The following is a 142985-nucleotide window of genomic DNA, read 5'->3' as shown; positions in this document are numbered from 1 at the left end:
TCCTTCTACACTCCTGATAAAACCCTCAAACAGTAAATTTTCACAGGTAGTACAAGGGAAAGAAGGTATTTATTGAGTATGTGCTCAATAAAATTCAAGATACTGTATCTAATTGCTTTTCATTATTTTAGAATCTAATCCTCAACAGAACTATAAGGTGAGCATTACTTCTCATTTCCCAAATAAGGGAACTGAGCCTCACAGAGGATATGATGAAAAGGTTGTGGAAAGAAAGTTAGTTTTTATATACAAACTTGGTTCTTGTCTAGTTTAAGTCATGTGGTATAAGAGATGGAATTTCTCTAAACTACTTGCCTTCACATTTCCCGTCTGGAACCAATCCTAATTTCTATCCTCCTGTGTTCTACCCAAGCACATAAATAGTTCTGTTTCAGTTCAAACTTGAATTTCTTCTCTTCAGTCCAAATTTACTCATGTTGGATTTCTTTCTCTAAGGTATTTCATCCTTTTGACAAGAACAGAATGGAATATCCTGATAACCTTCTCCCTGGGTCTACCCTTGAGGTTCAGTTGTTACCAATACTGCATAGATCCGTGTAATGTCAGAGGGACTTTTGGAGACCCAATACTCAATCTAAAAGAACAACAATGAAAGTGCAAACTTCTTGATCATGATAAACTAGGCTATATTGAGATTTGAGGGAGGAGTAAAGTTAAGAACATAAGATTTTCAGCGTCTTTAAGACATCTCACATCCAAAGACATTTCTATTCTCTCATGTTGGGCTCCTAGATAAGAGTGCTGTCTTCTCCAAAATGTTTTCATATACTTCGTCTCATCCAAAGCCCACAAGGTAAAGAAGGATAGCTGTTCTCAACTCTACTTTACTGTTGATGAGGCCAAGTCTTCCATGGACCTGGCCATTTCATCTCCTGACTTCAGGAATAATCCCCTTTGCTATTTTTCTTATTAAAACCAGCAGGTGTTCCTGTGTTAGAAAATGGAATTAATTGAGTATTTAAAAATTGTGTTATTTTTGCTGAACACTGGGGAGTAGAATAAGAACAGGGTACTTCTGGGAGCTTGAAGGCAGAGATGAGGATGGAGTGAATGTTATCCTGGGGCATCTGGATGTAGTGGAGGAGGCAGCAGAGAGCAAAGGGGACAATTAGAAGGCAGGGGACCTTGAGTGGGACGTTGTAAAAGGAGTAGTCACGGTAGAGTAATGATAAAATTTCAAAAATCTGTGTGTGTAACGAAAATAAAAACCACAGCTCTCTCAAAAATACTGGATAATAGATAATCCAGAGGTGTTACTTTATTTTGTCCCTCAGTCTCCTATCAGGGAAAACCTGCCTTTTTAAATTTAGACCCAGCATCTTGGCACAGCAATGGCAATTTCCCAGCACCCTCCTCAATTTCTGCTGAGCCCTGACTGTTGGGATGCTTTTAATGAGATCAATTATCATTTTGGACACTCAACAAGACTTCCACGAGATAAGCAGAGAGCATGGTTGGAGACAAACGCATCCCTGAACTATTTTCTATTACTCACACAGGCTGTATGGATTCTTTGGTAGAAAACTAGACTAGAATAAAAGTTAATTGCTGTATCAACAGAGTTCGATGAGAGGTGTAGCTTTGGTGCCTGGAAGCTAATAAGCTACCTTTCTGGGTAGCATGTTCTCGGGGGAACCCCTTGGGTCTCTCCTTAAAGTGAAAGATACACAAAGAGAAATGGAGTTGGGGAGAGAGTGTGAAAGGAGAAGTCTCTTGTGTGCCCCAAGCGCTTGTTTATGTTCATATCCCCATGGCCAGGGTACTGCCCTGCGCTCTGTGTCCACTTTGACTGCATGTCTATCCCTTCGTAATCACACTTCTATTTGTGTGATTGTGACTGATGTCTGTCTTCTCTCCACGGAGACGAGCACCAGGCATGCTTCCCTATCCATTTCCATCCTCCATGCCTTGCTATGGCCCCTCACTAGATAACCACTAACCACTTATTGAATAAATATAGATCTTCTGCCTGCGTTTCACATGTGAAGTTCACCCCCTTTCATTTCAAAATGAAGTTTACCCAATACTAATCATGTGGTAAGCAAGGAAAAGGCTGGGTCAAATCCTTTGGCCATTTCAGGTAGTCTTAAACTATGGTCTTGTTTTAAATTTTTTTTTTCTCCAAATACCTTTCTTCAATATTTACTTAGTGGAAGTAAGGGGGGGGGAGTGGTTTTTATTAAAAAAAAAAACACAAACTATGTAGAGACATATTTACTTATAAGCTCACATGTACTGACGAAAGTGGATCAATGCTTTAAAACTTGTCAAAATGTTTCCCTCTCGCTCTATATTACAGAGACTCTGAGTTGTCTCTTAAATACATTTTCTCTTCTGTTGTAGTATTTGAAGCTTTAGCTGAGTAGCAATAGATCTTTAAAGAATATATTCTGCAGGGTGGCTCAGTGGGTTAAAGCCTCTGCCTTCAGCTCAGGTCATGATCTCAGGGTCCTAGGATCGAGCTCCGTATCAGGCTCTCTGCTCAGCAGGGAGCCTGCTTCCTCCCTCTCTCTCTGCCTGCCTCTCTGCCTACCTGTGATCTCTGTCTGTCAAATAATAAATAAAATCTTTAAAAAAAAAAGTATCTGCCCTGAGCTCAGGTCATGATCCCAGGGTTCTGGGATCGAGTCCTGCATCAGGCTCCCTGCTCAGCAGGGAGTCTGCTACTCCCCCTGCTTGTGCACTTGCTCTCTTTCTCTCTCTATGTCAAGTAAATAAATAAATCTTTTTTTTTTTTTTTTTTAAAGGGATACATTCCCCTGCTTTCTTTTCCACTAAGGAACCATGTGACAATACTCTGGAGAGTAGGATGTGAGCAGAGAGGCTGATAAAGGAAGTTTTCAACTTTTAATGTCTGTGGGCCCCGCTCCTAGGCTCCCTGGGAAGTTCTACTTTTATCAAGGTGAGAGTGACCTACTGAACTTCAAAGCAGGGACTCCATTCCTGCCCTCACGTAGCACACATTGTATATCTGCTTCGTTAGCAAATAAACTAAAAGAAATATTTCAAACTAAAGATCCAAGTCTCCCTAAGTTTTGTTCTCATAGCCTGTGACCTGGTACATACCAAAAGCACAAGATAAAATGTCCTTAGTAGTGGTGATTCTAACTCTTCATATAGCAAAAAGCCTGTACAACCCTGTATTGAACATTCCTTCTCTGGAGCTCTGGGATGCTCTCTGTGAAGATTGTATGTCCTTGGCAGTTGTCCTTGCCTGGGCTCCTGGGCTCTTCCCTTTTTTTTTTTTTTTAAGAAATTCTAAAAGGTTTATTTTGTAACCACAGTTCTGTAGAGCTTCTTGGTCGTGCCTTTAGAAGGAAAGGAGGCTGAGCGCTGTTTTCGTTCTCCTCCTGGGAGCTGGAATGTGGGGATGGGGGGTGCCTCATGTTTGTCTTGAGAAGAAGGGTCTCTTCTAGGGATGGAAGAAGAGCTTTGGGGAAGAGCCTGTCATAGATACCAGCAAGTCTTTGTACCAACCAGGAAAGCCAAACAAAACCCACATGGAAAGAAAGAAACTCTGGGCATAACATCTTCACTTACTCAGATTTAACAATCTGGATCAATTTGTTGCCCAATGAGACCGCTCCTGTTTGGTCCAGACAGCTCCAAAGAGTTAAGTCTGTTCTGGGAGGAATGTTTTCAAAATTCTCCTCAAGTGTGCTGTCTACTTTTGTAGGGTTGATGTAAGGAAGGAGATGTGGCAACATGAGTTAATTTATCTTAGTGATGACAAAGCAGACCTTATAGATGGACCTCCCCGTAAACTGACTCTGGACAAGAGGTTTTTATTTTTAAGAAGAGATTTGATATAAAATGACAGATTATTGTCAAGTAAAAAATTAGTTTTATTTATTTATTTATTTATTTATTTATTTTTTACTCTGCAATGGATAATATCAGATGTCATCATTATGGGGGACAGGAAATTTAAATGGAAGTGCACTCACCATGAATGACCCTCAAAAAATGCCCAGTAAGGGATGTTGTAGCCTACAGACCTGTGAGCCAAACTTAGTTATCAGAGTGTTTTGTGCTTTCTTTTTTTTTTTCTTTCTTTCTTTTTTTTTTTTTTAAAGATTTTACTTATTTATTTGTCAGAGAGAGAGAGTGAGCACAAGCATGGGGAGTGGCAGGCAGAGGGAGAAGCAGGCTTCCCACTGAGCAAGGAGCCCGACGTGGGACTCGATCCCAAAACCCCGGGGTCAAGACCTGAGACGAAGGCAGACAGACGCTTGCTTATCGGACTGAGCCACCCAGGCATCACCCCTCTCTGACCTGTGGAGGCAGTTCAGTTTATGACTTGTTGCTTAGCAGAGGGGTCAAAATGCATAAAATTCCTCAAAACCCAACTGCAAAGTGTTAAGAGCTATTTTTTTTAAATGCAAATAAATTTCCAGGAGAGAACTGTAGGGCAGAGATCATTTTTGGCTGGTGGCAAGTCATTAGGTTAGAAAGAATAGTTTATGGAGCTTTTTATTGAAGAGCAAGAATTGGAGCTGAGCCTCCCAGCATGGGTAAAAGTTTGTTATATAGTAAAAAAGTCTTATTCGAACAAGTGGACTGGAGGCTCTCAGGAACAGGTGAGACAGAAGCATGCCCTGAGTGGTAGGACAAGGTCATATCAAGCAACACAGGAAGATGAACTTATAACTGATCTATTTATTTTCATGCTGTCTTTTTTTCCCTCTTCTGTGAGAATTAAGTAAGTTCTTTAGGGGAAGAGAGATTCTCTATGAAATTGTAGGAATAAAAGACAAAACTAGTTAAACTTTATCTGTTTTTTTTTTTTTTTTGCATCTATCAGTTATGTTACAGTGTAATTTACATAGATTGACATTTTTATATGTTCTCTCCCTTGGGAGTGTCCGCTTGCCTGTGTCTCTTAAAAACATGTCCCCTTTAACTCTCCTACACTGTTGGTGGGAATGCAAGCTGGTGCAACCACTCTGGAAAACGGCATGGATTTTCCTCAAAAACTTGAAAATAAAGCTACCTTACAACCCAGCAATTGCACGACTGGTTATTTACCCTAAAGATACAGAAGTAGTGATCCGAAGGGGCACGTGCACTGAATGTTTATAGCAGCAATGTCCACAATAGCCAAACTATGGAAAGAGCCTAGATGTCCACCAACAGATGAATGGATAAAGAAGATGTGGTACATATGCAATGGAATACTATGCAGCCATCAAAAGAAATGAAATTTTACCATTTGTGATGATGTGGATGGAACTAGAGGGTATTATGCTTAGCGAAATAAGTCAATCAGAGAAAGACAACTATTCCTCCCTGATATGAGGAAGTAGAGATGCAACATGGGGGGTTTTGGGTGTAGGAAAAGAATAAATGAAACAAGATGGGATGGGGAGGGAGACAAATCATAAGAGACTCTTAATGTCACAAAGCAAACAGGGTGGCTGGGGGCAGGAGAGGAGAGGGCGGTGGGGTTATGGACATTGGAGAGTGTATGTGCTATAATGAGTGCTGTAAGGTGTGTAAACCTGGTGATTCACAGACATGTACCCCTGGTGCTAATAATACATTGTATGTTTATTAAAAAAAATGTCCCCTTTGTCCCTGGAATGGGGTTATATTCTCCGAAGCCAACCAGCTGGTGATCTTGGGACTTAGATATTGCTTCCATGTGTACTGTGGCTGACATTTTAATATTTCAAGAACTCTTACAGAATATTCCTAGGATTAATCCTTTGACCAAAAGGTTTTCCTTCATTGTGCATAGAAGAAACATTCAATCTTTTGTAGGGTTCACAATTGTAGGATTAAAAAGAAAAACACAACCCATTTCCTGCTCCATGCTGGGACAAGGTATGGGGGTAGATTGGTCAGCTATTGTCACAAAGCTGTTTTGTAACAAATCATCCCATAGATCAGTGTTTTAAAACAACAGGATTTGCTTGCACAGATCTGCGGATTGGCTTGGGGTAGCTGAATTTGGCAGGGAGTGACTAGACTTGGCAGGGCGTTCTGCCATTCTTGGCTACATTCACTCCTGTGCCTGCAACTTGCTGGGTTCAGCTGATCCCAGCGGGGTGGATTTGTTTTGTAGGTTTCTCCTCCTCCCCCTGGGCTGGTGGTGGTAAAAGAGGCCAAGCCCAATCAAGCAAATGATTTCAAGTAAACACTTTCCACCTCTTGCTTTATTCCATCTATTAATATCCCATTGGCCAACGCAAGTTACGTGGTTGGGACTAGATTTGAGATGGAGCCTTATTCTGCCTGCAGTGAGAGGGTCTTAGAAGCTTACACGGCAAAGAGCGTGTATGCAGAAAGTAGTGACAAATTGGAGATCTTAATGCAATCTATCTCTAGAAGGTTGATCATACTCTCATTCAGGATGCGCGCTACAAAAATCAATGGTATTTGAAATTTAAACAGACTTGGATTTACATCCTGGCTGTGCTCTTTATTTTCTCAGTTTTGTCAACTCTAAAATGGGGATAGTGGGGCTGCCTGGTGGCTTAGTCAGTTAAGCCTCTGCCTTCAGCTCAGGTCATGTTCTCTGGTTCTGCGATGGAGCCACACATGGGGATGCCTGCTCAGCCGGGAATCAGCTTCTCCCACTGCCTCTGCCCGTCTCCCTACTCCTTCTCTCTCTTTCTCTTTCTCTCAAATGAATAAATAAAATCTTTTAAAAAAATAAAAATAAAATAGGGACAGTCACAATACCTATTTCCTGTGTCACAGAAAGTACTTGGAACCTGGTGGGCACTTAATGAATGTTAGTCCTTTTCTCTTCAAACATGCTTTCTTTCCAGTATCTTTTCATTTGGCTTTATGTGGCTGTGGTTTATTTATCAGAAGCATTTTGGAATCTCTATCTTTAAAGGAGCCCTCACTTGATATTGTTTGGTGGCATAAATCAAATACCTCGAAGAGCTCTTTTAATTCCGCATGAGGGAGACCCATGAACACATCCCACCATCATCAAACCTCCCCAGGAAGAGCTCCTTCAATTATTTTTCAAAGCCTCCTCATTGAAACTCTCCTGGCATGAACATTTTTGTCAGAACAAGAGTCTAAGCTGGGTTAAGATAGATTTGTGATTTCTAATGAAAGTCGCATAACTCTAAAAATAAACATGAATTACAGACACACCAGGGCGAGCTCTGAGCCTGCAGCAGACTGAAGTCTAAAATAACAGGGAGATGCTGCCCGCTGAGGGTACATGAGGTGAGGTGTTTGAAACCAAATTGACATCACAGAACTGGATGGAAACAAATTTGTTGTCAGGGCAGAATTGTCAAAGCTGCATCAGATTCCCCTCAAACAAACAAACAAACAAACAAACACCATTTTCTAGAGGGGATAGTCTTGGTGCTAAGGAATATAGGCTTTGGCTAGGAAAGGATGCCAGTTTGTGTTGGTGATGCAGAATGGAAGGATAAGCCCCAATGGACGTTCTATTCAAACTGAAAAAAATAACTCTGGGAATATATCTCCTCTCTGCCAGGGTCATTAAGCCCGTTTATCACATTTTCCTTTCTTAAGGCACTGAAATTTTTATTTCCTCCTAACTGAGTAGAAGTGATATAATCACTTTTATTATATTAGAGAGGAAAATTATCCGTCTGTTTGTTTAATCTCATCAGCCATTGGAGTATATTTATGAGCGTGGGATGGAGGTCACCTGACTTTGAGCAGAGTATAGCCATTATCTGGTTAAAGTCAGAATGAGATCTGAGCGGCTTTTTTTTTTTTTTTTTTTTTTGGTAAAATCAAAGTTATGCACAAAGATGAGAGTAGAATTTCAGCAACATCTAATAAGAGGGATTAGTATTAATTAGTGTACATATACAATATTATATAAAATTGAAAACTGAGGAATACGAAGAGTGCATTTGCATCCACAGGTCTGACTTAGTCTTAACTCTATAAATTAATAACTGTTTGGAGAAGTTACTAATGGGAATATCTGTCCTATCACTCCTATGGAGTTGTTTTGAGTATCAAAGGAAACAATACATGAGAAAGTCCTTTTAAAATGTTCAAGTGCTGTACCTATGCCTTTTAGCTGCCTTCAAAATCCTCATTCTGGTGTGCTTTTACATTTTTAGGACCTTTGGGTCTTTGGTGTTCCTTGTTTATTTCTTTCAAGTCAACTGACTTTAAAAAGTTACCAAGATTAGGCACTGTATACTGAAGGCTTTAGCATTATTCATCCTTATATGACCTAGTCCAGATTTCATAAATAAGAAATTTATTTATGAATAAAATTATCATCACAGTGATACTTATAAAATAAAAATATTTTTAAATATTTTATCTTAAAGCCCCCAATTTTGGGGGGCAAATGGGAGGCTCAGCTGGTTAAGCATCCAACTCTTTTGACTCATTTTGACTCAGGTCATGACCTTGGAGTGGTGAGATCAAGACCCACTTCGGACTCCTGGCTCAGCAGGGAATCTGCTAGAGATTCTCTCCAGCTTCCTCTGCTCCTTCCCATGCTCAACTCTCTCTCTCTCACTCTCAAATAAATAAATAAAATCTTCTAAAAAAACCTTTTCAATAAGGAGATAATTGAATAAATTATGGCTTCATCACAACATAGACATTATAATTATTTAAAAAATTAATGACACGGCAATAACTGTAAATAACTGGTATAGCACTAGTGCTAATATGTACAATTGGGTGCACTAAGCTAGCATAGAGTTTCTGGAAGCCTCTGGCAGTGTCACCCATATTCCTTGAGTTTCAGAATATGAGGGTGTCTAAGGGTCCTAGGGGTGGAAGCCAAGGCAAACTCAGGATAGGTATATGGAAAGCTTGGGACAGCAACCATTTCTAGCCACTATGGAAATGTTTCAGTGTTTTAGTAACTGAAGTGGTTGAACTGTGCATTCCAACTTAATATCAGCTTATATGTGAAGTCAAAAGGATAGAATGAAAAAGTGCATGCATAGTATTATAGTATTATAAAAAAACACTGAGGATGATGTAATTATAGTTTATTCTTTAGTTTGTCATATTATCCAAATTTTCTACAATAAATTTTTTTTTTTACACTCTGGCTATTTCCATTTTTTTGCTATGATAACCTAGAAATAACGTGAACTTTTCCCATGATCTCATGCAAAATGTGCAAGAATCTGTATTGGTTATACTCTTAGAAGTAGACTTGCTAGATAGTAGAGTATCTGGCTGCTCAACTATACAATATAATTCCAAAGTATTTCCTCAAATGTCTTAATTACACCCCAGCAGATGCATATAAATGATCCCATTGATAAGTGTTCCCTACAGTCGGTATTGTCAGATTTAATTTTTTCTAACAATATGAGGTATGTTTGTTTTTTATTGTGCTCTTGATTTTCATTTTCTCATACATTTATGAATGTCCCTTTTTATAACCTGATACAGGCAGCTGTGGAAAGGGGGGAGGCCACACTTATAACTTATAGCTGAGGGTTCCTATGAAAATCCCCAGAGATCTCTACTCATCTGTGACACTAGTTCATGATTAGAGATTTATTTCTCTGGGATGGGAAGGCTTTTCTGGCCCCAACAACCTTTTGTAAAATAACAACAGCTACCTCCAAGGGACACTTATCTAGGAAGCAGCACCCGAGAAGTTTTCCAAACACAGTGACTTGTATTATGTTCACCCCTCACACCTTCACAAGGTAGGCATGGCTGTTTCCATTTCACAGTGAAGAGGAGTGAGACCCACAACAGGTACATGACCAGAACACAAGGCCATCTGACTCCAAAACAATGCTCCCAATCATGATCCAAGGCAGCCTCCCTATGAAGGACAGGGTCTATACCTTCATCTCCTAATCTGGTGGACCTCAACCCTGACTGCCTGTTAGAACCCCTTATGCAAAGGGAGTTACATCCCATCTTCAGCATGGGCATGGTACCTTGAAGGCAACGTGCTTGAGGCTGTTGGGCATTCCAGGACCCCAGTCTCTCATCTACCCGAGACCATGTAGCCACCTACGAGATTTCAAAGAGTCCTCTTACACAACATCTGGTCCAGCCCCATGATTCCGACACTGTGGCCCTGTCCAAAAGGAAATGTTGGTTGGGTGGGGGGGTAAGTGACAGTTAAATCTTGATCCCCACCACCCCTATTCTAGTAAGATACCCCTTCTTGCCTCTTTCCTTCTTCCCTCCCCTTTCTCCTCCTCCTTCTCTTCTCTTCCTTTGCTTTCTCCTTTCATGTTGTCCAACCTTATTACATTTAAACGTTCCTTTCTATCTTGCATAAAATATCTAAAAATGTTGTCTCCTTGAAACTTCAAGGGAAAATAAAAGATCTGGCGTTCTTTAATTTCCTTTTGGTGTTTATTTTTTTTAATGAAATTTTCAAATATACACAAAGAAGAGAATATGTAATAAGAAACACACACATATCCTTGTGAGTCTATCAACCAGCTTCATTTCTCATGTTGTCATTGTTGTTGTTTAAGTAATCTCTACAACCAACATGGGCTCAAACCTGGCAACCCTGAGATCAAGAGTCATACGCTCTACCTACTGAGCCAGCCATGCCTGCAGCTTTGGTTCTTACCAACATCCTGGCATTCTAATTTTATCTAGCCTTCTCCATGCATAACACTTGATTTTCCTTTTTTCTTTGAATATTTAAAGAAAATCAATGGTATCATATTATTTCAGTTGTAAGTATTTTAGTTTGTATCTGAAATCTTTTCAGTTTTCAAGGGTTATTCCTTAGGGTAATTGTTCTAGTGGTTGGAATGTGAGACAACAGAAGCAAGAATTCAGTGGTTTAGGAGAGCTTTAACACCCTGGCAAGGACCCCAGGGAATGGGGTAATGAGAAATTAGTAGCCCACACTGAATGAAACTGAAATGCTTGAGTTGCTGAGGCAGTTTCTAGAGAAAGCAAAAAGACTGAGGAAAGTAAGCATCTCAGAATAGATATATTATGTGAGGTCAGCAGCCCCCTGGAAAATTGTATTATGTGGGACACTCCATTCATTAAGGCCACCAATTATGGCCAAGAAGGGCACCACTGAGAATGTTGTTTACAGCCACCATCAGAAGAGGGCAAGAGTACAGGAGCAAGAGGGGACAGTGGCCCAATAAAATGTCATTATGATCCCTTGCTCAGCCAATTTTCAGATCTGGAATTCAATGAGTCACAGGATGGCCAGGTCAAAAGGAAGGAGCTTGCAATGCCACAGCAAATTTATCCTGTGAAAAATACCTCCAGTCCTTCCCTAGTGAGACTGAGAGCCATTCACCCGGGTTACTGTACACTGGGGAAATAAGGATGTCAAAATATTTTGAGGATTATAGGACACAAGGTCTGAGTTGACATAGAGCTTCATTGGAGCCCCTCTGTGAGAGTGGAGACACATAGGAGCTAGGTAATAATTGAGTCCTGGCCCAAGCCTACCCTACAATGGGCCTTTTCCTTGTCACGGAGTATATTATTGGAATTGACACCCTTGGCAGCTGGAGTAATCCTCACATTGAGTTTTTAGCCTGTGGGTTAAGAGCTACAATGGTGGGGAAGGACAAATGTTAGACTCTGAAGCCATGTTAAGCTGCAGATGAAATATTAAATATAAGACAATCCTGGGGAATGGGGTATAAATATTTGTGTCAAATTTAAAGATCTAAATATCCACGGGGAGGGGTGCTTGGGTGGCTTAGTCCATTAAGTGTTTGCCTTCAATTCAGATCATGATTTCAGGTCCTGGGACTGAGTCTCAAATCAGGCTCCCTGCTCAGCAGGGAGTCTGCTTCTCCCTCTGCCTCTCCCCCCATTCATTCTCTCTCCCAAATAAATAAATAAAATCTTTAAATACATAAATAAATATCCACAGGTAGTGGTTCCTCTCATATCCCTCTAATTAGACAGCCTGACCTTTGTAGAAACCTGATGGATGCTAGTGAATGTGGACTTGCTCACTCTCATCCAGGGAGCAGTCCCAGTTGTAACTGCCAGCCAGATGTGGTATCTTTGGGAGGGCAGAGTAATAATGTCTCAGGTATATACTATGTGGCCTTTTATTTTGCAAATGTGTTCTCTTCCATTTTCAATAAGATAGAAATAATTTGCATCCACGTGGACAACAATTCATTCCAAGTTTTGCCCCAAGGCCATGTTAACTCTCCTGCCTCCTATCATCACCTAGTTCAGAGATCTTGAGCTCCTGGACCATGTTGCGCAGGATGAGCAAGAGATAACTACCACGTGAGAGACTCAGGTTCTCCAGCAGGTGAGAGAGAAACACATGTTTGCAGAGATCTGACAGCTCAGAGAAGTTCGTAGAGGATGTAGTCAGGGATATGTCAGAATATCCCCAAGTCCAAGAGAGATTGCTGCCCAAGGCCAATGGCCCTCCTCAGCGTTGGGAAGCAGTGTATTTGATACCTTGCATTTGTGCTTCAGCCCTCATACACTAACACGGAAAGCTGTCAACTCTTGATCCTTGGCCATATAATCCAGTCAACACCATGTCATTGAAATATGTGTCTGAGGTGAAAAAAAAATTCATCATGGAGTTTGCAAGCCTCACTGGAAGAATTAGAACAGGTGCCTTTGGTATGGTGGAGCAAGACCGAGCCATGTATGGTGAAGAATTATACATGTTTTTGAGAAAAAAGCTCCTGGAGAGTGCCTGAGTCCTGGTGGAAGAATTGAGCATGGGGACAAAGTGACTGTGCACCCCTCATTTCCTATGATGACCTGGGTTCTGTGAGACCTGCTACATTGAAAGTCGGAGGGGACAGAATGCCGTCCAGCATTGAGACAGTAGAGCTTGAAGTGAACCCTCCAAGACTGATTAAGTGGGGCTGCTTTTATATACCCTAGGGGCAGGAGAAATACATGGAGGGTGCCAGGGATCCAACTGGGTCTGGTTTTTACTCCCTTACCTGATTACAGCTGTGAGTGAACAAATGCAGCAACATTGTCAGTAAGTCCTTAGAGTATAATGTAAATTAATACATTTACCTGTGGAGGAAGGTCTGATTACCAGGGTCTCAGGCCTCTCAGGAATGGGTCCTATTAGAAGGTAAAAACTAAAACCTGCAGATGAACTACTGGGTATTTACCCCAAAGAAACAGATGGAGTGAAAAGAAGGGCCATCTATACCCCAATGTTTATAGCAGCAATGGCCAGGGTCACCAAACTGTGGAAAGAACCAAGATGCCCTTCAACGGACGAATGGATAAGGAAGATGTGGTCCATGTACACTATGGAGTATTATGCCTCCATCAGAAAGGATGAATACCCAACTTTTGTAGCAACATGGAAAGGACTGGAAGAGATTATGCTGAGTGAAATAAGTCAAGCAGAGTCAATTATCATATGGTTTCACTTATTTGTGGAGCATAACAAATAGCATGGAGGACAAGGGGAGATGGAGAGGAGAAGGGAGTTGAGGAAAATTGGAAGGAGAGGTGAACCATGAGAGACTCTGAATAACAATTTGAGGGTTTTGAAGGGGCGGGGGATGGGAGGTTGGGGGAACCAAGTGGTGGGTATTAGAGAGGGCAAGGATTGCATGGAGCACTGGGTGTGGTGCAAAAAACAATGAATACTGTTACACTGAAAAGAAATAAAAAAAAAAAAAATAAAACCTGCAGATGATTGCTGATGGGGAGGGGAATTGAAAATGGATGGTGAGGGGAGCCTTGGGCTCCATTAAGCCTCTGACTCTTGATCTCAGCTCAGGTGTTGATCTTGGGGTTGTGAGTTCAAGCCCCACTTTTGGCTCCATGCTGGTGTGGAGTTTACTCAGGGCGAAAAAAATGGATGGTGAAGGAGGAACGCAACGAGCACAAGATGTGGCCTCCGATTAATGTTAAGAACAGAGGCTGCCTGGTCCTCCTCCGAGTTAACCTCAGGAATGAAGGCACGCAGGAGCTGCTCTTTGAACGTGTGAGATGTATATCGAGGCGGGATGAATGGCGAACTGTGGTATCTCACAGGTATATTGTTCAGATCTTTCTTTAAGAGAGAAGCTGCTGCAAGTATCGTCATTAGCAGACAACCTCTACCCCTTTGGGATGGGTCACCGCACTTAGCCTAAGGTCATTCTTTGGCTGGTCCGCTCCCAGGCATGGATAAGTGAGGCAGGGGTACCAGAGCTGAGCCTCTTCTGTCCACGGTGTGACTCGGGAACTGGGCAGAGGGTTCTGGGCCCCATCTCAGCCCGGCTGAGACCTTCTCGGGAGGTCTTCACAGGTGTCAGATCCATAGTGTGAGCAGATTCCCTCCGCATTCTCCTTTCCTCTCCCCTTTTATTTTTGCCATGGAGTCTTGCGTACCTCTCATTCTTCTTGGTGCCTGCTTTCTGGGAGGCCCAAACTGACACAATATAGTTGTTTTTTATTCAATGAAATTCTTGATAGGCTTTTAAATTTATCTTGTGATTAACCTTTTGTTGTCCTTGTCTTTTTTTCTTGATTCATTTTTGCCCCTTTTGATTGTCTCTACATTATATTTTTAATCATTGCACCTCCATTGCCTTGTTAGTATATGCTTTTTTTTTTTTTTACTATTAATTAGTATAGATTTAGAGGTTATAATCTGTATCCTGAAATCACTTAATATAAAAATTAATACCTTTACCACTCTCTGGACCTTAGGACTTTTTTTTTTTTTTTTAAATTTGAGAGAGAGAGCAGGCATGAAAGAGGCGAGGGGCAAAGGGAGAAGCCGGTTCCCTGATGAGCAGAGAGCCTGATGTGGGACTTGATCCTGGGACTCCAGGATCATGACCTGAGCCGAAGGCTGTTGCTTAACCAATTGAGCCACTCAGGTTCTCAGGGCCTTAGGACATTTTAACCTCACTGATCCTTTTCTCAAAGTATGTAATGGTATTTTCATATGTTTTCTCTTCATTATTCTTCATATTTTTTTTTAATCCTCATGCACATGATTATGTAGTCCATATTCATTTACCCACATATTAGCCTTGTCACCTCAATCATGTTCTTTCTAGCTAAAGAAAACATTTGTTATTTCTTTCAAGGCACATCTGCTAATGCTCAATTCTTGGAAAATATTTTTATATCACCTTCATTTTCAGAAGATATTTTTGCTGTAGAATTCTAGATTAGCAGGTGTTCTCTTCCTGTCCTTTACGACTCTAAATATTACATCATTGGCTTCCCTTATTTCTGTTTAGGAGTCAGCTTGAAGGTTAATTGATGCTCCTGAAGGATTTTTTTTTCTTCTTAACAGCATTCAAGACTTTTTTTCTGTTTTTTGCTTTTCAGCCTCTTGACCATGATGGATCTCCATGTGGTATAATTCAGATTATTCTTAGGGTGTAGCTCTTAAAAGCTCAACCGAAAGCTTGGGATATTTATCAGAGTCTCTATTTTCCTATGGTCTCGGAACTCAACTTGTGCAAACTTCCCTGTTATAAGGTTTTACTCAGCTTCTCAACCTGTCTGCTGCCATTTTCTGAGCTGGCAAATACCTTACAAAGAGGCAATCACTTCTCCGGCCTCTGTCCTCTGCCTGGGTCTGGATATGAGAGATCCTTGTTCTCTTTCGGAGCTCCCTGATGCTTTTCTACAAATTCTGTGAACAAATCATCCAGATGTCCTAGCTGTTCTCAGTTGGAAGTTTCGTTTGAGAAAAACTGCATCACCATTGCCAGAAACAGACCTCCCACATGAGACCCTCAGAGCTGTGTTCAGAGCTGTGGAAATAGCAATCTTAAAAGTTTCTAGGTGTGGGCTTGTTTGGATTTGTTCTATCGTGGGATCACAGGTCTGCTTTCTGATAATTCCCGTCTTCCTTTAATTCGGGGAAATCATTAGCCATGTTCTCTATTCTTTGATTTTAGAACAATTATTAGGCACATGTCAGAGCTTCTTATCTGTTAATATTGTGTCAGGAGCTATTCTCTGTATACGATATATTTAAAGTTTTTATTTTTTGTTATGCTCCACATTTTGTTCTAGGTAAATTCTTAACTCCTGTCCTCCGATTTGCCAATTCTCTCATCAGTTTGATACTTATTCTGTTTTTTCTTATTTGTGATTGTATTTTTCATTTTTGTAGCCCTATTTACTGTGATTCACATCTTCCTGTTTTTGCTACCTAATTATTTATTATTTATTGATTTTGCCTTATAGATATGAGAGCAAGCCTCAGGGGAGAAAGTAGGAGTTCACAGAAGAATGTTCAGCATTTGGTATCATCTTTTTTTTTCTTTTTCCCCTCTTGAGGTATTTGAGGATTCTGAAGTCAAGAGGTTGAGAAGTTAAGCAGACCTTTTATTGGGTTAATGGGGGGTCAGGTAAAAATGGCAATTTCCCCCTTTATTTTTCTCATTGATTTGCTGTAGTGAAGTCCACTTTAGAATAGTGACAGAAGTGCTCAGTATTTCTGAGCAGCTATTATTTTGTTGTTGATATTGTTACTAATATTACTATCCTCCTGCTTCTTCTCCTCTTCCTTCTCCTCCTCATCTCTATGGAGATTTTTTTTTTAATTTTTTCTATGGAGATTTTAAAGTCCTTAGAATGTTTTAATATTTGATATTATTTTGGATAATATCAAAGTAATGCCTCCTGTTTTGTGAGCTTTATGATATTTATTTTTCTTATGTATGCTTTTTATTTAATTTAATTTTTTTTTAAACCAAGGATGTATTTACATTGATGTTTAATCACCCAAATCTACCCAGTTTACCTTAGAGTCACCTTAGTGTTGCATATTCTATGGGTTTGGACAAATGTGTGATAGCATGGGCCTATCATTATAATACCATACAGAGTATTTTTACTTCTCTAAAAATGTGCTCTGCCTGTTCATCTACCTTCCCACTCCCCTGATCCCAGTAGCCACTGATCCTTCCACTGTGTCTATAGTTTTGTCCTTTCCAGAATGTCATGTTGTTGGAAAATATACAGTGTGGAGCCTTTTCAGATTGGCTTCTTTCACTGTTTCCACTTCTTTTATTTGTCAATTTGCCTACTGAAGGACATCTTGATTGCTTCCAGGTTTTGGCAGTTATGCATAAAGCTGCTATAAACACCTGTGTGCAGAATTTTGCATGGACATAAATTTTTAACTCCTTTGAGATTGCTGGATTGTGTATAGGAAGCATATGTTTAGCTTTGTAATAAACTGCCAAACCATCTTCCCAAGTGGCTGTGCCAATTTGTATTCCCACCAGCAATGAATGAGAGTTCCTCTTGCTCTATATCCTTGCCAGCATTTGGTGTCATCAGTGTTCTGGATTTGGGCCATTCTAATAGGTATGTAGTGCTATCTTGTTTTAATTTGCATTTCCTTGATGATACATTATGTGGAGCATCTTTTCATATGCTTACTTGCCATCTGTATATCTTTTTTTTTTTTTTACTAGTTTTTCCAGATTTTTATTTAAATTCATGTTACTTAACATATAGCATACTATCATTTTCAGGAGCAGAATTTAGTGGTTCCTGACTTACACACAACACCCAGTGCTCATCACAAGTACCCTCCTTAATGCCCATCAACCATTTGGCTCATCCCCCCCCTCGCCTCCAACAACCCTCAGTTCATTCTCTCTAGTTAAGAGTCTCTTATCATTTGCCTCCCTCTCTGTTTTTAATCTTATTTTTCTTTCCCTTTCCCTATGTTCATCTGTTTTGTTTCTTAAATTCCACATGAGTGAAATCATATGGTATTTGTTTTTCTCTGACTTGTTTCACTTAGCATAATATCCTCTAGTTCCATCCATGTCATCTTAAATGACAGGATATCATTCTTTTTGATGGTTAATTAATATTCCATTATACACACACACACACACACACCACACCACACCACACATACACACACACCCCTTCTTTATTCATTCATCAGTTGGTGCACATTTGGGCTCTTTCCAAAATTTGACTATTGTTGATAATGCTGTTGTAAACATTGGGGTGCATATCCCCCTTTGAATCAGCATTTTTGTATCCTTTGGATACATCCTTAGTAGTGCAATTGCTGGGTCATGAGGAAGTTCTATTTTTAATGTTTTGAGGACCCTCCATACTGTTTTCCAGAGTGGTTGCACCAGTTTGCATTCCCAATCAACAGTATAAGATGGTTCCCCTTGCTTCACATCCTCTCATGTGTTTTGGAATTTTTATTTGTAAGTTTCTCTTGTGTAGGATTTATGTGTATGAGTACATATATTTGTCTGTGTTTTCTTTCTCTTTTGCTATGCACATGTCTCTTTCTTAGTATTTCACACTTGCCTTTACCCGTATGCTGGAATCCTCATTGTGGAACCAGACCTTATTTTGATAACATGGATCTATTATGCTGGGAGAATAGCAAAGATTTATTTTCTAAGCCAGCAGGTTAGCTTGACCCAAGTTTGGAATCTCAAATGTAGTTGCTCTCTCTATATAGGGTGAGCTTTTTTAAAAAAAGACTTTGCTCATGGCAAGACTTCTTTGCTCATCTCTGTATTCATTTAGACTCTAGTTGTCTAAAATGTATGTGGTATTATAGTTTCTAATCAGCCATCTAGAAATTGATCTAGATATTTGTTCTGGTTCTATCCTGAAGTTCAGTAGGTGTTCAGGCCTAATCCAGACTTAATTCTTTTTCTGGTTCATGAATATCTGGTTAAGATCATTTTAAGCACAAATACAACTTTAAAAATATATGCAAAAATTTGTTTATCACTGTTATGCATTTATAATGAAGTTTTTATTTAATGGGTAATCTTATAATACTACCTTGATTAGAAGAAGTGTAATTATTATCAATGGTAACAATGGTAACTGCAGAAATGGAGTAATGATTACAGTGTTGGCTCACATTAAGATTGCCATCACCTAAAAGCCTCAGATTTTTTCCTATGAACTGTTGCAAAGTCAACAATTGATATTCTACATGCACAACAATATTTTTGATGTCCATTTTTTTGTCAGCAGGTGGAAAGAAACAGTCATCTTCACATAGTCTCATTAAAGTGTTGTTTATAACAGGGGTGCCTGGGTGGCTCAGTGGGTTAAGCCACTGCCTTCGGCTCAGGTCATGATCTCAGAGTCCTGGGATCGAGCCCCGAATTGGGCTCAGCGGGGAGCCTGCTTCCTCCCCTCTCTCTGCCTGCCTCTCTGCCTGCCTCTCTGCCCGCTTGTAATCTCTTGTCTGTCAACTAAATAAATAAAATTAAAAAAAAGTGTTGTTTATAACAAAATACGGGAAGAAATAGATTAACCAAATTGTCTACCTTTATGAAGAAGTGGGGAAGTAAATAAATAAAGTTACAACAGATACTTTGAGAGTCAAAAGTAAATAAATAAATGAAATGTTACAAAAATCGTAGATACAAAAATGATAGTAAGATATCTGAGATGTTAACTTGATATGACTGTCCTATGGGTCATATGTTTTCAAGATATTTCATTCTTATTTAACTCTTTTGTTTTGTGGGTTACACAATGGATGGATCTTTATCCTTTCATTAAATACATTTTCAAAAATTAAGCATATAAAATACTATCAGGGAATTTGTCAAAAGTTCACTATACTGATATCCTGCCAAGTTTGGTTCTATATTAATGCATTTATAAATTACAAAACTGCCAAGAAAAATTTAAGCTGAATGGCTTCCCAGATGAAACATAAACAAAATAAATATTTTCTTTAAGCATTAAGCAATTTCTGGAAACAGAAACAAAATAGTTCTTTCTATGAAGCCATTTTTTTCCCATTGGTTTTTTGTTGAATACGCACATGTTCATACATCACTGGAAGCTTCTACTTTGTGGTCATCCTTTTCTTCCTCTTTCTGTTGTCTGTTCCTTGGGTAATGAGGTTGAGGGTTCCTGACATGGATCTCAAGGGAACAATAAATGTATCAGTCAAGATAATCCAATTAATTTATTTGGATTTTAGTTGTGAAAGGTTGGATTAGCTATAATTCCTGGATCACAGTATTTCATCATCATTGGCCTTCCTGTTTTTTTTTTTTTTTTTTAAAGGGAGTACACAAGGGAGTGGGGGGAGGTGGATATGGGGGAGGGGCAGAGGGAGAGGGAGAGAAGGAGACAGAGAATCTCAGGCGGGCTCCATGCTCAGCATGTAGTGCTTTACCTCATAACCCTGAGATCGTAGGGTTCTACCTCATGACCCTGAGATCATAACCCTGAGATCATGACCGGAGCTAAAATCAAGACTCGGAACTTAATTGACCGAGCAGCCCAGGAGTCCCTAAGCATGGCATTCTTTTGGCCCCTTTTTTTTTTTTCTTGTTTATGGATTAAAATTTTGACTTCTATTTCACATATAAATATTTTTGCAATTAGAAACACATTGCCACTTTCACTAAGTGGCTGAACCACAGTAGAGTCCTTGAACAAACTTACTTATCTTTTGGTTATGCTCAAAGGCAAAATAAGGTATGTTAAAGAAAAAATTTCAACAAGTATATTTAAAGATCTAATTGGTTTTATTCAAAGCTTCATGGATCAGGCAGCATCCCATCTGACAAATAAAATGTTGTGCAAAATTATAGGCAGAAGTGGTACAGGACAAGGAAGTTATTAGCAGAAGAAAAATGACTCTATTTTCGGCCTGTTGTTTCTTTTTAATGGGTGTTAGCAAACATATTTGCATCTCATTAGCAGGATTTGGTACACTGCATATAAATGTGTCCTAATTGGCAGGCAAGCGATTAAAAATATTTTTAAAATCAACTCTGAATGCATTTAGGGGTGATGAACCCTGTGAGTGCATCAAAAGGGCCCTCCTTCCCATTCTCTTGATCATAAAGCTTGATTCTCACCCATCTTTCACTTCCTGGCTTTGAAGGCATTTGCATTTGCTGCCCTTGTTTAAAGCCTCAAAATTAATATTTGACTGCTCCTGAAAATTGGGCTCCTAAGCACGAAATAGATCTATGTAGTGTCTGTGTGATGCAGACGTAATACTATTGACAGGAATTCCTAAAGAAAAGTTAACTTAGTATGATATAGAGTACTGGAATGAGTGGCAGGAAACTTGGATTCTAGTCCTTGTTTTGCTACCAACGAGTTGGTAACCTCAGGAAAGCCTCTGAACTTCCCTCAACACCCTAACCCATTCTGCTATCATTCCATCCAGTTTTGCTCAAGTCAGAACCTGAGTGTCTTTCTCTGATTGATTATATTCAAACAATCAGCAAGTCCTAACGATTCTACCTTGAATGAAGCTCCTTCTCTCCTTATTTCCTACCACAATCCGAGTCTGTGCTTTGAGAGAGGAAGTGGCCATGTGCCTGAGACCATTCACTTCTCCAGTTTTAACACCAGCATCCTGCTCAACCGAAAGATCCCACTGGTTTCTCTGTCCCCCAACAGTGAGCCCTGCCTGTGCCCAGCCTGACTGTTGGTCCCTTTCTAGCTGACATACAAGGTCAGCATGTGCCCCCGGGGACAGAGGAGAGCCTCAGCTCACTCTGTAAGATTGCCTTCTCTAAAACGTTGTCCCCAAGCTTTGCGCAGTGGCAGTATCGTAGCCAATGAGGTTTATCCGAGGCGCGATTATTGCTAATTAAAACGTTATCCCCTTTGGTCATTGTTGTTCTAGAGCCCTTTTACGCCTTAGTATATGATTTTTTAAAAAAGGATTTTATTTATTTATTTGACGGAAATCACAAGCAGGCAGAGAGGGGGGAAGGGAAGCAGGCTCCCCACTGAGGAGAGAGCCAGATGTGGGGCTCGAACCCAGGACCCTGGGATCATGAGCCCAGCCGAAGGCAGAGGCTTAACCCACTGAGCCACCCAGGTGCCCCATATGCCTTAATATATGATTTTTAAATGTGTTAGCTTTTTCCTTTGGTTTTCAGCAGCATGTTGGTCTCCAACCTCCCTGAAAGTAAGTCAAATGAGCTTCATTTTTTGGAGAAGCTCCAGAATCTTTCTCAGCTCCCCTCCATACTCTCACCCCACCTCTTTACATGGGCTATTCACACTTTCTGCTCCTTTCCCCCTAAGACTTCACGTGTCCTCGACCTCTTACAGCTCCTCAGTTCTCATTGTGGTCTGTAATAACTTATTTATTAGTAATTCATAACTTAGCTTTGTCCCTTTCATAATAATTTATGCTCCATAAGAATCAGAATCATGTTTGTCCCTAATAGTGCTTTTAGGACGCTCTCAATTGAATGAATAAATAAGTACTGAAATGAATGAGTGAATGAATAATTCAAAAAAAGAAAATTGGGCTTTGTTCTCTGAGGGAAATTATTTACTTAGATAGTTTTTTTGTGTGTCCTTGGTAGATAACTCCCAAATGTATGCCTCTAATCCAATAAATTCCTTATTTCTCTTATGTTTTTATTTTAAACAATTAAATATATTTTGATCACTTGCTGTACAAATAGCTTTGTGCCAGTTATTTTAAGTATACTGAGATTTTTATCATAGCTCCTTTCCTCATGTATATTGTGATCAATTTTAGTAGACATAATGAGTAAAGCTTATAATATCCTTTAGATAAGATGTTTAAGCATACAGCAAATGCTTAGGAAATGTTAAATATATTATTATTACCTCTGCTGTTGTTGTCATTTAAACAAGTACTCCAGGTCAAGAATACTTAAAACACCTTCTGGGAACTGATTTTGGGTGGGTTTCATGGGACAAGGAGCCCATGACAGAATGTGTATGAACTTTGCCATTAATTTCATTGCTTAGTTTAGCCTACTTTTGTTGCTGTTGTAGCCAGACTTTGTGGCTGAAGAGGGCAATATGTTGATTTACACTCTGGACCTAGCTCCTCTTCTTGGAAACCACAGGAAATAATTTGCAAACACTTAGCGTGGCGCCATGGGAAGCGATTTTGGTACAGGTGGCGGAGGCATCATCTCTGGAATCACGGGATCTGCTGCCCACCCTTTTACGTGGCACATTCTTCTGTTTCTCCCGTCAGTCTGTCAGTACTCCTGTTTTTCTCTCTTTGTTTTTCCTCCGATTCTCACTGTCCAAGAGCAGCAAACAGTCTCGAAACACTTCACTTAACCAGGGGCTGTGGATACCTGCAATTCCTGAACTCACGGATAAAGTGCGGTCCACCACAGTGGAGGGCACGGGCAGGGTGTCAAAAGGAGCAAACATGCAGCTGAAGGGGCAGGTGGCCATGTGGTCTGATTGTAGGAGCAGTAGCCTGGGAATGGTAATGGAGGCCTTCAAGCCTGTAGAAGGATAGCCGTGAGGAACAGCATCCAGGCTAGAGTTAGTGTTCACAGACTCAGAGCGGACAGAACGATTCCTGATTTCAATTGCTTGCCTAAGCTCTGATCTGAAACAGTTCTCCTGATTGGATTGTGTTTGTTTGTTTGTTTGTTTTGTTTTGTTTTTCTTTTTTTAAAAAGTAATTTTTATTAATATATAATGTATTATTTGCCCCAGGGGTACAGGTCTGTGAATCATCAGGCTTACATATTTCACAGCACTCACCATAGCATATACCCACCCCACTGTCCATACTGATTGGGTTTTTATTGAGTGTGTGCTATCATCTAAGTTCTGGAATGGGTAGGTCTGCTGAGATTTGGGAATCCATATTTTATTTTACTGAATGTTTTAAAGTTTGAGTATAGTTGACACACAAAGTTTTATTACTTTCAAGTGTGTAACATAGTGACTCAACATCTCTATCCATTATGCTGTCCTCCCCACAAGTATATCTATTACAATATCTGGGAATCAATATTTTAAAAAGTATTTTGAATATTTTGATGATATCCAAATGATTTTGATGATTCCCAGGTTTGGGAATCACTACCAGGAAATCTCTTATTTTTCCAGCAATGTCTCCACGTTTGTGGAGGTGTCTGAAGGAGGTGTCATTACTTTATTCCTACATGCTTCCATGTGTATTTCCTGAGAACAGAGACATTCCCTCCCATAACTACTTTGGTTGTTGATCACTGTGTAACCAACCAGCCTCAACTTCATGGTATAAAACAACCACTATTGCATATTGCTTATGGCTTACGTGGGTTAGGAATTTGGAGCGAGAACAATGGAGATGGTTTCCCTCTGTTTTATGCTGTCTGAAACCTCAAGTAGAAAGACTCAACATTCTTCATTCATGTCTGGTGTCTGGATGGGACATCTCAAAATCTGGGCTAAGTTGTAACTGTTGCCCAGGGCCCCTCTTCATAGACTCTTCATGGGTCATGGGTTTCCTCACAGGATGGGGGCCTTAACGTCATTGGCTTCTATCATGGCAGGTCAGGGCACTAGGAGGAACTGTTTCTGTGGATCAAGTAAAAACTTCAAGCTTTCTTTTGGGGGAAATCTCAGAAGGCACATAATATCACTTTTGGTCTACTTCAATAGTGGAAGCAGTCAGAAACCTGCCAGAATTCAGGGGTATGAAATTAGAACTGACATCTCAATGGAAGAATGCCAAATAATATGCAGCCATCTTTATAATCACGACAATAACCACAGTATAATTAGAAAATCAATGAATCTATATCAATACTGTTCTGCCTGCTCCTGAGTTCTTAAGTTAGTCTGACCAGGTGTGACATCTGTCTGCCTTTCACAAGGTGTATGAAATTTGGCAAGCAGTTCTGGTCTCTGATCCTTAATTTCCTCATTTCTAAATGAGGCCAATAACACCTATGTCTCTTAGAGTTTCTGGAAGGACTAACTAAAAATAGTTATGTGGTGAGCCTGGCACCTACTTGTGGCTTAATAAACTTTAGGTCTCCCTTTCCCCTCGGAGAATTAAGCATGACATTGAGTGCTCAATGGGTCTACAATTTTTGTTACTTGGGAAGCTTTAGAGGTTATCTTGGCTTTCTAAGAAATAACAAAGAGATTCATTATGAAGTGAAATTGTTGTCTTAGTAGGTTCCATTTCTGAAGGTTCATCTTTCCTTTGTTAGATGCACAATAAGTATATTCAACCAAGAGAGGAAAGTTTATTTAAAAAAAACCCACAAGTTTTAATCATTTTAAAATAAAAACCCATGCTACCAATCCATCAATATCGTTAAAGTACAAACCTCAAGAACATGATTAATTTCTGAATCAGGATACCTTTGGCGAAAGGTAGCAGAAAACTCAACTCACAGAACAGCTTAAACAATAGAGAAAATTTATTATTTTGTAACAAGACCAGAAGAATGGACGCTCCTTAGTTAGGTAATTCAGGGGCTCAATGATTTCACAGGGAATCCATAAATGGTTCTTTCTGTGTCTCTACTGGAGCCTTTTCCATATGTTGGCCTAGACTACAAGTGAAAAGCCACTCACGGTGCCAGGATGGCTATAGTAGTTCCAAGCATTAGGTTTACACATGGCAACATCCAGAAGAGACCATTACTTTCTGTGAACTCCTGCAGAGCGAGCCATTGCTTCTCTCAGACCCTGTGGAAGATGCTTCTCACCACTCATTCATCAATCTGTTATCAACGGCACATGTCTATACCACACGGGATGAGAAAGAGAGCCACAGTGATGGACTTACACCAACTGTGGTACACTTTCTGGATCTGGTGTTAGGACTAGAAACAGCCTTTTCTGAAATGCCGGCTGTTGGCAGGGGGATGGGTAGATTTTTGTGGGGAGAGGGACAATAAATAACACCTGCTTCTATATACTAGTTAGATTTCAAGTTATGTCCAAGCACTGGAAATTGGAATGAAGGATCCATTTTTGTATATCAGAGTCATTAGCAAGTGCCTGAGGTTATTTGGAATGTGGTTTTTGATAAGCAATTGGTGTGAAATATAATAGGAATGATTTGGTAATCAAGAAATATAAAGCAGATTTAATTAACTTTAAGCAGCTGTTTAAAATAGTAAATGTTTAAAAATCTAATGACCATTTCTGAGATTCTAAAAATTTTCCCAAATATAGTAAGGATTTTTTTTTTATAAGAGTGTTCACTGTTTTTGCATTTATATTTCTTTTTAGTCCTAGCAAGTGAACTCTTTATATAAAAATGGAGTTTTTAATGTGATAGAACAAATTAATAAGAGAAGAGAGAAGAACCACATGGTCCTCTCAACTGATGCAGGAAAAGCGTTTCACAAAATCCAGCATCCATTTCTGATTAAAACACTTCAAAGTATAGGGATAGAGGGAACATTCCTGAACTTCATAAAATCTATCTGTGAAAGACACACAGCAAATATCTTCTTCAATGGGAAAAAGCTTGCAGCCTTCCCGCTAAGATCAGGAACATGAGAAGGATGCCCACTCTCACCACTCTTGTTCAACATAGTATTAGAAGTCCTAGCAACAGCAATCAGACAACAAAGAGAAATGAAAGGTATCTAAATTGGCAATGAAGAAGTCAAACTTTCTCTCTTCACTGATGACATGATTCTTTATATGGAAAACCCAAAAGACTCCACCCCCAAACTACTAGAACTCATACAGCAATTCAGTAATGTGGCAGGATACAAAGTCAATGTACAGAAATCAATGACTTTCTTATACGCTAAAAATGAAAATACAGAAAGGGAAATTAGAGAATCGATTTCATTTACTATAGCACCAAGAACCGTAAGATACCTGGGAATAAACCTAACCAAAGAGGTAAAGAATCTGTACTCGAGGAACTACAGAATACTCATGAAAAAAATTGAAGAAGACACAAAAAGATGAAAGACCATTCCATGCTCTTGGATTGGAAGAATAAACATTGTTAAAATGTCTATACTGCCTAGAGCAATCTATACTTTAAATGCCATTTCGATCAAAATTCCACCAGTATTTTTCAAAGAGCTGGAGCAAATAATCCTAGAATTTGTATGGAATCAGAAGAGACCCCGAATCACTAGGAAATGTTGAAAAACAAACAAACAAACAAAAAAACTGGGGGCTTCATGTTACCTGATTTCAAGTTTTACTACAAAGCTGTGATCACCAAGACAGCATGGTACTGGCATAAAAACAGACACATAGACCAGTGGAACAGAGTAGAGAGCCCAGATATGGACCCTCAACTCTACAGGCAAATAATCTTTGGCAAAACAGGAAAAAATATACAGTGGAAAAAAGACAGACTCTTCAATAAATGGTGCTGGAAAAACTGGACAGCTATATGTAGAAGAATGGAACTTGACCATTCTCTTACACCGTACACAAAGATAAACTCAAAATGGAAAAAAGCCTCAATGTGAGACAGGAATCTATCAGAATCCTGGAGGAGAACATAGGCAGTAACCTCTTCAATATCAGCCACAGCAACTTCTTTCAAGATATGTCTCCAAAGGTAAAGGAAACAAAAGAGAAAATGAACTTTGGGGACTTCATCAAAAGCTTCTGCACAGCAAAGGAAACAGTCAACAAAACAAAGAGGCAACCCACATAATGGGAGAAGATATTTGCAAATGACAGTACAGACAAAATGTTGATATCCAGGATCTATAAAGAACTCCTCAAACTCAACACACACAAAACAGACAATTAAAAAAAATGGGCAGAAGATATGAACAGACACTTCTCCAATGAAGACATACAAATGGCTATCATACACACGAAAAAATGTTCATCATCATTAGCCATCAGGGAGATTCAAATTAAAACCACTTTACACCAGTTAGAATGGCCAAAATTAGCAAGACAGGAAACAACATGTGTTGGAGAGGATGTAGAAAAAGGTGAACCCTCTTACACTGTTGGTGGGAATGCAAGTTGGTGCAGCCACTTTGGAAAACAGTGTGGAGTCAAGAAATTAAAAATAGAGCTTCCCTATGACCCTGCAATTGCACTACTGGGTATTTACCCCAAAGATACAGATGGAGTGAAAAGAAGGGCCATCTGTACCCCAATGTTTATAGCAGCAATGGGCACGGTCACCAAACTGTGGAAAGAATCAAGATGTCCTTCAACGGACGAATGGATAAGGAAGATGTGGTCCATATACACTGTGGAGTATTATGCCTCCATCAGAAAGGATGAATACCCAACTTTTATAGCAACGTGGACGGGACTGGAAGAGATTATGCTGAGTGAAATAAGTCAAGCAGAGAGAGTCAATTATCATATGGTTTCACTTATTTGTGGAGCATAACAAATAGCATGGAGGACAAGGGGAGATGGAGAGGAGAAGGGAGTTGAGGGAAATTGGAAGGGGAGGTGAACCATGAGAGACTATGGACTCTGAAAAACAATCTGAGGGTTTTGAAGGGGTGGGGGATGGGAAGTTTTGGGAACCAGGTGGTGGATATTAGAGAGGGTGTGGATTGCATGGAGCACTGGGTGTGGTGCAAAAACAATGAATACTGTTACGTTGAAAAGAAATAAAAAGTTAAAATGAAACAAAAACAAAAACAAAAAAATGGAGTTTCTTTGTAACTTTTTCTACTCATCAGTTTCTCTATAAAATGGTGTTTGCAATTAAGAATGTATTTAAGAGGGGTGCCGGGGTGGCTCAGTGGGTTGAGCCTCTACCTTCAGCTCAGGTCATGATCTCAGGGTCCTGGGATGGAGCCCCACATCAGGCTCTCTGCTCAGCAGGGAGCATGCTTCCCCCTCTCTCTCTGCCTGCTGCTCTGACTACTTGTGATCTCTCTCTCTCTCTGTGTCAATAAATAAATAAAATATTAAAAAAAGAATGTTTTTAAGAACTAAATGTCATCACTTCCCTTTCCTAATTTTAGTTTGTTTCTGTATTTCTCTCCAAGCATGGAGTAATAATGGCTATGTTCCAAGACTTAGCAATTCCTATTTGCCTACCTACTTACTACTAATTACCATAGTGATTTCTATTTGCCTTCTGTGGCACGTAGAGAACGGAGTGTTCTGGAATTCAATTCAGGGAGTGAAAGAAAGAGATCAGCTTCTAATATCATCATGTCATTTGTTACTGTTAATACCAGACACGTAGACTGGGTAATGAAGTAACAAATACCCCCACCCTCCCATTTCAGATAAGTTTATATTTTGCTCATGCCACATAGCCATAGAAGTTTGATGACGTATAGAAGATGCCGCTCATGTTAATGACTCAGGGACTCAGGATGGAGTCTCAGATGGAGCATCCACCATTTCAGTGTGCCACAAGGAAAGGGGAGCTCTGGGGGGAATGTCAGTAATGACATGTTTTGTCCAGAAGCTACATATCGCACCAATTACATGGCATCCTAGTCCATGGGGGATCAGGTAGTATGATCCTACCAGGTTCCCAGGAGATGGAGAGCTAACAACACTGGTGAGTAGTAATTCTGACAACTGCAAAGATGTACCAGTGTGTATCACTGCTTTTCATGAGAAAGGGAGACATGCCCCAAGGTAACAATTAGTTTTCGGTTATAAACAAAATGGAAATGCTTCAGTTATGGTGGTACTCTATACCCTGGCTTTATTACAAATACAGCTTTATGGAAGACAACAGATTCTGGTCTCATATTAAGGATCATGTTTCAGTTTTTCCAACTGTACTATGTCACTGCAGATTAAGAGAGTGGTTCAAGTGAGGGATCCTTGGAGTGTGCTTCCAGCTACCCAGTCTGATTCCCTCTTCATGTTCTAGTCCTGGGTCTTCTGCTCACATTGCTTTGATATCATAGATTGTTAGGTTTTCAGCTGCAAACACTGGGCCATCTCCATTTGTTTGGCATGAAGGGGAATTCATTCTGAAGAGAACTAAAACTTTTATCACTGATGTTGATGACCATCGTCATGCCTGTGTGAGCGCTGTGAACAAGCACCTATTCTCAACTTAGACACTGAGTCTGGATCCTCCAGCCATTTCTCTTTTCTGAGCACTCTAAGGAAGCCAATGGCTCCTTAATAAGTCAAGCTTCATGACAAGACTGGCAGCAGAAGAAATGCCTCCTATGATAGGAAATAAAGAGTGAAGTCAGCCAGTCTTCCCCATTGGTGTTCAGTAATAAAATCATCATCATCATCACAACAACATCACCCAAGTAGTTAAACATACATTTCAGTCTGGACTCCAGTAGCTGTTTTGTGTGTGTGTATGTGTGTGTGTGTGTAAAAGCTATAGTCAGTTGGCTGGTATTGCCCCATTTTCACATGAAGAAACTGAGTCTCAAAGGTTTGTCCAAGTTCAAGTAGCTGCTCAGTGTCTCCAACTGTTACCAGACTTTGAGACGTTATGCTTGACCTTATTTTATTAACTGTCCAGTTTTTTAATTCTGTAAAGATGTTATCTATACCTGTAACTTTTTAGTACTAACTCATTGCTTTCTATTTTGTATAATACTGGTGTAAGTATACCTTTAAAATCTTCCCAGTCTACTGTAAGTACCTCCAAAATCTCTACCTGATAACTGACCTAACTTGTGAGACTTATCAACTACTCAGAAAATGCTTGTGAATGAATGAAGGAATAAATGAATGCACATGGGGCTCACATGTTTAGTTGAAAGCTACCGCTCGCTTCATGCAGGCAAGTCTAGACCCGTGGGGCTGGCTTGAACCTCAAAGCCAATTTGCCACCAGTATATCTATACAGAATTAACTATCTTTTCACCTAAGTAGAAGAGAAAATTTTTAGAATGACTTTTATGCCCAATTATGGGCTTAATAAATGCATGCTGGCTGTAGAAGATCTAGAAAATGGAGAAAAATGTAGAAAAGAAAATAAAAATGACTCCATATTCTAGAGATTTGTTTTTCCAATCGTTGTTTTAAAAAACATTTATACACACACGATTTATGGTGCTGGAATCATAGGTAGTATTGTAGCCCTGTTTTTCACTTTTTATTATGTCCTTTAAAATCTTTTTCCAAAGATAACTTGTCCATGGTCTCAGGCTGTTCCATCCCAGGAAGGGGCCATAATTTATTATTAGACATTTAGGTGCTATCATTTTTTGCCATTATAAATAATGTTGTTATGAACATCTTTCTATATAAATCTTTGTGAACACGACCATCTGTCCATTGGAGTCCCTTGATTGGTGACACAAACCTGTGCTAACTGACATTTGACATGGGGAACTGAAGCTGTACCTCTATAACTTGTCAAGAAGACAAATAGGCTAACAGTAGCCTGTCTCGCTTTTATACAACTATGATTTTACAGGCCATTTATTTGGTTAGAAGCTTGACGCCTCATTGATTCCATACACAATGTATTCCAAAAGAATGAAGGTGACCTTAGAGACAGCCAGCCATTTAGAATCTAATTAACCAAGCTTCAGGATATTTGGTGCCCAACACCAACCAGAGACATCATGATCTGTCAGATTCTTGTGACTCAGAATTAGAATTTAGCAAGGGATGTGGATTAGGTCTAGCTTGTGGGTGTTCTTCTGGAAAGAACAGAAGAGCTCAGTCTTTAAAACTAAAGGAATGTCCATTGCGGGAGGCTTTTGTAAAAATAAAAAAAAGAAAGAAAGAAAAAAAATCACTAACATATTCTCAAATTTAGTGAACTTTACTGGAGACTGTCAAAACGGGAAATCTTTACTTAAGCTTGAATGTCAAAATCACAGACTTAGAATTCTGCTTCCAGGATATATGAGAGGTATGGTATGTCAATTTATAAGATTGTTTAAACTGGGGTTTCATTTATTTTGTCAGTTTCTTGCAAAATCAACAAAAATCAAAATCCATATATATAAAAAAAGGACCCAGTTCGGTTTCCAGTTACAGAAGCTATAAGCATGAATGCTTAGTAGTCATCTCCAATAGCTTAAGAGGATAAGCTTTTACCTTTGATCAGGAATTTATTTAATCTTCTAGGACAGCATTGGACATTCTAGGTCCAAATTCCAGGTATTTAATATGTTTCAGTTTTGCTCTCTGCTTCATGATGACAATTTAATCTCTAGCTCTTAACACTTATTGTACTAAATTGCTGTATTAATATTAATATGGGAGTGTGAAAAATTCAACTGGTAAATGGCATGCAAATTAAGCCTGATGCAAACTTTAATGCACTCAAAAAATCCTTTCAAAGGTAACTAAGTGGTAAAAAGACCAACTAATCACCATTGAAAGGGAAGACCGTTACAAGTAAAAAAGTAACATACTTCAAAGCAAACATGACTGATTTTAATCAAGCAACATTAATATAATAACTGGTATCAAGCTTTGATTACATTATAGTGTGTAGACAGTAAAACTTTTCTTCCCAGTCACAGCGCTATGAGTTGAATTGTATCTGCAAAAAAAAAAAAAAAAAAAGATATGCTGAAATCTGAATTCTTAAATCTGAAATCTGAATTCTGGTAGCAGTTAATGTGACCATGTTTAGAGAGAGAGTGTCTTTGCAGACATAATCCTATTGAAGATGAGGTTGTGAGAGTGGGTGTCACCCAACATGATTGCTGTCCTCACAAAACCGTACAAATTTGGGCAGACGGACATGCACAGAAGGAAAACATTGAAGACAGCCATGTCCTGATGGAGACGGATGCTGGAGTGATGGTCCTTCAAGTCAAAGAACACTTGAGGATTTCTGGCAAATACCAACAGCCAGAAGAGGCAAGGAAGAACTCTCTCCTCTAGGTTTCAGAGGAAACATGGCCCTACTGATGCAGTGATTTCAGGTTTCTGGCCTCCGGAATTGTGAGAAAATACGTTTCTCTTGTCTTATGTCACCTGGTTTGTGGTCCTTTGTCACAACAGCCCTAGCAAACTAATACTCTTAGCTTTCACTTTGCTCTGCCAAATTCCATTTTTCTTTTTCTCTTGCCTTAATTAAATCTGGGAAAGATCACATAGATTTCTGGTCAGTTTCTATTTTTTAAAGTTAGTCCAGTTTAAGTCTCCAATCTCCTACCCAATTGACATCTCACCTCCTTCCCTGCCAGGCTCATGCATCAGTGAGCTTAGGGCAGGGAAGGCAGGCGGGTTGTTCTGGCACCTTTCCAACCCCTTCCAGGGATAATGGGGAGAGGCAGGTCTTATTCTAGGATACCTGCATCCCTTGCATTTGCTGGATCTTGGTCTTTTGTGCTGGAAGCAAGGAAATGGGCTAGGATAAATGGCAAGGTCAATGATGCTGTGTCACCTTTGACTCATTCTTTCTAAATCTGGTTCTGTGTTGTTGGTGACCTCTGTTTCCTTGGTTTGGTGTTTTGCTTTACTCCTACCCACTCAGACACTCAGAACTTCCTGTGAGAAAGGCCACTGTGTCTTCTCATGTCCAAGATACAGGATCCTCCAAGTGCCTACTTTTCCTCTTCACTCTCCTTCCTCAGGAGCCATGAGAACCACCAGCATCCTTCACTCTCTGTCTTGGGACTCTGACGGAGAAAGTGTTGCACCCATCTTTTCCTACTCAAGACAGCCCCCTTCTGTGAAAATGGTGAGGGCCATTCTTGTAGCATCCCGTCCTCAGCACCCTCTAGGCAGAAAGTGGTCTCAGACTCAGGAAGGGAGAATGCCTCCACATCTGCCCTCATCAGGATCCATACTTCCCAGAGAGACGACTCCTGCAACCTGCTCACAGTCGTCAGCTCGAAGACTGCACAGCATCCCACCAGCCAGTGGGGGGCAGCACCTGTAGCCTTACCACCGGTTTCCCTTGCCTTAGAGAAGAATATCACTGGGTTTCGGTTGCCTGGCTTTGGTGGATACTTTCAGCATCTCTACCTCTTCACTCAGGGTAGGAAAAGAACTTGGGCGGGGAGTAGGACTCTCTATGAACACTGTATTTACTCGGCTGTGGATTCCCCTGGCCTCCCTCTCTCTTCCTCTGACCCCTCAGAAAGATGTGAGGTAGACCTGAGATCTGGGGAGAGCAGCACCAGCTCAGTCTTGAGGAAAAGTTCTTTATTCAGTTGTTAGTGCCTCTCCTGAGGACATGCGAGTATTGAAAGCCTCTTTGCCCTCATGTTGAATTACTGATTTCAAAATCTTAACCAGTCAATCCCCAAGCCTGTGAGTGGAAGGAGATTTCCTTCCTCTAAAACTCAATGGGATTCCCACCTAGTGGAAGGCAGCCATGCCCCTTTGCCTTCCCTCTTTGTCTTGGGAGTGCTGAAGGCATGGGTGCTGACAAGGTGGCACCACTTCTGTGAGATGGGAGGGCATGGCATGACCAGAGAAGATGGGTTACTAACTCCTGGGAAAATAAAAATTCCCACTCGATGGCTGTTACACCAGGAAAATGTTTCTGTTCCTAAGTTTTTTTCCTTCCTTGTACTTCTCCTTTGATGTTGCAAGATGTTTCAGATGTTGCTAACAGCTCTTATGGTGAAAGAGCTGGGGGAGGAGCGACATTGAATGTGTCAGGTCTGATGAGGAGGGTGTTGCTGGTGGCCTTGCCTCATGGCCCCCTTCCACTAGGTGGGAATCCCACTGGGTTTTAGAGGAAGGAAATCTTCGACTCACAGGCTTGGAGATTGGCTAGCTAAGTAAGGCTTTGAGATCAGTTAATAAATCAAACAGAATGAACTTTTGGATGACTCCATTTCTAAACTGTTTTCAAAATGTCTTACTCCTGATGGTCAGTCTACCTGGAAAGTTGTTAAGAATTCTCAGGCCCCACCCCAGACCTGCTGAAACAGAAACTGGGGGTTGGGGGAGGGGGAGTGTTGCAGGTACGTGTATCAATTAGCAGGCACTCCAGGTGACTGATGCACATCAGTATTGAGAACTGTTGTTCTAAAGATGCTCCTCTTTCCCAATAAAATGACACCCTAGCTTCTCTAAGAAAAGGGTGTCTACTTGGTGTGGCCCAATGCAGAAGACATAATTTAATTTAAAAAATATTCCTTCACAATTCTCTAATGATTTTATTTTCCACTCATCACATGCTTCAGCTCAAAAGCTTCAGGATGCACTTTAGCCGAGGCAAGGAGACTTGTTTTTCCTAAGAGTATGGAACTCCAGAAGTTTACTAACTGCCTTACATGAGGGAATTTCCACTTCTTCTCAATCATCCTTACTGTGATGCTTATTACTGTGGTGTGTTTCCGGGCATAAGACGATGGAACTCTTCTCTCCTTACCTTATTTTCTCCATGACAATTGTCATCATCAAAAATATTATATATTTATATGCTTATTTTTTGTATGTCTTCCTCCACATGACTGTGAGCTTCAGGAAGGCAAGGGATTTTGTCTTTTTATTCACCGTTAATTCCCCGGCATCTTAAACAGTACTTGGCACATTGTAGACATTCAGAATTATCTGCTGAATGAGTGCATGAAGGAAGGCTGGGTTTCAAGAATGTGTTTTACAAGTTGTACGTTTCTGTTTATTTATTAATTGAAGACAATTATGGTTTTTGTTCTCAATTCTATTTCTGAGAATGTTTAATACTACAGGCTTCATAAGGTCCTCAGAACTCCCATCGTTTTAGTGCAACAAGAACAGAAGAATTTACTGGGTTAATGTGAAAGCTGTTATCTGGGTGTACACTACAGAACATCATGGATTAAAACTGGATGGGAAAGGCTAAGGCAAGGTGAATAATTGTATGAAAATAACACAAAAGAATTGATGTCTAAGCTCTGGGCACACCAGTCTGCTGTTTGTAGAAGGATGCCCTTTTGTAGGAATTATTTTTAGAGAGTAAATCTGTTTATCAGTAATTGCTTTAGGCTGAACACCTCCCAGGATACAGTATTTCCATTTTCCTGTTGGCACATCGTACAGCTCCTACTTCGCAGATGTTCACTGTTTTCTCATTCGTTGATGATCCTATTCTGACACAGTAGAGGTGGCTTCCACCCTTGAAGCACTGAGGAGGCAACAGGCAGACACATTTGGAAGTGGAAGCTGAAACGAGAGGGGGATAGTATGACTCACCACAGACTTTGGGGTTTGATTTTACCTCGTTTGTTCCCAGAGCAGCAGGCACTTTGGTGACAATGTATTAGAAAGCTGGAAAAAAAGGCAATGATCCAAAAGACCCAACTGTGCTCGAATGGAGTCATCTGGTTGGAAGAGACCAGAATGCACTAGTAAGCCAGTAAGATTCAGGAGTTGAGCTGTTTCTGGCACCTCCTTCCCACTCACTGCCCACATCCAGTTGATCGCTACATCCTGTCAATCCATTTTGACGATGTCTTCTGTCTCTCCTCGCTGTTATTTCTCATTGGCACCACCCAAGAACATTTAGTTAACTTCTGTTGAGAAGGTGCTATGAACCACCTAATAAGCCAAGAGATTTACGTTCTTTATTTCATTTAATCCTCACAAAAAACATATGGATTCTATATTATCATGCTAATTCTACACACAAGCTTGTTAATGAGCTTGAGTGATTGGCTCATGGTTCCACAATTAGTAAGTGGTAGAGGCAGGTTTTAGATCATAAATGACCCATAGGCTTTAATTCTTTAACATAACTCTTACACCACAGTTACTGATTTCTTTCTAGAATATTTCTGGGTGGATGATTCTTTCATGAGGCCTGGTTTCAAAACTACCCAGTCACTTCATAATTCATATAGATCTTGCATTCATGAAATCACTTTAAAATAATTACTTGAGATAAACTTATCAAAGCCAAGAATATTGCAAAAATTTTGAGTAAAGTGATATAGGTTCATTTATATATATGCATATTTTAATCAGAGGTCAAGGTCCTCTACACTTTGACGTCAAAATCTCTTTGCATATTGTCTTCCAGGTAGAGTAAGTCCCTCTGTGCCTCCCAACCAAGACCTCAGTGGTTGTCTAGTTTTTGTACTCTTGCCCACGCTATCCTCTTCTTTTGCTACACTGATGTGCTCCCTCCCACTTTCCTCCACATATCCAGTTTTTACAGGTCTCACTTCCTCCATGAAGCATTTCATAGTCACTTGTCCCATACCAACTAAACGTCAATTAAAATTTTAACTAAATTTAATAGTGTAAATCTGTAAGTACTATATCTGACATTTGTTAGTACTATATCTGACACTGACATGTCTTTCTCTCAAGACAGTTATAAGTGGTTTATTTGAGAGATCATTCATCTCTATGTCCCATTTACCTCTTACTGAGGTGCTCAATTAATTCAGGTTCATCAGTTGATTTCAGTTCTGAATTTTGGGTTACAGGTGTAAATATTCAAAAAGAAGTATATTGATAGATCTGGGAAAACTCATGTTGCCAAATTATCTGAGTCAGACTGAGAATCAGTGATGATGTCATTAAGAAGTAGCTTCTTTTAGACAGATATCGGTTCTTTCCCAATGTAAGAAAATGGGGGAAAGAAGTAGGGAGACACTCATTGACTTCCTGTAGACTTCCTCTCTTTGGTAGGAAACATTTCATGAAAGAGCATGCATTCTCTTGTAAGCCCTCTATCACCAGCTAGAGAAGATTCTAGTTGGGAAAGGTCTTGCTCATTGTTGTAAACAATAGGGTTTAGTGAAGGACACCTCTGGAGAGGATGTCCATTCCCCAGGCTTTTGGAAAGGCCATGGTCACCATTCCTTTAGGATGGTTATGGCTTAAATGCTCTTAGCAAGATTATCCGTAGACTACCAGCACCAAAGGCCCTTCCTACCACCTCTACTAATGCATCCTCCAACATTCAGTTCTCATGCTACCAGCCTTATGAAACACTTCCAGGCCAGAAGATCTTTATCCTTTATCTTCAGTGTCTTTATCATACCTTGTACAGTGACGTCCACATCTTGGCTACTCAATGGATGTGTGCTGAATAAATTTCCCCCTTCAATTAGCCAATGGTGGATATTTTTGAAATTTAGGCAAAACATCCCATGTCCATAAAAATAGGCTCCTTAAGAAGCCATTCATGTTCTAACTTTTGAAAAGTGAACTTTATGTAATTTTGAAGTTCCATTTTAAACCTTTCTTTATTTCATTTTAGAGAAGGAAAAGCATAGCAAAGTATGCAATGTATTCAAGAACACAGTTCAACCAAGAAGACCTTCAGTTCAACTCAAAATTAATAATATCCCAACTTGCCATGAGTGGATTGCTAAAAATACATTTTCATAAATGCTGTGATTTGTACAGTGATGCTCTTCTATAGTGTTACTGAACAGAGTTCTTTGTGACATTGACTTTTCCCCACCAATTGAAGAAGACTGACCCAGGCAGACCATATCTTTAGATGGAAAAATGCTTTCAGTACTCTGATGGTGTATAAAACTAAAGAATCTTTTAAATGGCTTAAATTTCTCATTACAAAATATCCATGTATTAGTTTGACTATCCCAGGACATTCTCTACACTTGAGCAATATTGATTAAATATTCAAACTTTTCTGTGTTCTTTTTTTAGACAAACTCAGACTCCTGGAGACTGTAGGATTTAGATATATGTACAGTGAAGAGCTAATAGAAAAAGCAGATTTTGATGAAATTGTAAGCCAGATATTATTTGTTACTCTGACAGATCTGAAAAGAATAATTTGTGGAAAATAGAAAAAAAATTCATTACTATACAGGGTTCCATGAAAATCTTTTCTTCATGATAAGTATGGAAGAAGGGAAGCTCACACTAAACACATCCTCAAATACCAGTTCCCCTATTGTAGCACAGATAGAGGGACCATTTTAATCCTGTTTCCTTTAATCTTCAGTGTGCATTACTGACAGTAATGTTCCTATGCTACCATTTTCAAAGAAAAAGGTTATATTTTAAATATAAAATGATATTACATAATACTTTCAGTACTTTTCTACCATAAGTTATCATCTATGAGAGATATGTCAGTTGGGTAATGGTGTTAGTCTGGCAATGAAAAATGAGTAATAGTGTTTAGCTACAAGATGATTTGATACTGATCAAAATTGGGCAACTTACAGAAAGTAGAAACATAATACCACTTCCTGAGTATCAAATTGACAGAGAAATAAAGGAGTAAAAACTCCAAGCATTGGTAAATGTATGGAAGGCAGTCTTAATTATATCTTGTAGGTAGGAATATAATATGGTAAAAACATTTCTGGAAAGCAAGTTGATACATAGTACCAACAAAGACTTTATATTCGGAAGTCATGTTTACCTAGGAATTTCATTTTCTAAGGTATATCCTGAGGAAATAATCTTAAAGATTTATCTGTGATAGATTGGTCTATTATAGCACCGTTTATAACAGCAAAATATTGGGAAGGATAAATTATAGAATGTCCATATAGATTTTGGCAGACATTGAAAATTATGTTACAAAATAATATATAATGACGTGAAAATAGTTTCATGATATATTAAGTGAAAAACAGCAATATATAAAATAATATGTAAAGGGTGATACTTTAAAAAAAATGCAATGTAATCAGGGCCATCCCTGAGATTTATAAGGCCCTGGGGAATTTTATATTTTTATTTTATTTTTTGTGAAATGCCTCTCTGTATTAATAAGAACAATCACTCTAATTTAGAGGGTCAGCACCATACCAGCAGTCCAATCTCAAGCAGTCTTGACAAATACCCTGCTGGTTGGTGGCTCACCAGGCTGCTTTCTGGAAATGATGTTCTAGCTCTGAGCCACAGATGGCTCTACAGGCATGAGTCCCAGAGCTCCTTGGAGCAGCTGGTTGACCCCATGCATGGTGAGAGAGAAGCAGAATGTCAGAGAATGTTCCACAAGGGAGAAACAGTGCCTGAGCCCATGAGCCAACCCCATCTGGGCCCAGAGTGTCCTACCTGATTAACACTGCCAGCCTTGGCTAGTCCCAGGCACTTTAGGAGGACTTAAAAAAATTTGAAGAAGATGCTTCTGGCAATTAGTATCCACGAGGAATTTGGTCTAGGCTCAGGGTCCTCTGGCTATGTTGTCCCAGCCAGTCCCAGATGCCAGAGGAAAACTTAGACAATTCTGATGAAAGCTTTCCAAAGCTGCGGGTAGGGAATGGTGCCTGAAGCATGAGACTGGGACAAGTGATTTTCTATGGGAGTCTAAGGGTAGTACTGATAGTATATGCAATGAACAGTAATTAGGAAGATTCTCCCTAAAACTATGAAAGTGGCTATTTCTAACAGTGGGTGGGTTATGTTTTTTTCTTTCTTTCTATTTAAATGACTTTATAAAATTTTTTTTACAATGTAAAGGAGTTATTTTTGATTAAGGAAAAGTTTTTGTTTTGTTTTTAAAAAGAGTATAAATGCAAATAAGATGAACTAGTTGCAGGACACCTGGGTGGCTCAGTGGGTTAAAGCCTCTGCCTTCAGCTCAGGTCATGATCCCAGGGTCCTGGGATGGAGCCCCGCATCGGGCTCTCTGCTTGGCGGGGAGCCTGCTTCCCCCTCTCTCTCTGCCTGCCTCTCTACCTACTTGTGATCTCTCTCTGTCAAATAAATAAATAAATAAATAATCTTTAAAAAAAAGATGAACTAGTTGAGATGAAGATTATGTGTGAGCCTTTCTAGGACGTGGTCACTACTGGAGCTCACCTGAACATTTTTCCCAGTCATAGCAGGTGTCATAGCCACAGGATTCTTTCTTCGTGCTATTGGTTGAAAGTCTTCTCCTTTCAAGACCCCATTCTAGCTGTGGGCCATCTTGGCAGGAACCAATATGTAGAAAATGGAGTTGTTGATTATTTAAACATTTCTCAGCCAAAAACTTACAAGAAGATGAAGTAAAGTAACGGCTGGTGTCTGTATCAAACACGCAGACATCTTCTGAATAATGGCTGCCCAAGAGAGGAAAGCAAACATTCGCATATGAAGATTAGAAAAAAAGAGATGGCAGGCAGCCAATATAATATGTAGACTCACTACCCAGTTTTCTTCCCCAATGCTCCCCCCCCCCCCATCCCCAGCCTCTCTCTGTTTGGTTCTTCGTCTCATCTGGCGTGCCCTATGATTCATCCTTCTAACGTTTCATCTATATCTTGGTGTTCCTCCCAATTGTCTTCAAATCAAAGTCTGAATTCTTCAATTCTGGTCTTCAAGATCTTCAAATTGAGGATCTTGACTCAATTGGAGTCAATTTGACTCCAATTAACTTTCTACAACTTGACTCCGATTGATATATATATATACATAAAAGCTCATGCCCTCAATTGCAGTACAAACACACTTACAAATATATATATATATTTGAGTGCAAAAAATAAATATAAAATTTATTAAAACACCCACAATATTTTAAAGATACCAGGAGTAATACAGGTCACAAACCCAGTTGTTTATAATAAAATACAAATCAAAAATACTTGCAATTTCTAGGCACCCTAAATTAAATTTACTGAAACACTGGGGGAGAAGGGAGGGTAAGGAGGGGTAGCTCAGGAGGCAAACCAATAAAGTGGGAGGAAAAAATACTAACAAAAAGGTAAAAATTATACAGAATAAAATTATCAGCATAAATTTACTGTACTAAGAATATCTATAGTTTAATAATACACATCCTATTACCTTGAGACATTGCAAAAATCTACCATTCATCCATCAACCCCAGATAAACTTCATTTCAAGTAGCCACAGTTACAAAGTCAAGACAAAACATTCAAGTATGGTTGTTAAGTTCACCTTCATTGGAAGCCAAGTAACCAAACAGGAATTCAAAGAGAGAAGAAATGAAACACATCAAAAAGCTATAGGGGTTCTAGATTAAGTCTAATGCATTAATATGCCACAATGTGACCTGCCCTTATTTCTTTTTATAATTAGAATATGCAAAAAGGAAATGACATCACTCCTGTTTTTCTCCTCCTTTTTCCCCTCAAAGGGGAAAAAAAAAAAAAGTACTGGAATCAAGAAAATTTTGGATGTTCAAATGAGCCAAATAGTATTTTTTCAATCTCCATGTCAATAGTGATGAATTTTCCCTGAATGACGACGGGTAGTCAAAATGAGAAGAGCGTAAATGACACCACTTATTTATATATATAATATATATTATAAATATATATATTTAAAATATATATATATTTGCAAGTGTGTTTGTACTGCAATTGAGGGCATGAGCTTTTATGTCATTCCCGGGGTAACTTGCTTAATCTTCCTAAGTAGATGCTGGGTCTTCCTCCCGAAACCTAGCCAGTGGCCACAGTCCTCCTTTTGTTGAGAGGATAAGAGCTTCTTGATTACTGTAAATTTGAGTTTCTTCTTGGATGTCAGTTTTAGAGTCCACAATCAGGGCATCAGTGTGTAAATTGATCTCCAGGAATAAAGGCCACTCACTCTCTGTGCACAGAGAACTTAAGCTGTGGGGCCAGTCACTTCTCACAAATACCTTCAATGCTGTGTAAAGGAGAGCTGAGGACTACAGAAAGAGGCTAGAGAGGTAAGGAAGAGCTGAAATTCTGACAGTTCCAGAGGATGGCTTGTGTTCTCCCAACTTGGTATTGCAAAGATTAAGACAGAAGCTTCCCCTGCATTACATGGGCAATATGAGGGTTGCATGTACTCCCCAGGAGGCCATCTGCTGGATGAGGAAGACTCCACCAGCAAGAAGCTACACGGTGGGCCATTTCTGGTGAAAATTGGGGTGGGGGGCAGGTAGAGAGGACAACCTTTGTGCTGAATTCTATTTGTGGCATTATATGCAAAAATACCCTAGAGTGTTCCTAAATAAATAAGAAATCCCTGTAAGTGTTCGTTCACCAGCATGGAGGAACATGAGAGCTACTTAGTGTTAAAAGTGAAGGATAACACCTGGGCACAGTCTATTGGCTTACTATCCCAATGTTCAGTCTTTCTCCTCCTCAGTCATTTGACTGTAACTTTGTTCATAGGGCCTATGCATCCAGCCAAAGTACTGTACTTCACAGCCTCCCCTGCAAGTTCATGTGGCCATATGAATAAGTGAAGTTTAATGAGATAGAAGTGAGTGATGGGTGTTCCAAGAATTCTCCTTAAAAAGAGGGAAAATGTCCATTTTTGGTATTCTCCCTTCCTGCTTCTACAGAGCGATTTCTGACCATGAAATAACTTTTAGGACGACGGTAGAACCAGAGCTGGAATGACCCTCAGTCTTACTGGCAACGAGAGAGTCGTCATACTAGCCCTAGAATGCCTACCTCTGCATTTATTTTGTGAGATAGAGAAACAAAATTTATCTTCAGCTAACATTGTTCTGAATTAAACTCAGCTGAAAGTAACCCTTAAATTAAGAAGCTCCCTTGACTCTCCTTAGTTTGTTCATGTAAAGAAAAGGCAGTTAGGGGTGACTGGCTGGTAAGTGACTCTTGATCTCGAGGTTGTGAGTTTAAACCCCACAGTGGGTGTAGAGATTACTTTAAAAAAAGATAAGCCAATTGTAACAACAAAAAGGAGATAGTCATCTAGTCATGGCAGTCAGAGGGAGATGTATCATTTTCCCTCTTCATTCTCTCTACCCCAGCATGAAAAAATAAACTGACAAAGGGGTGTGTTTATCTGTGAAGTCTGTATTCATTCCACTGTCTCTATTCTAAGCTTTTGGAGTCACAACCTTGCCCCATGCTTAGGAGCAAGAAGAAGATTTTGAGAATAATTGAGTCTGAAACCCATTATGGACAGGAATGAGTCTTCATAAACAAAACTGCAAGTTTCTTCATAAACAAATGCCACACAAACTTAGGGAATGGGCTGAGAGATAATTAAGAAAGCTTGCTACCAGTGGGGAAGAAATCAACACAGCAGAGGGGGTATCAGTTATGTGAAAAATTAATATGCTTCATGTTTGTGCTTCAAGAAGCTCAGCTCCTCTATCGAGCTGGTTACACTAGACTGGTTTTCCCATTTTCCAAATACAGTCCATAGAGTATCTCTCACCCACAGTCTTCTTCTGGAGATATGCAAATGCACTCAGATCCCACCTGTTTTTGTCCTAGTTGACAATGGCCCTTTAATTTTGTCAAAGAATCTGAAACAAAAGAAAAGAGGTAAAGAGCCGTGCACCGCATGGATTCCAAATGGTAAGTTTGGACATAGGAGGGGAGGCAGTGGTGAAAAGTTCTCTCATCACTTATAGTAAGGGTATTCATTTTGCCTTTTTCCAAATATGTTCTCATGAAATATCCTGTCTGAAAGGTCCTTTCTAGCTCTCATGAGCCGTCTTTTTCCCAGCCTGAAGTTGCTGTAAAGTTCATGGAACTGAAGAAAATGGAATTGGTGAAATTTCTGTTCATTTGTTCTTAAAATACTTCCTGTCTTAGCGCTGTGTTAAGTTCTGGAAAATAGTGGATTGAGTACAATTTCATACAGAGTCTATGCTCACAGAGCTTAGAGTTTTGTGAGGGCAGACTGACATTAATCAAACACACGAATACAAATAGAATTGCTCATATTATTCATGCTAGTAGAGAGAAAGCACATAATCAAGAAATCTGATGTCATGAGGAAGGTTAGGACTGGCAAAATGGAAAGACGAAAGGGAAAGTGTTCACGGCTGAGGAACCATCAGGCATGGAATGTCGAAAGAGAGGCAGCAAGTGAATTTCCTGGAACTGTGAGAAGGCCTGTGTGGTTTTAGTGCAGAAAAACAAAAGCATGGAACAAGATGAGGCCAGAGAGGTAAGTGCGTGTCAGGCTGTGTGGGGGCTTACAAGGCTTTTGAAAGATTTTTGCCTCTATTTTATAAACAATGACCAGTCTTCGGTGGGGTTTAAACAGGGGGTCCCATGACAAAATCAGGTCTGGATTCTGAAAAAGAAATTAATTCTGGCTTCTGTGTGGAGAATGAATTTGAAGAGGCATGGTGACAGAGAAGGTAGACAATCTACGAGATGATTATAGTAGTTCAGGTGAAAGAGGATGGTAATTTGGACCAAAATGTTGAGTTGGAAATGAAGAGAAGTAGATAAGCCTGGGACATATTTAGCAGGTTAAATGGATGAAATTGCATATCGTGGGCAAGCTGTGTGAGCTGCAAAGTATGATTCTTAGGTTTCTGGCTTGCATTAGACAATAGGCTTTGGTGCCTTAACTGAAATAGAAAATATTATAGGATGCTTAGTTTTGGGGGGCACCTGGGTGGCTCAGTGGGTTAAGCCTCTACCTTCAGCTCAGGTCATGATCTCAGAGTCCTGGGATCGAGCCCCACATCAGGCTCTCTGCTCAGCAGGAAGCCTGATTCCCCCTCTCTCTGCCTGCCTCTCTGCCTACTTGTGATCTCTCTCTCTGTCAAATAAATAAATAAAACCTTTAAAAAAAAGATGCTGAGTTTTAGGGAGGGAAGGGTAATGACTCAAGAGTTCTTGTCTGCAAATGTTAAATTTGTGGTATCTTTATTTTTTAAAAAGATTTTATTTATTTGAGAGAAAGAGAGAGAGAGCATAAACAAGGGGACCTGCAGGCAGAGGAAGAAACAGGCTACTTGCTGTGCAAGGAGCACATTGTGGGACTTGATCCCAGGATCCTGGGATCATTACCAGAGCCACCCAATCATTCTTAAATTTATGGTGTCTTTTAGACACTCAAACAAACTATATCAAAATAGGTACATAAAATGTATCTATTTTAAATGTATCTATTAACATGTGGCCATTTGGGTTTAAGCTCAGTGGAGAAGTCTGTGCTAATGAAATAAATTTGTTATTATTGTTCTTTGGGGAATCATTGAAGCCATATGTATGGGTATGATTCCCCAGCAGGAAAAGGTAGCATAAGGGGAGAGGACAGATATGAGCCTTGAGGAACTCCAGCATTTAATGTACAAGCACAGGCGGGAGGCTGCCAAAAACAGCCAGAGAGGCAGAAGTCAAACAAGATGGTGTTGTATATTGGGAGCCACGGAAAGAAAAGGAATGTCAACACTGTTGGATGTTCCTAAGAGGTCAAAGGAGATGAGGATCAAAATAATATCCATCACTTTTAGTGATGGTGGGGACAATGGTGAAAATGGTTCTTTTGGGGGTAATGTCTCGAAAGTCAGATTTTCTTCTAAGAAGAATCCATGGAGAAATGCAACTCCGAATGCAGGTGTTTATCCCTGCATGATATTCTAGGCACTAGCATGTGATGGCGGGGAAAAAAAGAAAAAAAGAATGAAAACAGAAGTGGTCCCCTTTTTTGCATGAATGTAAAGGACACTGTGAAAACATAGTTTAATTATAAATAATCATAGTAATGGGTTTATACATAAAGGCCATGATAGGTGCTTTGTAGAAAGGGAACATGGTTCCAGAGACTATATAATAAGAGACCTCAACTGAGAAATACAAGGAACAATCCACAAATAAATGAGGCTTGATCTAAGACAAGCAACTGAACAGTATGTATGTGAGCAATGGGCGTTAAAGCAGATGGAGTAACACTTGGGTGTATTATATGAAGGGGAAGTCTTGGTTTTCTTGGCTTACATGAAGGGCCATCCAGAGAACCTTTAGACTAGTTGAACTCGACCTAGAGTTGACTTTCTGAGCCTATTGCATGAAACAAACTTCCCAGAACTGAATTTGACTAATCCACAGAACCACAATGGCTTCTGGAAGCAAGTAATCATCAGAGGATGGCAGTAGGCAGCTATAGCTAGATATTATGCCATATTAAATGATGGAATAGGAGACCAAGCTCACAGATAGCCATTTTATACTACCAGGCAGAAGGTTTGATGAGGAAAGGAGGTTTATGCTAGAGGCAAAAGTAAAGATTTTAAGAATCAATAGGTATTCTTCATAGCAATAAATTTCATTATTTCCCACTCTCATTCTCTGTCAGGAACCTTATTCCTTCTGGTGAAATCTGGCCCATAACTTTACTGAACATGGGGACCTACCACTGTTGGGAAGGTCTCAGATATTGAGCTTTTCCATTGACATGGGATTATTTTTCTTTGTTGTAGAAGCTATACCTCTCTGCCCTTCGGAAATAAGTCCACACTTAGGTCAGGGAAGGACTCTGAGCTGTACATCGTTTCCAAAGAGAATCAACTTTCAAGCACTTGGCACTACTGATTCAAAGTTGTCATTGATCACACGCAAGGAGTCCGACCCCTCAGTGTATCAGGTAAAAGTCAGAACCAGCTGTCAGCTGCCCATACTGCGCCGCACACTTTGTGAAGGATGTGGAATGGAGAACATTGTGATCTTTGGAGGGTTGGCATTGGGGGGGATCTTTGGGAGTGTCAGTTTCTCAGAGGAAGAAAAAGTAACTGTGAAGGCATGTACTATCTCATTTCCTCAGGAAGCCAAACCCTTTTCACGTTGAAATAATTAAAAAATCTTTTCCTAACCAAGGATGGCCTGAAAGCCTCTTTGTCTCACAGTTCCTCTCACACTGAAAGGAAAGTGTTCAACTTTATTGATTTTTTCTCTCTCTCTCTGACTTCCCTCATTGATCTTTTTGCCAGGGTTGCTGGAAAGAGAATGTATGAGATAGGATGTTTATTTACTTTATCTGGATGTAGAAAAGTTCATTCTCTCAGATTGGATTATAATTTCAATTTCTTCTCCAAATGCATCATAGGAGTGTGTGTGTGTGTGTGTGTGTGTGTGTGTGTGTGATAGTGCTGCTGTTTGTAGAGAGAAGATACTACCTAAGACGCCAAGAGGATCTTAACCATCTGAAACCTGTGGTTCCCTCTTGTATGCGTGATCAGGAGTCAGTGAAATCCAGCCATAATGCCAACTTGAAGTTCTCACAAATTTCTGTGATATCTCTTTATCAATAGTGTTAAGGTTATTTTAATAGGTTAACTTTTCCCCTTTCATTCACACATTAGGATAGCCTGAAGTAGGTATGGAAGGCCAGATGGCAGTGAGCTTGGGGAAGGAATACGTCTGTTGGTCAGTTCCCGTTGACCCAAATTGCCCAACCTTGGCAATGGCCCAAGCAAAATGGGCCTGATCATACCAGATCTCAGATACATCTTCCCGGATTCATTCATTCTTTCTTTTATTTTTTTTAAAGATCTTATTTATGTTTTGACAGAGAGAGATCACAAGTAGACAGAGAGGCAGGCAGAGAGAGAGGATGAAGCAGACTCCCTGCTGAGCAGAAAGCCCGACGTGGGGCTCGATTCCAGGACCCCAGGATCATGACCTGAGCTGAAGGTAGAGGCTTTAGCCCACTGAGCCACCCAGGTGCCCCCAGGATTCTTTCAATAAAATGAGACATGTTTCAAAAAAGCTTGCTGAAAAAGTTGGAAAATATGAATTATTAGAAGCCCTTAACCACTCTTCCAAGTTACTGCTCACCACACTATTTTCTCCTGCCCCTCCATGACAGTTGCCTGATAATTGAACTTCCCAGTTTGTAGGCTCCTCTGGTTAGAGTAGGCAGTTAGTAATGAGCAGGGCAGGGACGGAGCAGAAAGGCACCTGCTAAGCATCAAAGGGGGGTTGAGGCCACCTGTTGTGGTGAGGAAATCTTAGGCCAACAGCAAGCTGAGGTTATGTGGTATCTTCAGGTGACTTTTCCCTCATTATACCATTTACGCTGTAGTTTTGAAAGATCCTTGCCCCTAACTGAAATCACCATGGCGCTCTGCTCAATCCAAATAAAGATTGGTATGTGGATTCCTGGAAAAAAAGCAGGCTTCCACCCAGAAGTGGAACTACCTCAATGAACATTCCTCCCCTAATTACTCAAAATACAACACAAGCTTGGAAACAGACTACTCTATGTATATATTGATATATAGATACAGATGTAGATAAATTTAAAAGCTTTCTCTAGTTAATTTGTTTCAAAAGTGCCTTTAAGTTTTTTCCTCTCTCCAAAACAATGGTTCTCAACTCTGCATGGATCTGGCTAGTTGGAAGAGATTTTAAATAAACACCAAATACCAGGCCCTCTGCAGCTCAGTGACATCAGAATCATGGGATGGGACCTAAGCAGAGGTGATTTTTTTTTTTTTAAGATTTTATTTATTTATTTGACAGACAGAGACCACAAGCAGGCAGAGAGGCAGGCAGAGAGAGAAGGGGGAAGCAGGCTTCTTGCTGAGCAGAGAGCCCAATGTGGGGCTTGATCCCAGGATCCTGAGATCATGACCCGAGCTGAAGCCAGAGGCTTAACCCACTGAGCCACCCAGGCGCCCCAGCAGAGGTGATTTTTAAAAGAAGTGCCCCATCTGGAGTTAAAAAAAACACACATTGTTTTAGAGGAATTGATATGAGATAACATAGACAATGCATTATGTATTTGTTTTATTTGAGGAAGAAGTCTTGGAACTCATATCAGAAGACCCTTTAGAAAATAAGATCTTGGTCCTACTTTGATAAATCAGTGAATAATCTTGCATTTATATATTTTAAATGAAAACAAAATGCTTAGGTAATTAAAAAGTAGTATGCATTACTTTTTTATGGCTCTCCACTTTAAGCACATTTTCATTAATTAATTCTGATTTTGTTAGGGTGCTTGGGTGGCTCAGTCAGTTCAGCATCTGCCTTTGGCTCAGGTCATGATCTGAGGGTCCTGGGATGGAGCCCTGCATGGGACTCACTGCTCAGTGGAAGCCTGCTTCCCCCTCTCTGTCTGCCACTCCCCTTGCTTGTTCTCTCTCTCTCTCTCTCTGTCAAATAAATAAATAAAATCTTTTAAAAAATTCTGATTTTGTTAGATGTTAAATTCAAAAACTGAAGCATTCGATTGGAAAAGAACATTGACCTCACTCTCTAAAGTCTGAAGATATCTACCCGACTAATAACTTTCATTTTCTGCCTGTCTTCATTATGACACAGGTTGAAATATGAAACCCAGCCCATTGGGGAAACTTCCACTTTCCCTTCCCAAAACACACTCAGGAAATAGCCCCACTGTGGATGCTATACAACCACTCTGGGGAGGGGGGCATCTTAGCAAACCCCAGACCCCTGAGCTGCTACTCACCTTCTTCACAGGTGAGTGAGTCTGAAATGTGCGGTGTCCAGGAACCCTCACTGCATGTGTACCTTGATGGCCCAGCAACAACAAAACCTTTGGGGCACGTTAGCTCAATGGAATCGCCAATTTCATAAAATTTCTGAAATGGTGAGATCGTCAGACCTTCTTGTGCGACTGGCTTGAGGCACTGTGTCTCTGCAGGCAGAGAAACATTTCAGATTTGCTTAGTGAAGCAGAACACTGAACAAATGTAAGCAGATTTTAGGCAGCCCAAGAGGTGATTTTAATGCTACTTATTGCTTGGGTGCAGCTTTAAGGCCGTGTTTTGATCAGAAAAGTGGGGTTCCGGGGGTGGGCAAAGGATCCCACCCATCCCTTGAGAGACTTCTCCCCTGAGCCACTCCCTTTAGCTCCATCATCTGAGGTTCCCTTGCTAAGGATGTGGCTCCAGAAACTTTCCACTTTCATTACATTATTGGGACTTTTCCTTTTAAAACATACTTTTTCCGTTCTTCTCCATAGCAGGGGTTCCCAAAAGCAAGTCACCACAGTGTGGATGACCAGAGGCAGACGTCCTAATAGACACTGGTCTCAACTCTGCTTCGTGGGGCTCCCTAGTAACTCTTTGGGGTTCCTACTTGAGCCTTCTAGAAATCTTATTTTGACTTTACTGTAGCCTACAAATGGGCAGGCTTCTTCCTCTCTTCCTTAATAAAGGATGCGAACATGCTCCAAGGAGAAATCTGCATGTCACATAAAATCCCATTTCTGATACATAAGGAATGTAAGTATCATCTTCCTGGGACTCATCAATTTGCATTAATTGGGGCATCAAGCAAGGTCCTGAGGTCTGAGGTTCGAAGTAGGTAGCGGACTTTCAGGATTTCTTTGCTAAGCACATGCTTTGTAAGTCCTGTGTCTAGGAGGCTAAGATACAGCAGCCTGAGAACTGAAATAGGAAGACATCTTGAAATTGAATTTTACCAAATGAATCCTCTTTTCTGCTTCGCTAGACCTTTTTACCAGAGTTACGTAAAATCGTACGAAGTAGTGATCTGAGGGTGTGATTTTGCTCTAGGTGTATGGGACACATTCATTCTTTAGAGCAGTCATGCAGAAAGTCTGCCTGTGTCTCACGTTGGCATTCCACGTCTCCTCGCCTCCACGTCCTGTCTGGTAAACATCTGAAGTACTGGTAGCCCACAGTTGTGAAGCCAGTAAAGCAGGAGATTTCCACATCTTCCCCAACTGCGTACAGTTTCTTCTCATTCTAGAATTAACACAGAAGCCATAAATTATCAATGCCACAAACTCTAAATACCTCGGGGGTAGTCCTGGATTCTTTCCATTCCTTCACTCCTGATGTCCTAAGTCACAGTCCTCTCAGTTTCTACTTCTAAACATCTCTCAAAGCTCCTCCTTTCCTTTGCCACCATCACTGTCTTTGATCATGGAATTTATGATCTCTTACAAGGACAGCCTTCTAACTGGGCCTTCTTCTAAGCCACCTTCCATATTGCTGCTCTAAATTTATATATATATATATATATATATTTTTTTTTTTTCTTAGAAACTTCCTCCCCACTGGATATAGCATGCCCTACCACTGTAAAAGTTAAAAATCTGTATATACTGACCCTAGAGTAGCTATAAACTGAATAAATAATGTATTCTACAGGGATTTGCTATAGTGGCTAATCAACTACATGTCATGTAAAAGTGTTACTCAGTTCCTAGTAACCAAGGAGTCATTCTATAGTTTCCCAGTTATGTGTAACTAAAGTACAACTATCATCATGTGGGAGTTCACTAAAACCTTTGCTCCTGTAAAACCGACCTCTCACAAAACAAAACCTCCTGCCATTCTCTGAACGTGATATTCTCAGTCATGCCACCATGTCTTTATCAGGCTGTTCCCTCCGTGCTCCACACCTTCTGTCTTTCCCTCTCTCAGGACCCAACTCAAATAGAATTTCCTTTATGAAAACCTTCACTTTCCCAGCTTCATGAGGTGCACCATTCTCTCAGGTCTGGTGGAAACTCGTACAAAGACCTATTTTTTTTTTTTTTTTTAACATGTGCTACACTGCAGCTTCATTCCCAACTCAGGAGTGGCACTTCCACTAGCAGATTTCTGCCTCACCTGTCTTTACAAAGGCTTACTAACTCTGCTGAAAGAATGCAAAACACCATTCTTCTGAGGGGGCAGTAATGTAACACTCTTTTTCCTTACTGAGAGGAAGAAAAATGCAAAGAATTGAGTGAAGAATTGACTCTCTGAGAACTGAAATCGCGAATTTTGAGGGAAGTGGAAAAAAAAAAGCTCTATTGTTAACTTTCATTATTACTTGGCCACATAATTCAACTTTTCTCCTAGGAGAAGATTACTTTCCTGACTACTAAAAGATTATTCCACTACTGGTTATTATGGGTGTGGCTTTGTTTCTAAGGGAAATTGACTAATGCGTAGCATTAAGGATGTGGATATTTTATTCAAAGTCTGCACATTTCTTCTTGCATTTCTCCCCAAATAAATATGTGTTCCTGTGCTTCTGCTTCTGTTTATCTTATGAGGCTAGAACCTGTGAGTGTAGGTTCAAACTTCCACCAACACATCTGCTAGACTGACTGAACAAGAGAACTTTACCTACTGTCACTGTCGCTTGCCTACAGGGGTAGGCAATTACTTTCCTGTGCAAGGACATGGCTGCTCTAGCCTAGAAGGAGGCGTAGCTGCCTCTCTCTCAGAACAAGGGGTTATCTTTCTACATGGAATCCCAGAAGGTACTCATTAGGAAAAATCAAAATTATATTATGTTTGAGTAAAAACTACTGTCAGTAGAGAGTGGGTCTTTAATAAAGAACAAAAGAGAACAAAAAGTAATAAATATATTCATAGGAATGGAAACACGTCATCTAATTTTATAAAAAGAGTCATTCGAATAATGCATCACTGTTGAAACCCTTTGTGTGCTTTTAAAATTAGAATGTTGATCATTTTAACAGTGTTTGTGAGAAGCTGGCAAAAACAGGTTAAAAATTATTTGGGTATCAGGACCTGACAAAATGTAATTTTGAAGAGTATGTTCTGGGCCAGAGACTAGCACAGCTCCTCGCTACACGGGGTTTGCAGTGACTCCTTAGCTCTCCGTTTTTGCCACCATGGATAATACGTAAATAAATGAGTGTGATTGTATTCCCACAAAACTTTGTTTAAAAAAAAGAAGAAAAGAAAAGAAAGGAAAACAGATGGCTGGCCAGATTTGGGCTGTGGGCCACATTTTGCTGACCCCTGTTTTTGGGGGACTCATTCCCACAGTGTGGCTCTGGACATAGCAGCATCAGTATGACCTGGGAACTCCTTAGACAGGACGGTTTCTGGGTGCTACCCAAGACCTGTTGAATCAGAAATCCCAGGCAAGAGACCCGGCAATCTGTGTTTTAACAAGCCCTCCAGTGCCCTGTAGAGTTCTCGGATCTCTGTTCTAAGGACTAAATGACATTTATTTCACTCTAAAATATTTCCTCCCCTTACAATCTTTAGGCAGAAGACAAATGAATGCAGAGGGTACATTAGCCCGAACTAGCCTCCATAGATATTTATATGGCGGCATTGGAGAATTGAGGGTTATTGATTTTTGATCATAAATATGACACAGTAGGAAAAAGATTAAAGGCTTTGCTGAATTTAAGAAAGCTAAAAAAATTTTTTTGAAGGTAAAATTGATTAAGGAGCATGCCTTCTGTCATCCATTTTAAATATTATATGTCTAATTTATATCTCAACCACAGGTCTGTCTGACAAACATATTTAGTTATTTTAAACCATAGAAACATTGCAGCTCAATGAAAAAAAGATAAAATTAAAAGGTATTAAAACTGTATTGACTGCTGAAGAATTCTACAGGTTTCTAACTTAATTCTACAGGTTTCTAACTTATAGGCTCTACACCTCCTGTGATTAAGCTTTCTCTCTGAAAACATGTCTTAGATAGTAGATTAGTTTGCTCAGACTTAGAAATAAATAGTCAGATCTTAGTCTCTGATTCTCAAAAGTCATCTGAACCGATATTGTGGCCAAGCTCCACTTTCCATTCACATAATGGATCATTAGCTTAGGAGCCAGTAGTGCCAAGAAACGTAGGCGACCTGCTGTCCTTGGTCTAACAACCAGGTGTGGAGGGAGACCTCTCCAGGGAATTCAAGACACAGGCGTGGTAGAGTGTTTCTAAGTATTAATTTTTAAGTCAATAGAAGATGATTAAACTGGGAAAACAATGACGCTAAATAAAAGAAAATGCCTAGTTTATGTTCTATGGTTTGGATTCCAAAGTCGAAGTGCAGGTCAGGATGCTTACCCGGATAAATCCATTTTCCGGAGGAATTGGCGGAGGACACCCTGAATCTGATTCTGTCTCAGGGAGGTCTGTCTCTTTCCTGTCTTCATCATCACTGACACATGGCTGTCCACTAAAAGAGGAAAGTAAATATGTGTTTATAATGTAACAAATGTGTGTGTGGGTGGGTGTATATAGATACCCATATAACACACAACCCATTTACATATGAATTGTACACGTAGATATATAGAGAGAAAACATTAGAGAGAAATGGGTAGCACCAGATCCACCAATACCCCCACTAACACACTGTGTTGGAATAGGTAAAATTCTGATTCTTTCCTTAGAGGAAAATAAAAAAATCCCCGTCGCCTATCCTTACTCGTTCTCCATGATTGAAAATGTGCAGTGCTCCTCTTGCTGCTTCTCCCCCTCACAGTTTTTCCCTCCCAGTTGGGGGCTGGGGTTGTTGCATTCTCGGGTTCTGGATCTCTTGTAAGTAGCATCACATGCACTCCAGGAAGACCAGCAGCTCCAGCTCCCATCCACCGCATCTGGAACACAGGAAGCCCCCCGCCTTCCTGGTGCAGCTGAGACAGCCGGGGATGTGAAGCCAGCTGACGTAGTCTCCTCACTTTTTAGCTGTGTGATTCTTTGGACCCTGTGATGGTCCAAAAGAAATTACCTGTGCAAAGGGCCTGACACCTTGCCTGACTTCCCTTTCCTGTTCTCACAGCCTGAGTAAAATGGCAATAATTATGAATCATTTTCGACTATCAACTATCATACACACATATGTAGATGCATACATATATGTATAAAGACAAACTTCTGAATAGAATATATATCAAATTATTTTCTTAAAGGTAATAGAATACATTCTTACCCACATGACACATCCTCTTTCTAAGGAGGATTAGAGGTAGCCATGAATGTTATTTAGCCCTGTATGAAAACTTGGGTGGGGGCTTAATTTATCTCTGATTATAAAGCCATCGTCATTCTACATTATACAACATAACAGGCTTATAACAACGGTATCACATACTTTATTTTATAGTATGGTTTATTATTTTATTTATTTTAATAAATTAACAATTTAATTTAATTTGAATTATTAAATTGTTAAATTATTGAATTACTTAAAATTTTAAATTATTAATTTAAATTATTAAATTAAATTTTAAATGTTAAATTTCTTAAATTTTTAAATTTTTAAATTTTAAGTTAAAGTAAATACATTTATTAGATTAAATTTAAATTAACTAATTTAAAATTAAATTGACAATTTAATTTTAATAAATTATTTTATTTATTTATTTATTTATTTATTTATTTATTTATTATTGGCCACAGGTGCCCAGGTTACAAGCATTGTGCTGCCTATTCCATACATATATAAAATTTTCAGGTACATACTGGCATTGCCCCCATTTGATGAAGAATGGATTGAGGCAGAGAGGGGTTGGGTGACCTTCCCAAGGCTACACAGCTGGTAGGTTACAGCAGAGCCTCACTCTCACCGGGCTGTTTGTTTGACTTTAGAGTCTAATTTTTTACAGGCTTCTTTTCCTTGTGAGTTTGCATAAGGTGAAAAATAAAATTTTTGTTTTCCTTGACCAACCTAGGACACCTTTTGGTGGGGAAGAGGGGCCTCCCCCACAGGAAGTCACGGATACTCACTGGATTTATAGTCTGGGGAGCGTCTTTCACAGTTATCTCCGTAGGTGCCGCTCTGGCAAACACACAGACACTCGGTCCCCGAGAGCGTGGGGCGGCCGTTATTAGGGCATGGGGCGCACCGGCAAGGGTCAAACTTGGCCGCGTATTCTCGGAAAGCTTTCTTGAGGTTGCTCCTTCTTGTCACCGCACAGGGGATGTTTCTCACCAAGTCCGTGATGGGAGCAAGCTAAGAGCAGATGGTAGAGAGGCGGTGTGGTCCACCACATTCCTTGGGCATATGCTGCCATTACTGATCAATTCTCATGGACTGAGAGGAAAGGTCTGGAAAATCTTACACATCAAAGGGATTATTGTGCAAGATAGCATATCTGCTTTTTGAACTAGTGGAGAAAAACCCTCTGCATGAGAGCAGGGGAGTTTCTTTTCTTTCCCTTCTAGGGAGGGTGGAGTAGCTCTCTACAGGATTAGCTGGATTCTCTTGTCCCTGATGTGATGTCTCTGGTGCTTACCTTCCCTGGAATTGGGCTAGGAAGGAAGCCTCCCGGGAGGTGTCGCTTCCTTGGACTTATTATACCACATTATTCAGTAAGCAACAAATACATGCCTCAAGTCACTGAGAGAGGTGATGGAGAGTTGGGCGGTTCGTGCACGCTCTGCCAAAACCTCATTAGGTTTGATTTAAGCAGAAAAATCTAGAGAGGGTGAAGAGAGGCTTTCTGTGTTCTTTTTTCCACAGACAGGATTGGCTTTTGGTGGGACCAGATGAGAAACTATGCAGCGGGAGAGAAGAACTTGACCGTAGGATGAATGGAAGAATTACGGTAACAAATAATAGAACTAACACAAAATCAGGGCTCATTTCATTAACATTTGAAAACCTCAAAGGAATGACTATGTAATGCAGCATATGAGTCACAGGTGCCCAGATGGGCAGCCAAATCTCATTTTCCCCTCATAGCCTGTGGAGCTCAATGTATCTTCACGTTGCATGTAAATTATTCTTCTTTCATAATGATTGAACTCCTTTATCTTCATTTAAATGAAATGAGCAGAATAGCTTCTTTGAGGGCTTTAAAAATGTGTTTATGCTTAGTCAAAACTGGTTCTAAATGATATGACTGATATGTGGGCAAAGTATTCCATCAATAATAAAAATCACCTTTTTATGTAATCCTAACAAATACAGGACAGGTAATTTTAATCAATGGTGATAGAAACTGAAAGCCAAATGGGTCTAAAACCCCATTTATCCCACAGAGCTAGACTGAACATTTAGGCATGCTCATGGAATAAAAAGTTGCAAGAAAGGTACACCAGTCAGATTTATTATGCAGACGGGGCGCTGAAAAGCACCAGTTAAAGCAAGCCTGAGCAGATGTATTCCCCAAATTCCCCCTTCCTGGAGGCTCCTGGGTAGCTTAGTCAGTTAAGCAGGTAAGCGGCTGCCTTCATTTCAGGTCATGATCTCAGGGTCCTGGGATTGAGCCCCACATCGGGTGCCCCGCTCCAGTTCCCTGCGAGGTGGAGAGCCTGCTTCTTCCTCTCCCTCTGCCTGCCACTCCCTGTACTTGTGCTCCCTTTCTCTCTCTCTGTCAAATAAATAAATAAAATCTTAAAAATAAATTACCCTTCCTGGTATTTTATGTATGCTAAGGATTCTACCAGAGATCGCTCATTTGAAGAGCAAACATAATCGATGTGTAATTTAACATTTTAAAAAAGAAATGCACACTAAAGAAAGACATTTTCCTTTCTCAAGTGCGAGGAAAACGGAAAAGGGATTGCATGGTGTGCAGTTTAGGTTGCTAGAGAACCACTGTAGCTCTGACGCATAATATTTCTGACTCTTACCTCAAAGTCAATCACAGCGGGATTTTCCTTCACGGATTCTAACCACTCTGAAAATTCCTTCTCCGCAGGACCAGAGGTCCCCCTCTCCCACACCAAGGCGGCGGCGTACTTACTCCTCCCACCTCGAGTCAGGGAAATAGATTTCTCTGCTCCCTGCAAAACCGAACCTGCAAGGTGTTTCAAGAAAATGACTCATTTAACTTTACTGCACATTCAGACTTTAAAGAAAAGCCTGTTTGCATGGGAGGAGAAGTAGATGGTAGTCATGTAGCTACATTAAAAAAGCTAGTGAAAGGCGAGAGAACAGTCCGCCTCAACCCTCCAGGGAGTTCAGTAACAGAAATGATAACGGTGTTAGCTGTTCCCATTTATTAAGCAACTTGTCTATGCCAGGCACTTTGCACTGATTGTCTTAAGTTATTCTCACAACAATCTTGAGAAGTAGATATTATTATAAACACAGGCACTGAAGCTAGAGGTAATTTAACCTGAACACATGTCCAGTAACTAGGGGTGGGGTAGAGGGAGTAGACTGGGGCATAGATGCTGCCCCAGTCCAGGCTACTCCGCTCCCAGCTCTTGGAAGCCAGAGCTCCCACTTTTGAAGTGTATCAGCATATGACTTGGGACTTCAGAATAGCACAAATCACCAGGTTTCTGATATCCAATCAGTGGACTGCCAGGCTGGAGATTTCCATTTAAAGTTGATAGAATGCTTTTAAGCTCAAAGACAGGGGCAAAGATACAACTAATAAAAGAGGAAGAAAAAGTTAAGCCTCAAGATAAGAGGTGGCACGTTGTTTCATTAGGAGCAATGATATTTAATGTACAGTATGCAGATCTTTTACGTAGATTTTCAAAAAACAATTCCTATGAGTTAATGATGTCTTTAATTAACAAAGGTAGGGACTGAGTAATAGGAAATCATAGTGAGAAATAAAAGCAAATGAAGAGGAGGTTAGTGCTCTGGGTGAGAGTTTATGGCATTAATTTTGCATCTATTGTGCAGTACGGATCAGCCATGGCTCCGTTGATTTGAAGTTCTACAGTGAAAATCTAGAACAAGAGCCCAGTGGGTGAAGTACTCTCTCTGTGAAGAAAGTAGTATATCCCTTTCAAAGTGAGGTTGTGTAAGATAACACAGAGGGGGTATAAGAAAACATTTTAGAGGTTTTGTATTTATTTTTCATATAAAAAAGGAGAGAAATTAGTATCTGTCAATATATCGTGTACCAATTGTCAGTAGCTCTGACACGCTAGTTCACATTTGGCTTGATATCATGTATTTCATGAACGGATTGACACCAGTAAGAGTTAATATGATAAGCGTGGGGTCCTGAAGAAAGAGTAAGCATTAAGTCTGTTTATACTCCATAAGCTAGCTGGAACAGAACTAATTCTTGCAAGACAATGAGTGGTTTAAAAAGATTCTAGGAAGGAAATGCATATTAAGGATGGTAGTATATTGAAGAACAGATGTTTCTGTTACTTACACAAGCTTCTCGTAAGCCACAACATGAGACTGATACCAAAGCTGCCCAAAACATATCAAACATTTCGAGGAGTTTTTGATGAAATATTAATTTGTCATAATATGAGCAGGACACTGAAAAATTCTGTTTATTTCATGTAAACTATATTTCAAAAATTTCTCTTTTCCATGTCCGTATATATTTTTGTGCATAACATATTTTTAGAATACTACATTTATAAAGTTTGTTAGTATTTTTTAAGTAAGTATATTAGGGACATATAGTAAAAAAAATTTAATGATATAATTACAGATTTTAAAAGTTTGGAGTCCAGTGATTTAATCAAAGAAGCTCAGGATCAGACGTCGACAGAGTATGTTTTCATGTATGTTTTACTCTTAAACGTGCTTTGACATTAGGCAAATTTTCATCATGATTAATAAGCATTTGTTGAGAATCTGCTATATGCTAGGTTAAAGACTGAGAGAAATGTAAAATATGGCTTTTGTATTTGAAGGACATAGACTCTCAATGAGAAGAGAAAATAAGTACATAAATAATATTAGCAAAACCATAGAGAACTAAAAAAGGGAAGAAAGAAAGAAGGAAGGAAGGAAGATAAGAAGGGAGGTTAGGGAGGGGGAAAAAAGGTGCACAAAAAACCCAACATTTTGTCTTAGTGTTAGAGAGTGGTGCAACAATTCAGGATTCCTGAGTTAGGGCCGTGGAAGAATTCTGTGATTTTAGGCACTTAGGGAGGATAGAACTATGAAAGGACTTTGAGGCAAAGCTAAGACATAGTAGGGGGCAATGCCCTCCCAACATGGGCAGAGACCCAGAGAGAGGGGCCGATGGTTCCAAGTTCTGGAAACAGTGCCCATGAACAACCACTTGAGTTGAAGTTGAAGGCTTAGGTAGGGGAAGAGCAGCAAGACAGAGAGGATCTGGATGGAAAGTCAAGGAGATTGGACTTCATCCTGTAGGTTTAGAAGTGACTATATTCCCTAGAAACATTTCGAGTTAGAGAGTTCACATAATTCAGGAGTATTAGCAATGTGCCACATGGGTAGCAATGGCTAATGGATAAACCAATATGGACACCATTGAAATACACTCGGATTTTGCAGTGTCCTCACCTCATTCTTACAAGCTGAAAACTGTGGGTCCATATTTGACATTTTCTCATTTCTTTGTTGGATGAATTTTATAATTGATAACAGGGCAGTTTTGATTTTTTTTTTCCAGTAAGTATATTCTCAAAATTCTCTCAGGTTTTGAGATGTCCTCATATTACCATTATATAGGAAATTACTTTTTTTCCCCTCTCTCAGAAATTTGTGGACATTATTGTCTTATAGCATTGAATTTAGTTATAGAGAAGTCTGAGAACAGACAATTTTTGTTGTTTTGGTTGTTCTGTGGGAGACTTGTTCCTTCAGTCAAGATAATTGAATAATTCATTTTTTAAAACTGTATATAGTAAATTAGTTACGGTTTGTCTTGAAGTTATATATTTGAACCATATCTCTGATGCAAATAATCAAAACAAATTTGTTCCTTTATTTCAGGGATGTATTCATATATAGGTATTCATATATAGTTGTGTCTTTTTTTTCTTTTCTTAACAGTTTTCCTCTTTGATTTTTGGGGATCTCTATTGCAGGAATACAAATTTCCACATCCTAAAATATCTGACAATTATATTAAATTGTATTTTTCATTCCATTTTCATTAGATTTTTCTTAATAAATGTTAGTATCTAAATTTTCTCTGCATTTATTATGAATTACTTTAAATCCTTCTGAATGTGATTAACTTTCTTGGTTTTATTTTCAGGCAATTATATTTTGTTCTTGCAGTATCTAATTCATTTAGAAGTATAATGGTGATATTTTTCAATGTTTGTTTGTCTTTGTATCTTAGCTTTGAAATTTGCCTTTTTAATTAATTCTTATAATCTTTTTGCTTCTGAGCACTTGATTTATTGAATTCACATTGTTGTTAATTTTTGCATGAAAAACTGGTATAGAGTCTATATCAATACTTCGGTTTATATTAGTAGGTTATTTGTTTTGCATGTTCTTTCTTGTTTTTTTTTTTGCTGTAATATGCATGCATAGTTGTCATAATTTACATTGCACGTAAATTATTCTTTTTTCATAATGACTGAACTCCTTTGTCCTCATTTAAATGAAATGAGCAGAACAGCTTCTTTGAGGTCTTTAAAAATGTGTTTATGTTTAGTAAAAATTGGTTTTAAATGGCCTATGACTGATACGTGGGCAAAGTAGTCCATCAATAATAAAAATCACCTTCTTCTTAAATTGCTTATGCTTAACATGGGCATATACATGTAGATCATCTATATGGTTGAATATTCAAAATTATCTATTTATTATTATAGTAAATATTTTTATCTATTCCTTATCTGTCTCCCCAGGAGAATATAAGCTTCATATTTTAGGAGTTTCTATGATTCTGCTTCCTTTTTTTGTTAGCAGAATGAATAGCGTTCAGTCAGGCAAAGTCAGGAACCAAGAGAACTTCACACAGAGGAAGGAGATATTTATTATGGCAAAGCACAAGAGAGAGTATGACTTATTTAGGAGACTATATAATTCAGCTAGGCAGAGAGCAAGTGAGAGAGAGCGAGAGAGATGCAGGAATTTATCTTTAAGGCTATGTGAAACCATGACATGTTTAAGGCATGAAAATTGACGTTAAAGTTTGCCTTGGAAAAGTCCTGTCACAGGAAATCTGTAGAAGAGATTGGAAGAAGGCTTTGGGAGAGCCAAGGGGACGGGGACTGGTTAGGAGACTTCTGAGGTAATCTGGATTGGAAATAACGAACACAGGGCATGCCTGTGGAAATGAAGAGATGGGGGTAACTTGGAGAAGTATCAAGGATGTAGAGTGATTACTCATTGGGTATGGAGGCCAGAAAGAAGGTGAAATTAAAGACAACACTCAGGTTTCTGGCATTGTTGCTGGAGCCTTATAGACTGATAGACTCTTATTAGCCTATATTTTTAATGGTTGTTTATACGTGTAGTTTGTAACCTCCTTGATAGGAAGGCTGCTTGACACCCATTTTTACATCATAGTGCTTAATACGGAGTTCGGTCCCTGGGAAGAATTGATATATGTTAAACAACCTAAGTATAAGATCAAGAAAAACTTAAATATTTCTCTTGTAAGTAGTGCTAATGATATTTTATTTTCACCTCTCCCCCCACCACAGAGGGCTCTGAGGTAGATAAATGAAATAAAGGAAAGTTAAAAATAGCACAGTCAAACATAACGTGGTACTCCAGTCAGCCACCTGTGGACAGGGCAGGCTGCTAGGAGAGAGGAAGTACCCTTACCTTCGTATTTCTCGGACATCTTGTTTTTGGTGCATCGGTATTCCACTTTTGTTACCGTAACAAACCAATAGCGTTTCTTTGTTTCAAACCGGACACAGTCTTGGATTTCTTCCTCTGTTAAACCTAGGAAAGGGGAGTACAAACAGCACGTTCTGAGAATGCACTCCTGAGAAGTCAGAGAAGAAGGGCATGAGGCTCTGGACACTGGGGAGCGACAAATACTCGGTATTAGCTCCCATCTTCTCCAGTTCCAGTAAACTGGCATGATTCCAGCTTTCATCTCCAGATTCAGTCCTTTACAAGTCCTGGGATGATCCTGAACACAGGAGTCATTTATGAGTCCCTGATGTCTCTCCTGTCAGCACTGGCCCTAAGAGGCAAATATAAGGTGTCTGTGGCCCATCCCTTGGGGCTCATGTTGGCCTCTACCTGTGGCCTACACACAAGGAGCCCCCAAGCTTGCCTGTCCTACTGGCCGCAGCCACTCGATAGCCCCACAGATGAAGAGATGAACACATGTTCCATGGGGTGCTCCTGTCAGGCCTACTTTTTGGGCATAGCTAATTCTGTGAGGCCAGAGTCCACCTCATTTATTCCCTGGTCATCACGTAGAATGGAAATCTTGTTGCTCGTCCCTCCTTCCCTGAACACTCATTCTCATACTCGTCTCCCTGACTTAGCTGCTCATTCCACCTGTCCCCCCAAAACCCTTTTGTTTTCTCTCAGAAATTCTGACTTGCTGACCTATGAACTCTTCTCAGTGTCCTCACTGACTCTTTTCTTCCTTATCCTCATTCAAGCCTATACTCCTTGTTTCTCTTCATGTCTTGGAGGGAGAGGGATACTGCTTCATTCCCAGCCCTGGAGAGCTGGGGTTGATCTCTTCCTAGCTTCCTGGTGCTGCCATAAGACAGAAGTCTTGTCAAAACCCTGGCGCTCCAAGGCTTAGGCCATTCGGTTCTAACATCGTTAGTCTTCATTGTTCTTGCCTTTTACCAAAATTCCGAGCATCATTTGTTGAAGAAATTGACCTCTGAGTCGCTGTTTCACACTCCCATCCTTGCCTGTATTCTCAATGACTTCAAATTCCACGCGACGTCAGGGATTAAGTGGGACACAGTGCAGGGAAACAGGTCTGGCTATTTGTAGGCTGAGTTGGTGCTGCCTATCCGGGGTAATCTGAAGAGAATCAACATTTCTTTTTTTTTTTTTAACAGCTACCTAAAGCCTCTTGACCTGCTACCGAAAACGGTAAAATTAAGAGTCCAGATTTTGGGTTTTGTTTTTAATGGAATTTACTTAAATCGAAGTACAGCTGACACAAGAATTCAGTTTTTTCACTGTTAGTTAAAAGTTGCCTTGCAATAAGAAATGACACGGAGGACATGGGGAGATGGAAAGAAGGGAGTTGAGGGAAATTGGAGGGGGAGATGAACCATGAGAGACTATGGACTCTGAAAAACAATCGGAGGGGTTTGAAAGGGTGGGGGTGTAGGAAGTTGGGTGAGCCCGGTGGCAGGTATTATGGAGGGCACGTATTGCATGGAACACTGTGTGTGGTGCAAAAAACAATAAATTCTGTACACTGAAAAGAAATTCAAAAAATAATTAATTAATTAATTTTAAAAAATTGCCTTGCAAAACACGAGCACAGAAGAGATAGGGCTGTTAGTATCAGCTCCTAAGCACCTTAAAGCAAAGGAGTTCATCAAATCCTGATATTTAGGATTATAGATTATAGTCAGCAGAGGAGTGTTTTTAGAACTTGAGGTGTCGTTTGGGTGTGATGCTGAAACTGAATTCTAAAGACACAGATTACTGAGAAATGAGGCCAAGTAGAAGGGAATGCGGTCTGCCTACTGCACAGTATTTTCAATTGTTGGACACATTTGAAGAGATGCACTGTAAGTTGGCAGTGAAAAATTCTTAGTTTGAAGCCCTCATGTTTACCAGCTTACCATGAATCTTTAACTCTAACCAAAAAAAAAAAGTCTGTTTTTTTTTTTTTTGGTGAGGCTGAATAAGTATGAGTCATTTTCTTCTGGTAGTGCTGTTCTAACAAGTAGGTCAGTCAAACATTGAAGCCATGTTAGGAATTTAATGTGTCTATAGTGCATAGTTCCCATCCTTTTTAAATTTTTTCATTAGGTTTTTATTATTTATAAATGAAAACTAAATTTTATGCATCCAATTCATTAACTATAACATAATTCATTGGCTATCAACTTAGTTAATTTCATTTTCTGAGGGCTAAGAGAGAATCTTAGAAGATATGAATGATGAATCCCTTGTATGAACCATGGTGTTGGTCACGCAGTTTTGACAATGTCAAGGCTTTATCAGTGAATTTCTATATAAGCCTTTCTTCCCCTGTATTTCCTGTAGCCTGCAGCACTTGGCCTCTCAAACCAGAGTGTCCTTTTGATGTAGCACAGTGACAAGTATTTCAGAAATGTCCTCAGTTGCTCTGACGGGGCAGAGGTCAACAGTGTTAGTCAAAAATGTCATATGGATAAATGGTGAGGCCTGTAATTGTCCTCCAGTTTGGAGTAAGAAATGACTTCTCAACAAAAGATGTTTAAAATTATCATCTCGCACATTATGATAGTTTAATTGTTTAATGTTTTTACTGTATTTCTGAAGTTCTGTTCACCGAGCACACTGAAGCAATGTCAGCTTTTATTCAAGGTTTTAAATTGACTGTGGGACATTGAACAATAGAGGAATAAATGAAGGATGCAAATAAAAAGCAATTTAATTTTGTTTTCCTCTTCCTGAGGGAGAAAAGGTACTATGAAATATTCAGGTCATGTTTTTGAAATTAATGACAAGGGATACAATTCTTATTAAATAAAGCAAATAAAAGCTAAGCCTATACTTTAGTTCCATGTTATAACTCAGCAAAGAGAGAAGAAATGGAAAAAAGTGAGAGGAGGCCAGAGTATATATTCATCTAGAGAGTGGGCAAAAACAGGTAAGCATACCCACTAGAGAAATCTCATTTTATTGAGATTTTCTTCCATCTGGATGTGTTTCATCCTAACCATGATTAAGACTGCACCAGTATCATTATTGTGACTCAGAGAAATATATACATATAATATATATATATATATAGTTATTGAATGTAAGAACATGTATTATATATAAGAATATTAAATATAGAAACTGAATAGACATATGTACACTCTAAAGTATATATGATATGTCTATATCTATATATAGCATTTGTGTCTGTGAGTATGTAGGTGTATATGGTCATATATTTCCAGTTTCCTATCACATCTCAAACTCCTTCCTTTCCCTTATTATGTGCACCTGTTTCTACCTCTATTTACAGAGAAAGAGATGGAAGGTGAGAATGTTTCAGTAGGAAAGTATAGTTCACCACTTCATTTTGGTCATGGGTCTTCAACTATTAAAATGCTGAATGGTTGATTAAAGATTCACATAGTCTTTAACTGACCTGATGTCTAAGCCTTTAGAAGCCTTGCTGTGAATGCATAATGAGTATAGCTGATCAAGTGAGAAATTATTCTCTGGGCTACAGCAGCAAGCGACCAAAATAATTTCATCCCAGGGGTGAGATGAAACCAGTCAAAAGCCAGAGGTTTTGCACAACCATTTTTGCTTAGCATTAATGTGGTATTCTTATGGCAGAAGATACCAAATTAATCATACAGACATTGCTCCAGTGGAAAGAATAACAGAAATGGAACATAAGGTTAGGCAATCTGAAAGCCCACCACAGCATAAATCTTTTGGATTTCAGTGACTCTGTCAGGTAAAACTTTTTTAGGTCCTCTTACTGAAAATCCTTCTCAAAAACATTTATCCCATCTTCTTTCTTAGGAAGGTAGATAATGAGGGATAGCTAGTCACTTAAAGTTTGGAATAACTGAGGAGACCCACATTAAACATTAGTGTTTGCAATGATGAGATTTAAGAGAGGGATTGACACTAGAGTGACCTGAAGGTTGGCCTGATGTTGTTTTTTTGAATAAATTCCTGATTTCTTTTCTTTTTTTTTTAAAGATCTATTTATTTATTTAAAAGAGAGAGAAACAAAAGAAAGAAAGTGGTAGGGGGGCAGGGAGGAGAGCAGAGGGAGAGAGAGAAAGAGAATCCTGAAGCAGCCTCCAGGCTGAGCATGGAGCCAGTCCCAGGGCTCGGTCCCAGGACACTGATATCATGACCTGAGCCCAAAACCAAGAGTCGGCCACTCAACTGACTGGCACCACCCAGACACCCCCTGCTTTCTTTCATATAAAAGTCACCTGATCAAGAATTCTTATTTATCTGGGGTAATTGGTCAGTTGAGTTCTGGTTACCATAACGTCTCCCAACCATGTCCTTAAGAGACACATGATAGAATCATCACAAAGGCCCTATGTCATTTCACAAAGGAGTCTGAAAACAAATTGATCCAATGTGCTTAAGCTGTAATAATAATAATTACTATTGGCAATTTAAGGTAATAGTTAAGAAACCAAGATTCATTTATAAACTAATGCTTATTTATAAACCAAAGCTTACAGGGAAGCAGAAAAATATCCCTGATTATATCCTAAAATATAAAGTTGCAAATGTTCCTCAAAAAAAAAAAAAAAAGAAAGAAAAGAAAAGTGCTCTCATCAGGCTTCAAGTTTTATCAACAGAGGTGCATATCTAGCTCACATTAACTTAGTCCCTTGTCAAGTCTTTAATTGTTCTTTTATCTTACGCCCTTGGTTTTTACTTAAAAATCATTAAAAGAAAAGGAAAGCTAGTGAATTTCCTATAACTATTTTTCTATAAAATTACTATCTCCTATAAAAATGTTATAAGTAAATTATCTTTTAGAGTTTAATTCCAGGACAAATTTCATTTTCCTTGAGAAAAATAGCATGCATCTCTCTTTTAGATTATTACTACTGTGTAGCTTATGATGTTTCCAGATGTCAGGAAATTCAGAAACAAACCCAATGTCCAGTCAAAGAGGAATGTATATTTATTTTTCCTTCTTTTTTGTTCCTAATTTTCTATTTTTATTTTATTTGCTTGAGTGTGTACCTTTTGGTTGTTCTTCATACTATTTTGGAAATAAAGTGGAGTCTAAAAGTTGACAAAGAAGAATTAAAATGACAGAGTAAGAGAAAAATGAATTGCAGGCAGTTGAATCAAGTTGAAAAAGAGGGAGGGCTGCAAAAATCCTACCTGAATTCTTGAGTTCCTCGAGGCTAAACTGGTAGAGAAGGTCATACACGCCGCCCAGGGAGCCAGAGGTGAAATAGTGAGTCCCAAAGTCATCAAATATTCGGCTATACAAAGCATAGTTGTAATCCAGAGGCAGGTGGTTAAGTGCTTTCAAAAAGACATCAGAAAGCTGCAGATCTTTACTTTTCATTGTGAAGTTTAAAACTTTTATCATTTTATGGATCCTAGCAAAACTAGAATCCTAAATGGAAGAGGAGAGAAAAAGAAGAAGGAAAAAAAAAGCCAAGATGATTAAAGGTAATGAAAGTTTGAAGTGTCAAGCTTTTAAATGTCGTCCATTTATCACCAGCTTCATCCCGGCCATAGTCTGCTAACAGCTTTAACTCTCTGTGGCGTGCTATCACACACAAAATTAGAATTTTTGTTTTACTTCCCAGGGTTTTTTCCTGAAACGTTCAAAGGGCGCAACAGATAAGATTACCTCAGTAATGTGAATTGTGTGGTAGAAGCTTACGTTTGGTAGGGGGATCTACCAAAAAGACATCCGTGATGGGAAAAGTCAATCTTTCATTCTTGATTGTCAATCATGGTTGCGTCCCTACTGAGTATTTAGAAATTCTTGCTAATGCGAAACGTTGAAGAAGAATTGCATAAATTTTGAACTGGAAGTTATGCAATTGAGCTCAAGTCCCAAGTTTGTCCTTAACTAGGAAAAGGCATGTACATTCCCCAGGCCCCAGATGTCTGTGAAATGTCACCTTGGGCACAGATGAAGGCTGTGTGACAGGTGACAATACCACAACCCTTTCAACTCTAACATGCTATGATTCAAAATTACTTAGGGTTAAAATTAAACATTATATTCCCTCCTCTACCTATAAACTGGAATATTTGTTTGAGAGGTGTTTTTTTTTAATCATTTCTTATTATGTCAGGTTAATTTATGATTTGGTGGTTGGTCTTATACCCAAATCTCATTCCATTAATTTGTCTTTCTACATATCCACTGAGTTTTCGGAGTATACCCACATATACTGTTGTAAAAAATATTATTTCTACTTTACGTATCTCTCAATTTTAGCAAAGTGTAATGTTTGAGTAATAACAGAGAGAGGAGTGTACTTTCGCAAATGAACTTTATCGTAGCTATAAACTATTAAATAGCTATTTTCTTGTGTGCTATAATTAAGGCATAAAATGGCTGCTAACACAAAAGAAAAGAAATAATCACAAAGATTGAAAAAGAGTCACCATTCACACTTTTCTCTCTCTCTTTCCATTCTCTCTACCCTATTCCTTTACACCCTGGCCCCCTTCCTGCCTTTAACACATTTCTCTGAAACATTTATAAACCAATTCTGTGAAGCAAATCTTAAAGTTGAGACCGATATATATATCTATGTCTCTTACAGTATCTCCATTTTCCTACTTATTATGGACTATATTTTTAAGCAGTTTTTTCTAATCCTGGATATATTTATTAGAGCCAGCTGGGGACTTACCAAAAAAAAAAAAAAAAAAAAAAAAAGGCAGAATCACATGCCCCACCTGATATTCTGAATCAGTAGGTTAAGAGAAGGGCCACGGGATGCTTTTGCTTACTAATAATTCTGATTTTAACTTGTTTTAAGTATATAATTTGCAAGGGGGATGGGCTAAATGGGTCATGGGCATTAATGAGGGTATATGTTGTGATGGGCACTGGGTGTCATACGTAAATGATGACTCACTATATTCCACTCTTGAAATGAAGACTATACTACATGTTAACTAACTTAAATTTAAATAAAATCTTGAAAGAAAAAAAAAATATCATTTGCATTACTTGACCATAAAAAAGAATGAAATCTTGCCATTTGCAATGACATGGAAAGATGCTAAGCAAAATAAGTCAGTCAGAAAAAGACAAATACCAAATGATTTCACTCATATGTGAAATTTAAGAAACAAAACATATGAACAAAGGGGAAAGAAAGAGAGACAAATCAAAAACCAGACTCTTAGAGTGTCTTGGTGGTTCAGTTGGTTGAGCATCTGGCTTTGGCTCAGGTCATGATCTCAGGGTCCTGGGACTGGGCCTTGCAGCCTGCTAACTACTCAGTGGGGAGTCTGCTTATCCCTCTCCCACTCCATTTCCCTCAGCTCCACCCTCCCGACTCATGCTGTCTCTGTGTTTCTCTCTAAAAAAAAAAAAAAAGTCTTAAAAAAAACCACAGACACACTCTTAATTATAGAGAGCAAACATGGTTGGGGTGGATGGGTGAAGTAGGTGATGGGGACTAAGGAGGGCACTTGTGAAGAGCACCGGGTGATGTATGGAAGGGTTGAATCACTATATTGTACACCTGAAATGAATAGAACACTGTATGTTAACTAATTGGAATAAAATAAAAACTTAAAGGAAAAAGAATATAATTTGGTAAATTTGAGGGACACTGTGCTACCTATAGCCCATTCTAAAGTGCACTAACAATTTATGTTATAAAAGGAATCTACTCTATTCTCTCTTTTTTTCTTTTATGTGTTCATATCACCAGAACTCTACTCTTTACATAGTTTGTTTAAATTATGAATAGATGAATGAATGAATAAGCAGATAGCTTTAAGTGTAATGTAGTGATATGAAGAGTGGGCAAAAATCAGAAAAAACTGATTTCAATGCCCAACTCTGACATCTACTCTCTGTAAGATCATAGGAACACTTAGCTTCTTGGACTTTAGTGTGGTACATAATACATGGTAGATACTTGATAAATATCTCTTGGGTTAAAAATAAATGTATGGACTTTAATTTACTCATCTGTAAAATGTTATTAAAAATATTTACTCTGATTCCCTCTTAGTGTTCTTTTGAAGATAAATGAAGTGCCTAGGAAAATTATCTATAAAGTGTTATAAAATCTCTTATTTATGTAAGTGTATGAATGGGTGAATAAATAAAATATGAGAGGCACTATGGTAAAGACAGGAGGAGCCATAAAATGGTGCCCTCCAGCTGCTGGCCCCATCTGTTCCAGTGTTGGAAACTCTTTTCACCTCTCCCCTCAGGTTCTGTGATTCAGGGCTCAGTCTTCCCATTCATCTCTTTGGAAAAAAAAATAGTACACAGTAGTGGTTGTAGTGAGGAACAGATACTATTTTAAAATACATTTGTAAATGTCTAAAAATGTCTAGTATAAATCTATCACTTAAATTGGAAAATGTGTCCAGGAGTTTTCATATACAAATAATCAAAGAAAAAGCAACAGAAGAAGAAAGGTTAATGGATGAAAATGTTTCTTTACATATTGAAAGAGTTTCATTGTTTCCTGGCAAGATTAATGGAAGAAGTCTAATACTTACTTACAACCCAAATTCTAAACAACAATAAAAACTATAAATTTCCAGATAGAGAAAATAAAAGGAAGAAAATCAGCCCTGCATGTGATTTTTCCTATGCAACAATGAAAAGTAGAAGAGAGTGTAATATCCAACAATTACCAAGAAAAGAAGACTATGATCCAATATTCCCATATTTGGCCAAGATATTCCTTTATTGGTCAGGAAAAATGTAAGCATATTAGATCTATAAGGACTTAGGGAGTAAGTAAGTATAGACACACACATACACATACAGTATATAAAATATAACACAAATATAAAATACAGACTATGAACTTTATAAATGTTAATGAGGAATCTTTAAATAGAGAATATAAGACTCAGAATAAAATACAAACTAACATATGTAATATAAAAATGAACACAAAACAATTCTAAGAAAGGGGACACAGAGGTTTTGAACTATCTCAGTAAAACTGAGGTTTAGTGGTAGGGACCAGACAGGTAAAGAAAATAGTGGGGGTGGGTCATAGAGAAGTAAAACCTCTTTTGGGAACTATAGATAGTACTTCATGTGATAAAAGAAAAACACAGGTTTAATTATGCTTGTTAATTAAAGAAAGAGAATTGGGGCGCCTGGGTGGCTCAGTGGGTTAAGCCGCTGCCTTCGGTTCAGGTCATGATCTCAGGGTCCTGGGATCAAGCCCCACATCGGGCTTTCTGCTCAGCGGGTAGCCTGCTTCCCTTCCTCTCTCTCTGCCCGCCTCTCTGCCTACTTGTGATCTCTCACTGTCAAATAAATAAATAAATTATTTAAAAAAAAAAAATTAAAGAAAGAGAACCACAAGCAGAATTTAAAAGTTTAGTAGCACTTCCAAAATGATCAAAAGGACAAGAAGCAGTAAACAGAAATGAGACAAAGATAGCAAAATTAAACAAATAAGAAACAGCAACAAAATAAAATGAGTGAGAAAAATTAAAAAGGAAGAAATATAATCTAGTATTTCAGAGGGTATATTAAATCAAAGAAGATGAAATTTCCCTAGCTAAGACCCGTCAGATTAAAAAAGCAAAGTTCTGTTACATATGGTTTAGAAAAAATATACCTAAAACAGTAAGACAAAGAGAACACAACCATAAATACAGCCAAATATATGCATGATTATATATATCACCTCTATAATTTCTGAAATCAGATATAACAAGGAAAATCTATTTAAATTTGTGTTAGAAATCTTACTGATTTGATGCCCAAAGCTATCCCCTTCTCATTGGATGGTTGCTGGAATTGGCATTAATTTTTTAAAAAAAATAAACAGATTGGGAACCATTTTGATTACCTTTTTGTGAGAGGCTTCTATGGCTTGTTTGAAGGCATACTTATGAGTGGTGCTTTGAGTTTTCTTTGAGGAATAAAAAATTGGTACATAAACACCTTCTTGGTGTCGCCCTGAAGATGAACCTTGTCGATCTTTGTTACTTGTAAGAGGAATTAAGTCCTTGTAGAAATCTGTTTCAAAATCATCTTCTTCAGTTTTTACCTGGAGAAAAAATCCATATGAAATAAGACATAACTTAGGAAATATTACAGCTACTTGTTAAGATCTAATGAAATGAACCTTCATTCCCTTGTGCATTCAATGATTATTTGTCTAAGACCAATTTTGCTAGAAATAAAGGAAAAATTAGTTCCTGTCCTCAGGGAGTCAATAGTAGTTAGGGAGAAATACAATCACCCACACTTAATTCAATGTGGGAAGTGTTGTGCTACTAATGGGATTGGCATAAATAACCCTAAAACCCAAAGAGGCCCTTCCAAGGTAAATGTTCATCAAGCAAACTACTCCTAAACTGAGACTGAACAGGGTAATAAGCAACAAGGGTTATTTTTAGTCTGCTTGTGAATTTTGATGCTCTTTGCAATCTAATTGAAGGTATCTCCCAGAACACTGAGGCCTATTAAAGGGGAGGACAGATTCTGTCCTACCCTGTTCTACTTCCATTCCCACCCACTTAGTCTCCTCTAGATGTTGGGCATCAGCGCTCTACTGGCTATGTCTGCGGGGCAGAGGCCAAATAATTGATAGGTTCTGCCTGGCAGCTGGTTCTCCGCCTTCGCTGGCTGAGTAGGGGAAGAAGAGAAAGACACTACCCCTGGAACTTGACCTGGACTACGGGTGGCGCAGGAATTTTCCAAGTACAAGTTAAATCCCTGTTATGGTTATGCTGCTACAAAGAGACAGTGGATGAATTAAAAAAACAAAGTTTCAAAATAAATTGATTGAAGAGTATTTTATGTTAAATATGCTCTTCTGGTTTGTAGTGGGAAAGTTTCTGGTTTTAAAATATTCAGTATTAAGGGGTGCCTGGGTGGCTCAGTGGGTTAAAGCCTCTGCCTTCAGCTCAGGTCGTGATCCCAGGGTCCTGGGAGCCGGGCATCGGGGGTCTCTGCTCAGCAGGGAACCTGCCTCCTCCTCTCTCTCTGCCTGCCTCTCTGTACTTGTGATCTCTGTCTGTCAAATAAATAAATAAAAATCTTTAAAAAAAAATATTCAATATTAAAGTGCACTGTGAGGCAAACCGCATATCACAATCAAATAGCTTGTACAATTAATGAAGGAAAGACAAAATAACCCAGCTGCAAAAGTCTTGCTCAACAGTAAGACACAGTCAAAAGTTCAGTGCTACTTTCAGATACTGCAGTGCATGCTAGTTAGCATTTAAAGGGCTCATAAATGAAGCTCTTTAGATAGCAATGAAGCAATAAAATCATATTTAAATATAGCCGCTGACATTTCTTTACCATTTCTCTAAAAAACTCAGAATACAAATATTTTGTTTTATGAATTAAGCTCTTATGCAAGAAAAGACGTGTCAACGTAAAGAGAAAAATATATTAGTGTGGAAGGAGGAGGGCTCAGGTATCCTAGGCAAAAGCTCAGGGAAACTCTGCCCATGAATATTAGCTTGCTGGAAGGACAGGTTTATGGGTGTGCAGGACTAAAAAATTAGGTAAAACTGGGAAACTGGGGCAGGGCTGCATGCCCTGAGAAAGTATTTGGATTGACTTCTTAATGAAGGTTTTGCATATAACAGGTTCTTTAAAAATGTGAATTGAATGAATGAAATATTGAGAGTGTTACCATCACTTTGGTGTTTTACAAAGATCACGTTAACTATAGTCAATAAAGTGGAGGCCAGGGGAGTGGTTGCAAAAACTGTTGAAATAAGCCATGTGAGACAGGATAATGGCCAGGTCTAGGGCATTGGGGGTTGGGTAGAGAGAAAACTGGGGCATTTGAAAGAGGAGTTGAGTTCACAGAAGTTGTTGACCAAGGAGCTATGGGGAGGGAGGACAGAGAGAGTGTGAGAGAGAGAGAGATGATGGAAATGCTGTTCCATGAAAGGGAATATAGAAAGCCAAGGCAACTTTTGAAAGTATGGATTTTCCCAGGAAGAGATGTTACCCAAACTCTGGGGAAAGGTTTTAATCCTCATTTACCTATCATTACATACATAGATGAGCCCATCCATCCTCACTGTCTGTAGACCCAGTGGGCTGATGACATAGGACTCTATGTGCGTCGACACTTTTACTTTTTAGTTTAAAGAAAGATGGGTTTGTAGAAAGGAGGAGAGGAGAGATAAGCAGGACTGCGGGAATAGAGAGGACTGGGTAGCACCTGGTTTCCTGTGTCGTGAGGGTTAGAGACAGGACCTGAAGTTGTGGATTTCACAAGGGATTTGGGGAGGACTTGAAGGTTTTCATAGCTTTGGGATGCAGCAAGAGACCATGCCTAAATAGGGCAACGTATTGTTAAGAATCAGAGTTCAGTGGTGACCACACTCTGCACTTTGCTGCTGACAGCAAATGCTTAGCATACAACCAGTAGTGAAGCAGCGCCACCTAGGAAAAGAGAGGAGTCTTCCTGAGTAAGTGGTACAACTCTGGGGGCTGGTGCAGGAATTATATGGTGATTGAGTTCTGCAGTTAGCAGCTGGGGGATCCCTAAGGGGCAGAATTCTTCCAGTGGTCTTCTAATCTGACTTCCTATCTAATGTCTTCCCCTCCTTTCCTTTCAAGAGCCTCTCTCATCTGTACCAGCCAGCCTGTTATTTCATCTATCTTAATGAACCCCGGTACTAGAGAAGAAGGGAAGTCAGGTGTCTGCTGATTTTCTCCTCCTCTATGTTTTCATTAAGGCATAGCTTAGATTTGGACAGCTGCCTGCTAACAGCATGAACAAAGCAATATAGAGATCGGTGAAGAGTCAACCGGTCTCTTTTGACCTTGGATCTGGTTATTGACCTTCCTCAGTAGTTGAATATTACCTAAAATTCAATGACATATAGTTAGACATCAACTCAGATAGCTTCTTAAGTAAGGTTCAACAGTGTTTAATCTACACTGATAATGAAAGGAGTCTCTTATTCTGAAGGAGGAATTTTGGGCTGTATTTCCTGATGTAACTAGCCACCCAGACTTGGGTTACCAAGTTATGTGGGCAGATCCAGTGGTCCGCTGGTAACTTTAAAAACCAACTCTCTGGGAGGGGAAAAACCTGTGACTTACTACAGCACTTGCCCTTGGTTATGGTGTATATATTCCTACCATACCTGATTCAAGCTACCTGTGTGGTGTCTCTTAATTCAAACCTGGAAAGAGATGTACGATAGCAAATTATTATATAGCATTTTCATTACATTGATACAATAGATGTACGTAACCTCAAGAGTGTAGATGGGAATATGTAGCAAAATAATAGAGAGTTGATAAATTTTGAATAATTATTACCTAAGTTTTTAATATTTTTATGTGATTGTAAGATTATGTACTTAATATTTAGTAGTGACTATGTTTATAAACTGGCTTGAAAAGTTCCCCAAAATTTAACAATTCACTCTTGTAAACTGGAAGAGCTCACCCTAACACACCCTTGGCGAACCTCCCAAGTGATACCTTTTATAAATGACAGTTTATGAAAGGTACACAACCCTGGCACATATTACACGGTTGTTAATGTCTTTCTTGCTATTACTGTCAAGGTCTCACCTAGCTCAAGCAGCGCTGCACTAGGAGCCAGGAGTTCTCATTTGCATGTGCCATTTACTTGTTGGATATCTCCAAGAAAGTTGTTAGCGGTTTCAGATCTTGGATCTTCTATGGGTATGATGGACATAAACAATCTTCTATTTTTCTGGGAAGATTGTTATGGGAATTGAGTAAAACAATGTAAGCAAATACTTCCAACAAGTACTTTCAAAACTGTAAGTATTGTTTAGATATGTTTAGATAACAAATTTGTCCAAATTTGCCCTCATTTCATGAGCTGAGTTTAACATGTTGCTCGTAAAACTGCGTGAAATAGATGCCTGCTGAGAATATAGGAAGTATTTGCTGGGGGAGGATTGTTGTATTTTAAAAGTCAGCATATGGATTGGTTGTTTAGTGCTAGAAGACATCCTCCAACATAACAGTATTATATGTAAATATTTGGGTGTTAGCTCTGTCTTTAAAGCTTATTTCAGGGGCTCCTGGGTGGCTCAGTGGGTTAAAGCAGCTGCCTTAGGCTCAGGTCATGATCCCAGGGTCCTGGGATCGAGTGTCCCATTGGGCTCTCTGCTCAGCAGGGAGCCTGCTTCCTCCTCTCTCTCTCTCTGCCTGTCTCTCTGCCTACTTGTGATCTCTGTCTGTCAAATAAATAAATACCCTCAAGAATAATGCTGTAATTGACCGAATTTCTTTGGAACAATGTCTCTTCTGAGTTCCTATTTAGCATATCACCTCCGCTGGTGGTGGTAGTGGACCCTCTAGAATTAGTATCTGGATCTGTGGGGAGATAATGGGCAGTTTCTTTACTTGGTCAGAGGTCAATTGTCACACTTGTCACTTCTATCTCCAGGCAGAGATCTCTTCCAGAAGGTGTTGGAATTTGGCATTTGGGCCCCAAGGACCTTCCCTAGGTCCATTAATACATCTCAGGTGGCTTTAAATTAAGCTGATTGAATTGGAAAACTGCTTGTATTTATATATGTGAAAGGTTTTCTAAAGGAAGGATTAAATGACGTTTGCTGAGCTTATACTATCCATGAAGCAGTTTCAGAAATCAATGGACCCCTGAAATTCTCTCTAGCGTGTCAAATTTGTATGCCTGGATATTACTATTAAAATCCTGTCTTTCCTGTTTCTCTTATCATAAATTAAAAGAAGTGGATTGTTTGCTTTAGTTCAAGAATTTTGGAGCACTTGTGTGTAAGGCACTGGGGTTGGTTCTGGGAGTCTAGTTTATTTCTCATCACACTGAGGAAAACAAACAGAAAACCAAATCAACTAATAAAATAGGAAGAAAGGTAAGAAGAACTACCCCTGTGACACTTAGTTTCATCTTGATTTTTTTAAGAAGCCAGGCACTCTATTATATAACCACAACATTTTTGAGGTTACCTGAGAGAACTAGCTATGGTACGAGGAAATTTGGAATCAAGCAAACTGTTTATTTATCTGCGTGGGAGAAGGTACAGCTAAATGTTCACTGGACTCTGGAGTTTGGGAAACCTGACCTTAAATCACTAACCCCTGACTTATGAGATGCTCGACTATGGGCAAATTGGGTTACATTCGTTTTTATCTATAAAGCGATGACAATAACACTGACCTCACTAGGTTGTGGAAGGATTAAATACCAACCCATAATACACGATTTAAAATGTTCATTACCCTTGTATTCTGTCCCTCCCTTCATGACTAATTCTTTATTGGAAGTTTAGCTTTTAATCACCATCAGCATTGGAGGGCCGCCATGATAGGCTGTCATACCTCAAAGTTGACATTTTCCAAATTGGCTGGAACACGGTATGGATTACTTGCTTTACTGCTTTTGGCAGTTTTACATATTCCTCCAGTGAAAGAGTTATCAAGAACCTCTCCTCTGGGCTCTCCTGCTAGAAAATGATACCTGCAAACAAAGTAATTTTCAAGAATTCAATAGATGTGGAGCAATTTTTAAAATTTACCAGACTTCTATAAAAGAAATTCCTTTCTTAGACATTTTTGACTCTTGAAGAATAAGCCCCTTTTTTTTTTAATTTTTTCTAGCTTATGGTAAAGCAGCCAGAAAGGTGTGGAAGCCAAAACTTTGCCCCTCTGGCTCTATTAGATTCTCTGTATTCCACTCACTTAAATATTCTGGGCTTTCAGCATGAACTAAAATTTAGGTTTATTTTTATTTCATGATTTACCACATCAGTGCAAACTTTGGAAGCAGATTATGAAAGAAATTATTACATAATTAATGCCATTCTGAGTTTACTTCCTTCAGTATGATACATAAAGGAATTCTTATAGACAGCCAATAATTAAATAGTAACAGCAGTATTTTTTTTAAAGATTTTTATTTATTTATTTATTTGACAGACAGATCACAAGTTGGTAGAGAGGCAGGCAGAGAGAGAGAGGAGGAAGCAGGCTCCCTGCTGAGTGGAGAGCCGGATGCAGGACTCAATCCTAGGACCCTGAGATCATGACCTGAGCGGAAGGCAGAGGCTTTAACCCACTGAGCCACCCAAGAGCCCGTAACAGCAGTATTTTAATAAAATTATAATATTGTCGTTCTTACTAATAACTAAAAATATTTAAATTTATTTAACAAATGCTTACGAATATTCATAATATGTATATTTTATACATAATTTACTATTTGTATATTTACAGACATTATATATAATATACATACATATTTACTATCTGTATAAAGTAAATATATACATATATTTATACATATACATATATCAAGCTCTGGTTGATCTATATTTAATGTTACTATTATATATATTTAATATTTATGATAACCATGTGATGTAGATAAGGATACAATTATTTCACCTATTTTACAAATGAGGAAATTGAAGGTCATTAGCTTAGCACAAGTCAGATATTAAAAAAATTATGGAAATTTAAAAAACCTAAACCTCCTAAAACCCTTGTAGCTTCCTAAGTAATAGGAGCACTAAGAACATCTTTTGTTCTAATATTTGGTCTTTGACCCTAATTTGTGACACAGAACTCCTAAATCCCTTGTAATTTCTTGGGTGTCTTTTGTTCAAATGAGGCGACTCTTGGTAGGCTTCTCTATGGGGACCTGTCACCAGAAAGACCAACCCATGTTAAAAGCTTGAAATATTCAGCCTTATCTTCCATCTCCAGAGACGGGAGAGGGACTGTAAATGGAGTCAATGATCAATCGTGCCTACATGATTGATAAAAAAAATCCTACAAGTATGGGGTTCAGTTTGCTTCTCAGTTGGTAAACACATGGAAATGCTGGGAGAATGGTGTGCCTTGCCTTACTTATGTCTACCGACTGGAGTTTCATCTGTATTCTTTTTTACATTGTTTTATAATAAACTGGTAGCCAGTATTTAAAAAAAGAAAGAAACAGCAAAATGGAGTTACTTGGGCTAAGATTCATGTCAACAAACAAATCCTTAATGCCTCACCTAAATGCGGTTCTTGATTGCCTCTCCCAAGGAAGTGATCTTTAACCAGCCATAGGGAATTATCTGGTCAGCACTAGTGAGGTAATTGGCCTGATCAACACTTGCCTTCCCTCAAAGGAAGGTGACCTTGCTTGAAATAATCCACTCTTCAGAAACTTCCTTGCTCTGCATCCTTCTGCCCATAAAAGTCTTCCATTTTGTATAGCTCCTTGGAGCTCATTTCTGTCTGCTAGATGGGGTGCTGCCTGATTCACGAATCATTGAATAAAGCCAATTAGATCTTAACTTATTCAGTTGAATTTTTTTTTTTAGCAATGCAAATGAATTGTTTTACCTCGTGAGTTCTGTGAGCCATTCTAGCAAATAAAGCAAAGAGGAGGGGGTCCTGAAAACCTCCTAGGTGTCAGAATCACAGGTGATATTCGGTCTTGTGATTAGCATCAGAGGAGTCTGGTCTTGTGGGACTGAGCCCTTAACCTGTGGCATTAATGGAGTTAAAGTGCAGGACACCCAGTTGGTGTCACAGAGATTGACTTGGGGGAAAACACCTACACTTCTGGTGTCAGAGCATTGTGAGAAGGGTGATCATGTGAGAGGAAAAGAGGTACACAGGCGGAGAACTGGTATGTGAATTGTACCTCAATAAAGCTGTTAAAAAAAAAAAAAAGACCTGATTCCTGTGGGTTTTGTAAGATGCACCTCATACTCAAATAGCTACAAACACAAGTTGAGGTTCATTCTCGTCCCTATTTGAATTCGTATCAATGGATATTTGAGGGAGAAAGCATTAGGATTTGGTCTGGGAAAAATGTTCCAAACTACTTATGGGAGCATGACAAACACGGGTGTTTTCAGACTCATTCATTTTTGTTTTCTGAGTTGAGAGGGATTGATGACGTTACAAAAAACTGTTGACCTTATACGTGTTCTACAATGTACTTATGAGTTTGTCGAACAAGAAGGAGCTTGAGAAAAATGGCTCCCACAGGTCATAAGGAATTTATGAAGGTAGCAGAGAGCCCAAAGATAGTTTTCTGGAGGGGGCTTTGTCAGGGCACACCTGAGGAGTCTGTCAGGAATTAAGTCAACTGTGTTGCCATTTTCAACTTTATTCTTTCTTCTCTCCTCTGTGGTATTTAAGTTGAGTTTAAATATTTTGGTCTTTTAAATATATCACAGTCTTTCATATTTTAAGTTTTTAAAGTGTCTTTTAAATCTAATTTGGTCTTATACATCATATTTTATGACTTTTAAGATTTCATTTAAAATTACACACACACATACACACACATAAATCTGCATGTGTGTGCCTCTATGTATATGTGTGTATATGCATTTGTACCTTGTTGAGCCTGAGAAAAAACAAAAGGCACGCTATTATTGCCCAATTCTTGCTTTAGGTTTAAGACCTGGTGACTGGCGCTGGCAATCTAAGAAGGTTGGTATGTCTTGTTAAATTCTTTCTTGGAGAAATACTACTTGAAAAGAGGGACAGCTACCCAGGAGGCTACAGTTTTTGGGTAGAAATGTGCTAGAGAGGGGGCCAGAGATTCTAAGGCTAGCAGATTAGAAAGAATTCCAGTAAGCAGCTCTTAAAATTCTCAGTCCCTGGAGAGGCAGAGAGAGGACTGGCTGTCCCTGAGCCAGCAGGTTTTGCTCATTTCTGAGAAACCTCGGGATAACAACTCTGGCTGGCAGAGGGCCACATGGTCCTTCTGCCAAAGTACACATAGCATGTGGTCCTCCCCATCTGTAACTCTAGAAGCTTGATCTGTTGAGCAAGGGGTGAGTTTGTAAGGTCACCCCTCATCAATCAGAACATTAGGAAATGTGATTATCAGTGGGAATTTTGGGCTGAGGTTTTCTTCCAGGGAAACCATTTCTGTCCATTGATAAGAAGATGCTGTTGGAACATTCTCATTGAAATCAACTCTAATTAGGAATCCTTAGGACAGAACTTCAAATCCGTTTGTAGTTATCCAACATACAGTTGAGGAAACTGTGCATTTCTGATTGATTACTGGCCCATTCAAGACTGAGCCCCAAGAATCCAGCCTGCACCAGTTGGCCTGATTCACTGCAGAGCTGTCAGAAGGGTAGATGGGAATGGAAACAAGCGATGTTTATGAATTGCGCCTAGCATTGCCTGGTACAGACTAAGGGTGAAAATGCCAAGTTCTTTTATTCCCCATGAGTGAGGATCCTGGCCACATGCTACCTGGGCAGGGCAGCCACGTGTGGGAGAAAGGGCTGGTGGGAGTCATAAGAGGTTACTGAGGAAAGCGGACAAACATGAGTCTCATTCCTTCACTGCTGCTTCCAGCTCATTCCTCCTGAGGTACCTTTACTCCCGCCAACGACGAAGAGACATCACTTACCCAGCACCCATCAGCTGTACGCTGGGGATGGGAAGATGCTGCTTCTTCCCCGGGCACACTGCTTTTATTCTTCCGCAGTCCCTTTCATCTGAATTGTCCCCACAGTCATTTTCTCCGTTGCATTCTAACTTACTGGCAATGCAGCGGCCTGGTCAAGGCAAGCAAACGACATTAACGACACACTTGATTATTTGAGAAGGTATTTATTGATTTGAAACAAGTTAGTGCTTTAAATGTCAAGGGAGAGTGCTGAGGGAAAGTTCTCATTTTTTATACAGATTTAGGAAATATGGAAATGGATGCCAAACTGATATTTTCCCCTTATTTTTGTAGGATAACAAGAGTCATTGTAGAATTATTTAGTCACCATTGGGCTGCTTATCTTAAATAAGAGAGGTACTTCTAGAATCCCATTCCCATTACAGTGAGCTTGCTGCATAAATCATATTCTTTAGGAGAAAATCAACAGTAGGTTCAGACTTTTGTTTTGATTCAGTACAACAAAATCAAGGTCACCATTTTTTAAAAAATTATTTTTATTAGAATATAATGAATTATTTGCTCCAGGGGTACAGGTCTGTGAATCATCAGGCTTACACATTTCACAGCACTCACCATAGTACATGTCACTGTTTTTTATTTAGAAAAAAAAAAGCCTATAATTTAATATATATATATATATATATATATATATATATATATATATATATATACACACACACATACACATGTACAATGATACTATCACTATATCTCTAAAATTTTCTGTTGAGTAAAAGAAGTCAGACACATAGAGTTATGCTATATGATTTTTTAAAATCTTGTGTTCTAGGATATAAAATTTATTTTATGTAATTGTTTTTTGAACAAATTAAAAAGAAACAATTTTTTTTAACTACTAGGTACTGGCTAGGTACCAGGTTAAGTGAGTGAATTTACAAAATAACACCAAGTCCATTTACTTGGATAATTCTCTTCCTTTTTAAATTTGCTGAATTTCATAAAGATCCTTAGGATCAATGGATATTGATAAATTACAGAAATTGAAATGACTTATGTACAATGACAGCCCCTCTCCTGTCCCTCAGCATCTTGTTATAATCAGAGATGCTGGCATCTATACAATTATGTACAGGTGTCCCTGACAAGGAGACTGAATTAAATGTTTTACTCAAGATTATTGGGTTAAGTACTCTAAGTTGTGATTAACAACTCACTGCAGCTATGCATTACTAACTAACTGAAATGCTTGGAGAAATTGGGTATTCTGTTGAATTAAATTTTTTTTATTAATAGAAATGCATAACTATTTTGACTAACTGAAATGCTTGGAGAAATTGGGTATACTGTTCAATTAAATTTTTTTATTAATAGAAAATTTCCCAGAAAGCAGTTAGTTTCGAACCTTTTGGTAAATAGGGGGGCCTGGGTTGCTCAGTCATTGAGCATCTGCCTTTGGTTTAGGTCGTGATTGGGATGGAGCCCTGCATTGGGCTCTCCCCTTGGTGGGGAGCCTGCTTCTCCCTCTCCCTCTGCCTGCTGTTCCCCCTACTTGTGCTCTCTCTCTTTGTGTCAAGTAAATAAATAAAAAAATCTTTTAAAAAATATTTTGGTAAATAATCTTCATTAAGAAGGTAGAGAAAAATGAAAGTAACTAAGGTTCCTTCTTTAGTTATTCAAAATTTTGTATTGTATCTAGACCATAATTATAAAGAATTAGAGTTATATGAGCATCATGGTCAAACAAGACTGAATATATAGAGGGAATTGGATTTCTGTGAGCCCAAAGATATAACATGAAAGATGGTCTGTTTTTAAAATAGCACATCTCTCTAGTGTTTGTTTGCTTGCTTTTTTAAGGGCAGAAAAGAATGTGTAATTTAGTTTGAAATATAGATACTTTTTCCAAAGGAAGAAAAACAATGAATATCACATTTTTAAAAAGTTTTGATACCCTTACTTATAAATTTGAGCAACTCTAAGTTTTGATACTGTTGTATTTTAATAAAAAGAAAATCCCATTTTATCAAATAGAGGTAGGGTCATACATGCAAGGTATAGTTCTCATTAGCCTAGCATTGTGAGCAACGTACCAGGTATGTTTGAATATAAGAATTTCAATGGTTTAGTACTTTTGGAGATATGGAAGAGGACCTATTAGCAAGGGTAGGGATGAAGGCAAGAGGACATCTTCTGAGAGATGTTTAGGAATGGGTGGCAAGAGTGATATTGGTCTGATAGGACACATCTGAGAATGGTTCCTGGCCACAGAAACTTAATAGAATAAGAAATACAAGGGAAGAGATCTAGAAAGCTGTAAATACATCCCATATGGGAGAAGGTATGGGAAAGGTGAAGAAGGGTAGTTTGGATAGTGCAGGATTTACAGAACTCAGCATGCTTTAGCCAATGCATGCATTATATGTACTTATATCTGGAGCTATGTATCATTTAGAAACTGTACATGTTTTTCCCATTACTTGAACTGCTTTGTGTTACTGCAATGGTATAGTATATGTATAAGGAGCTACAAATTCTCTAGTCATTATGAATAAAATTAGGACTTTGAGAAAGGAGTTGGCATAGTGCACGTGGGGATTTTTAGCCTTATGGGTAATTCTCAAAGATTCATGTATGCATTTATTTTTTATTTTTATTTAAAAAAAATTTTTTTTTCCATGTATGCATTTAAATCACAAATTTAGTCTTGGGGAACCAGAACTGTAATCATGAGGGAGGAAGGGGAAGAGAGAAACTCTCTTTAGGATAAAAGGTTCCTATTAATTGAGGGCCAAACATCCTACTGAGTCAAATAATGGTCCATCCAACCTTTAATGCCTTTTGAGAGTGGCATTAATGGGTGATTTTAGAGGAGCAAAGTAGTCTATAATCTTCAGTGGAATATTGAGCAATCAATAGATCATGGCAGCACCCAGTCAAAATGGATGCCAACCACATCTGTGCCAGGGATCAACTACTTAGTGGCTGGATCATGGGAAGATCTATGGTTTCCTGGTGAAGGGATCTGGACAGCAGAGAAGAAGTCACTAAGAGAGCTCAGGATAGCAGCTAATTAACACACATTGCATACACATTTCAATAGTCAGTTTTTTTTTTTTAATCACTTGCTATAGATATATTGCTGATGAACTAGAGTCACCTATCCTTACACCACTAGCTTTCCTTAAAACGCTCATTATGAGTGGGTTGGCTATGGATGTATCCAAAGCCTTCTCAAACTTCTGAATATTTTTGGTTAACAAAACCCTTCTGTAGTAAATTTCACAGATTTAACATCCATTGTATAAATGCGTTCTTTCTGGTAATTGGTTTCAAAACTATTCTTCAAGCGTCCAATAGTTGCCCTCAGATCTAAACCTTTATCTTCACATTCTGGATCTAATGGCTACATCTACATTCCACTCAGCCATTGCCAGCAAGATTGTTTACATAGTTCCTCTTTTTTTAACTTTTGACATGACCTTATGCATGTAGCTATGAAGTGTAGCCACCCATGTGCCACCCTCTCATATCCTGGGTGTGGGGGCCACAGAGGGAGGATCCTGACACCAGCATTCCCATCTGACTTTCAGGAAAAGTTGGCAAAGCTGAAGGCAGGACGCAGGAGCAAGAGGAGAGAAACAATAGACCTAAGGTCTGCAGTCAATTTTCTTATGGAATTTGAAATCTGCTGTTTAGCTATAAATACTTTACTTTTCATTGTATTCCAGAGTACACAAAAATGGTATGAATTTTATTCATCTGAGTTCCAATTTTAACATCAAATTGACTATTTGGAGAAGAGGTTAGTGACCAATGGCTGAAGGCAGAAAGCAGGGCCCAACCTCACCTGCTGCCTGTTTTTGTATGTAACATGTGATTGGAACACAGCCAGGCCCACTTGTTGATAGACTGTCTATGGCAGCTTTGAAGGTACAGGGCCAGATTTGGGCAGTTGCTATAATGAACGTATGGCCAAAAAGCCTAAAATATTTACTGTCTGGACCTTTACTGGAAAAGTTTGCAGAAATCAGATTTAGAGAGTTCAAAATGGTGGTAATAAGCAAGAGAATACACATGATTAAGTAGTATATTCAAGCAAGCTAATAAGCAAAAGAATACCTATGATTAAGTAGTATATTCAAGTACATTCATTCATAATCTAATAAAATGTAAATATCTGAATGAAGGGAGTGTTGCCACTGGTTAAAACATTTCCAATCTTCCCTTTGGAATTACCTTTGGAACCATTCAATGGACCACCCAAGAAAGTCTGTCACATTATCTCTAGTTATTTCCTTGACATAATATCTTACTCTTAATATTCTCATCTTAGTAAATGATACTGAAGATCTTTTAAATCTGTCACTCCTTTTCAGCTGCTGGTTCTGATTACAGGTGTGCACTTATTAATAGCTGATATTTACAAGTATCTGCCTTTTCTTCTTTTCCTGGTTGCTTTCACATCATCCTTCTTTATCACAGTGTAGGGACCAGAGCACCAACAGCAATTGGATCAGGTACATTGTCAAGATGATTATAGCTTGAAAGCTATAATTTCATACACGAATGGCTTGGCAATTGGTACCATAACACCTTTGTCTCCCTATACTTAACATAAGGTGGGACTTCTCTGTCATGGCTTTGACTAGTAGTCAACTAGAATGACTTTATCTCGTCAAGTCATTTTTTTACTGGAGACTGGACATCTTCTAGTGTACATTACCACTGTCACAGCGGAACTTATTCTTGCAGTCGACCTCTTCAATTTTGCAGAGCTTAGATGGAATGCATGGTCGAAAAGTCACCAGGGGCTCAGTACATGGTTGTCCTCCAAACTGACCAGGGCGCAAGATGGATCTAACCTTAAACTGAAAGGAAAGTAGAGAAAGGTGAGGAACTTGGAAGCAGGGTCAAAGCCAAAATGTATCTAAGAAAACTGGACTTCTTAATCATCACAGTGACTCTTCCTCCAGCAATGTTTCCTAAATTAACTAATGAGTTTTCCAATTCTATTTTTTCCCCAATACATTTTTAAAATTTTTTATTTTTTATAAACATATAATATATTTTTATTCCCAGGGGTACAGGTCTGTGAATCGTCAGGTTTACACACTTCACAGCACTCACTAAAGCACATACCCTCCCCAATGTCCATAACCCCACCCCCCTTCTCCCAACCCCCCTCTCTCCAGCAACCCTCAGTTTGTTTTGTGAGATTAAGAGTCACTTATGGTTTGTCTCCCTCCCAATCCCATCTTGTAGCCATCAAAAGAAACGAAATCTTGCCATTTGCAACAACGTGGATGGAACTAGAGCGTATCATGCTTAGCGAAATAAGTCAAGCAGAGAAAGACAACTATCATATGATCTCCCTGATGTGAGGAAGTGGTGACCAATTCTATTTTTGTGTGCCCTTAGAGAAGTCAGCACCTCTCTGGGCCTCAGTTTCCTAAACTGTAAAAAGAGAAAGCAGGACAATAGATTTCTAAGACTTCATACACTAAAACCATAAGAAAATAAATTAAATCAAATGCACAAATATTTGCTGAGTATCCTGCATGCAGTATATCTTTCAAGTAGTAACAATAGCACTTTTAAAGATTTATTTACTTATTTGAGAGAGAGAGAGAAAGCACAAGCATAGAGAGCAGAGGGAGATGGAGAGCGAATTTCAAGCAGACTCTATGAATGCAGAGCTTACGTGGGCCTGAAGCCCATGACCTTGAGATTATGACCTGACCTGAAACCAAGAGTCAGAGACTTAACCGACTGCACCACCCAGGTGCCCCACAATAGCACTTTCATATTCAGAGGGAGTGTGAAGTGATCGATTTGAAAGGATCTGGGGGTTCTTCTATGTGAGGAAGTCAGCATGGAAACCAGGGTTCACATATTCTCCACATTTTAAAGGACTTTAAAATATGAGTAGTAAAACACGGAGTCAGAGAAGGATAGGAATAGGACAGGATCAAAAAGTACTGGCTTTGAAGTCAGAAAAATCCAAGTTCAAAATATAGCACTCTATTCATCAGAGGTATATTCTTGGGAAAATTACTGATTCCCCAATGAGTTCTAAATTCCCCATCTGTCAATGGGGTAGGAGAACACACTCTGATGTGAAGTTTGAATGAGATGATATAAGGGCTTAGAACAGTTTCGCTCTGAGTGGGTGCTCCATAAATCAGTTCTTCTTTTCCCCCTAATGTGTGAATACTCAGCACTGCTGTGACTATGGTTTATGTGGGCCAATGCCCTTACAGGATTGAGTTAAGGTGAGTAAACATTACAGCTTGGAACAATAAACAAATCGAGGGACTTTCCTGTGGGGAGAGGGAAATCAGAGGAAGGGTCAGGAATCCGTCATTTGATTAATGTCTTTACTTTTTGTCTGATTTTAAACCTTGGACTGAAATCCCCATTTTCTAGCATCTGCTTTTACTTTCTGAGCTCCTTTCTGAGCTCCTTTTGGAGCTCATATGATAGTAAAACATGTAATTGAGTCCTCTTCCCCCTACTCCCAACAACAACAACAACAAATTGCTAAATGGGATTTTCCCTCAGTGGAAGCTGGGATTGTTTATTTTCAGAAATTGAAGAAATTGAGCATTCCTGCCAAGTTTTCCAAGTCTTTCATTGTGATTAGGATTTCCTGAAGATGCCCATGGGTCGCCTACCTGCTTTTCAACACAAGGGTCACAGTCTGACCACGGTCCATAATCTCCCAGGAGGCAGTTGATAGGACAGTGTTGCCAGTTACATTCTCTGGTCTCCAGTTTTTTGCAAATCTGGTCACAATAGTTATTCACATAGTACTCATCAACAACTATTTTTCTGTCATAGTAAGGAGAAAGCTGTTTAGAATGAATATATTCACTGTGGTTCCAACCCCATAAGAAAAATATCATTGAATATTAACCATAATGAGCAAAAGCAAGTTTTTCTTTTATTATTATTATTATTATTATTATTATTAACATATAATGTATTATTTGCTTCAGGGGTACAGGTCTGTGATTCATCAGTCTCACACAAGTCACAGCACTGTCCATAGCACATACCCTCCCCCATGTCCATCACCCAGCCACCCTATCCAACCCACTCCTTCACTCCAGCCGCCCTCAGTTAATTTCCTGAGATTGAGTCTCTTATGGTTTGTCTCCCTCTCTGATTTCATCTTGTTTCATTTTTCCCTCCCTTCCCCTATGATCCTCTGTCTTGTTTCTCAAATTCCTCATACAGTGAGATTATACGATAATTGTCTTTCTTTGATTGACTTATTTTGCTTAGCATAATACCCTCTAGTTCCATCCACATTATTGCAAATAGGAAGATTTTATTTTTTAATTTTTTTAAAAGATTTTATTTATTTATTTGACAGACAGAGATCACAAGTAGGCAGAGAGGCAGGAAGAGAGAGAGGAGGAAGCAGGCTCCTTGCAGAGCAGACAGCTCAATGTGGGACTCGATCCCAGGACCCTGGGATAATGACCTGAGCTGGAGGCAGAGGCTTTAACCCACTGAGCCACCCAGGCACCCAGGAAGATTTTATTTTTTGATTGCTGCATAATATTCCATTGTATATGTACCACATCTTTTTAACCCATTCATTTGTTAGTGGACATCTAGGCTCAGAAAGAAGGTTTTCATGGGAAATCAGGCAGGTTGGTGTCTGTGCAGTTCTTACCACTTAATGGAACTTGGGACTGGATTCATAATTTGTGGGGCACAGGGCAAAAGGAACATGAGGGGTTTCTTGTTAAAAAATTATTAAAAATTTTAAGACACTACTGGCAGAGCATTGAGCCAAGCATGGAGCCCTTCTCGGTGTGGTCTTATGTGACTGCATAGGTCACATATCCATGAAACTGGCCCTCAGGGAATTCCTGGAAAGGACTGGATAGAAAAGAAAAGGAAAAAAATTCCTGCAAATTTCTTAAAATATGACAACACTGTTTGAGAAGTATCATGATTAAGACAGAGTTGGAGTATTATGGGGCCAAAGATTCAAAGAGAAAATAATAGAGGAGATACATCTTGAAAAATTCATGTGACTCTTCTAGGCACCAAAGGGAAGAGCACGTGAAAGGGAAGGGGTGTGCCAAGATTAGAGGTGGAGGAGCATGACGTATTCCTGGTAGGGCTTATGGGATGGGCCTGGGCATTGCTGGCTAAGAGAAGCCGGAATGATTGCTGTGCTTTATTTGGTGGGCAGTAGAAAGCTATGGAGGTTCTTTTGAGGGAATGAGTCTGAAAATCTTTAACATACTTGGTGGATGGTTTATTGAGGGAGTCAGCTGGTGATTTTAATGAGACCATACTGAGCATGTAAAAATGGTTTTCTCTAAAAGGTCTCTAAAAAGCTATAATAATTAAAACACATTAAATATATGCTTTTATTCCCAAGGTATGTGAGCATCTCTATGCAACAGAGACATCTTACAGAGTTAAAGAAGCTATTGGGGGATAAGTAGTCTGAATTCATGAGAAGACTGAATTATTAAATGTTATCAAGTCAACACGTTCTCTTCCCTTCTTATACTTGCCAACAATCAAGCTAATAGCTAATAGTGCTGCTCAATTGAGGTCGTGTTAGACTCAGTTTAATGAGTAGAAAATTCTCTATAATTAACTCAGTAACTGTAGGCAAGCAGAGTTATACACTGCAAAAAGGCTTGAGTAGTAATTCTTAGTAAGTTAAATAGTCAACAGAAAATATTGCACATATTCTTAATTAAAGTTCTTTGAAGCTCCTTGATTTTATGGAGTGAACAAATGTAGACTGCATTTCAACCTTATGTGGAAAAGATTTAAATTCCATCCAAATCAAATTCTGTGATTTCTTACTTTGATACACACACACACACACACACATTTCCCCTCCCCCCTTTGCTTAGTGTGGCATTTTTGATATTACTAAGTCTATGTGTGAGGTTTCCCATGACACAAAGACAATCTACAGAGCGCACGCCCACCTCTGTCTGCTCTGGATTCCATAATTGCAGCTTTTTGAGCAGCTGGACCACTGACTCCATGGGTAGTGATCACAGTAACAGGGTTGGCACTTGTCAATCAGAGCACTCAGGAGGATGAAATACAAGACGGAGTGTCCAGCCATGCCTTGAAAGCCTCCAAGTCCTGAAGAGGAATTATAGAATACATATCAAATGCTTGTTGAGAGTAGAATTTTACAAGTCATTCTCAGTTAAGAAATCAGACGTGATGTTAGGGAACAGTTGCATTTCCCTGCCTTCCTTAAGGCTGGTTAATACCTATAAATTTACATACCCATGACTACAAATCCTACTTTTACATATTTTTTCAGTGAATGTTCCCAGAGTTACAACTCTGTTCTAGTAAGTTTCTCCAAACTGTTTGTGATCGGCTATAAGACAAAGTACTACAGTATATGTTTGTAGCACGTTTCATTCCAAAATGGAAATTCTTATATAATCTTAACACTTTTCTTTTAAAAAATTAAAAAAAAAAGATTTATGTATGTGAGAGAGAGCGAGAGAGAGAGCATGTGAGTGGGAGGAGGAGCACAGAGGGAGGGAGAGGGACAAGACGACTTTGCGCTCAGCGTGGAGCCCATTGCCAGGCTACATGTGAGGCTCCATATGGGACTTGACCTCATGACTCAAGATCATGACCTGACCTGAAATCAAGAGTTGGACACTCAACTAGCTGAGCCACCCAGGCACCCTTACCTTACATTTTTTGAAACAGTTGCTCATTTTCGTGGGCAATACCCTTGATTACACTGCAGTTTTTCATACTTTTCAGGGACTGGGGAAGAAGTTTGGAGCATTTTTCTGGAAGCTCTATTTAGTTCCCTGGTATCCTAGAAACTGCTAACGAGAAAGTTCAATGCCCAAGTATCTCTGCTTATGGAGTCATAGAAGTTAGCATTGAAATGAACCTTGAGATTTCCAGGTTAAACCCCCTCATTTTATGAATGATGAAACTGGGGCTTAAGGTCGGGAAATAATGTTGAGGCTTCCTGACAACTAAGCATCCAGGACTCTTCATTCTTGGATGAGGTGCATTCCTTCATTGAATTTCTGATCATACTAATGATTGCATTACTGCAGCATCTAGATGCCTTGAACTCTGCTCCAACTTCCCCCGCGCCCCCACACACAGGCCACAAGAGGGTTCATCCTGATGAAGCTGAATGCCAGAGAAAACTTTGACCAGCTGTTCTCCTCTGTGTGCGAAGGAGCCTTGGGGATCTGTGAGCAATGAAAGGAATTTGCAAAACCACCTCTGTCCCCACTGTTGTTATTTTGATCCTTTTATCTCTAACAAAACATGCAACATGATTATATATAGAGAGAAAATGCTGCTGTAATTAATAGAGTAACTTTCACTTAAAGAGATAAAACACCATTCACTTAATTTTTTCTTCCTTTTTAAAAAAAAAAAATTATTTATTTATTTTAGAGTGGCAGGGGGTGAGGGGAGCTGAGGGAGAGGGACATGGGGCTCCATCCCACAACCCTGAGATTATGACCTGAGCTAAAACCAAGAGTTGGACACTTAACTGACTGAGTTACCCAGAAGGCCCACCATTCACTTAATTTCTGTGTCTCAGTTTCATTATCTATAAAGCAGCAGTTTCACTCTACCTTCTTCTAAGACTTTTGTTAGAGTTCAGTAAGAAAATTCATGCAAAGTGCTCAGAACCATCCTTGGCATGGAATCATCACTCAATAAAAATTAGTTTTACAAGTTAGTAATAACATTTAAGAGTGTTGCAGGTTTCATTGTAGCTGTTGCTCATGCATTTTTCAAAATCAGGGGCTCCTCAATTGAAGTAAGAATCATATGAAGGCCAAAAAATATGTTTAGATATTAAATAAGGCTATTCACATTCAAAAAGATTGAGAAATAATGGTGTTAATTGCTTTTCATCTTACAAATAAAATCAGATCTCTGACCATTTTATTTGAAATTGCAATTTCCCACCAGTGATTCCTATGCCCTTTCCCTGCTTTATTTTTCTTTGTTATATATCCCCTCTTGATATACAAATGACTACTTAAGTTTAAATAAATAGCTCCTCTTCCCTCTTTCCTTCTTCATTAGAATATAAACACGGTGGTGTTTGATCTCTTTTGTCTGTTTTATTCATTTCAACATTTAGAAGAATGAGAGCAGAGCATATAATGAATAAATATTTTTGAATTGAGTCTAGGAAATATTTTAGAAATGGGTTTTTATGACATAAGAATACCATAACATGAGTCCATAATGACAGCCACTTTTGTAATACTATTCTTAAAATGTCTGCCAAATTAAGGATATTTCATAGACTTTAGAAATTGTCTCCCACTTTTTTAGCAAGACTGATAGTTTGCAGTATAACTTAGCTTTGTTATAATAGTTGGCTGAAATTAAAAAAAAAAAAACTACATCTTTTGAGATTCAGATTTCTTTTTAAAACACCTGTAATTTAGTTAGTCCGCCTGTATTTCTTTGATAACATTTATTAAGTTCTAAACTGTATCAAGATGTATGAAGGAGAAAATTAAGATGGCTTATAATTTAATCAACCAGAAGATTTCGGCTGATATTCAAAAAAAGTTAAAATAACACATGCCTATATTTGAAGTTTTTTAAACAGAACACAAGGAAAAAATATAAGGCTGCAGTTCTCTTCTACTTGTAGCCAGCACACACATCATCACATAATCAGCGTAATACACTTTGAAGATCTTTCTGTATTGACAGGTGCATACTTATTTCATCCTTTTAATGGCTGCACAGTTTATACCATATGGGTGTATTACATTGGATTTAACTATTATTCTGATCTTAAACATTCAGTAGATACACACACACTACAATAAACATCTTTGTATTATATCTTCCTATACTTTTGTTGTATATCCATGGGATCAGTATGTGTGTTCCCAGCAGTAGATGGCTCAGTCAAGGGATATGAAATTTAAAATATTAATAGGTATTGCCAAATAGCCCTACTGAAATATGGCTCCCTCAAATGTTTCAGAGGGTAACTTTCTGATTATATTTTAAAGATTTTATTTTTATTTATTTATTTGACAGACAGAGATCACAAGTAAGCAGAGAGGCAGGCAGAGAGGAGGAAGCAGGCTCCCTGCTGAGCAGAGAGCCCGATGTGGGGCTTGACCCCAGGACCCTAGGATCTGAGCCAAAAGCAGAGGCTTTAACCCACTGAACCACCCAGGCGCCCCTCTGATTATATTTTAATGTGATCATTTTATGTTTCATAGTTGTGGTTAAAAAAATGCTTCAGAAAAAATCTTCATTCAAACCAAGAATATGAGATCAGATATAAAAATTGTTTCTCCAATATGCTCAGACTTAGCAGCATTTCTTCTTAGTAAGTCAGTGAGATTTTTGCACTTCCCTACCAACTCAGAGAAAAATGCTAGAATAAAAGCAACCCAAACCACTGAACATGTGACTGAATGTCCTTCAATTTAAATTGGAATTGACATATATTTGAGTATCCATTGTGTAATGCCACGAGTTGAGTGAGATGCAGAGAATAGAATCCGTTATCACTGCCTGGGGAGGGTAGACAGAAACCGAACATTCTTCCCAAGCTTTTTATCCAAGTTTTTTAATGCAACTCATAGATAAGCCCCTACTTATCTATAAACTGCTACTGCCCTGGGCTATTTGAATCATAAAAATTAAAGATTGCCGCACTTGCCTGCTGATCCACGCTCACTGGTAACTCACCTTTCCTGGTTTTCCCGAGCAGAGCCATAGGACATGAGACAAACAGTGTCCAGAAAGAATTTAGCCTGTAATCAGACAGAATATCGTGTCTTAAACATCAGACCCAAGCTCCAGATTGGGTGATTTTTCACTGTTCGGGGTTGGTTCAGGAGTTGAGGCTCCTAGACAATGTGACGTTTCCTGGTAAACAGTCACTAGACCAACCACCTCCCTACCCTCTAACACCCCCAAACTGGGATCTTCTCATATAGGAACTTCTAACAAGGAAGCCTAAACTGGAGAGGGTTTTGTTGTTGTTGTTTATTTATTTATTTATTTATTTTTCTGATTAGATTTTGAAGAGATTGTTTTTCCTCCAGGGTAGCCCCTTCAATTGTAAAGAAAACAAACTCTTGAAGTATTTTGCTGAACCACCATATCGATGATTAGGGGAACTTGAATTATAAGAGATTACCAGTTCTCAGTTCTCAGCAAACAATATCTGTTTCCATTTCCAAAAGCTTGAAAAGCATAGACGGACTTCATTTCAGCTAACAGCAAAAACTGCAAGAACAGAAACCTTACAAAATTATTCTGATCTCTTCTCTGGCTGTAAGTATTTTGAGGTAATTTAGAAAATGCTATAGGGTGCCTGGGTGGCTCAGTGGGTTAAGCCGCTGCCTTCGGCTCAGGTCATGATCTCAGGGTCCTGGGATCGAGTCCCGCATCGGGCTCTCTGCTCAGCAGGGAGTCTGCTTCCTCCTCTCTCTCTCTCTGCCTGCCTCTCTGCCTACTTGTGATCTCTCTCTGTCAAATAAATAAATAAAATCTTTAAAATAAAAAAAAAATTAAAAAAATAGAAAATGCTATAAATTAAAATGGTGACGTTAAAGCTTCTTGTTGGAGAAGATGCTAATAAAAGAACTCATTGGCATCTTCACCTTTTATAAGATTTGACTGTTAGGAGGAAAAATCATTTTACGTTAGAAGGATAATTTTCGTTCAAATAAAGGTAACTATTTCTCTAATTTTGTTATTACCATTACCCAGCATATAATATCAAATGTTTCCTTACTTATTAATTTTCAACATCTCTAGGCTTTTGGATATACCTACAATGACAGCCATTACCATACAATTTTCTTAGAAACATGAAACAGAATAGGAAGAATCTTCTGTTGGGGTGTCATCATGGAAGAGCAGTGATTGTGCAGCTCTTTTGGACCCTAAAGATCAGTGATATCACTGAACCGCTGAGGATAGATATGTGAGCATTTAGAGAATTCTAGTGTAGAGTGAAGTCCATTTCATTCTGATCTGTCACCGTCTGGTGTACTTGCCTCACAGGAACCATCTGTCTATAGGGCCGTTCAGCATAACTTACCCAACAGTTCAGAGGATGCTCTCATTTACCCCCAGCTGTAGGTACTTCCTTTCCATCTCCTTGTACATTTCTTGAATCTCTTTATTTCATATTATTTTTGTCTTCTGCACATGCCCCAGAATCTCAAGAAATGACATGTACTGTTGTTAGGACAGGTCAGGGAGTGCAGGCACATGACTCATCTTTTGGTTAAAGGGTATGTTTGCTTTACTTGTTAACTCTAGTTTAACTCATAGAAAAAACTTGATCTCAGCAAGGGAGTTCTCGGGCAGGATAATTCTTTAGGAAACATGAACCTTTAGTTCTTTTGAGATTTAAGCAAAGTAGTTATTTCTTTTTTTAAGAGAAAGGCAAATAAATTGCTATAGTCTGAGTTGTGTATTTTCATGCACAAAAGGGTAAGGTTGTTGGAAACATGATCTTCAGATTTGAAATATTAAGATTATGAATGAAATCACTATATCAGTCATTAAACAAAATCTTTGCTGCAGATGGCTGAAAAATCAAAAGGTTCCTCCTCACAATGAAAACGGTTTACATGATAATCCAAACAAGCTTTCCCCCTCCTATTGCTAACTAACACATGGCGCTATCTTAGAGATCTAACAATAGCTAGAGTGTTGTCAAAATAAACACTCTGTGGAAACTCTGGGTTTCACAAATGATTACTTCAATCAGCAGTAACCCTGAAACTCCAAGTGAGGTACTATACAGGGTCCTCAGTTTTCAATGATTTTTCCCATTAAAGGGATTGTAATAGGTATTGCTCTCGAAAAGAAATATCTGACTCCATTTTTAAAAACCATTTAGAATAAATTGCTCAAAATTGGCTTCCCCCATACGCCTGGGTGGCTCACTCAGCTCACATCTGCCTTCAGCTCAGGCCATGATATCAGAGTTCGAGCTTAGCATCCCGCTCCCTGCTTGCAGGAAGTCTGCTTCTCCCTCTCCCACACCCCCTGCTTGCATTCCCTCTCTCACTGTGTCTCTATCAAGTAAATAAATAAAATATTTTTTAAAAAAATTGTTGGGGTGCCTCGGTGGCTCAGTTGGTCAAGCCACTGCCTTTGACTCGGGTCATGATCCTGGAGTTCCAATCCAGTCCCATTTCAGGCTTCCCCTACTCTGCAGTGAGCCTGCTTCTCCTTTTCCTTCTGCCTGCCACTCCCCTGGATTGTGCTCTCTCTTTCTCTCTCTCTGTCAAATAAATAAATAAAATCTTAAAAAAAAATTGTCTTCCCCTTTAAAAATGAAAGATAAAATATCTATCGATTCTTTTTTTTTTTTTTTTTTGAGAGAGAGAGAGAGAGAGAGAGAGAATGAAAGAGAAGGAGTGGGGGGAGGCAGAAGAAGAGGGAGAGAGAGAGAGAGAATCTTAATTCCATGCCCAGCCCCCATGTGGAGTTCCATCTCAGAGCCCTAAGATCATGACCTGAGCTAAAGTCAAGAGTAGGGACACTTAACCAGCTGAGCTACCCAGACACCCCCAAATATGTATTGATTCTTATTTTTTTCTGATTATAGAATATTCATTGAAGAAGATTTAGAAAATATGGAAAAGTGTAAAGAGGAAGATTAAAATCATTTTTAATAAGCAGACAATACTCACTTCAATATTCTAAGTAAATATTCCTTCTTTTCAATATTGTACTAGAGATCCTATAGTATTACTTACAGACAACATGATTCTATGTGTAGAAAATTCAAAAGAATCTATGGAGATCTACTGAAGTTAATAAATGAATTTATAAGATTACTGGATGTGGTTTATTATAGAAATGTTTATTATAGAAAAAATGTTTCTATAAACGAGCAAAAGCAAATTTAAACTGGAAAGATTTACAACAGCCTCAGCAAGTGTACTCTTTACATCTGATGATGATTATACTTCTATGAGAGGTTCACAGTATAGCTTGAGGTGGGCTAATATGGATATTGTGCTAAGGTGAAGCAGGAAAAAAAATAGTGCAATGAAAAAAGAACACTATGGGAACAGAGAATGTGGAGACTTCTGTTTTCCTCTTGATTTTTTGGTAACCCACTATGTGTTCTTCAACAAATCCCTTTACTTTGCTGAAATTGTTTTCTCTTTTGAAAGTAAGTATTCTTCAAACTTATTTCAAAATATTTTCAAAAATATGAATTATATCTCTAATATGGAAAACAGCTAAAATAAATATTCCTCAAATAACTTACATTTTCACTATGTGGTGGGAAATAACTATCCGAGCAGGTCTAAAGACTCTTGGAAGTACAGCAGGGATATCACTGCTCCAAGGTGATATGCTTTAACATGCATGGCAGTAACTTATCCCACACAAGTCAGCTGGAACCAGAATATAGGTACCTGGTTCAGTCTGTTCTCTTTCTCCTGTACTGTGTTGAGACTTTAAATATTGAGATCTCAGGCTAAGAAGGAAAACAGAATGGTGTGCCGAAGACCACCGTTGAAGACACTGGTACCACGGGTGTGGTACAGGAGTTTCACTGTTCAGTGTCTGGGAAGATAAACAGGAGAAAAAAATATATGGTGCTGTGCAAGGAAAATACCCCATTTAAGTATATACACTTCTTTATCTAGTTGGTTCTTTGAGGCCCTAAAATCAAATACATTTTTCTTATGGTCATTTGGAGCAAAGGACAAATGCCAGCATTCATAACCTAGAGAGAGAAAAGTCAGAAGGAAATAGGATGAGCTTATGTAGGGTTGTTAAGTAATGTGGACAGAGAAATGAGAAGGTCATGTGTCATGGCACAGGAAAGCACAGGTGGTGAGAGATAAATGGGGTAAGGAGGAATGCTTGAGATGGAGTGCCAATAGCTGTGATTCAAATACTAGAGCTGACCTGGCATCAACAGAGAAGCTGGTAGCTTCTCAATGATGTTCATGGGTTCTCCTTCTTGAGTCTCTATGGATGCCTAAATGACACATCCCACTCAAGGTTTTTTTCTAGAGTGGTGATTGGCGAACTAGAGCCAGGGAGGCGGATCTAGCTTGCTACCTATTTTGCAGATGAAGTTTTATTGGAATAGAGTCACACAATTAATCATTGTCCAAAGCTACCTTTGCACTACAACAGTAGAGTCATTGCAAAAGACCTATACAGCCTGCAAAGACTAATGTATTTACTACGTGGCCCCTTACAGAAAGTTTTCTCTAAACAGTATTTGGACACATGATGCTGAGAAACAAAGCACATTATGAAATTAACCAGCTGAACAGTTTCAGCAGCTGCAGGCCCTCTACAGTGTTGGCTGGTTGGGCGCCTGGGTGGCTCAGTGGGTTAAGCCTCTTCCTTCAGCTCAGGTCATGATCCCAGGGTCCTGGGATTGAGTCCTGAATTGGGTTCTTTGCTCAGCAGAAAGCCTGCTTCTTCCTCTCTCTCTGCCTGCCTCTCTGCCTACTTGTGATCTCTGTCTGTCAAATAAATACATAAAATCTTAAAAAAAAATAAAGTGTTGGCTGGTGACACAGAATACCTTTTTCAATAAAATGCTCCAAATCTGTAAAAAGCAGAAAGTTGCTACTGAGCTTAAATGTGTAGACTGACCAGCAGAAAAAACCTTCATTGTGAAGGAACAGAAGGGTGTAGAGGAAATTAGAGCCAGGACATGGAAATTTGAAATGGAGCAATTATAATTTTTCCACAAGGAGAATATGTATTCTGTTAAAAATCTTTACTCCTTTCTTAATGATAATAGATTCACAGTCAAATGATATTTTCTGCCAAGAAAATAACCCCAAAACATAAGATAATGAACAGTGGAAGCTGCTATCTGAAGGCTTTTTCATATGCTAACTATTCACATGCTAACTTATCATTATAGGAAAAATACTATAATTTCTTATTAGAGCCAAGGCTAATGACCCCATCTATTTTCTCAGCCCTTTCGAGGGCACTTTGTCAATCCATGTGTGAGTAGATAAAGTAAAATTACAAATTGAATTATTTCACTCAGAGAATCAGAAATCAAGACTCTCAAATGGAGGAAAAAGAAGTTTGCTTTGGACCTCAGGCTACCACTCTCTTTTTGTCTTTTATTACTAAAATTATTTCAGGAACCGTCTAAATTGACTATTTAATTTCTTAATGGCTCTTCTTCATTAACTTCACTCTTTGCAACTAGAGTTACAAATACAACAGCCTACCCAAAGTATTCACTCAGTGACCACCAGGAACCTCCTAACTGTCAAACCGAAGGACTACCTTTCAATCTGCTATTGGTTTCTGAGATATCTTCCCACCCACGTTTTTCTCAGGAAATTCCTCTCTTTCTTCCTGTGGTTCTCTTCTTACTCCTCTCTGGAATTCAATCCTCAGTTTCTTTTCTTTCTTCAGATATTTCATCTACGTCCACGGATTTATCCTTTACCTTTGTGTTGATTACTTCCTAGACCACCGATCTCTGTACAACTGACCCTTGAACAATGTGGGAATTAGGTGTGTGGATCTCTCATGCAGTCAAAAATCCACGTATAACTTCTGAGGCCCTAAAAATGAAACGTCTACTTTGACTGGAAACCTTACTGATAACACAAACAAGGAACACATATTTTGTATGCTGTATGTATTAGACACTGTGTTCTTACAACGAAGTAAGTTGGAGGAAAAATGTTACTGACAAAATCATGAGGAAGAGAAAGGACATTTACAGTACTGTCCTGTAAAAAATCCACATAGAATGGACCCATGCAGTTGAAATCCATGCTGTTCAGAGGTCAACTATATTCAAATGTTCAGTAATAGTATCCAAACAGAACATCACATCACAGTGATGGCATCCTTTCTCCCCTACTTCCTATATTCTACTGGAGGCTAAATCCTGTGCTGTACTCTCTGAAGTGTCTCTTGTCTATGCACTTTCATCTTTTCTACCTCTTCCCCGTGTCTATAGCCACAACTCTACTTCCATGAACGGATGAACTCAAAACTGGAAGATCCCTTCAGTGGCTTCTGTGGTGCTATTGTTCCTCCTAAACGACTCTTCCTGGTTAGTCCGTCTAGAGTTCACCTCTCAGTGGCACAACACTACTCAGAATGTTGATGGTGCTCTTTTCTGAAGACCACTGAATTACGAGCAGAGTTCTAACGCCTGATATTTGAAACCCTGAAAAATTTGGTCCCATATTACCTTTTTAGAATTACTTCCTCTCCTTCCTTTTGCATACTCCGTTAGCCGACCAAATTGGACAATTTGCTCAAAATGGGCTATGGAATCTCCTGACAGTGTCCTTCTTTCTTGAAACTTTTTCTTCCCCAGTTTTGTATTCTGAAATATTAGTGTATTATGTATTTGTTCTTCAAGGTCCACTCCAAGTGTATTTTCTTCTTAAACCTTTCTGTATTTCATGAACACTTTCACTCTTATGATCAGAAACTACATGATTCCTCTATCCTTTAAGCTTACATAACTCTTTTTTTCTTATTTTTTAACCTCATGTATGGAATGTATTACTGCCAGGGCTTATGATTATTTACTTGCTGTATTATCACCTCTTCTCTCATACTCCACGTGATATGTTCAAATTTCCTTAATAACAGAGCCTGAATAATATATTCATCTTTATAACTGAGTAAAAAAAAGTTGAATAAATGTTGACTGAATTGAGTTGTCCATACACAATGAATTTGCAAGAAAACGGCTGAATTTTACATTATGTCTATACATATATGCCCTTAGCTAGAATTCCACTATGCAGGTTTTCATTAATCTGGCATAAGAGACAGCAGTCTTTCCTACAGCAGAGGGCTTCAAAAATTGTTTTTACTTACATGTTTACTGACTTGTTGAGCAATGCATAATGATGTTATTAAGTTGAGTAAACCCTTTGGCGATTCTTTGGAATGCAAAGAAAATGAACTACTATTTAGACTCTTAATCTAAAACTTACTTAATATAGACAGGAATAGAAATATAGTTTGAGATTGAAACAAGTCAAACCTCTGCAAGATTTTGCCCCTCCTAGGGTTATAGAAAAATCTGGACTCGGTTTTTAATTCAGGAGTTTTGGAGAAAAGGCAAGAAAAAAGGTGACTGAGGTCAAAGGAGTCTTGCACAAATTCTTGAATCGGCTTCCTAGTTTGCTCCTTGTCCCATGCATCTTGAACATTATTACCAAGTTTTCTGTCTTAATCTGTTCTGGCTGCTGAAACAAAAATGCCATGGACTGAGTGGCTTAGCAGCAGCAGAGATTTATTCTGCACAGTTCGGGAGGCTGGGAAGTCCAAGGTCAGGCAGGGTGCTGGCAGATGTGAAATCTGGTGAGGGGCCACTTCCTGGTTCATAGACGGCAGAAGGGGCAAGAGAGCTCTCCAAGATCTCTTTTATCTTTTAAGGCACTAATCCTATTCATTGGGCTAGGCTCTTACAACATAATCACCACCCAAATCCCCACCTCCAAATACCATCACACTGGGCATTAGGTTTCAACGTATGAATTTGGAGAGATGTAACCACTCACTCAAAAGCTCCACCATAATGGAAATAACAGTTTAATATTTGGGGAGCATTTTATGGCTTGCAAAATGCTTTTCAAAATGCCATAGGCTCAGTGATATCTATTCGCCCAATCAATATTATGGTCAATACATAAATTGATCAAAATTATGATCAATATATAAATCCTCACCTAGCACCTGTTACACACCAGATATTATGTAGAAACTTAAAGAGAAAAAGATGAATGAATTTGGTCAATTTTTCAAGAACTTTAGATAAAAGATAATAATAGTTGAATGGAAAAATGAATATGAGCATACTGCAATTGTAAGAAACTTATCAAAGAAATCATAACCTCTCATGTGCATGTAACCACTTATTTTTGTTTCTTTAGCTTACATTTATTGTAATTGCCATTATCATTATTTAAAGTCTTTTGTTCACTCGTTTAGCAAAAATTTACTGTAAGGCACTGTTTTAGGCACTAGACAGGGAAAAAATCCTGTCTTCATGGAATTTATAATTATTGGGCAAAAAAGAGTGAAAACAAACTAAATGAGCAAATAACAGGTTTTTTTTTGGCAGCATTTCTTTAATATAATTAAAATATTATATCCTTCTAAAAATGCAGGTCATTCTCTTGCCTTTATGCTTTCTTAGAGGAAATCTGCCCAGTCTGGGCTCAGAAAATCGAATCCTATAGAATCTGCGGCAGGTCTCATGATTCTGCCTCTTGGGCAAGACTGATGGACCAGGATAGGGCAGGAGGAGTCAACTGGACTTTATGTGCCCAGGTCACGGAGGGGAACTTCAGTGAGACATAATGTGAACCTTACTTCAGCCATATGCAAGGAGAAGCAGAGAACCCCTCTCCGCAGAGGGACAGAAGAATGAAGTGGGGACTTGAAGGAATGTACCCAGAGAGTATAAATGTTGTCTCTCGCGAGGCTCAGCTACACTTCCTTCCCTTGAATCCCATAAGGTACACCTGTTCCCTTTCCATAGCACCTAGCAACCATTTTTCTACTCTCTGCTTCTTAGAGTTTGACTTTGTCTTTTTACTTCACATGTAAGTGATCCCATGTAGTATTTGTCTTTATCTGGTTTATTTCACTTAGCATAATGCCATCAAGTTTCATCCATTTCATCACATGACAGGATTTCCTTCTTTCTCATGGCTGAATAATATTTTGTCACACACACACACACACACACACACACACACCACTTTATTCGTTTATCTGTTGATGGACACAGGTTGTTTCCACATGTTCGCTATTGTGAATAATGTTGCAAAGAATGTGAGAGTGGAAACATCTCTTCAAGATTCTGTTTTCGTTTCCTTTGGAAACGAAAGTAGGGGAATTACTGGATCATAGTGTAGTTCTATTTTTAATTTTTTGAGGAACCTCCATACCGTTTTCTAGAATGACTATACCAGTTTGTGTTCCCACCAACAGTGCATGAGGCTTCCCTTTTCTCCACAATTGCCAACAGTTGTCATCTCTTGTCTTTTTGATAATAGCCATTCTGACAGGTGTGAGGTAATAGCTTGCTGTGGTTTGGATTTGCATTTCCCTGATGCTGAGTGATGTTGAGCAACTTTTTTTTTTTATTTTTATTTTTTTTTTTTTAGCATCTTTTCATGTGTCTGTTGGCCGTTTGTACAGCCTTCATTTTTATGCAGGTAAAGTATCATTAATAAAGGAGAATCTAAGTCTCCGGATACATTAGTGATTAGCCAAGTTAATGCAACCAAATCAATGGTAAAGGGGGAATTAGAGGTCTTCTGCTGTCTAGTGGAACTTGTTTCACTTCGTTTTTTATTAGCTTTCAGCACTCCCATGGCCACCCAAACCATTCTGTTAAGCTTATTTTACTTTAATAGACTGCTAATGTTTTGAGTGTAATCAGAAAAAAGCCTTTCTATAAACTAGATCTAAAAAAAGAGTAAGGACCTAATAAGCACTCTTGGCAGTTTAATTTTAATGTTTACTTAAAGTATTTTCTTTATTTTTTTAAAGTAACCTATTTATATTGTTAAAAAAAAAAATTCAGTTTTAAGGCAGCAAAACAATGCCACTACTTTGGCCTGTCTTACTTCCTTGTCTTCTTTCTAGGACCAGTCACTTTCAATTAGAGCTGGTTTGTTTTTCTTTTCTTTTCTTTTCTTTTTTGTTTCTTATCTTTGTATTTCTTAGTACTAGTACCCACAAAACTCCATTTATCCCAGTCCCAGGTCTCTGTTATAGTTTTTATGTACACTCCATTATACACCGTTATAATTTATGCTGCAAACTATGCATTCATAGGAAGGATAACATTGCCCTCAAGAGGCTAAAAATTGATTGTTGGTGGGGGTGGTGAAAAATTCTTAGATATTACAATAGTCTGTAGCCCTGTAAAGTTTAACCGTACCCAGTAGAACCTTATTCCTTAGAATTTAACTTTTCTCATTGTTGTTTTGTTTTGTTTTGTTTTAGGAATCATGCAAGCAGCACTGACATCGAGTTTATGGAAGAGTTGCAGAATGTATACAAGATCAGTGCTAAAGTCCATGGTGAGCAGATGACTTCTTTTCTTTGATTGTTTGCTCTGTCTTGAGGCATATTGCAAGAGGAGCCATAATCATCAGATGTTGTTTGTGTGACTTAGGCCTTGAGAATGAAATAAAAATAGTTTAGGCTTTTCATTCAATTCTATAAGTTATTCAGTCTATTGTATTAAGTGCTGAAAAGAAAAAAATGTTGACAATATCCAAGTGAATATCTAGCAGTGATTTAAAAGTCATTTTCTCATACCAAACAAAAGCTAAAAGTTGAGTTCCTTAAAAATAATTTTTAAGCAACTTAATTTTTAAATTACAGCTAACTCTTAAGTAATATAGCTTTGAACTACATGAGTCCAGGTATATACAAATTTTTTTGATAAGTACAGCGCAGTACTATAAATGCGTTTTCTCTTCCTTATGATTTTCTTAATTACATTTCCTCTCCTCTAATTTACTTTATTGTAAAAATACCGTATAAAATACATATATAAAATATCTGTTAATCAAATATTTATGTTACTGGTAAGGTTTCTGGTCAGCAATAGGCTACTAGTAGTTAATTTTAGGGGAGTCAAAAATTCTCTCTGGATTTTTTACTGTGCAAGGCGTTAACATCCTTGACCCCTGCATTGTTCAAGAGCCAACTGTAAATCACTTTTAAAAAATAAGTTTCAAAACCTCTTATTACTGTGTGCTGTATATGTTGATAATTTGCATATTAATTTCATACATTATAATTTATGGAACTAAAGTTACCACAGAAAAATCACACAGTTATGAAATTGTTACATGAAACTAACTTTTTAATATTCTAACTTTTAAAAGTGTAGTCACTCTGAAACCTGTGTCGAGCAAAAAGAGTAAACTTTATTTTTTTCTTTTCATGTATAAAGTACAGATACTCATATGACATATAAGTAGGTATACAATGTATCATGAATACTAGCATTTCATTGCAGGGGATGAGTAATTAGGAAAAAAAGGTCGAAAAAGTTTCTTAAGGAGTGATAATGAAAAAAAGATTGTGAGGCTGATTTAAACTATCATATGTATTTCAAAGAAATTAAAAGGAAAAAAAAATAATTGTTCCTTTATGTACATCCACAATTTTATCATTTCTGATCTTCACTCTGTGTGTAAGATTTGATTTTCCAGACCTAGTGTCTCCTGCTGGAGAAGATGGGGAGGTGGTTGATTGTCTTGAATGAGGTAATCTGATGGCTCCAAGTCCTTTGCGGGTTAAAAAGTGACTGTTCAGTATTCACTCCACGTGCCTTTTAGCATAAGTGCCTTTAGCATATAGCTTGCTCTAAATCAGACACTATTTTTCCATCTGCTTTCTGTTTCCAAAAGTTACTGAAATATTATGTCTACTGACATCTCTGTTCTTCTTTTCCTTTTGGATTTACAACATTTTATTTCTTTCCTACTATAACGGAGATGGATGAAATAAGTTTATATGGCCAATTACTATGTCCAGTGGAAATTCATGTAGCTTCTTAGATGGGAATAAACATAATGTTTTAACCATATTCATTTGACCAGATTCTCCCCCATCCTCCCTCCCCCTCCTAAAAAAAAATAACATGCATAAATCTTTTTGAATTTATTCTGTAAATTAAGCTTTGCAATCCATTTTGATAACAGATATAAAGAATACAATTCATGAGGCTGTGAAGGAAACATTTGTATTCAGCTCCGAGCTGAACTTGCCTGGGGTACTATTTATGATAGATGAATGCTGCGGTTTTATGGTTTCTCCTAAAACTGACATTTAGGGATTAAGAGGTATTGTTACCCCACTGGGCACTGGGGAGATATATGCCAGAGGAGGCAGGAAAACAAAGGGGGTAGCAGAGAATTAGTTACAAAACTGTGGTGATTTCATTATTTTACGAGGACTAGACAGTTGAATGAAACTGTGCTTGAATAAAAGTGCTTTTTCTGCTCTTCTTTCCAGTGATACTAGAGGAAATCAGTTGGGGACAACAGTTACTAAATAGGCTGGATGAATGAACAATCTCCAGTGTTAGCTCACCACGCAAAATCCTCAAGACGGTGTGGACATAGCCCTACCCTCCAGGAAAAGAGACCTCAAAAACCTTTTATTGACACCATGGGATATGCCAGTTGACCTTTCAAGTGATTACATTAGCTCTATCTTTCTAGAGGTGAGGCACTCTATTTGAATAAAAACAGCGTTGTCTCAGGCTTAGAAGTATGAAAGAGAACAAAGATAAATCCCATTATAGGAATTCATAGTTCCTACAGTCTACTCTTTTTAAAAACCCATTTATTGAAGCATGGTTGACATATAAAACATTGTATGTATTTAATGTTTACAACTTGATGAGTTTGGAAGTATACACCTGTGAAGTTATCACCACACTCTATGCCATAAACACACCCATCACCTCCAGAAGTTTTCTCCCGCACTCATTATTATTTTGTGTGTATGATAGTAATGCTTAACAGAAGTTCTACCCTCTTAGCGAAATTTTAAGTATACAATACAGTATTGCTCACTATGGCATTATGCTATAGAATCTGTAGGATAGACCTCTAGGATTTATTCATCTTGTATAACTGGACACTTGTACCCTTTGACTAATAGCTGCGCATTACCCCCTTCCCTCAGTCCCTGACAGCTACCATTCTACTTTCTGCTTCTGTGAGTTTGTATCCAGTCTACTGTTGATCCAATACAGTTACCAAATTTAGAAGCAACTGTTTCAGTGCTTTCATTTAGTATATAGTTTATATTATTCCTATTTCAGTATTATTGTTTCAATATTATTCTTAATTGCTTTTTTTCCCTCTGCAGTACAGAATCCAGGCCAGGATCACATGTTTCATTTAGTCATCATTGTCTCTCTTGATACAAGAACAGATTTCTGAATTTCCGTGGTCATTAGTGGCATTGACAATTTTGAAGAATAAAGGTCAGCTACTTTTAGAATACTCATCACTTTGGGTTTGTCTGACAGTGTTGCATCTGGAGATGACATCAATTGGTTTTTGAATTTCAAATCATCACTGCATTTTGAAAATAAGTGCATTTTGGGAATCCCTGCATTTGATGTACTAGTATATATTTAGCATTTTCGTCTCTATGTTCATGAGAAAGACAAGCCTTAATTTTTCTTTCTTGAAATATATTTGTCAAGTTTTAGTGTTAAGCTTGGGTTGGCTATATTAATGAGTTGTTTGCTATTTTTCTATATTGTGGAAAAGTTTGTTTTCCAAGACTGATGTTATTTTAAAATATTTACTAGTAAGTCCAATACGGGTCTGAGTTTTTGAGGAGTAAATAATTTAATAAAATATACAATCAATTTAATAGAAACAGGGCTTTAAGGTTTATCTATTTCTTTAATTTTGTCATTTGTGCTAAGTTTTTTTCTAGTAATTTTTCCATTTTCCCTCTTTTCTTTCTTTGCCCTGAAATTGCTCAAAATATGCTTCTAATTTATTTTTAGTTTCTGTAGCCTCTTCAGTGACATCTTTTTAAATTTTTCCTGATATTAAAATTTTTATAACTAATAATTATTCTCTGTGTCTTAAGGTTTCTCAATTTTATTATTTTTTCAAAGCTCTAATTTTTAATCTGTTGATTTTATCTTTAGCATGTTTGTTTTCTATTTTATTGATTTCCTCTCTTTATAATTTTCTTTTCATTTAGTTTAGGTTTAATTTTTTAAAAATGTTTAATAAACTTATATCACTTGTCTTCAGTCTCTTCCCCTTAACGCATATATTTTAAAGTTTTTAAATTTCCCTTTGAACACTGATTTCACTTTATTCTGTAAGACTTAATATGTTGCATTTCTTATTTAAATTAAAATATTTTCTAATGTCTACTTCTATTATGCCTTTGATCCATAGATAATCTAGAAGTATATTACTTAGTTTACAAATATTTTATTATTATTTTTCCCAGGAAATATTTATTTTCTTCTTTATGCTCAGAAATAAAGAAGTGACCTTGTCCCCCCAGAATGTCTCCTCTTGAAGGAAAAGAAAGGAAGTATGTGTGGGGTGGGCTGGCTTTTGGTGTGAGGTCCAATGTGGGAGCTCTTTCTCCCTATCTTCCCTACAGTCACTCCTCTTTTCAGCATCCCCTTCCAAAAAATACAGGTTTGAACACACCACCCACTGGGGGGTTGGGGAGGCACAGCTGAAGTCAAAAAAGCAATGTTCACATTCAACAGGAGATGGGTTCAGTGCATGTTTGGGGCCAACTGATGAGGGAGTGAAGGAGGGAAGGTTGGCTGAGTAAGTGGTTGAATGGAGGGATAGCAGAGAAGCTGGGACCCTCCCTCTCCCAGCGCCACACATCCTTTCCTTGCAGCCCTCTTCTAGCAAAACTGATCCTTGCAAAACTGATCCTTGCATTCCTTGTCTTTCATCCCCTTCAGCCCAGGTGGCCAAAGTCCTCAAACACAACATCCTCATCAGTGGTGTAGTTGGTGTCCACAGGGGCGTCTATTTCAGGAGCAGCTATCTGGGATGATGTGGTGGTGGGGTGTATAAAAACAAAAGGCAGCTCCACAGAGGCTACCCCACCATGTGACACCACCAGCTCACCTTGACCCTGTAGGACATCAGGATTCCAGCACCTCCTTGTCAGCACCCTCCTACACAATGGTGCTGGAAGCCAGGTTGGTGTTCTCATGCTTGAGATACTCTTCCAGGACAAGACCATGCTTCTTCCAGTTGTCACTCAGCCGCGGGGTGATGGTATACACCTTCAGAACAGGGAGCTGGGTGATACCTGGTCATTTTGTTCGATATGAGTCACAGGACACTTATCCTGGGTAGCAGAAGAGGCAGATGTCACATGTTATCTCAGAGAGACTTTGATTTTCTTGATGGTCTGGATGGAGATGTTGGTGACATGGACATTGACACGTAGAGGCTCCCCATGATCGTTCAGAGCCTTGTCCATGGAAGTCTCAAGGTGCAGGGCTGGTCAGATATGATGTGGTGGGTGGTTTCTACTGAAGGCTGGGGCCTAGTTTCTCTGGGGCAAGTTGCACCTTTCAGATCACCAGATGTATGGACCTCCTTTGGTGTTTTTTCTCTTCTAACAATTTGGCAGAGAAGGCTCAAATCTCAGAGTCTGCTGCACAGGCCTTCCCTGTGTCCTCTGGGCCTGGCTGCAGTATGATGAACCAGGGCAGATTCTGGGATATTATATCCAGGTCCTCACGGCATAGTGGAAGTGAGGAAGTGCAGGTGAGGTCGCAAACATCTTGTGGTCCTTTAAGTACTCAGGGTCCACAAGCACCATGCCATCCACAGGGTCACTTTGTCCAGGTGTTCTACGAAGTCCTGCTTGCCCAAGTACACCTTGAGTTTGCAGTCAGGGCTCGACTTCTTGAAGACCCTGGCTCCTGGTTTCCCTGCATGGTGCATACACCTGCTGTCCGCTGGGTTTATGGCTTGCCGGCAGCCTCCAGTCCTTTGGTCTGGTCCCTACTTCTCCCCACACCACTGCACACGCATGCCCTGGGCTTCCAACTATTTAGAATACTTGTGCGGAACTAAATTCAACTGCTGTTTGGGATTATATTTCTATATCTCCATCCTCTAAATCATTGAGACTTGCCTTATGGCTCAATGTATGATCATTTACCAGCATACGGTAAATGTTTCTCATGCCCCTGAAAAGTGTGTGTGAAAATTTGCAGTCTTTTATCTATTAATTAGGCCAAATTTATTAAGAGTGTCCTTCCAATCTTCTATCAGTGAGACGGTTGAGAAGTGCATTAAAATCTCCCAACAGCATTACCCATCCCTTGAGTGTTGGCTATTTTCAACATCTTCCTAGCTTGCCCCCACCCCCCGCCCAAGCTTCACCTCCACTTTCATCACTATGGAGTAACCAAAGCTCCTACAGGCTGTTTTTTGTTAAGACTTTGGCCCACAGCACTCATGTATTAGAAAATTCCTTAAAAGGAAAAGTGGCAGAGAATTTCTCTTACTACAGTCGATTTTCCTTTTCTGAGGTTTCTTTGTTGCTAAAGTATTTCTTGCCCTTATTATTCTTTTTAAGTTCAGCATTTAGTGTTGCTTTTTTAGGAGGTCTGGTTTGATAGAAAGGACTCTGCCAGAAAGAGAATCAAAATCACACATGCATAGTTTCTGATTGGTAAAGTAACATCCGTCTTTTGCAGAGATTTGGAAAGTTAGAAAAGTAAAAGGAGAAATTGAAAGATGCTCCAACATCTTCGCCTGGTTACTTACTAGTCATCTTTCTGTTTTCTGCCTCAATTAACTTCTTCAGAGTCAGATCAACCTTCATTTATATTAAATTAGATGCTATTCATAGCAGCTTGTTTTTTGTTGTTGTTGTTTTCTTGGCTTACACTTTTTAAATGATGTGTTATTATAGATTTATTTTTGTATTCATTTGATTAAAATTTGTCTCTTTCACTAGATTATTAGTTCTAGTGTGGCGGACCATGTCTGCTACTTACTGTAAACATAGTATCCATTATCGCCTATTTGATATTTATAAAATGTGCTTTTGAACAGTATTTCTTTCTTATATGTATATATGTGTGTACTTTCAATTAATATTCTATTATGCATATAATCTTTATATGCACTTTTCCATTTTCTGTATTTTAAAAATTCATTTGACAGCATATCATAAACATTTCACATGTGAAGACTGTCATCTAAGAATAGCTCGGTCACCAATTACTTGAAGTCTGGCATGTCAATGAACATTTTTAAGGCTCAGTTTCCTCATCTGTAAAATAAGGAAATGACAAGTGCTCTAACTACTCCTTCGGATAATTGCCAAAAGTCAATAAACTCACAGGTGTACAAGGAAGTTATGAAATAAAAGATACTGAACATGAAACAGTTAAGCAACGAGGGATGGAACTGTTGTTCCCGTTATTGCCTGGTCAATTGTCTACACAAAGGCCACTGGGGCCATGTCTGATTTGACAGATCCATGTTCACCTCAGATCTCCAAGAAAGATGTAATGCTTTCTACTGACCACATAGACAGAGAAGCTTCACACATGGAATGTTTACATCGTGGCAGAGGGATGAGTGTCACAGAGCAATTAGGTAAGAAAACAATACAGAACAAGAAGAAGCTATTTTCTATTACAGAAAAGTATGCAATTAGCTTTTCGTAGAGCACTTTAGAGAGAGGCAAACATCTGCAGAAATGCAATAAACACTCAGTTGCTTCTAAGTAAGTGCATGAGCGAAAAGAAATAATTGCAGTTATTAATAAGGGATGAGAAGGGGAAAAAGCTCTCCTGTCTTAGAAGATTTGAAAGAAAATCACTGAGACAAATCCAGATGAGATCAGATCATTTTTCTTTTTCTAGCTATGCTGGGTTATCAGCAGGTGATATGAGAAGTTTATCAATGTATACTTTTCCAGTTTACTTAATTATCTCATTAATTCATTTATTTTGTTCTTTCGATTATCATACACATATGGCAGCATTATCATTACTGAATATTGCTTCATTACCACAAATATTTCTGTTTTCTTGATAAATTCTTGAGATTAAGTGAAAATCTTCAAGTATTGCTATATGTAAATCCTGGATGAGTGGCTCTGCCTAACCATTAGAGTCAAACTTCCGGTAGCCAGAGTTTGCAAAACTAGGAGAACAGCGTCACCTACATACTGCTCTCTCTCAAGAATGATCCCTCCGAGGTAAACGTCACATTATTTATTTTGAAGAATAAAGGTTAAAAAAAACCACAACACTGTATAATTGCAAGGTATCCATATAGAAATACTCCAGAGTAATAGATTGCTTGTCCCCATAATATAAATTCCACTTTCCTTAAATTTTCCGGGGACAGAGGAGGGGAATTCTAGTATATTCCCAAGAGTAACAAAGTAATTATAAAGCAGTTCTAAGTTCCTTTTATTTGGAAAGTGTTGCATTACTCTGGAACTAGAATCATTTCATGAGAGAATTTGGCAATAAATATATTTCCCAAATGCTTGTTCTTTTAAATTCTATCTGGCAAAGTGGCCATTTAGTCAACAGAGTGAGAAAATAGAGATTTAGTCTAGAGCTTAATTGGACTAGGACTGAGTGTAGAAACTAGAAGAAGCTGAAAGATTCATCAACCTGTGGTTTCTCCAATTTTATAAATGATTATTGGTGACTAATGAGGCATTCTCCTACCTCCTCCATACCATTTGTGGAGAAAAGAAGCACAGAAAATACCCTGCTTTGACATTGCTATACTAAGGTAATTCCATTTGTTGAAGATGCCAAGTGAATACAATTACTCCCGTTCATTAATTCCTAGTTAAATCAGCTTTAGTACAATGAGAAACTTGGAAAGTTATGAGAATTCAAGAATGCCAAGGTAGTAAAACATAGAAGCACATTTGCAATTGTGAATTATTCAGAACTCAAGATAGACAATTTATTACTACTTGTTGCTATAATAAATCCCCACTAATGGAACTGTATTAATTTGGAGTTTGGGATGATTTGAAGTCTTGGCTGAGATCTGTCATTTTATTCCTTACAAAGACAGAGTTTGAAAAGCAAGTTAGTAGTTAAGCGATAAGGATAATACATATTTTAAAAATCTAGGCTCTCTGCTGTCCTTCTTTTTAAATACATAATAAATGCCATTATTACATTTTTGACCCAGCAAGAGAGGAAGATGCAAAAGCATATCTTGTCATATGTGAAGCAGTAGTAATAAAACCCTTAGACGATTGAAAAGAAGAGGAGGAGAAATAAAAAGTTTAAGGAAGTAGTGGGCAAGAGATAGTCATGAGTAGCAGTGTGCTGGTGAATATTTAACCATTGTGGAATTTGTTCATTTCTGTTGTATAAATACTCACATTATGGAAAATTTCAGGCTACAAATCTGATACTATTGAGGGCAAAGATAGAAAGAGAAAATATACATAAGTAACTTCAAAGGCATAGGTAATTGTAAAGTCTATTTTATTAGTAAAATGCTAATAAAATAAGTAAAAATGTATTAAGATCATTAGGATGTAATGATTTGGAGTATGCATTACCTTTTTAAAAATTTTTTTTAAATTTTTTTATAAACATATAATATATTTTTATCCCCAGGGGTACAGGTCTGTGAATTGCCAGGTTTACACACTTCACAGCACTCACCATAGCACATACCCTCCCTAATGTCCATAACCCCAACCCCTTCTTCCAACCCCCCTCCCCCCAGAAACCCTCAGTTTGTTTTGTGAGGTTAAGAGTCACTTATGGTTTGTCTCCCTCCCAATCCCATCTTGTTTCATTTATTCTTCTCCTTCCCCCTTAACCCTCCATGTTGCATCTCCACTTCCTCATATCAGGGAGATCATATGATAGTTGTCTTTCTCCGATTGACTTATTTCGCTAAGCATGATACCCTCTAGTTCCATCCACATTGCCTTTTTTTAAAATTAACTTAAATGTAAGTTTATATGAATTAATTTAAAATAAAATCTGTGTTTAACAACCAGCTGGTGACCTTTCTGAACTTTGATGAACTGGGATGAATAAGCTAGCACTAGTACACCACTAAATCTTGGTACCACTCTCTGTCCCAGAGTTGAAACCTGGGAGATAGCAAAACATATCCAAATACATTGTGGGGAATCCAAAAATACTGGACCTTGAACTCTGATACCCTGGACACGGACTGAAAAGATTACAAAGCTTGGAGAGAAGACCTGGATTCAAAATGGTGTTAAAACCAATAAATATGGCGGTGAACAAGCCAGCAACAACACTGGAGGAAGCAAATGGACTAGGGATTCTTTTATTAGCTGTGGGAAGCCTATTTGTGATCTCCACAGCTCTTGTGTGAGAGAGTGCCAAGAGAGTAACAAGAAGATAGTAATAAAATTGATGGAACAGAAAAGGCGTTGAGTAGGTGCTATGACCAGCAACACACATTTCTGAGTGGGTACCTGCATAAAGCCTTAAAAAAACAAATGGAAAGACTCATTCAAAATGAATACCAGTGGTAGACGCTGAGCAAGTCAGTACGACAAAGCCAATCGCAGTGGCAGCGAGCACGGTATGAATTGACAGTCTGTGGATTACAGCCCTTCCCCTACTTCAATGAGTACCAAACACAGAGGGTAGAATAGAAATCCTGTGGCAGAGTGAAAGACAATATTGATAGGGAATTTAAATTTTGAACTGACGGCATGTTTACCTTGAACAATAATACTAATTTGATCATTTAAGATGTTTTTCCTCAATCATTGAGTTAGGGTCAGAAAGGCAAGAAGAACTCACAGGAAACATTTTTGAGGTACATCTGAGTTCTAGCAGGTAAGTACCAATTCCAAAAACCTCTCTATGATCTTAAAAAAATCTTTTATAATCTTTTATGTAAAATAGTAATGTGTAAATTGTGTTTCATTCCAAAATATATTTCTAGCTAAGATATTTTTCTTACCTTTTTTTCATTATGTTCAGTTAGCCATCATATAATACATCATTAGTTCTTGATGTAGTGTTCAACGATTCATTAGTTGCATATAACACCCAGTACTCATCACAATACGGTGCCCTCCTTAATAACCAGCTAGCTAAGAGTCTACATTGTTTCTTTCTCATGTTGGCAAAAGCCTTCAGAAATCCCACATTTATGCTCTCAGTCACCTTCAGAGCGGTGTGTCTAAATCTGAGCTTCCAGTTCTCCTGACTTACAATCTTGATGTCACTATCTGTTTCTTCCTTTCGGCAGACCCGCATGCCCAATCAACAGACCCTTCCAATTCTGCCTCCATAGGCTTTGTTACATCTCTTTATTCCTTCTGTTTCCTCTGTCTTAACTAGAATCCAGGCTCTTTCCCCCTCATGTTTAAGTAACTATGGTTGTCTCCTCGTTGATCTCTCTACTTTCAGCCTCTGTTCTTCCTTCATCCTTCTAAATATAATATTGGTTTTACTTCCTGATAACCTCATATCCACACTCTGCTCTTCATCCACAATGGCTCTCTTATGTTGAGTCTAAACGCTCAGCTTGGCAGTCACTCTCTTCCATCAGCCAGCTGGTTTTTCAGAGAGCATTGTAATTCTTTCCTACCATAAACTGTTTCCATGGCAAGCAATGTGCTGGCTGTTCTACTCTCCAACTCCCCACTTGTCCACTCATTTCTCTTATCCTTCCCTGTGCTTGTCCTAAAATCCCTTCAACCCACTCAGGAAAAAACTACATTCTCTCAGCCAAAGCCCATTTCTTGACCTCTCCACCCTGCAGGCACAAGTTCCAGCTCAAAATATCTACAATGTTTTAATCTCTATCATGTAAAATATCATTGAGCAGACGTTTTCTTGGTCTGTTCCTGATGACCATATATCAAACTAGATTGTAAAGTACTTAAGACCAAAGTTTAGATCTTCTCCTTTTATATTTTTATAATCTTGGGCATATGTGTCAATACTTTAAAAAATTTATTGGAAAATCTCTTTCTTTCTTTCTTTCTTTCTTCCTTTATATCCATTAAGCAAATCTTACTGCCTTGGTTTATTGCAATATACATTTGGGGAATAAAATTTTATCCCTTTAAGGAAAACTTCATTAATTGAAAATGGCCTTTTTCCATCCAGTCTACACTGAGATGTTTACATGCAAATGATAATTTTCAAAAATAGAAATCTACAGGCAGGTGCTATGGGTTAGTATGAAGTCGTTTATTTTTGTGATTCTGTTTTAGTCAATATGTTTGACTTTATCACAGGAAAATAAAGTGACTGACCCATCACCAACCTATCAATCATCCCTTTAGTTATTTTGCAAGGCAGAATTGGGTATCAACAGGTTTATTCATTCATCTGTTCAGCAAATGTAAATCAGACACTTGTTTTGTGTCAAGCATGAGTCTAGGATCTAGGTTTGTGGCAAGGTACATATGATCCCTTCTTTCAAAAGCTTTGAGTCTTTCAAGAAGATAAACAATAATGAAAAAACAAGTTAAAATACTCTGGAGGTGGTGAAGCAGTGTGGGTAGAAAAGCAAATTCTCAAGTTGGGCTACCTGACTTGACACCTGATTGGCTTACGCCTCTAATTGCATGATACGGTGAGTTTCTTAACCTTACCAAGCCTCACTTTCTTCTCTTGTAAATTTGGGATAAAATTAGTTATCACGAGAATCAAATTTAAAAACTTAATGTAGGGGTGCCTAGGTGGCTCAGTGGGTTAAGCCTCTGCCTTCGGCTTGGGTCATGATCTCAGGGTCCTGGGATAGAGCCCCGCATTGGGCTCTCTGCTTCGTGGGGAGCCTGCTTTCTCCTCTCTCTGCCTGTCTCTCTGCCTACTTGTGGTCTCTGTCTGTCAAATAAATAAATAAAATCTTTAAAAAAAATAAAAACTTAATGTAAATTGCTAGAACTCAGAAGGCCATATAAAGTACTGACAGTAAATACATATAGATAAATCTGGAATTTTATTATAATCACAATCATTAACCAGTGTAATGAAGGCAAGGTATAGGACGGCAGGTGCTGGGGCAGAGAGTCTGGAATCAGGGAAGTTTTTTGGGAACTGAGAAAAGGAATGGCCTAAAAACTAATCTGTGGGATTAGAGGCTGAGTCTTTCCCCAGAGGAAGACAGAATTTTAGAAGAAAGGCAAGAGTTACGGTCTAGAAGAAGAAGAGTGTAAAAGGTCAGGAGTGCAGGGGAGGAAGGACACCAACTTCTATTTCCTGACCTTTCGGGTAAACTTGGTAGGTAGAAGGTACCACTGGGGAAAGGTCAGGAGAGAGCCTGGTTTTGTTAAGGACTGCAGACAAAGAAGTGTTAAGGCTGTTAAGTGGGTTTGTTTAAAGTAGATCATATTTTACCTACAACAGAAGAAGGACTAATCTTTGAGTCCACTGTGTCCAAGAGTGTGGAGCAGGAAGTTGCTGAAGCTTCAGGCAAACAACTAACTAGACTAAGTGTCATTTAAAAAATAAATGGGAGATGTCTCATTAGCACTGTAGGTAGCACATCAGTCTCATAAAAAAATAAATGGATTAGATGGTTTTCATGTTGACATATCTTATGATTTATGGGAGCATTGTTTTTCTCTTGGTTTGGGGCATTACAGATATCACAAATAACTATTCACTTAGGTTAAAGAAATTTTTTTTCTTGGGCTTTTTAACCTTGTAGAGGTTTTCATAATAATGCATTAAGCGTTTAAAATAGAAGGTCTTGAATTGAGTTATAAATCAAGTTCTTCTTGATTTATAAAGCTCTTTGGGGAACAATGTGCCTAGTACTGAATTAGACATGACTGTTATTACTTAGTGTATCTCCTGTCTTGAGTGTGGGTGTGACGATAGCAATGGGTGGCCTGCCATATCCCCTTAGTTTACCTCTACACACCAAACCTGCTTAATGAAATCTCTGCTACGCCCTACCTGAGTCCCTTTAATGACCCTGGGAAGAATCAGCCAATGAGTGAGCCAAGGCAGAAATTCCAGGGAGTTAACGCAGCTGGAGTAGCCCTCAGCCTTGAACAGTTGGAGATTTGGTGAAAAAATACTCCTACTTTCTCTCCTCTCAGTTGGAGTAAGTCTGAGATGCGCTCCACATTGTCTCCTAGAAATCTGGGGTGGAATTAAGTTTACCAGTTCCTGCCTACTCCTGTCGGAATCAGGAAGATTCCTCTGACCTATCTCCCTTCTCTTTTTTAATCACCGAATTCTCTTTCCTTGTAGGCTGGCTCCTATCAATCCATATGCATGCTCCCATTTCTCCCTTCTTAAAAACAAGCCAAAACAAACAAACAAACAAACAAACAAACCCCCCAAACCCAATTACCCCTATTTCAACCTCCCACCAAGCTTCCATTTCTCTGCTTATGTCTACAGTGAAACTCAAAGTCTCCTATTTGTATGACAGTTTTCCTTTTTGCATCATTCAGTCTTTTCTTTTTCTGTGACAGATACAATGACTTTTTTTTTTTTTTAAAAGAAACAAGCATTAAAAACTGTCAGCCTAAAAGGCTTTTAATCAGATTAAAGACCTCATGTAAGAAAATATTTCACCTTAGATGTTAACATCTTTTTCTTTAAAGCACTGGGTTTCTATTAAATCATAAAATTCGATATGCTACAACAAAAACTTATGATATACTATATGCTGGCTAACTGAACAAAGTTAAAAAATCAATAAAAATATAAGACAATAGAAATTTTAAAAAATTTAAAAATAAAATTCCATATGACTTTTTTTTTTTAAAGATTTTATTTATTTATTTGTCAGAGAGAGAGAGCACACAAGCAGGCAGAGTGGCAGGCAGAGGCAGAGAAAGAAGCAGTCTCCCCACTGAGTAAGGAGCCCAATGTGGGACTCGATCCCAGGACTGTGGGATCATGACCTGAGCCAAAGGCAGCGGCTTAACCAACTGAGACACCAAGGCATCCCTTCCATATGACTATTAAAAAATGAAGAACACCAGGGATGTTTCTCAGACGCAAAAAATTAAATTGCTTTAATTCTCCTGATCGTCTTAGAACATATTTATAGTATTGTCCAAATCTTGATTTTAAGTTCTTATCAATGTATTATCAAAAGAAACGTACACAAAGATAAACTCGAAATGGATAAAAGACCTCAACATGAGACAGGAATCCATCAGAATCCTAGAGGAGAACATAGGCAGAAACCTCTTCGATATCAGCCACAGCAACTTCTTTCAAGATATGTCTCCAAAGGCAAAGGAAAGAAAAGCAAAAATGAACTTTTGGTACTTCATCAAGATCAAAAGCTTCTGCACAGCAAAGGAAACAGTCAACAAAACAAAGAGGCAGCCCACGGAATGGGAGAAGATATTTGCAAATGACAGTACAGACAAAAGGTTGATATCCAGGATCTATAAAGAACTTCTCAAACTCAACGCACACAAAACAGATAATCATATCAAAAAATGGGCAGAAGATATGAACAGAGACTTCTCCCATCAAGACATACAAATGATTATCAGACACATGAAAATATGTTTATCATCACTAGCCATCAGGGAGATTCAAATTAAAACCACATTGAGATACCACCTTACACCAGTTAAAATGGCCAAAATTAGCAAGACAGGAAACAACTTGTGTTGAAGAGGATGTGGAGGAAGGGAACCCTCTTACACTGTTGGTGGGAATGCAAGTTGGTGCAGCCACTTTGGAAAACAGTGTGGAGATTACTCAAGAAATTAAAAATAGAACTTCCCTATGACCCTGCAATTGCACTCCTGGGTATTTACCCCAAAGATACAGATGGAGTGAAAAGAAGGGCCATCTGTACCCCAATGTTTATAGCAGCAATGGCCACAGTCGCCAAACTGTGGAAAGAACCAAGATGCCCTTTAATGGATGAATGGATAAGGAAGATGTGGTTCATATACACTATAGAGTATTATGCCTCCATCAGAAAGGATGAATATGAAACTTTTGTAGTAACATGGATGGGACTGGAAGAGATTATGCTGAGTGAAATAAGTCAAGCAGAGTCAATTATCATATGGTTTCACTTATTTGTGGAGCATAACAAATAGCATGGAGGACAAGGGGAGATGGAGAGGCGAAGGGAGTTGAGGGAAATTGGAAGGGGAGGTGAACCATGAGAGCCTATGGACTCTGAAAAACAACCTGAGGGTTTTGAAGGGGCGGGAGGTGGGAGGTTGGGGGAGCCAGGTGGTGGGTATTATGGAGGACATGTATGGCATAGAGCACTGGGTGTGGTGCAAAAACAATGAATTCTGTTATGCTGAAAAGAAATAAAAGGAAAAATAAATGAAAGAAAGGTGTAAAGAAAGATAAAACAAATTTGAAAACCATTATTTTTACATTGCCTTGCAGAGCCTGAAGTCCCAAATTTGACTGTAGAGTCAAATTTAAGAAATTTCTTAATTGTACATGGAATAAAAAATGATTCTGACCCTTATTCAAAATTTTTTAGGTTCAAGTTTCAGCATTGTAGTAGTTTCATGATTTTATTTAATTCTTTTATTAGCTAAAATATGAGGCAATCACTGAAATGGAAATAGGAAGAATATATATATATATACTGTTACAGGAGGAGCTTCTGACTAGAAGACTCTTTTCCAGATGTTAGACCTTGTGACCCAGTTATGTAAGTGCTCTGATGCTGTTGTTTGGGGATAATAACACTGAACCTAGACGGTTGGTGCAAGAATTAAAGATAATGTCAAAGAGTTTTCTAACAGAACTGAAGTATAGTACAATGAACTGAAGTGTAATAACTTACACTTAACCAAAAGTCAAATGCAGTTGACCCTTGAACAATATGTGTTTGAATTGTCTGGTCCACTTATACGCAGATTTTTTTCAATAAATATGGAAATTTATTTGGCAGATTTTCTCTTATGATTTTTTAATACCATTGTCTTTTCTCTAGCTTACTATATTGGAAGTATATAGCATATAATATGTATAACATACAAAATATGTATTAATTGACTGTTTATATTATCAGTAAGGTTTTTGGTCAATGGGTCAACAGTAAGCTGTTGTTAAGTTTTGGGGGAGTCAAAAGTTACACACAGATTTTCGACTGTGAGGGGGTTTAGCACTTCTTCTTTTTTTTTTTTAAATTTATTTGACAGAGAGAGATCACAGTAGGAGAGAGGAAGGGAAGAGATCACAGAGAGAGGAAGGGAAGCAGGCCTCCTGCTGAGCAGAGAGCCCGATGTGGGACTCGATCCCAGGACCCTGAGATCATGACCTGAGCCGAAGGCAGCAGCTTAACCCACTAAGCCACCCAGGCGCCCGGGTTTAGCACTTCTAACTCTGTGTTTTATCAATGGTCAACTGTAATTTTTTTAAAGATTTATTTTATTTATTTTTGAGAGAGAGAGACAAAAAGAGAGTGAGTGTAAGGGGGGAAGGAGCAGAGGGAGAGGAAGAGGAAAAAAAGCAGATTCCCCACTGACTACATGAGGCAACTCCATTTCCGGATCTTAAGCTCATGACTTGAACCAAAATCAAGAGTCAGAAGCTTAACCTACTGATCCACCCCCAGGGGCCCCAAGGGTCAATTGTAATTAAAAACTATTATCTACTTCGCTTTCCAGCAATAACTCAAGAAGTTGAAAACAGAGAAATACACAACTAAAATTTAGCTGCATCTCAGAAGATTAAAAAAGTATTTTGGAAGCACACAAGGAGGGGTGCCTGGATGGCTCAGTCAGCTAACCGTCTGCCTTGGGCTCAGGTCATGATCCTAGGGGTCCTGGATGGAGTCATACATAGGGCTTCCTGCTCAGCAGGGAGTCTGTGTCTCCCTCTACCCCTCCCCATACATATGCCCTCTCTCTTTCTCTCTGTTACTCTTTCTCACAAAAATAAATGAATAAAATCTTAAAAAAAAAAAAGTGCTTGCTTCGGCAGCACATATACTAAAAAAAAAAAAAAAAAACAGAAAGCTCACAAGGGATCTTTTTATATTAAACAGGTATTAAAGCTAGACACTCGTTACATGAAGGTAAACACATCTACACATATACAGTGAGATTAATCAAGATGTTCCTGGGTTTTAATTAAATAATAAAGAACCAGAGCCAGGGTCATTATCACAGCTGGGAAATGACATCCTATAAACTTGAAAAAAGAACATAATAAGATGGTGATGCCTTTAGGGAATATTGCTCTAATGGATTTGAAAAAAATATTTATTCATCTTACAAATTATTAAATGTTTGATGGATTTTTAAGAAGATATGAATCTAATGATAGCTTTTCTTGATGGAAAAAATAAAGGATAAAAATGTTTAGTTGCCCAGTGGTGAACTAAATACATAGCTCATAAGAGAAAATTTCCAAAAAACTTTTCATATTTATTGAAAAAAATCTGCATATAAGTGGACCAGACAATTCAAACACATGTTGTTCAAGGGTCAACTGCATTTGACTTTTAGTTAAGTTTAAGCTATTACATGACAGTTAGTTGTACTACACTTTTATCCTGTTCTTTGGTATTTATATAGATTTCCAGAGTTTCTTAGCTTTATTCCATCATCAATGTAAATAGTGATGTCTGGACTCTTCCCAAGTTCAACTTTATTTTTAAATCCCATTTTTCATGTCCAAAGTGATTAAATCTCCAGTAGTCCCAATTCTGAACACTTGAAATTATAAGAAATCTTTTGTTTTCTTAGATAGTAGCACTATTTTCCTCCAGTAAAAGTCAAACTGTTTCCGGTACATTGCCACCTTACATAAAACCATCAAATCCCTTGGCTCAAACATTGAGAATTTAAATTACCAAGTGCTTACAGTGGGTATTAACTATAATTTAGGAAGAGGGAATTTGTTTCTTAATTAGTTCATTTTACTGGCCTAAGTCTGCATTGGAAAATTAAAAAAGAAGATTATCCAGTCTAGTTTCCTAATATTTCCCATATGTCATACCTATTAAAAATAGGGACACCATCAGTTCCCAACAGGGGTGCTGTTGGCATTATGATGTGAGAGTTCTTCATTAAGCCAGAATGTCTTGTATGTATTGAGGATTATTTGGCATCTCTGGCTTTGTACTCACTAAACGCCCCGGGCTGTCTTCAGTCATTATGACAATCAAAAACCTCCTCCACACATTTCCAAATGTCCTCTAGGGAGCAAACCACCCCCAGATGAAGACCTAAACCTCAGAGGAAGAACTAATTTTTTTTTAATGTGTCTGTTTATTATCCACTTACAGATAATGATTTCTAGATTATTCATAAGTTGTAGTCAAAGTTTTCTATAGTTTAATTTTTTTCGCAAAAGCATCAGGCTAAGTTTTTGTTTTTATTCCACCACAAGCTAAATATAAGCTCTAAAACTCAAATATATTTTATTTTAAAACTCAAATGTATTTTAAATTCTCAGTCTGGGCGAATGAAGTGGTTACTAAGTGGTAGACTGAATTAGCTTGTGCTCACACACACACAGACACACATACACACCAGCTTCGTGACTTGGTTACATAATTTTCTGCAGGGAAATGATACACAGTAATTTTTTGAGAAATTGGCCTTCGAACATAATGACATCAAACCACTTAATCAGTACTTTCAAACTTCCTCTTTCAGTAAATCCAGAATTGTTCACTAACACCGAACAAACACCCCACACTTTCACTAGTCTTGAACACCAGCCTTAAAGATGAACCACAGGAATAAGGAGAAGCTGAATGAACAAATGAAAATACCAACAAGTTAGATTTGACGGGAGTGCATTTCAGTTAGTAATAACAAGATACTACGAGCAGTTTTGCTATCCCAAATGCATAAATACAATCTCCACTCACCTCACATAAGATGTTGTCGCACAGCCATCCAATATTAGAAAGGACACTATGTGTTGATGTACTATTAAACATAGTCTATAACACTTGGCTACTGGCTTAATCAATTTAAATCTAGAAGTCCCTTTTAATTAAAATTTTTAAACCATCCATTCCAAGAAACACAAACCTCACAGTCACGCCCTGCAATACAGTGAAAGAGAATAATAAAAAAGTAGATAACTTACCATTTACCTATGACTTGAAGAAATACTTCAAGAAATATTACACACACTTCAGCTCAACAGCCAAGCCCCAAGAAACTTTATATTCTTTATGGCATCTTGTCAGGAATCTCAATATGTCCTGAAACAGGTTAGGTGAGATGCACTTCCCTTCAAAATCAGTCTAGTTTTTAAGATTTGGCTTCAAAATAAAATTTGATTTGGGCGCCTGGGTGGCTCCGTTGGTTAAGCGTCAAACTCTGGTCATGCTCTCAGGGTCATGAGATGGAACCCTGTTGAGGGGCTCACACTGGGCGTGGAGCCTGCTTAAGGTTCTCTCTCTTCCTCTGCCCCTCCCACGCACCTCCCCCTTGCTCATGTTTTTTCTTTCTCAAAAATAAATAAATAAATACATAGATAAATAAATAAAACTTAACAAATGTTAAGTTGAAGAGAAAATTAAGAGGAACTCACATGTAGTTTAGCGAGAAATCTCTATAAACTTTAAACCTGGATAAAATGTCTACATGTTTAAGTGACATGGGAAACATAAGCAAAAGAAATGTAGCTTAAACTCTCCTTACAGAGTGCAGCCCACTGATAATACCTGAAACATGCAGAGCGTGACCCTCTTCAAGGAACTCGTGGTTGCCTTAGTGCCTTAATATTTAAAAGTAACTTTATCTTGGCAGCAGCTGGCCCCTCAAGGTCCCAAAAGTCTTGCCTCCAGATTCCTCAGAGACTCACACTATCCCTAATCCCCACTAATTAAAAAGTACACAACAGTTTCTCCTCCCAATCCCAGTATAGCTCTTTCTGCCCACAGGTTCTGTCTGGTGAGCAGAGAAGGCATTAAGGTCGAGGCAGGGAGAGAGAGGAGGCCCCTGACTCCCCTGACCAGGCTCACGCCGGAGGCTCTGAACCCAGGCTCACAAAATTCCCAGATGTGGAGAAACGCTGAGGTGTTCAAAACCAGAGATAAGGGAGCATAGCAAGACCACCTTCCTATGACTTAAGTGAGATTTCTCTATGACCGTTGTGCTGGACCACTAAAAATGAGCAAACTTTCAAAAAAAAAATAATAATAATAAATAAATAAATAAACATGGTGCTTTCAGTGGGAAAGACACCAGGAGGATTTAAGATCCCTGGTCAGTTCTCAATGGAACGCCACCACTAAAAGCCCTCAGTGGCAACCCATTTGGGACCCCTCTCACTCTAGAGAGTTTTACTCTTTCCTTTCTGTTCTCACCTTCACTTAATAAAATTCCACTTCACTTCACCCTTTCATGTCCACGAGATTCATTCTTCGACTCTGAGACAAGAGCCCCACAACCCCACAACATAAGTTTCTTAAAACTTTTTTTTTTTTTTTTTTAAATGTGATCAAGTTTACTTTAGAAGCAGAAGCAGCAGAACTAGGAAGGAGGGGTGAGAGCAAGACAGAAGTCCCTCTTGACAGGACAGATCCAGCCCAGGCTGTGTGTGTGTGTGTGTGTGTGTGTGTGTGTGTGTGTGTGTGTGATAGAGAGAGAGAGAGAGATCCTAGCCATCCAGAAGCCTCCACCAGCCTTCTCCTTCCAGGACAGGGTGTGAGGAGAACCTGGGCAGAGGTGAACCTTCCGTGAGGATGTGGGTGGGATATATAAGCCCCATGTCCCTCTGGACCAGGTGAACAACCCAGAGCACCCACAGCACCCTTGGCAATGCAGACGGAGGCATAACTCTGTTGTTCTGTCTTCTGTCTACCATTTTTACTTCCATTTTCAAAAATACAAGTTAAACATGAAATAACTTTTTACTTCAGTTTTTAATAATCATGAATTCAGGAAAAGAACATTGGAGTTGTGTCTAAATGTTTACAATCTATCTTACAATTAAAACTTTTCAGGGGCACCTGGGTGGCTCAGTGGGTTAAGCCTCTGCCTTCAGCTCATGTCATGATCTCAGGGTCCTGGGATGGAGCCCGCATCAGGCTTTCTGCTTAGCGGGGAGCTTGCTTCCCTCCTCTCTCTCTGCCTGCCTCTCTGCCTACTTGTGATCTCTCTCTCTCTGTCAAATAAATAAATAAAAATCTTTTTTTAAAAAAAACAGTTAAAATTTTTCAAATGGTAGTTTAAGAACTGTTTGATGCTCAGGGTGCCTGGGTGGCTTGGTTGGTTAAGGGTCCAACTCTTGTTCTCTTGTGTCCTCTTGTGTGGAGTCTACTTAAAAAAAAAATTGTTTAATGCTCACTTTCCTGTCCAAAAATTATTAACATATGTTATTTCTTTTTTTAATTAAATTTTTAATTCTAATTCCGGTATAGTTAATATATAGTGTTGTATTAGTTTCAGCACCTTTTATTTCATTTTTAATGAGATTTTTAAAAATAGAAATATCACTACACCAGAAAGGGTGATTTTTCCTGCTTTCAAAATACTTTTCCAAATTCTATTTTCGACTTTGGGAATATAGAAGTTCAACCGAATGAAACATGCTAACTGCTATAACAAGCAAGACATGTTCTTTGGGGGCAAGAAAAACAACTGGCAAAGAAAGAAAAATCAATATATGATAAGTATGCAAGTTCTACTTTTTTTTTTCCTCCCTTCCTTCCTTCCTCTCACTTTTTGTTTCTTCCTTCCTTTTTTTCTTCCTTCTCTAGTCCTTCCTTCTTTTCAGATTTCACTTTTCCTAAAGTGTATTTCCCAAAACTGGAACTGAAGAACTCGCGTGGACAAGGAAGAGAAAGAAAGTAGAGACAGAGAAGAAAGAGGGTTAGATTCACAGCAAACAGAAAATTTATAGTCTACGGTCCCACTCCAAGAAGGGAAGCTACTTGAAGTAATTTAAAAATGGAGTAGGAGTCCAGGTTTGTACTGTGGTGTGACAATCAGGAAGGAATTCACCACCAGAAACCAATTTGCCTTTCCATTTGTTCCACATTCTGCTTCCTGCAGGCTTCCTCCTCAAGAAGGGCCTCTGTTCTATCACTTTTTCATTCTCTTGGAGGACTTCCGAGCACACACAGCAAACAAGAAGTTTGAGTTTCCTGGGATGACTTAAAAGGCCATTTTAAAGACTCTGCCTGTTGGGTGATAGGGCCTATATAACTCATTTGCTGATCTGGGGATGAAATTCAATCTTTGTTTATGTTCCCATTCTTAGTAATCACCAAAAAATTGGAAGAAGTTCTTTGAATTAAGACAATGGGTAGTATTAGCAATTTTGCTTCTCTGTATATCGTGACACATTTGGTCATGACTGAACCTTATATGTCATTGCTGTTTGGAGTCACTCTGTAAACAGGCATTACAAGATTGTGAAAAGACTAACTGGGTTATACATTTGGATATCCAGTAGAAGGTAAAAACATAAAACAAATTAGTTATGCCCATCATCTAAAAAGCATTCCTTCAAATGAAGGTACTTTCCTCTTATGTCCCTGATTCTTTACTGACGGATCAGGAGGTAAAATAACAAGTTTTATTGCTCAAATCATTTTGGCTAAAGTGTTTTCATCTTGGCTACAACGTAAGGAAGAAGGTTATTGCAATATGAAATGTTGTGGTATATAAGTCAGTGTGCTTTTTGTTTTTATAATTGAGATTGAATTGAAGCATGGAGTCATTAACGAGTGAGTAAAGTGACCTAGATGGAAAATTAGCAGTGGAACAGAAGGCTATTTCATGGAGTTATTTCCCCCACATTGACCATGGCAGTACCGATTGTTCTGGCGATGACCAATAGAACAAGTGACCATGCACTGGTAATTTAAAGGCCAATGGTCCCACTGTTTCATTTGAGAAGGGTGAATCAAAAAAAGTTGACTACAAGATGTTTGATGATTTAAAATGACCTGACTTTTTAAAAAGTCTACACATAAGTTTTTGGTGAAATGACCTGACTTTTTAAAAAGTCCTAAATACAAATTGTAGGTAATATATCTGAACAATATTTACTCATTATAAGGTCATACGAATTCCTCCAAGTTCATATTCAAGGCAAGGGTGAAGTTCCCTCAAGGTCTTCTTTTGGCGCTGTCTTGTCTTATTTCTCATCACCATCATCCTTCCCAGCTTTACCTGCTGCTTCCCTCCTTCAGGATCTGCCAGCTGTTTCTCTCTAAGCATTGCCTGGGGATGTAGATCTTGTGTGATAGATCCTCAGGGTATGGTTTCCTTATTTTTACAAACTACAAAGATCTGAACTTCTAAGAAATCTTTCTTAATTTTCTCTTCTATCAACACCTTGCCTCTCTTTATGGCCTTGGATTCAAGCTACCTAATCTTCTTCTTTTTTTTTTTTTCCAAGCTACCTAATCTTAATTGAAGTTGTTAGAGTGCTCATTGGGGGTCAATATGTCCCATTTCCAAGATATATTATTCTGTTTACCAGAGGTCATCTGGAGCCATAACACACAATCTCATATATAGACAGCGCCCCCCCACCTTCTCCAACATCGTGACACAAATATATGCCACTTTCACTTCTCCCAACAAGGACCAAAAGAGGCAATATAGATGGTTCTGTTATTCATCCCCATCCCTGGAAAACAGTATGGAACACTTGTGTTTTCTAATGTATGTTTGTGAAGTTACGGGGTAGGGGCTCAGCAAAAACATTCACAGTGATGACAGGCAGACTATTCATTTCCCTCTCATAACATAAACCAGAATTGAGTCATTGGAAGCCAATTTTGAATCTGAGGCAGATAATGTTTCCTGTATCCTGCTATTATTTTTCTCCCCAGCATGTGCTCAATGAAGATAAGTCCTGTGAATAATTATCTGACTGCATAAAGCCATTAGGCCAGGTTCCAGTGAGGTACCACAGCTGTGCTAGGGACCAGATAACAGAGAAAGAACAGAACTCAGGGCTTTTTTCATCATACACCTCCACCATGACTAGAACAGTGGAGAGAAGACAGGACCCGGAGTGGGGTGGCCCTAATTTTTCAGGGTAGGTCATGGGACACCAAGGGTATAGAAGCCAGCAAGTGAAGTCAACGAAGGAAAGAGCCAAGAGGACTGTTCTAGGCTATGTGTCTCCTAAACCCTGGAGGCTGCGACAATTCTTTTAGTCTCTCCTCATATGGAAGGGAAGCAACCAAGATGCTACGGTTAACTTCAGTCTCTAAGATAAAGCCAAAGTGCAGGAGAAGCTCAACAGTTCCTAGCCTGTACTCTGAAGTTCTTTCTCTGGAAGTGTTTGCAGTAGGTTAAACAAAACCAACTCCTTAGAACATGTGTAAGTCTCTCCTAAAAAGGGCCTGGAGTTGGCTGATGTGCTGCCACCTATGCTCCTCTGACCAAACTTCAGTGTTTTGTTTATTTAATTAATGGCCTTCTTCACATTAGGCTTGCTGCCACAACCAAACGGAGATTTCTCAGCCTGCCAAAGGGATGAGTCTGGACAGTTTGCCTACGCCTTGAGGCTAGCTTTTTGCTTTCTCTCTAATTTTTTGAAAGCTGTCTTAAAGAGATGACTTTAAGCTACATTAGAACCAGAGGAAAAATATCAGCAAAGCCCACTGAAAAGAGTAAGTGAATAGCCTCAGGGGTTTGAGCCCCAAAGGTCAGACTGAATCTAATATCAGTTCTGTCTGGGAGTCAGAATCAGAAGATTTTTTGAGAGGTCTAGGTGTTTTCTTCATAATTAGGTGGAAAGAGGTGAGCCTACTCTTGGGGCTCATTTTTAAAATAAACCGAAGTCTTCCTATTCAACTCAAGATATGTGTACATAAACTCAGTACATAAAGAATAAAAGTGAAATATCCATTCTTTCCCTCAGATGTTTTGTTTCTGTGACATAAAAGCTTGCGGTGCCTGAACACTGTTCTGTCTTCAAATAGATTTGGACAGACACCTGTAAAAAAAGAAAATGCAAGGAAGACCACAGGAAGATAGGAGATAGAAGTTTAGAGGGAAGCTTGAACAGAGATGAAGAAAACTTAGGAAGATTCAATGGTCTTAGGGGCTAATGGAAGAGGAATAACAGAACAGACGTGCCAGTCCAAGCACCGATGCCCTCAGCACTGCTGTGAGGGGTGCTGGCTCCTACTAGTTTCTGCTCTAGTCTATAGGTTATCTGCACAAATCTTTTTTTTTAAGTTGGAAAATTTTTGAAGAAAACATCTGTGGGCAGAAAACAATGGCTACAGGAGTTTCCATAGTAAACCATTTTGATACCAATAAAAATCACTGGGGCAAACATGGAAGTCTCATCCCTTTTGTCTGACTTTCATTAAGAAAAATTGAATGTTTACTGATAATCCAGGGCATATCTATGTAGACCAACTGAAGTGCTTGAGGGGAAAATGTCTTTGTGAATGAGAGGGCAGGAGAGATTTTGGAAGCTTTTCTCTGATGTATAGCAAATATCAGCACTTATTTTTGGAATAATAACCTTAATTACATCCTTGCTTTCATAAAAAAATGAGAATACAATTTTCTGAGACTATTTCAGCAAATCTCTTGCGTTTAGATGTGGGTACTGTCTGGGAATCAGAATGCTAGACTTTGGTTTAGTTTGGATAAGTCAGTCTGAGAATTTAGAAAAGGCTGCTGACCCCTTGGCTTCATCTTTCACATCTGTAAAATGTGGAGGTTCACTTAGAAGTATTTTTTTTTTTTACTTAGAAGTATTTTAAGATCCCTTCGAGTGCCAATATTCTAGAAATCTATGTTTCTTCCAGACAGCTTAGAGAAAGAAAATCATGTCTCTAATATATGTCTTTTTATTATAAGTAATAAAAAATTAGGCTAATACCATAGTTTGAGTAGTGAAGATATTTCTGTCTTCGTGAATATCTGTGTTTTTTTAAGCTTACTCCAATTGAGAATTGTAGAACAAATGGAAATAGAACTTGTAACAGTATGTCTTTGTGTTTCTCTGGTTCAACCTTCCTCCATGGCAGAAGAAGTATGTGTCAACATATCTCTATGTAATATCCCAAAGTTGTGAAGTAGACAGATCAAAGTTCTTTTTAGAGAAACAGCACAAGAGTGCTGGAGAGGATAAACAAAATCCAATAAATGGGACTAGGCTCTGGAATATAGCACCCCAGTCAATGGACAGATGCTGGACTAAATGTCTTTATAGGCAAGCAGGTCCATGAAGTGTGGAGCATGTTGGCCTGGACTGCCTTTGCCAGTGACAAGCTGTGTGATGGAAGACAAGTCCCTTAGGCTCTCTGTTTCCCAGATTCCTTGTCTATAGAAGAAGGGATTGGAATGGATGTATTCCTAATCACTTTCAGCCTGAGAATCTTAAGACACTGTAAGAAGAGATTTAAATGCAGTTAATTACAAATTAAAAATGTAACCAAATGGCACAAGCACGTATTTTAAATCCTTAAGACAATGAATTGTTCAAAGATAGTCATTTACATATCAGTTATTTATAAGTTAACTAAAACTCATAGGGTCACGTGACTTTAGATACGAAAGAGACCTTAGCAGTAAGCACCAACTATTATAAAACTGCATTATAATTATTTGTGAATATGCCCCTTTCCTTGCTCCTCCTTTGAGGAAATAGTCTTGTGTTTCTTTGTATCATCAGTACTTCGACCAGTACAGATAGAGAGTAGACACTAAGTAAAGATTAATTAACAAATATTACAGATAAAGAACCAAGAACTCTGAAAAGTTCAGCTAAACCTGCCTGAACTCAAACAGGTAGCTAGATTGGAGCATCTGCCTCTTCTGAGACCCAATCCAGGAAGGGCTGGTTCCTTTTCAAGGCCAAATTGAGATAGTTTTTTTCAAAAAGTGACATTGGCAATGGCATCTTTTCCATGAAAACAGGTCTGCTAAGGACTTTAAGGCAGGCCAAAGAAAATTAAAGGGAGAATAATGCACAGAATAAATAACCAATCACTATTCATTGATTGATTTAAACCTTAATCAAATTACTATATCTTCTCAGAAGTAATTAGTTATCTTTTCATGCCTAGCACAGCCATGGCTTGTGGTCCCAAGGAGCATCTGAAGAGTGTAGCAGTTCTAAAGCATTGGATGTTGGATAAACTGACCGGTGTGTTTGCCCCTCACCCATCTACTGGTCCCCATAAGCTAAGAGAGTGTTTCCCTCTCATCATTTTCCTAAAGCACAGACTTAAGTATGCTCTAACAGGGAATGAATTAAAGGAGATCTATTTGCAGTGTTGATTAAGATTGATGGCAAGGTCCAAACCGATACAGCCCACCTTGCTGGTTTTATGGATGTGATCAGCAATGACAAGACTGGGGAGAATTTCCATCTGATGGATGACACCAAGGGTCACTTTGCTGTTCATTGGATTACACCTGACAAGGCCAACTCTAAGTTGTACAAAGTGAGAAATATCTTTGTGGGGACAAAAGGAATCCCTCATCCGGTGACTCATGTTTCTCGTGCCATCCGCTGTCTTGATCCCCTCATCCAGGTGAATGACACCATTCAGATTGATTTGGAGACTGGAAAGATTACTGATTTCATCAAGTTTAATACTGGTAATCTGCGTATGGTAAGCAGACGTGCTAACCTGGGAAGAATCGATGTGATCAGCAGAGAGAAACATCCTGGTCCTTTTGATGTAATTCACATGAAAGAGGCCAATGGCAACAGCTTTGCCACCTAGCTCTTCAACATTTTTGTTGCTGGAAAAGCCAACAAACCATAGATTTCTCTTCCCTGTGGAAAGCATATCCATCTCACCATTACTGAAGAGAGAGACAAGAGACTGGTAGCCAAACAGAGCAGCAGATGAAATGGTCTCTAGATGACATGATTAGAAGTCTTTATACTTAATTAAAGATAATACAACGTGATTTTTTAAAAAAAGTAATATAGTTCTATTTCTGTGGTAGCTATTCCTAAGACAATCACCTTTTGTTTCTTCTTTGCCTATATCACATGTCAGATGAAGTCTATTTCTCCACACCCTTGAATCTAGCCTAGCCTGCCACTGCTTTGTCCCAAAGAGCACAGTGAGAATGATACTCCATCACATCTGGTCCTGAACTTTAGGATGCTGGTGGCTTTTGCTTTGGTCCCTTGGAGCCTGTGGCTATCATACACAAAGTTCAGCTTCAGGGCTGAAGAGGTTCTGAGACTACATAGAGAAGAGCCCAGCTGTGTCCGGTCTTTTAGCATCCCTATCCAATCACCAGGCATGTAAGAAAGCGGTCTTGAACTGTCCAGAACAGCTCAGTTTCTAGCTAAATATCACAAAGTGACCACAGTGGAGAACCCATGCAACAGATGAATCACACAGTTGAGTCCTACTTGAATTTGCAATTAACAAAACTTGAGATATAATAAAAAGTTGTTGTTTTAGGCCACTTCATTTTGGGGTCATATATTTGCAGTAATAAGTAACTGAATTCTTTGTTTAAAAGTACATAGTTCTACATTTTCTATAAATGAAACTTTTCTTATCTCCTACTCTTAACCCAGGTTAACACAGTTTAGAAGGATTTAATAGTGCTGGTCAATTCGAAGTTTTGTTATGGTAAGAATTTCCCCAGGATATTAACATTAAGAAAAGCTACAGTTTATTTTACAACAAAGAAGTTCATTTTAATAGGACCCAAGGTATATAAGCTACACCATCAATTTCTTTTCCCATAAATGTAGCTTTACTTTTTTAAAAAAAGATTTTATTTATTTATTTTGACAGAGAGATCACAAGTAGGCAGAGAGGCAGGCGGGGAGGTGGGTAGCAGACTCCTCGCTGAGCAGAGAGCCTGATGTGGGGCTCGATCCCAGGACCCTGAGATCATGACCTGAGCCGAAGGCAGAGGTTTAACCCACTGAGCCACCCAGGCATCCTTATAGCTTTACTTTTTTACAGAAAAGTAAATTGAAACAGAAAAAATCTGCCTAGCACGGATGTATGTGTTTGACAAAAAGCATCTTGAGAGAATGAATGTCATTTGTAAAAATGAATAATATCATTCCTTTTCTTCCCCCTTTACTAATCCCTGATTTACTATTTCCACATTCACTTCAAGTACCTCACACTTATATATGGATTCCCTCAGAAAACCTTTACTGAATCCCTACCGCATTCCTGACATGATCCTAAGCACTGGTGAAGAAACTATGATGACTAAGAGGTAGAACTGTACCTCAAGGGGCAACCATTCTACCAGGGAAAACAAGTGCACTACTAAACAGTGTCCACGGGTATGGTGAGCACTAAAATGGCAGGAAGCACGAAAGAGAATGGGAGCTCAGAGATGAGAAGCAGGGCCTACAGAAGTAGGGTGAAAGTTCCAGAGAAGGTAAAGTTGGATGCTGAAAGATAAATTTTTCAGACAAAAGAAATTTGCAGACAAAGAAATGGTAAAGGACATTTCAGGCAGAGACAATGACCTTTGCAAAGGGAGGAAAAACTAAGGCAAAAATGGCAAAACTTCTGTTGTGGATGCAGCAAAGGACTGATGGGGGAAGGCAGGGAACTAACAAGAGATAAATAACGGACTATGGTAGAGATGGGCTGGGGGGGACACAGACTGAAGAACTCTTAGGCCATGAACTCACAGTCAACCGGCCTTCACCCAGGGTTCCCTATGAGGCCTCCTGGGTGGGGAGCGTGGCTACCGCGATCCTCAACTGATTGGAATAGAGGTGAACAGCGGGTCCAAAGTCTGTTCATCCTTTGGCTTGACTATAATCAAGCTGATTCTCTATCTCAGACATTTGTCTTAAGAGATATGATTGGAGACTCTGTCTGATCATACGGTAGTGTATACTGGATCAACTGCCATGTAGACATGTGGACCTCACGGCAAGCCTGAGCCACAAGCCGCTTAATGCTTCAGGCCATCAGCAATGCTACAGGCCTTACAGAGTCTGTGGGTGAGAAAATGGAGCTGTCATGCTGAGAGAGGCAGAAATGAAGAGGCAGCCCATCAGAATGGAAGCGAGAGTGACAGAAAGATAGACAGAGACCCATGAAAACAGCCACGGGTAGATCGTTTCTGGGAGGAGCTGGTGGGATTGCATAATCAGGCCAAATGTGGTAGAGATGCCAGCCACACGAGAACCTGGCTTTATCCACTGGATTTGACCATTATTACTGACCTCAGAAAGAATGCAGTCTCAGAGGACATGTGACCAGAGTCTAGACACTATTATTAGGAGATCTAAGGCTACAGAGTGTGCGAAATAAGGTGAATGAAATATGACAGATACTGATGACTTCTCCTATCAACCGGTGGGGTCTTGGGAGATGGCTGCAAGGATGAGTGGATTCGAAAGTTGTCCCAACGGGCCACCCTTCTCATATTTCTCCTTATTTGAGGAGGAATCTCACTCTGCATTCTTCTGAGATCTGCTGCCTTCTCTTTCATTAACGATCACAACCTACGTCGCCAACAACTTCGCCAATGTACGACTCAGCAAGTCCCCACTTTGCCTAATTACCATTCATATATTCAAAGACTGGATGGAGAATATCAGAAAACCTTACCTTTTAAAGAAGGTTGGGTCGCCTGGGGCCACGAAGAGATGGAACAAAGTGAACTAGGTTTCGTTCCTTTTGTGGTTTTTCCAACCCTGGGATCTTTAGGCTGTGTTGACGCACCATGTAGATGGTAGAACAAATGTCAACAACATTACAAGGCTCCGTATCTTGTTGCTTGCTCAGCCGTTGACACCTGATCCACTGTAGTTTGTAGCTTCTCTTTTGTCTGGTGGTGCTGCCTCCCAGCAAAGAGCAGGGAAGCTGGTGAGCCTAGCAGTCCGTGGGAGAACCAGTTGTGCAAGAGGGGCCTGGAGCAGCTGGAGGACCGCTGCTTGCTGTGATATCCCATTCCTTACTCCCCCTCAGAGGAAGGGGCACCTCAGACCTTTCAGGAAAACAGACCTTGCTTTTAGAACAATAGCAGGAGCGCCTGGGTGGCTCAGTGGGTTAAAGTCCAGGGTCCTGGGATCAAGCCCCACATCAGGCTCTCTGCTCAGCGGGGAGCCTGCTTCCTTTCCTCTCCCTCTGCCTGCCTCTTTGCCTACTTGTGATCTCTGTCTTTCAAATAAATAAATTAAAAAAAAAAAAAAAAAGAACAACAGCAGACTTAAATTTCCACCTGTCCTGGAGGAGAAATGAGAAGAAAAAAATGGGCCATGAGTCATGACCAAAAGAAGGCAAAAAACCACCAACAAAAGAATGTCCTGTGAGAAAGCTCAGAGCCGAGTTTTATTCATTTGTTTATTACTGGCTGAGATATAAAAGAGTTTAAACAGTAGATATGCCTTCTCTGGTTATTGTAGTAGCCAAATAGATTAAGGCTGATCGTCTTTGCTTGCCGCCAGGGAGCACCAGTGCTCACACCATTCCAAACTTCTAACAAGATCAGCGTTTTTTAGCCCTTCGTAATCGGACTCAAGTCACTTTTTGAAAAGAATGCTGGCAAGTTGGATCGCCAAGGCTCTGTTTATTATAGCACAATTCTCAAATCCTCTGGATGTCTTTTTATCACATCTGCAGTCTGTTCTGCTACAACGTGTGTTTTTAAATGCAAATCAGCTCATATGCGATTGGTAATTAGGGGAGTGATATCAGCATAACACAGAAAACAAACATGGTTTTTCCTACTGGGTTCATTGTCTGAAGCGATCAACTGTGTAAGCTTTTTCACAGTTAAATAAAACAGAACTTCAATGGTATTTGAAGAGTTTGGGGGGAAATAAAGCTGAAAAGTCTCTAAATATCTTCCTTTATTTGAAGAGAGGGGCCGGCTCCGTGGCCTGAAGTATCAGTGACATTGTCCACTAGGCTAATCTACCTGAAGAACGGGTAAGTGCAAGGATGATAACCTGAGAAGGTATTTTCCTGTATTAAAACAAGACAACAACAAAAAACAAAAGTACCAAAAAAGAAAAAACTTCTGAGTCATAATTTTACTTTAGCTGTCCTTTATCAAAGTGACTGTTCTAAAGACCTGTATCTCCGCGGGGAAAGCTTCAGTTCCAGGCTTTGAAACATCAAAGGTAGGGCAGACAGATTTTCAGGGCAGAGGCTAGTTGGGATTTAGCTCAATCTTAGTATCTTCAGGATTCTTACCATTTTGGTTAGTGCCCTTATTAAAAAGTGCCATAGCTTTCGAGGATCTGCTCCTAATCCTGTTTTTTCCAATGAGCGCTGTTGTTTACTGCATGATTTTGCAAGACGTGAAGAACGCAAATGTCCAGTTGCATGGTAGAAACACCTGTGTTAGTGTTTTTCTGGAACAACGTTTGCGTAAGACTTAGGAAACACCAGACATTTTCTGCACATTTTATGTACATTATCTCATCTAATTCTCACAACTTAAGGAGGTTGGTTCTATTACTCTGCCCTCTTTACAAATGAGGAAACAGATCCAGAGAGAATAAATGGAGATCAGAATCATGACTGCTCCAAGTAGCTATGCATCTGGGTGGGGTAGGAGGGAGAGGTCCTATTCTTTAAGTTAAAACAGTGGGAGGGCTATCTTAAAGGGTGAGTTTGCTGGGAAATCAGATTCTGTTAGAATGAGATTATTCGATACAGGTAGCATATAACCTTACTTGATGAGAACTGGCTTTCAAGCTTTTCACACAGGTTAATATACATAACCAATTTTTCCTTTAACTCAGTAAGGTACATACTACTCTTCTCCAGCTTTTAATCAAGTTTTCAATAGATATCCCGTATGAACCAATGCAATGCTATGTGCAATGGACTGTAGTTATTGCATTTGTTACTCTGGTAGGAGCTGATTAATTGCAACTTCTCATCCTCTTCCCTGTTCCCTCCCTCCTTCCTCTGAGATTAGGTCAGCACAAAATCAGGCCAGACATGGAAAATGGAGACCCCATAAACCCCTTCGCACACAAGCTTCTAAAAGGCTCAGTTGCTTACTTTTCTACATATGAAATTGCCGTGGATAGAGAAATTCTTTCAGAAATTGATTTAATGAGAGTAAATGAAATTTTAATGGTAAACAGGCATTGTGTAAGCTGCCTAAGGCACAGGCTTCTGTCACTAGCAGAATGTAATAGGTGATATTATCCTCAGCTGCCTTTCTGTGCATCTGAAGATTAGTAACAACCCTTCTTGTTTTCAATGACGAGTTCATAATGCCACGAAGTACTGTAGAAGCTTGCTGCCTCCCCTGCTAATTGTATTCTTGGGCTCTGGAAGGAGAAAATTTCGATTACTGAATTACCATTGTATTTGAAAGTTCACAAGGCAAAGATGTATAAAAATGGAGAAGATAATGCCTATAAGTTTATAAAGAAAGAAAAATGTGCCATCGTCTTTTATAATTCTCCTTTTCATTCTTTTGTAACAAAATGCTCTTCTGCTTTTTTTTTTCCCCCAAATTTTCTTTCTGGTGCCAAGTATCTGAGGCTTAGTTATAGTTCCTCTTCTGAGAACAAATTTGGATTTTAAAGCATTCCATTAGATACAGATCAGAGTTTAGCTAAGTGTGAGTTAAGGGCCATGCCTATCAGAATCATCTGAAGTGCTTGTTTAAAAAAAAAATTGTGAATTCTTGGTGCCAAGATCTCTTTACTGAATTAGAATATTCAATGTGAGATTCTAGGCCTCTATGTCTTAACAAGGGACTTATGTCTTTTACATACACTAATGTTTAGTATGGGTAAATTTGGTTTTAAATTACTGACTGAGAAAATTCAGAGTATTCACAATAGGTGTAATTGTTTCAGCCAAGCAAAACAACCATTGATTGATTAATTGGTTCTTATAGATCCCAAGTTTTTCTCTGACACTTTGTGGATAGCCTTTGTTTCTTCATCCAAACTGAGTCAATCAGTGGTGAGCATAGCGGCCTTGCAAATTGAATCAAGAGAATTAAATAATCCACTCAGTCAATTGAAAACTAAGGACCAAGTCAATAAATCAAAATCCAATTGTATAATCCATCTCAGAAGTTTTATTTGACTGAAAAATGACATTTAAAACACCTATACACAAAGTGTGTTAAGACAGTTGAATTGATTAATGAGCATAGTAGCTTTCTTTTTTTTAATTTATTTTTATTTATTTTCAACATAACAGTATTCATTGTTTTTTCACCACACCCAGTGCTCCATGCAATCCATGCCCTCTATAATACCCACCACCTGGTACCCCAATCTCCCACTCCCCGCCCCTTCAAAACCCTCAGATTGTTTTTCAGAGTCCATAGTCTCTCATGGTTCACCTCTCCTTCCAATTTACCCCAACTACCTTCTCCTCTCTAACACCCCTTGTCCTCCATGATATTTGTTATGCTCCACAAATAAGTGAAACCATGAGAATTGACTCTCCCCGCTTGACTTATTTCACTCAGCATAATCTCTTCCAGTCCCGTCCATAGTAGCTTTCTTAAAACAACCACCAGCATTAAGATCAGAGATATGTTTACATTTATCTTAAAAATCTTCAGTTGCAAATAGTAATACATGCAGGTCATTCGAGACCTATAAGTTGCTAAATCTAAGAGACTCTTTTCAGTACCTAATTTGCTTGACTTTTCATCAGTCATTTGACATTGCTGACTACTCCTTCCTTTTTGAAACAGTCTTGTCCCTTAGCTTCTGTAAGTCCACATTGCGTGAGTGAAGGTGATGCACCTGCTACAGTAGATAAACACCCAAATCTTGGTGGCTTAACACAAAAGAAATTTCTTTCTCACTCATATAAAGTCCGATATAGTATTTTCCCCTAAGGGATGAAGAAGGTTTCTGGCTTCTTCTTGAGACTGACGCTGAGCTACTAGATGGAAACGAGAGAGATCATTATGGGAGACTTTTTTTGTACCAGCTTTGAAAGTGGCCTTCATCAACTTCTGTTCACATTCCATTAGTTAGAGCTCAATCATATGACAACACTGAACTTCCTGGGAGGCTGGAGAAGGAAGAAGAGGCAGAGAGGTGCTCAGATAACAATCTTTGCCAAACAAACTCTTCTCATTTTTTGTGAGATATATATCTCTTTGTATATTCTTTCTCAGATGCATTTGTGACCCTGTTCTTTACCCGATCCTAGAACTTTGACGTACTTCAAGGGGTTGTTCTAAGTCTGCTACTCTTTTTAGTCTCCAAAATGCCCCTGGCCAATAGCATTCTTCCAGATGGGTTTAATGGATGTCTCTAGCCCATGGAGCCCCCAAAGCAAAGTCCAATCACTACTGAAACTCTACCTATTAATGTCTCAACTGTACCTCAACATCAAACATGCAAAAGTGAACTTGTCAGTTCTATTTCTCCTTCCAGCCTTACTTGACACAGTAAACGGCACTAATCACCACCAAATTGCCCAAATCAGTCATTTCTCTCCATCTCCAATACCCTGATAAAGTACATCTTTTTTTTTTTTAACTCTTTCCTGGTTTCTACCTAGAGTCCTGCTCTCCCCAATCCACACTGTCATCAGAGTCATTTTTACAAAATTGAACTATGGTTATATATTTTCTCTGCTTTAAATCTTTCAGTGTTTCAATCTTATGTCCCTTGGACAATAAAATCCAAGCCCTTTCACATGGTTTATGGTGTTCTTCATAATTTAGTTCCATTCTCCCCCTTGACCTCTAGCTCCTTCCCCCTCACTCTTTTTCTTGAACATCCAATTTCCTTTTGGTTACTTTCTAAGGTATGCCATTCTTTTTCCTTGTGACCAAGCTGCTCCCTTCATTTAGAACACTTATCCCTGACCTCTTTCAAAGTGTAGGCCCAACTCATTTTTCAGGTCTCAGTTAAAAATGCCACTTCCTTTTGGAAATCTATAGTAATTCCTTAGTTTATATTAGAAGTCTTGCTTATACTCCTGTGACACCTTGAATTTTATTGTATTTTCTTGGTTAAAATGTTTATTTAGCCCATTGTTCTGCAGTCCTCATGAGAGCAGTAGCTCTATTTGTTGCATTTACTACTGTATCTCCAAAGTTCTTAGCGGGCCTATTAGGAAATTTGTTGGTGAGTGGATAAAATTATTAAGTGATAAACTTGACAAGCTTCTGTCATATTTCTGCAAATTCTATGATACAAATGGCTGCTTATATTTCATAAATTCTCTATGATACAATTTTCCAGAAGTCCAACTTCTGATGGCATCTTGACCTAGCACCTTCAGTCACATTTTCGAATGAGGAGCCAGGCTGTTCTTCATTTGCATGCTTTATTCATTCCCATTATGATCAACATCCTCAACAAACTCTGGAAAAGCCAAGGAATGATTTCCGTAATGCCTCCCAGAGGAACCACAATAAAGGAAATCAGAGAGACATCTGTGTGTTGCTTATACCTTCATAATCCTTTCTCGAGTTGTAAATTATCTAACAACACATATTGAGCTATTCTATTTGAAAAAGGAGCTATGAACACAATAACCAATTCAGTGCCTTGAAGCTTTACCATTCCTTGAGTTCCTAGACCCAATTTCAACATGTGGAGGGGGTGTTTCTCATACCAGCTACTAGAGGTTCTTGGACACCACAAGGATGTCTGAAAATTCAACTCAATTCCCCAACGATCTATGGGGAGATAACCTCAGTTTCCACAGGTAAAACATTCATTGCTACAAGACCACAAATCCTCTAGCCCCACTTCAAATGCCCGTCATAAGCCCAGGTTATTACTTGTACTTCTGATTAACGGCCTATAAACCAAACTTTCCCATGACCTCCTCTTTGGGTTCAATTAATTTTCTAGAGCAGCTCAGGGAAACTCAGAGAAGCATTTACTTACCAGACTGTTGGCTTATTTTAAAAGGGTATAATTAAGGAATCGCCAGATGGAAGAGGTACACAGGGCAAGGCATGAAGAAAGAGCCTGGAGTTTCCATGTCCTCTTCAGATGCACCACTCTTCCAGTCCCTCCATGTGTTCACTTATCTGGAAGTTTCCCCAGCAAGACCCCTACTCCTGCTTTCCTCTTCACAGGAAGGTTAACCTTATCTTAACAGTTAGCTCCTCCTCACTGTAATGTTAAAACCTCCTCCCAAGGAGAAGCACAAACCTCTTTAACATAATATACAAGGTATATATGAGCATGTTTCCTTAAGACTCCTGAGTGACTTTATACCCACCTCTACATGCAATGACAAAGATTCCTTTCTGAATATTCACTCTAAACCCTAAATAAAAAGAATCTCTTCATCCTTGCTCAGAGTCATGGCTTTGGAAGTTAATCTCAATGACCTCCAGTCCCTCTGCCATTACTGGAGATCTGAGGGTGGAACTGAAATTTCTAACCCTCTGTCATATGATTGGTTCTCCTGACAACCAGCCCCATCCCTAGGTGGGATTCAAAAGTCACAGCATTAACATAATGAAAAAATTTTATTGCTCTCATCTCATATATTCCAAGGGTTATAGAAACTCTGGCACAGAAATAGGACAAAAACATATATATATTTTATATATATATAATATTATATAGCATTAATCAATAATTATTAATCAATAGCATATTAATTATATCATAGTATATTTTTATAATTATAATCATAATTATATAATTAATTATAATTATAACCATATATTATAATTTATTTATACATTTACATGAATTTATCTATTGTAAATATTATAAATATATAATATATAATTATAAACATATATAATTATATATTATATAGATATATAGATATTTTTATATATATAGATATTTTTATATCTATATATAGATATTTTTAAAGGGCTTAATCAAATAATTATATATTATATATATTAAGATATATATCTTAATATTAAGAAATTATTATTTGACTAAGCTCTTTAAAAAATAGATATCTACCTGGTGATTTTTCTCTCAGCTTGGTTCTTCCATATAGAACATTTTTTTTT

General features: G+C 38.7%; 1 protein-coding gene, 1 long non-coding RNA gene and 2 pseudogenes across 5 annotated transcripts; 2 read left to right on the top strand and 2 right to left on the bottom strand.

Moving 5' to 3' along the window:
• Positions 1-35102: 35102 nt before the first annotated feature.
• Positions 35103-95881, bottom strand: C6 (complement C6). 2 transcript variants are annotated; one of them, XM_082723253.1, is made up of 19 exons: positions 95728-95881; positions 94365-94429; positions 90605-90767; positions 88307-88463; positions 86356-86500; positions 81630-81777; positions 77573-77711; positions 72096-72296; positions 67435-67675; positions 62239-62361; positions 57402-57568; positions 55551-55776; positions 54250-54421; positions 53886-53997; positions 50665-50797; positions 49534-49722; positions 43531-43621; positions 40219-40460; positions 35103-35640 (listed from the first exon to the last, which is right to left on the bottom strand). In XM_082723253.1, the coding sequence occupies exons 2-19, from the start codon at positions 94390-94392 to the stop codon at positions 35459-35461; spliced, it is 2859 nt and encodes a 952-aa protein (XP_082579379.1). In that variant the 5' UTR covers positions 94393-94429; positions 95728-95881; the 3' UTR covers positions 35103-35458. The 2 variants fall into 2 exon arrangements, with proteins under 2 accessions (XP_082579379.1, XP_082579380.1); XM_082723254.1 differs by lacking the exon at positions 95728-95881 and having other exon boundaries at positions 94365-94510.
• On the top strand, positions 43639-46933 carry LOC309860797. The gene is made up of 2 exons (XR_014309640.1): positions 43639-44271; positions 46541-46933. It is a non-coding gene; the product is annotated as an uncharacterized lncRNA (long non-coding RNA).
• LOC309860796 (small ribosomal subunit protein eS4 pseudogene) lies at positions 75544-132847 on the top strand (annotated as a pseudogene). Its single transcript, XR_014316677.1, has 4 exons — positions 75544-76023; positions 103805-103855; positions 104652-104728; positions 132140-132847. The product of XR_014316677.1 is annotated as a small ribosomal subunit protein eS4 pseudogene (transcript).
• Positions 109078-111219, bottom strand: LOC309861940 (beta-arrestin-2 pseudogene; annotated as a pseudogene). The gene is made up of 2 exons: positions 111202-111219; positions 109078-109878 (listed from the first exon to the last, which is right to left on the bottom strand). The product of its transcript is annotated as a beta-arrestin-2 pseudogene (transcript).
• Positions 132848-142985: the final 10138 nt, after the last annotated feature.

The sequence above is a fragment of the Mustela nivalis genome, assembly GCF_964662115.1.
Source record: "Mustela nivalis genome assembly, chromosome: 3".
NCBI classification, from domain to species: Eukaryota; Metazoa; Chordata; class Mammalia; order Carnivora; family Mustelidae; genus Mustela; species Mustela nivalis.
Note: the sequence above shows the minus strand (reverse complement) of the source record. Positions and strands in the feature narration are given on the sequence as shown.

What these genes read in the sequence shown, in the direction of transcription:
- C6 (XM_082723253.1), bottom strand. Translation starts at nt 94,392, where the DNA reads ATGGCTCTGCTCGGGAAAACCAGGAAAG. An exon ending in GTACAGCTGATGGGTGCTGG is followed by an intron (nt 77,712 to 81,629) that starts GTAAGTGATGTC and finishes CTTTGTTTGCAG; the next exon opens with GTATCATTTTCTAGCAGGAG. An exon ending in CGGAAAATGGATTTATCCGG is followed by an intron (nt 50,798 to 53,885) that starts GTAAGCATCCTG and finishes TGTTAATTCTAG; the next exon opens with AATGAGAAGAAACTGTACGC.